General features: G+C 34.8%; 1 long non-coding RNA gene across 3 annotated transcripts; it reads right to left on the bottom strand.

Annotated features, from left to right (window-relative positions):
• Nucleotides 1–13,466: 13,466 nt before the first annotated feature.
• On the bottom strand, nucleotides 13,467–120,420 carry LOC144234506 (uncharacterized). Of its 3 annotated transcripts, XR_013335988.1 has the most exons (8): nucleotides 120,358–120,420; nucleotides 120,038–120,111; nucleotides 108,797–108,854; nucleotides 86,712–86,834; nucleotides 82,738–82,903; nucleotides 71,181–71,240; nucleotides 26,271–26,397; nucleotides 13,467–13,559 (listed from the first exon to the last, which is right to left on the bottom strand). It is a non-coding gene; the product is annotated as an uncharacterized LOC144234506 (long non-coding RNA). The 3 variants fall into 3 exon arrangements; XR_013335987.1 differs by lacking the exon at nucleotides 108,797–108,854; XR_013335989.1 differs by lacking the exons at nucleotides 108,797–108,854; nucleotides 120,038–120,111; nucleotides 120,358–120,420 and adding an exon at nucleotides 117,787–117,830.
• Nucleotides 120,421–135,046: the final 14,626 nt, after the last annotated feature.

Raw genomic sequence — 135,046 nt, 5'->3', positions numbered from 1 at the left:
GGGGGGATGGAGTCAGCAATTTCCTAAATTATCTCAGTAAATGAGTAAAGACTTGGCTATTACTTTGAGTTTAGCTTTTGTCCTATTGACCACCTAAACACCTAGCAGCTCTCTTTCTCTTTGTCTCTGTCTCTCTCTGACAATCCCTTTGATGTAATTTTTATATGTTAACATCTCTGGACAGATAGCAAAGTAGAAAAGATGAAACATGGATCTGAGAATAAATAAAATGTTATGGGGCACTTGGGTGGCTGAGTCAGTTAGGCCTCTGACTCTTGATTTTGGCTTAGGTCAAGATCTCATGGTTTCTGAGATTGAGCCCCACATGGACTCTGCACTGGCAGCATGGGGCCTGCTTGGATTCTCTCTCCCCCTCTCTCTCCATACCTCCCCTACTTGTGCCCTTTCTCTCTCTCTCTCAAAATAAATAAATAAACCTTTAAAAATCTTCAGTAAATTTCAGTCCTTTTGCCTCTCAATCACCACTTCTGTCTTGCACATTAGCTTCCATCCTTGTCCTTCATTCAAATAAACTTTGTGTCCCTAATGTGGGAACTGCATGAAGTTCCATTTTGCAATTTTCCTGTTAACTGTTGCCAAATTAACCATATTCTAAAACCCAAATAAAGCAAAGGATACAACAGGGAAACTATAAACAATTTAAATCAATAAAACATAGCTGCTACAGCAACTGCTTCTATAGTTGATCACAAGATTTGTATTAAATAACATGGCTGATGTTTTCAATTTATTCTAGGTCATTTTATCCTCTGCCTCCAGTTTATCTAAATGGGTTCTCTGCCTGGTTAGGCGACCCAAATATTTACTCTTACAACATCACAATCCTTGATGATCTTATCTCTATTGAAATGCTATAGATTTCCATTGATCATAACTATTCATTTGTATTTTTCTTACAAATTTTTATTTAAATATAATTTAGTTAATGTATAGTGTAGCACTGATTGGAAGAGTAGAATTTAGTGATTTATCATTCACATATAACACCCAGGGCTCATCATAGCAAGTGCCTCTGTAATGCTCATCATCCATTTAGCCCGTCCCCTTTACCCCCTCCCCTCCAGCAACCCTCAGTTTGTTCTCTATAGTTAAGAGTCTCTTATGGTTTGCCTCCCTCTCTGTTCTTATCTCATTGTATTTTTCCTTCCCCTATGTTCATCTATGTTTTATTTCTTAAATTCCACATTTGAGTAGAATCATATGATATTTGTCTTTGAATGACTTATTTCGCTTAATATAATACCATCTAGTTCCATCCACATTGTTGCAAATGGCAAGATTTCATTTTTGATGGCTAAGTATTATTCCACTGTATGTATATGAATGTATATACACATCTTCTTTTCCATTCATCAGCTGTTGAACATCTATGCTTTTTCTATGATCTGTATATTGTTGATACTTCTGCTATAAATATTGTGGTGCATGTTCCCCTTCAAATCACTGTTTTTGTATCCTTTGGATAAATATTTTGTATTGAAATTACTAAGTCATAGGATAGTTATATTTTTAAATTTTTGAAGAACCTCCATCCTGTTTTTCAGAGTGGCTGCACCAACTTGCATTCCTACCAGCAGTGAAAAAGAGCTCCCCTTTTTCCACATCCTTGCCAACATCATGTTTCCTTACTTATTAATTTTAGCATTCTGACAAGTGTGAAATGGTATCACATTGTGGTTTTGAATTGTATTTCCTGGATGATGAGTGATGTTGAGCAGTTTTTAGCCCTTTGTATATCTTCTTTGGAGAAATGTCTGTTCATTTCTTCTGCCCATTTCTTAACTGGATTGTATGGTTTTTGGGTGTTGAGTTTCATAAGTTCTTTATAGCTTTTGGATACTAGCTGCTTATCTGATATCTCATTTGCCTAGATTTTCTCCCATTCTGTAGGTTGGCTTTTAGTTTTGATGATTTTTTCCTTCACTGTGCAGAAGCTTTTTATCTGGATGAACTCCCAATAGTTCATGTTTGCTTTTGTTTCCTTTGCCTCTAGAGACATGTCTAAGAAGAAGTTGCTATAGCTGATGTCAAAGAGGTTACTGCCTGTGTTCTCTGATTTTGATGGTTTCCTGTCACACATTTAGGTCTCAACCATTTTGAATTTATTTTTGTGTATGGTATAATAAATTTGTCCAATATCACTCTTCTACATGTCACTGTCTAGTTTTTCTCAACACAGTTTTCTGAAGAGATTATCTTTTTTCCATTGGATATTCTTTCCTGCTTATCAAAGATTAGTTGACCATAGAAGTGTGAGTCTATTTGTGGGTTCTCTGTTCTGTTCCGTTGATCAATATACGTGTTTTTGTGCCAGTACCATACTGTCTTGATGATTTATTTGTAATACAGCTTCAAGTCTAGAATTGTGTTGCTCTCTGCTTTGCTTTTCCTTTTCAACATTATTTTAACTATTTGAAGTCTTTTCTGGTTCCATTCAAATTTTAGGATTGTTTGCTCTAGTACTGTGAAGATTGCTGATGTATCTTGATAAGGATTGCATTGAATGTATAGATTGCTTTGGGTAGTACAGACATTTTAAAAATATTTGTTCTTCCAACACTTGAATATTTTTTCAACACAGAATATTTTTCCATTTCTTTGTAACTTCTTAAATTTCTTTAATAAGTGTTCTATAGTTTTCAGAGTAGACCTTTTGTGTCTTTGGCTAGGTTTATTCCTAGGTATCCTGTAGTTTTTGGTACAATTGTAAATGGGGCTGATTCCTTGATTTCTCTTTCTGCTGCTTCATAATTGGTGTATAGAAATGCAATAGATTTTTGTACTTAGATTTTATATCTTATGACCTTATTGAATTTGTTTATCAGTTCTAGAATTTTTTTTTTCTGGAGTCTTGGGTTTTCTACATGTCAGATTTTTGGAATCAGGGTAATGCTGTCCTCATAGAATAAGTTTGGAAGTTTTTCTTACATTTCTATTTTTTGGAACAGTTTTAGAAAAATAGGTATTAACTCCTCTTTAATTGTAGAATTCCCCTGAGGAGTCCTCTAGTCCTGGACTCTTGTTTGTTGGGAGAATTTTGATTACCAATTCAGTTTCTTTGCCAGATATATGTTTGTTCAAAATTTCTGTTACTTCCTATTTCAGTTTTGGTAATTTATATGTTTCTAGAAATTTATCCATTTCTTCCAGATTTCCCAGTTTATTGGCATATGACTGCTCATAATATTCTCTTAAAATTGTGTGTATTTCTGTTGTGTTGGTTATGATAACTCCTCTTCATTCGATAATTTTATTTATTTAGGTCTGTTCTCTTTTCCATTCATAAGTCTGGCTAGGGATTTATCAGCTTCATTAATTATTTCAAAGAACTTGCCCCTAGTTTTGTTGACCTATTCTATTTTTTTTTAATTTCGGTATCATTTATTTCTGCTCTAATCTTTATTATTTTCCTTTTTCTGCTAGTTTTATGCTTTATTTTCTGTTATTTCCCCAGCGATTTTAGGTGTAAGGCTAAGTTGTGTATTTGAAACCTTTCTTCTTTTTTGAGGAAAGCATATATTGCTATATTCTTCCTTTTTAGGACTGCCTTTGCTGCATCCCAAAGGCTTTGGACTGTCGTGTTTTCATTTTCATTTGCTCGCATGTATTTTTAATTTCTTCTTTAATCTGCTGTTAACCCATTTATTCTTTAGTAGAATATTTCTTTAACCTTCTTATATTTATGGTCTTTCCATTTTTTTTTTTATGATTGACTTCAAGTTTCAAAGTATTGTGGTCTGAAAATGTACATCATAATATCTCAATCTTTTTGTCCTGGTTGAGGCCTGATTTGTGACCTAATATGTAATCTATTATAGAGAATGTCCCATGTGCACTCAAGAAGAATGTGTGTTCTGCTGCTTTAGGGTGAAATGCTCTGAATATATCTGTTAAATTCATCTGGTCATTATTTCATTCAAAGCCATTGTTTCCTTATTGACTTTCTTAGATGATATGTCCTTTGCTATAAGTAGGGTGGTTTTTTTTTTTTTTTTCCAGGTGAACCATGAGGATTTTATTTTATATTTTTCCTTAAATGGTTTATTGTCAAGTTGGTTTCCATATAACACCGAGTGCTCATCCCAACAAGTGCTCTCCTCCATGCCCATCACCCCCCTTCCCTTGTGCCCTACTCCCATCAGCCCTCAGTTTGTTCTCAGCATTCAAGTCTCTCATGGTTTGCCTCCCTCCCTCTTCCCCACTATTTTCCCCCCTTCTTCTCCCCAACGGTCCTCCGTTAAGTTCCTCCTAATTCTCCTATATGTGTAAACATATGGTATCTGTCCTTCTCTGCCTGACTTATTTCGCTCAGCATAACACTCTCAAGTTCCATCCATGTTGCTACACATGGCCAGATTTCATTCTTTCTCAATGCCATGGAGTATTCCATTGTATAGGAATGTATACATTGTATAGGATCTTCTTGATCCATTCGTCAGTTGATGGACACTTAGGTTCTTTCCATGTTTTGGCTGTTGCTGAGAGTTCAGCTGTGAACATTGAGGTACATGTGCCTCTATGCATCAGCACTCCTGTATCCCTTGGGTAAATTCCTAGCAGTGCTATTGCTGGATCATAGGAGAGTTCTATTGTTAATTTTTTAAGGAATCTCCACATGGTTTTCCAGAGGAGCTGCACCAGTTTACATTCCCACCAACAGTGAAGGAGGTTGCCCATTTCTCCACATCCCCATCAGAGTCTATAGTCTCCTGATTTGCTCATTTTAGCCACTCTGACTGGTGTGAGATGGTATCTCAGTGTGGTTTTGATTTGCATTTCCCTGATGAGGAGGGATGCTGAGCATCATTTCCTGTGTCTGTTGGCCATTTGGATGTCCTCTTTGGAAAAGAGTCTGTTCATGTTTTCTGCCCATTTCTTCACAGGATTGTTTGTTTTTTGGGTGTGGAGTTTGTGAGTTCCTTATAGATTTTGGATACTAGCCCTTTATCTGATATGTCATTTGCATCTATGTGTTCCCATTCTATCATTTGCCTCTTAGTTTTATTGCTAGTTTCCTTTGCTGTGCAGAAGTTTTTATCTTGATGAGGCCCCAGTAGTTCATTTTTGCTCTTGATTCCCTTGCCTTTGGGGATGTGTCAAGTAAGAAATTGCTGCGGTGGAGGTCAAGGAGGTTGTTTCCTACTTTCTCCTCTAGGGTTTTGATGGTTTCCTGTCACATTCAGGTCCTTTATCCATCCTGAGTTTACTTTTCTGTATGGTGTGAAAAAATGATCTAGTTTCATTCTTTTGCATGTTGCTGTCCAGTTCTCCCAGCACCATCTGTTAAAGAGGCTGTCTTCTTTCCATTGGATACTCTTTCCTGCTTTGTCAAAGATTAGTTGCCTGTACACTTTTGGGTCCAGTCCTGAGTTCTCAATTCTATTCCATTGGTCTATGTGTCTGTTTTTGTGCCAATACCATACTGTCTTGATGATGACAGCTTTGTATTAGAGGCTAAAGTCTGGGATGGTGATGCCTCCTGTTTTGGTTTTCTTCTTCAATATTACTTCAGCTATTCAGGGTCTTTGGTGTTTCCATGCAAATTTTAGGATAGTTTGTTCTAGTTTTGAGAAGAATACTCGTGCAGTTTTGATTGGGATTGCATTGAACGTGTAGATTGCTTTGGGTAGTAATGACATTTTAACTATATTTTTCTGATTCATGAGAATGGAATGTTTTTCTATTTCTTTGTGTCTTTTTCAATTTCCTTCATAAATTTTCTATAGTTTTCAGCATACAGATCTCCTGTATCTTTGGTTAGGTTTATTTCTAGGTATTTTATAGTTTTTTGTGCAATTGTGAATGAGATCAGTATCTTGATTTCTCTTTATGTTGCTTCATTATCGTTGTATAAAAATGGAACCGATTTCTGTACATTGATTTTGTACCCTGCAACTTTGCTGAATTCATGTATCAGTTCTAATAGGCTTCTGGTGGAGTCTGTTGGGTTTTCTATGTAGAGTATCATGTTGTCTGCGAAAAGTGGAAGTTTGACTTCTCCTTTGCCAATTCTGATGCTCTTTATTTCCTTTTGTTGTCTGATTGCTGATTCTAGGACTTTCAGCACTAGAGTTAAACAACCGTAGTGAGAGTGGACATCCCTGTCATGTTCCTGATTTCATGGGGAAAGCTCTCAGTTTTTCCCCATTGAGGATGATGTTAGCTGAGGGCCTCTCATAGATGGCTTTGATGAAGTTTAAGTAAGTTTCTTCCATCTCGATTTTCTCCAGGGTCTTTATTAAGAAAGGATNTCTGCATCTATCGACAGGATCATATGGTTTTTATCTTCTCTTTTGTTAATGTGATGTGTCATACTGATTGATCTGCGAATATTGAACCAGCCCTATAACTGAGGAATGAATCCCACATGACCATGGTGGATAATTCTTTTTATGTGCTATTGCCATCAATTTGCAAGTGTCTTGTTGAGGATTTTTGCATCCATATTCATCAAGGATATTGGCCTGTAGATCTCTTTTTTTTTGCTGGGACTCTGTCTGGCTTGGGAATCAAAGTAATGCTGGCTTCCTATAATGAGTCCATAAGTCTTCCTTCGATTTCTGTTTTTTGAAATAGCTTGAGAAGAATAGCAGAGTTAATGAGCATTAACTCTGTTTTAAATGTCTTGTACTATTCCCCTGGAGAAGCCATCTAGCCCAGAGCTCTTTGTTGGGAGAATTTTGATAAAACAGATTAAATTTCTTCACTAGTTTTGGGTCTGTTCAGATTGTCTATCTCTTCCTGTGTGAATTTTGGTAGTGAATGTGTGTTTAGGAATTTGTCCATTTCTTCTAAGTTGTCCAATTTGTTGCCATATAATTTTTCATAATATTCCCTGATAATTGCTTGCATTTCTGAGGGGATGGTTGCATTAAGTCCATTTTCATTCATGATTTTGTCTGTTTGGGTGCCCTCTCTTTTCTTTTTGATAAGCCTGGCTAGAGGTTTGTCAATTTGTTTATTTTTTCAAAAAATAAACTGTTTTTTGTTTTTGTTTTTGTTTTGTTGGATTCTATGTTGTTTATTTCTGCCCTGGTTTTTATTATTTTTCTTCTGCTGCTGGGTTTGGGGTCCTCTTGTTCCTCTCCTTCTAGTTCCTTTAGGTGAGCTGTTAGATTTTGTGCTTGTGCTTTTTCTAATTTCTTGAAATAGGCCTGAAGTGCAGTGTACTTTCCTCTTAGGACTACCTTTGCCGCATCCCATAGAGTTTGAATTGTTGTATTTTCATTTTCATTTGTTTCCATATATTGTTTTAAAATTCTTATCTAATTGCCTGATTGATCCATTCATTCTTTAATAGGGTGTTTTTTAACCTCCATGTTTTTGGAGCTCTTCCAGACTTCTTCCTGTGGTTCATTTCAAGTTTCATAGCATTGCGATCTAGAAGTGTGCATGGTATGATCTCAATTCTTTTATATTTATTGAGGGCTGCTTTATGTCCCAGTAAGTGATCTATCTTAGAGAATTTGTCATGCCCACTTGAGAAGAAAGTGAATTCCATGGCCTCAGGATGTAGAGTTCTAAATATACCTGTCAAATCCATCTGGTCCAATGTGTCATTCAAGTCCATTGTTTCTTTAGTGATTTTCTGTCTAGTTGATCTATCCATTGCTGTAAGTGGAGTATTAAAGTCCCCTGCTATTAGCACATTCTTATCCATAAGATTGTTTCTGTTTGTGATTAACTGTTTTATGTATTTAGATGCTTCCATATTCAGTGCATAGACATTTATAATTGTTAGCTCTTCCTGGTGGATACACCCTGTAATTATTCTATGAACTAATGTAATTATGTAATTATTCTATTCTATAATGCCCTTCTTCATTCCTTGTTACTGCCTTTACATTAAAGTCCAGTTTGTCTGATATAAGTGTAGTTACTCCAGCTTTCTTTTGACTTCCAGTAGCATGATATATATTTCTCCATCCCCTTATTTTCAATCTGAAGATGTCCTCAAGTCTAAAATGAATTTCTTGTAGACAGCAAATAGATGGATTTTGTTTTTTTATCCATTCTGCTACCCTATGTCTTTTGATTGGAGCATTTAGTCCATTTACATTCAGTGTTATTATTGAAAAATATGAGTTTAGAGTCATTTTATTCTTTGTAGGATTCCTGTTTGTGGTGGTGTCTATGGTACCTTGTGTTCCTTGCAACAATGCCCTCATAGAATTCCCCTCAGGATTTCCTGTAGGGCTGGTTTAGTGGTGATGAATTCTTTGAATTTTTGTTTATTTGGTAAGACCTTTATCTCTCCTTCTATTCTGAATGATAGGCTTCCTGGATAGAGGATTTTTGGCTGCATATTTTTTCTGCCCATCACCTTGAAGATTTCCTGCCATTCCTTTCTGGCCTGCCAAGTTTCAGTAGATAGGTCTGTCACCGCTCTGATAGGTTTCCCTTTGTATGTTAGGACCCTTTTATCCCTAGATGCTTTCAGAATTCTCTCTTTGTCCTTATATTTTGCCAGTTTCACTATGATATATCATGCAGAAGATTGATTCTAGTTACGTCAGAGGGGAGTTCTCTCTGTGCCTCTTGGGTTTCAGTGTCTGTTTCCTTCCCCAATTTGGGGAAGTCTCTGCTATAATTTGTTCAAGGACTCCTTCAGTGCCTTTCCCTCTCTCTTCCTCTTCCTGTTCCTATGATACAGATATTGTTCCGTCTGATTGTATCATTCAGCGCTCAAACTGTCCTTTTGTGTTCCTGGATCAGTTTATCTCTTTTTCTCGGCTTCCTCTTTTTCTATAATTGTATCTTCTAATTCACCTATTCTCCTCTCTGCCTCTTCACTCTGTGCATTGGATGCCTCCATTTTATTATGCATCTCATTTATAGCATTTTTTAATTCATCATAACTATTTTTAAGCTCCATAGTCTTTTTAGCAATAGTTTCTCTGATGTCTTCCATGCCTTTTTCAAGCCCAGCAATTAATTTTATGACTATTGTTCTAAATTCTTGTTCAGTTATGTTGCTTATATCAGTTTTGAGCAGTTCTTTAGCTGTCAGTTCTTCCTGGAATTTCTTTAGAGAATAGTTCTTCCAGTTTGTCATTTTGGTTAGCTTTCTGTCTCTTGTTAGAGTTAAAAGCTTGTTATGCACTCAGCATCTGTGAGTACTGCTGTACTCACTTTGAAGGCACTTTGTCCAGGACCTGTCCATTCAGGAAGTGTTCTTGAATGGTGTCTCTTGGTCTCTCTTGTTGAGACTTTGGTTATTTTATTTCCCTACTTGTAGTGGTATTTGGCACTCTCCTCTGTGTGTACTTTGGCTTGTTTCTTGAGGTAGCCCCTTTTGGGTCCAATATCCCTGTCCCGTGGGCGTAGCCGAGGTGGGCCATACTTTATGTCCCAAGCCACACCTCTCTTCCAGATCTTAGTCCATGCGCCCCATTGATACTGCCTGAAATATAAACCCACAGGCCAAGTCCCTCCTAGCTGTTTCAAGACTCTCACCTCCCCACTGGGAATTGAGTAGGGCTACAAGAGCAACAGAGTGGCTTCAGGCACGCTGCTTCCCCTCCAGGTCGAGCTGGCAAGAAGAGGAGCAGTTTCACCTGGTGTCACCTGGGACCAGTGCCTCCCGCTCATGGCCAGCTGGACAGCTGGAAACTGGATCCCTCTGTGCCGAGGTTTTTCTCTTCTCCAGGGACTGGGACAGTTCCTTGAGCAGTTTCAGCCACTCTTTCTTTTCCCCTCAACTCAGCGTGGCTCCCCACAAAGGGGGCTCCCTCCCCCCCCCCGTGTCTCCCTAAGTAGGGTGTTAAAGTCCCCTACACTTATGACATTATTATCAATGAATTACTTCTAAGTTTGTGATTAAGTAATCTATATATATTTGGGAACTTCAAGTTAAGGGCCTAAACGTTTACAATTGTTATATCTTGTATAGACACTTTATTATGATACAGTACCCTTCTTTACTCATTATTGCAGTCTTTTGTTTAAAATCTAGTTTGTCAGATATAAAAATGGCTACTCCAGCTTTCTTTTGATGTCCATTAGCATGATAAATTGTTCTCCATCCCTTCACTTTTAATCTGGAGGTGTCTTTGGGTCTAAAATGAGTCTCTTATAAGCAATATAAGGATGATATGGATGGTTCTGTGCGTGTGTTTGTGTGTGTGTGTGTGTGTGTGTCTGTGTGTCTGTGTGTATCCATTCTGATACCCTCTGTCTTTTGAGTGGAGCACTTAATCCATTTACATTCAGAGTAATTATTGATATATATGAATTTAGTGCTATTGTATTAAATGTAAAGTCATTGTTCCTATACTTTGTCTCCATTCTTTTCTAGTCTTTGTTGCTTTTGGTCTCTCTTTCCCACTCAGAATGTCCACTTTAATATTTCTTGCAGAACAGGTGTAGTGTTCATGAATGACTTCGTTTTTGCTTGCTTTGAAAATTCTATGCCTCCTTCTATTTTGAGGAGGATAGATAAAGTATTCTTGGCTGCATATTTTTCCCTTTTAGCATGTTGAATGTATCATGCCACTCCCTTCTGGCCTGTCAAGCTTCTGTGGACAGATCTGCAGCTAACCTGCTGTGTCCACCCTTGTAGGTTAAGGATCTTTACTTTTCTAATTGCTTTAGGAATTCTCTCTTTATCTTTGTATTTTGCAAGTTTCACTCTGATATGTCTTGATTTTGACCTGTTTTGTTGATTTTGGGGAGTTCTCTGTGTCTCTTGGACTTGGATGCCTGTTTCATTTCTCAGATTAAAAACGTACCCAGCTATTATTTGTTCAAATATACTTGCTTCCCTTTTTTCCCATTCATCTTCTTCTGAGGCTCTAATGATATGAATATTATTGCACTTTATGGAGTTTCTGAGTTCTCTAAGTCTACCTTCATGATCTAATAGTTTTGTTTCCCTCTTCTTTTCAGTTTCATTATTTATAATTTTATCTTCTATATCACATATTCATTCATTTGCTTCTTCCATCCTCATTGTGATTATATTCAGTCACTTTTGCATCTCAGTTATAATACTTTCTATTTTGGCCTGACTAGTTTTTAGGTCTTTATCTCTTCAGCAAGTGTTTCTCCACAGCTAGTATTCTTATGACGGTTCTAATTTTTTTTTTCCAGATACATTATTTATATCTGTTTTGAGTACATCCCTGGCTATGATTTCTTTTTGATCTTTCTTGTGGGGAGAGTTCCTCCATTTGTCATTTTGTTTAGGTTTCTTTCTTTTGCATGTTATGAAAGCTTGTTATGTTTCCTGCTCCTGTAACTAATGCTATATTAAGAAGGGGCCATGCACTGTCCAGGTCCTGGCACTTCAGGAAATGCTTTTAGTGTATGCTGTGTGCATTCATTCTGCTGTTGTGTTTGGACCTCTAACTAGGTGTTCTTTGATTTGTTCCTTAAAATAATCATGGTAAAAACAAACAAATAAACAAAACAAAAGAGAAGCAGCCTGGTCCTATTTCTATCAGAACTGAAGCTGATGCTTTGAAAGAGTATTCTATGATCAGTAGACATAGTGCATACAGGCCAACTGTGCTGCTCTTCTGGGAGAGAGGCCCTCTGCACTGGCTTACAGTGAGACTTGACCTAGTAAGGATGCACCTGTAGGGTGCAGGGGAGTGGGGTTTGGTAAACGGCTCCAGCCTCCACTGGGGACACTGTGTTGCTGCTCACTGAAGTCTGACCATGCAGGTGGGCCAGTGGAAAATGGTGTTATCCTGCTCTCTCATCCCTGGAGAAGGGAGTTCAGGAAGACCACCCACCCACCGCTGTTCAGTAAGCTGTCACAGAAAAGCAAACAATCTCCCCTCTAGTGTCCCAGCCTTCTATCAGATTCTTGCCCTCACCCTATGTGTTCCCAGGCCATTAGCATGTCTTGTGCCACAGTTCTCCTGGGTTTTATCTCTGGTACCTGGTTGGGATTCAAAACTCCAAATCTTAAAGGACCTAGCAAGGCATAGACCCACTCCCCTCCTCCGAGAAGAGCCTCACCATGCTGTATCTGGTGCACTCTCAGCCCAGAAAAGCAGTCACACAACTACAAGGGTTGTGTGGGGCTTATGGCAAAACACAGCAAAAATCAACAACCAGGATATCTGTACTCTGTGTGTGCTTCTGGCCTTTGCTGTTGAACGGGCACTCAGTGGTATCCACTGAGTCTTTTGTCCTTGGAGAGGCAATATACTCTTTTCCAAAGGTACCCTAGGAAGGGAAACATTCTCTTCCAGTGCAACCCTAGGGATCCCTACACCCACTGTATACTGCAGGTCTCTGCCCTACTTCTCCCCAAGAGCACAGCCATGCCCACTTGGCTCCCCTCTGGTGAATGGTGTGGACTTCCAAAACCTCAGAATTTGAGTTCTTCTGCTTGCAGAAACTTGTGATAATCCGTTGTTCTTAAATCACCAGTCAGTGTTTTGGGGAAAGTGTTTTTCTTGCATAAACCCAGTGTGCTGCTCTCTCTCCCCATTTCTCTTTCTTTCTCTCCTCTCTTCATGGAAAGGGCTCCATCCCCTATGTGGCACTGTGACTTTTCTCTTCCCCAGTTCACATCTCTAAACCTCATACCTGCCAAGTTCTCTCTAATTGGACACATTGTTCTCTTAACACTAAGGTCAGTTTCCTAGGTATTCAAAATGATTTGATGTTGTGTTTGAGGGACAAAGCAAGCTCTGGATATTCTACTCTGCCATCTTAACTCCCTCCCCCTGACCAGGACTATTTAGCAAGGGACTATTAAGATGTACTCCAAATAGTTTCAGACATAGTCTTGTAAATATTTATGTCAGCAACTCATTACCTTTTAGTAATTGTGTCAAACATCTTAGCCAGTTAAGTACTTTTCTTCCTAATAATTTAAAACAAAAATTATCTTTGTTCAATATTATCTGAAGGTAGTCCCAAATTCCAGCTTATTGAAAGCATGGCCATGTCCTCTTATAGAAACACTACTTCCTTGGGCAAAAGAGCCCTCAAATTCATTCAGTCAAAAGTCATGAGGAAAGGGAAACAAATTCTTTTGGTAGACCATTCTCACCTCTGCCATTTGCTTCCTGGTCCTTACATCTTGGTTAAGGGGAAGAAGGCACAAGATAATGGTTAGAGTTTGAGACATATACTCCATTCTGTAGGACTTCATCCAAAATTCGCTGTGTTGGGCCCTCTACTGACATAGTAACTAAGCCTTCAACAGTCCATTCAAACTTTCTACCAGATCAGCTACATATGGGTGATGGGACATACCATAATACCAGTGCATACTATAGGACTGAGCCTCTGCCACACACACATGTCCTTTGGTTGAATGTAAAGCTGTATGAGATAGTGTGCTGAAATCCATAATTAGCAGAAAGTTGTTGTGGTTTTTGTTTTCTTGGGTTTGTTTGTTTGTTTGTTTTTTAGAAAACAGGCAAATCTATACTGAAAATACCTTACCTTATAAGACAAAATGTGGTATCCTTCATGACAGGTGGGATCCAGTATACTTTACTTCCCTTGAGGGAGCAGGTTGGTACCCACCACCCACTATCAGGAGGTAATGCCATATTGACGCTCAGCCTCAGCTGAAACCAAATAGAAGCCAGGGTTAATTTATGTAATCCATCCATGCTAGAGTGGGGGAAACAGAATAGAGAAGGGAAGAGAGAAGATGGATCTGTGAAGCAACCAAGATATATACAACACGGATATCAAATAAAAATAAAGTGCTACTCTTAAAAACAATGACAAGCTATATTTCATCTGTTAGAGAGGCAACTTTTTAACAGAACTGAAAGTAAACAGTATTGGTGTAGAGATAAGGTGGTAGAAGAACTCCCACATGCAGCTGGTGAACATGAATGTTCACATGCCTTTGGGGAGTAAGTTTTCATTGAAATCCAAATGCACTGAACCATAATTTACCTCAAGGATTATAGGAGTAACATGTGTATAAGGTAATACTGTGTAAGTTATTAATTACTCCACTGTACAATAAACAAAATATAGAAACCATTTCAAGGTCTGTAAATATAGGATAAGGAATGCTTTATTGTACAGTGAAGAACAATGGAATTTGATTCACATATTTTAAAAAGAATTAAAAACATCTACCTATACTAATATGGAATGAATTTTGTGACAAAATGATAAAAGGAAGTTGCAGAACAATTTGTAGAGTATACTTCTATGAAAGTTAAAAAAAAATGATATGTAAACTACCCAGCTATTACAAGGAAATTTTATAAAATTCAGCCATGATATAATTCTAAATGTCTTCTCCACATATTCTATTGCTGATGCTTTCTTCTCTATCCCTGCCCAAATATGAAGATAGATTTTGAGCACAGAGTTTCACAGCCTGAAGCTTTGTTTCTATATTTTTCTTTTGGAGCTACTAAAGTTTGAAAGGAAGTAGAAGAGAAACACAAGTAGAGGGTTCCAGAAATTTTGACCATCATTCTTGTTCCCACCTCATGTTTTTAATTTATTTACTATCTCCTGAAAGATAAATACAAATTATTCCTCTTCTTTACTGAAAGTCCTTCTTTATTTTACTCATCCTTCAGTTCTTTCAGTAAGTTCTCTAGTAAAAGGTATTTTCCTGACCAAATATGATCTACTTGAAACTCTGGTGAATGCTATTTTCTCTTTTACTTATTTAAATTATAGATTTGCTCTTAAAATACATAGTCAGATATTTACACAATGGTGGATAATGACACTATGAACTACCCCAACTACTCTCATAGTTGGAATCTTTATTTATTTATTTTCCCAACAAACATGTATTGCTTTTATTTACTTTATTTTATTTTTTTTAATAGCTTATTGTCAAGTTGGTTTCCATATAACACCCAGTGCTCATCCCCACAAGTACCCTCCTCCATGCCCATATATATTGCTTTTATAAGTTGAAAAAAAGTAAAAAGCTAAAGCTTTTAATAAAAGTATTGGCATGATCCCAGATTAATCCTAGTTCACATTTCCTTCTATTTATTTTCCTCTAGTCATCACATTCTCTCTAAAGGTTTTAATTACTCTCTGTATGACAATTATTACAAATCCATATTTCCATTTAGATACTTTTTCAAGCTGCAAATATATGTATTTCCTACTGGATATTCATCCTTTCATGGAGATACATGCATTACCTGCCTACTATATGCCAAGTGCCACAAGAAGTGATGGGCACACAGTAGCTAAAGCCAAGTGGCATAGTCCCTGCATTCATGCATTTGAAAACCTTCGGAAGCACTGTATAATAAATAATTAGACAAATAAATAAATGTGTTTAACATGTTCTAAGCAATGCCCTTCAGAAAAATAAGTACAATACTATAATAATAAAAAAAAAACATTCAATTTTAAAAATCCAGTAGCTAAGGAAATTCATTCTGAGGGGATGATGTTTAAGGTGAGGCCAAATGGAGAAATGTCCAGCCATCTCAAGAATAGTTTCAAGGAAGATGGACAGCAAGTGGGAAAAGGACAGCAAGTTGGGAAAATACTTGCTGTGTTTTACAAATGGAAAGAGAGCTATGTGATTTAGGCATAGAAATTGAGAAGGGATGAGGCATAAAATAATCTAAGTGGCATAAGCACAGGAACTCAGTCATGGCAATCTTAGACTATATGGAAATTTTGGACTTTTATCTTAAAAGCAATGGGACTTATTGGAGCAGTTTATGTAGATTAGTGATGTGCTTTGGTTTATATTTTTAAAAATTCTCTTTGTTCTATTATTATTGCTATAAAAGTAGGGCAGAGAGGTAGGGAAGAAGCAGATCATTAAGAACCTATAAGGTATTTAGATTTTCTCTATCAGCATTTTCCATTTTCCATTTCAGAAATCTGGATATGTTTGACTCCTCTATTCCCTTCACTTGTTCTACCATTCTCTGATAAGCTTTGGCAATTTTAGATTCTTAATAATTCTCATAGGTATAATTTCTTCTTTTTCTCAACATTTACTTCCTTAGATTAGGGCTTCATAATTTTTTATCTGGACCATTAAAATACAATAATCTCTTTAACACATTTCTTTGACTACCATCATGCATATTGACCATGATTATGCAAACTGATGCCTTAGTCATCTTAATAAAATAAACACTTGCGTATGGCACCCCACTACTTATATTATCATTAGATGTCCACAATTAAGTGCATATATTTATTTGTATAGTAAAATGCCATTTATCGAGCACTTTTATGACAAGGTTAATATATCAAATCTTCATAACAACCTTATTGTTTGGTTTTGTCATTGTCCTTGTTTTACATATGAAGAAGCTGGGGCTTGTGGAGATAGCATAATTATGAAAGTGAGTTATTTACCTGGTCCATCAAAGAGTAAAGGCACTCTTAGAAACTGTTTGATAGATTGCAAATCACCGTGATATTATTTTTGGAGGAACTCCTCTGCTCAAATTTATAGGTAAAATGCATCTTCTTTAAGACCTTAAACCGTTTTAGTTTCTTTGGTAGGGATCTTCTTGCCTGCAACTTGGAATGCTGTCATTAGGAACTTAAAGACCACTTTAGAAAATAGTAACAATTTCTGATTAAAATTAGTGAAACATTCTTGTGGTGATTTATCACAGTGTTTTATTTGGCTGGGGGGGGGGATTGGTATTAAAATTTTTGGCCTACATACTCTTAGAAAATTTCCCAAATTTTGCCTTTTATGATACAATTACTCAATAAATAATTAAGCATAGCAGTTTCAAATGACTGATTTTTAAAGTGAGTAGAAATATATCTCGTTTTCTTAATGTAGGGATAATTTCTATACAGTAAGGAGTATAGATTTCTGTCAAGTTGTGAGTCATTAGAACTGAAGCTCGCTTTGTCTTCCAGTCAAGGACTTGAGTCTGGTACACTCAATATCTGCACTTATTGTTCTCACTCCTCTCTCCCCTATACCATCATCCCTCTAGAATCATCTTCATTTCCTGAAGAAGGTTACCAGCCAGCCAGACCAATATTGGTACCACTAGGCCTTAATAAAACAAGCTTTAATAAAAGAAGATAACAAAGTGACAACTATAGGATTCCACAGAGAATTAATCTGTTATCAAAACATACATCAGATTTCTCCCTCTCACCCCAGCCCTTTAGTGCTTTCCTTTTCCTCTTATAGTTAAGATGAGAAAGAACTGCAAGTGATGTGTAAGTTTTGGGTGAAGGTTTTCTTTTCAACATGAGGATTTGTTTTCCATATGTTGTTGAGGCAACAATTTCATAATCTTTCTGACAATTTTTGGTTTTTCTGAGATTCCATACAAACCTGACTTATGGGTATGAAGAAAATTAACATTAACAGTAGATGTTAGACACAAACATAGGCAATGAACAAAATATTATAAAATCACATGACTTTCCTACTAGGGTAGAATTTTGCTTTTCTATTGTCAATAGGTAAGACCTAATTCAACAAGCTCCAGCCCATCCCTCATTTCTCTTCAAATAAATCAAAATTTTCAAAAAGGAAAATATAAATGATATCACGAAAATATAAATGATCCCCTTTCAGAAATTTCCCTCAACTCATTAAGTAATATGGTGTTATGGCCTGAATTGTGTCCTCTCTAAAAATGTATATGTTGGAGTCCTAATGCCCAGCACCTCAAAATGTGACTATATTTGGAGACTGCATTTTATAAGTGGTATTTTAAGTTAAAATGAGGTCATTAGGGTAGGCCCTAACCCACTATGACTAGTTTACTTATAATAAGGGGAGAGTAGTACACAGATATACATAGAGGAAAGACCATGTGAAGACATAGGGAAAAGAGGGCCATCTACAAGCCAAGGGGAGATGATTCAGAAGAAACCAACGCTGGCAACACTTTGATCTCCAGATTTCTAGCCTCCAGAAATTTGAGGAAATAAATTTCTATTTAAGCACTCAGTCTGTGGTTCTTTGTTATGGCACCTCTAGCAAAGAATACATTTACTAATGCACATGAGCCCTACTATGGGCAATGAACATCTGACCATATTTTTCTATGAGTTAACTTCTAGCCCAACAGAATTGTAAAATAGTCTAGCCATGGAAAGTCAATGAAAAGTTCATACCCCTATAGAATCAGATATTCCTCCACATGTCCAGTAGATAAAACTTAGTTCACTTAAAGAATGTGCACTTAATCTCTTTTATCCAATTCCAAGCATTAGACAATGTTTTATTGACAGCCCACAAACTCATACCCTACACACATCTCTATCTCATGCATGTAAGCATTGATCAGTATATCTCATAATATATAAAAATATTTTCCTTGCATTCAGTAATACTTATGAAAGTAGTTTGCCTAGTAGCATCTACATACATTCCATTCAGGGCAGGAGCACATCCTGGACCCTGGAAAAATCTCCTCATCTGTTATTCTTGTCAGGATGTAGGTTTCTACCATTGTCTATCAGCTAATATTCAGAAGCTTTGTCATGCCCAAACGAAGCATGTAGTCATCGTTCCACATATACACAAACATCAAATTCTCATAAAAATAATGAGACTGGTTATACACTTCAATAAAATGGATGAATCTATTTCCCCATACAAATCTGTTCTGAATTGTATTCTTTAAAGATTTAAATTCTGATTTTTTGTTGATTATTAATTCTTTCAAGCAAATATAAGGATTCTGACAATTGGATAACAGGTGGGAAACGAGTAGTATAGTAGAAAAATATACAGGATTTAGAAAAAGGAGGTATGAGACAATTACAAAGTTTTGTCTGCTACACTGGATTTGAGAGACCACTCCTACTCTTAGGCCATACACTCCCTGGCTTTATTCATTCATATTTTGCTTTGTTTTTAACATTACATGGCAATACTTTAAATTTTTTTAAAGACCTCTCTGATAATCAGCTTAAGGCTGAAATATCTTGTAATAGAACATTTGAACAGACAATTTAACCAAGGTAAACTTTAACACATCTTTATCACAGACTTTATACTTCCTCCTCTCAGTCTATTTTCAGCATTTCAGCTTAAAGTCCAATGTTAGGGACACATAGGAAATGCCACATTCTCTAATCCCTCTTTACCCCAAAGGTTATGGTATTAATTTGGACCTCATTTGATTTTCCTATTTTAAATCAAATTTTCTCAACAAATTGAAACATTACTTAAGTTACTCCAATGCCCAGTTCAAAAATCAAAGGGAGATGAAAATTTGACTTGGCAATGATATGTGAATGACAGTAATGAGTGTGGGGGAGATGAAGAACATGAATTTTTCAGAGTGTCTTAAAAATGACATTGTTATTTAAAGTGCTGATCACTTAGTGATTTTTTAAAATATGATTTTCTTGATTCACTAAGAGATTAGGCTGTGCTTTTCATTGCACTCTGCTCCAAAGCACTGGAATTATCCTCTTTGTTCAGTCCATGCCCAGCTGCTGCCCTAGTAAGCCACATAAACTTGGCTTCACAGCTGTGCTGTCTGTTCCAGATTTTGGAGTTGGAGTTTTCCTCTCAGTAGTCTTGGTGATATTGTCCCAGATAGCAAGTGATGTTGTCAGAATCCACTAAAATGTACTCTTTGTGAAAATCACAAAGAAATTTTTAAATTAAATTTAATGTTTTGTCTGTTCATTTTGTCTTTTTTATTGTTTTGTTTTGTTTTCTGTATATTTTTTGGCTGTGCTTTTCTTAGTATTGTTGGAAATATTTAAACCAACTTACCAACTTCTTAAAGAAAACTTAGTGTATGAAAAGGTATTCAGTATCACTAATCATCAGGGAAATATGAATGAAAACCACAATGAGATACCACCTCACATCTGTTAAGATGACAATTATAAAAAATATATAACAAATGTCAAGATGTGGGGAAATTAGAACCCCTCTACACTGTTGGTGGGAATGTAAGATGGTATAGCTACTATGGAAAATAGGATGGAGGTAAAAAATTAAAAATAGAATGACCATATGATCCAGCAATCCCATTTCTGGGCCTATGCAACATAAGTGAAATCAGGATCTCAAAAAGACATTTGCACTCCCATGTTCATTGCAGCATTATTCGCAATAGCCAAGTTGTGGAAACAATCCAACTGCCCACTGACAGATGAACGGATAAAGAAAATGTGATGTATACATATAATTTTTTAATATTAGCCTCAAAAAAGGAAAATACTGCTGTATTCAACAACATGAATGTATCTGGAGGACCTTATACTAAATGAAGTATGTCAGTCATAGAAGGAAAAATACTGCATGATTCCACTTATATGGGGTATCTAAGATTTTCAAACTCATAGAAGCAGAGAGTAGAATGGTGGTTGCCAGGAGCTGAGGGGAGAGGGAATGGAGAGTTGTTTTCCAACAGGGATAAAATTTCAGTTATGCAAGATGAGTAAGTTGTAGGTATCTACTGTATAACATAGTACCTGTGCTTAACAATATCCTACTGTGCACTTAACTGACATTTTGATGAGAATGTAGATCTCTTGTTAAGTGTTCTTACCACACACATGTACACAAAATGAGGCAGGAGGAAGCTTTTGTAGATGATTGATACATTTATCACCTTATTGAAGTGAATATATGTCCAAATTCATCAAAATGTATACATAAATATGTGCAGTTTTCTATATGTCAATTATATTTTGATAAAGCTCTTTTTAAAAAATCTTGGGAATGTGAAGCTAAATGGTCTAACATTTCCAGTCACTAAGTGAAGCTGAACATCTGAGTGTTTTCAAATAATTCTATTTCAGCCTTCAACTATCTCCAGCTAACTTTGATAGTAGCCAAGGGCATGTATACATTAATCTCTATCTCGGGCACATCACCCTGGAATCCAGGGTATTATCCACTCTCACTGATATTTCCTTCCTACCCTTTTCCTTCATTGAGCTTCTACTCAAACAGAAGAGTCCAGTGTAGTTTTTCTAATTTCTGTTTTTGTCTTTTCAGAAAACATCTTATGCTTTGGATTTTTGCCCAGACTCTCCTAGAAAGCAAAATATAATTGTCTTTTGTTTTTTTTTTCCATAAATTATCTATTTAGTTCAAGGCCAAGTAATCCTATAAACATATCTCACAAATTATGAAATTGATGCATGATAGTTTATGACACTATTCCCTCTATATTGAAGTTATGATTATGCTCTTTTGTCATTTACTAGATTGTGAATTTCTTGAGGGCAAAATTATGTCTTATTTATTTTTCTGTCACTGAAATTAAGCAATTAGTTACTTAGTAAATGTAAATTATAACCTGAATTGAACATTTGAACTTCAGTGTAGCTTGTGCTGTCCTGAACCAAACTTTAGTATTAAAATAACAGTTAAAAAAAATTTTTTTAAACTTATGAATAATCACAACGATAGCCCTTTCTCTGCCTTCTTTCTAAAAGGGGGAAAAGGTTTTGTTGCTTAGGACCCAAAATTTTATTTTGTTGTAGGATTGAGCAGAACCATAACTGAAAAGACCTGAAATGGGCTGTATTGATATTCAGTGACAAGATCTGAGACCTACCAGATAAAGTTAATTACGGGATCTGGAGTAGAGACTTAATATATAAAGTCAGCAAATTCTGATTTTTAAGAGATTTTATGTGGAGTGTAAAAGATTAAAACCAATAACAACAACAACAAACCAGTGTAGAAACCCTCTCTTGCATTTGTGAGATTAAGTCAATAATAACATTACTTTTCAAGGTTTCTGTGTGTATGTGACTATGTGTCTGTGTTACAATAAAATTTTATTTATAAAAATAGAAGGTGGACTAGATTTGGCCCAAGGACAATAGTGTGGAGCCTATGCTCTAGAGGGAATCAAATACTCCTCAGAAAGTAGACTGGGTCATCTATCAGCCTACTTCTAATTCAAAATTTTATGGTGTGCTGTTGTGTCTAAACACGTATTGGGATGACATGGATAGGCCTTGAGGGCATTAGGTAAGTGAGATAAGCCATACAGAGAAAGACAAATACTATGTAATATCACTAATATGTGAAATCTAAAAAAGCTGAACTTGTAGAAGCAGAATAGGTAGTTACCAGCGGCTGGTGTGATGGAGGGGTGATTGAAGAGATGTTGTTAAAGGGTAGAAACTTTCACCTAGAAGATGAATAAGTTCTTAACTTTATTTTCAGTGTTGGTGTTCCTTTTGCATGCTGTCTTATTCAGGACACAGACTTAACAGAAATGCATGTTATATGGTAACTTAACCTCTGTGGCAAAAGCCAATGGAAATGTGGGAATAAGGAAGTGGTGGTTTTGGAACCCTCATATCACACCACATTAGTGACCATGTAAACCTGACTTAACTCACCCTAAAAGCCTCCTAAGATATTTTAAACACTTCTCAAGAAATAATTTAGTTCAGAGATATTCACTGCAAAAATCAAATATTTGTAAACTCTACATTTTAAACTGTACAGGTATTTCATATGAGAACTATATTTTGTGAGATAGCAAATTTTATGTTATATTATTTTTCCTTTTTATAAAGGTGACATATGTATAGTATAATTTTTTTTTCAAATGATATAGGGTGTTGTATCAGAGAAAGATATTCAGTCTTTTCCCTGGTTCCTGGCACAGAGCTCCTAAAACCTTTGAAATTTCCTGAGTGATAAGGGTGATAGGATCTTGTGTTCTGATGAGTTGTGGGTAAGTAGCTCCTATAGCTTCAGGATAGTAGCTGGTATCCAGAAAGACCAAGTCTTACTTAGAAGTTTGGAACTTTCAGCTTCAACCTCCAGGAAGGAGAGGGAAGCTGGAGACTGAGTTAGTCACCATTTGCCAATAATTTAATCAATCAATAATATATCATGAAACCTTCTTAAAAATTCCTACTGATGAGATTCAAAGAGCTTGTCAAATACATCCACATATCAGGAGTGTAGCACACCCCAGCTCCATAGCAATAAAAACTCTTATGTTTAGGATCCTTCAAGACTTTGCCCTATATACCTCTGTATCTGGCTGTTTATTTGTATCCTTTACCATAAACAAGTAAATGTAAGTAAGGTATTATAAAATCCAAGAAAGTAGTTGTGAGAATCTCAAAATTATAGACAGACAGAAGTATGGTGACCCATACTTCTGACATCTTAGGCAGGGGATAGTTTTGTGGGACTGAGTGTTGGGAGCCATTTTGAGCCCACTAGTTGAGAAAACTCCTAGTGAGATTAAAGCAAGTTTGCACGGTCTCTTGCCAATCAGATGACGACCGATATCCACCCCCCACTCAATTATTTCTGCTTGAACACTGACCCCTAAGGTACCTTGTTGATCAATGTCGGGAGTGACTTGTCCCCTTATTCCGGCCCTGGTTTGATGATTGCACCTTGTGAATGAACTTATTGTGGGAACTTCTTCTTTTGATTATGGGAACAGACATCGTATCTCCAGAAGATCCTGTTTCCCTCCATACTTTCCCTTGAGCTTTGAACAGGCTAATGACCCTTACTCATAAAAGATTGACCTTTACATGTACAATTCTGTTTCTACCATTGCCAGGATGGTTCATACAGCTCATCCTGTTACCAGGATGTTCATACAGCTCAACATGTAAATCAACTAACCAAATATGTCTCTCATGCCCTAGCTATTCAAGAAATCATAAAACTAGACACAAAGGTAAATGCCCTTGAAGAGGCTATTCTATGTATTGGAAATGAGCTAAACTCTTTAAAGGTATGGTTGGCTCTCCGGTGCCGTAAAGAATATAACTGGAAAATCAAGTCTTTCCTGGAGACAAAGAGCCTAACTTAGAGAGAAGGAAGATAAGGGCAGAAGATAAGTTAGTACATACACCTTTGCTAACTGATGGTGTATAGCAGCCCCTTCCCTAAGGCCTACATTCCACAAACACCTTAAGTCATCTACAAACCTATGACTTAATTTTAGCATTATTAAAATGTGAACACCTTGTTATTTTCTTGGTTACTCAGCCTCACTATAATTGGGGCAGTTCTGCAAGAAGACTTCTGTAAAATCTGTTTCTGTACATTTTCCAAAAACATCTTATCACAAAGAGCTATCCATTGTAAAAATTCCATTTCCTGATGCCATGTTAACATTTGACCCATAAATAAAGACACCGAAACCGACAGGACGGAGATGCCTGCCTGGTGATCAGAAAGGATCTCGGGGCTCTCTCACTCTCTCGCCAACACGGTCCATCCTTCAGGGACCCCTGGACCTGCCGGAGCCAGCCTCAAACAACTGAGCTCTTAAATTTGTGAGGTCTGACTCTAATTGCAAGTAGTTAGTGTAAGAATTGAATTGAATTGTAGGGCACTCAGTTATTATCAGAGTCAATGTTGGTGTCAGGAGGGAAAAAAAACCTGTCAGAGAGTCAACGTATAAGAAAATTGAAACATTTACAACCCTTCTCACTCCCCAGATAAATATTTAAGATACATAGATAGATATACAAATCCACACATATAGACTTACTTTTTCTTCAAACATAGTTACACACAGAGACAAAAGGTTTGAGATCATAGCATATAGATTTTTTGTGTCAATGAATAGCATAATTATTGAAAATATTTTCTTTAATGGAATGGGAAGTCATATATATATGTGTGTGTGTGTGTGTATATATATAATTTATTTAAATAATATCAATTATTAAATTTCAATAAAATAGTCATTGTAGTGTCCTATAAGTGTAATGTCTTGGACACACTATACTAAAGAAATATCTCCCTAAAAATTGTAGCATTAAATATTAGGCTTTGACTGTCCATACACTTTTTGTCTTCTCTCCAACTAAGGTGAAACCTGAGATAATGCTAATTTCTATGAAATAGATCTAATGATATGAAAAAGTATTTATTATCTAAAATCTCAAGGTTCCATGCTCCAAGCTAGCTTTTAAAGATTCTTTTTATTAAACCAAATTTCACTGGAACAAAACTTGCAATTTATTGGAAATGGAATAAACAAGAGGATGTTGGATGACTGACTCTTTATGTAAGGTGAGATATTGTATTAATCAAAAGAGACAAAAGGAGCATAAATCAAATTCCTCATATAAACTAAAATCAATAGGATTCTGTCAGGCTGAATTAAGCAATATAGTATTATTAAGTTCAAATATTTTCTACTGTGGTTAAATGATTTTATTTATTTTTATATGAGTTCATTTTTCCTTGCACATAGAATCTAGAGTTATACAATTTTTGAGCACAGGGAGACAGTCATTCAGTACATGGGTTGAGATGCAAACTCATTTGGGATAAATACTGCATTTTCTTCATCTGCAGCTCAATACAGTGATTTGCACAAGTATATCTAATTTTTTTTATTTAATTGAATCAAAAATAAGGAGATTGTATCCTAACAAGTTAAGTGACTTATCCAATAACTAATAAAGACTTAGATATAGCTAGGCCTTAGACTTTATTTTTTATTCTAGACAATTAATAGTAGTATTATTATACCAGACTTTTCTCAACATAAATTTCTTTAATTATGTGAATGTATTGGATATGGCAGTTTTTATCTAGTGGAATTTTATAGTGGTATGGTTTATTTATATTTGAGATTCTATACTGAAATGTCCATGAAGGATAGGACACATAAAGTTAGTCACTTTAGGTCAGTGACAATTCTATGATAATCATAACAATGAATATATGTCACTAAAATGTGTCTAAATGCATAATACGAATTTATCAAGGGGAACGATTGTGCAGTTTATTGCCTTTGAGTGACTATGTGTCAAAGTAGGTTCATCAGCTGTAATTAACACTCTAGTATGGGAGGTTGATAGTGAGGGAGGCTGTGCATGTATGAGAACAGGGGTATATGTGGAATTTCTGTACCTTTCCCTCAACCTATAACTGCTCTAAAAGTAATAAGAATTTTTAAAACTCAAAAATATTAATAAGAATTAATTGATGATTAATTGAAATACTTCATCAATAAGTATTATCAAGGAAGTTAATTATATGCATGCAAAAAAAAAAAACAAACGAACAGGGGCAGAAAAAACAAAATATATAAATAATTATAATCAATATATTCTTTAATTGTACTATGAATAGTTGATAAACTACACAAATACTATAAATATTATGGGATTTATACACATGTAAAAATGAAACACATGTCAACATTACGAGGAATGGATGGCTCTAAAATTTTTATACTTTATGGAAATAATATAGTATTATTCAAAATTGTACTATGATAACCCCAGAACAATGTTTCTCAGATGAATATGATTACTCCTCTACCCCCTCACACATACCCACACACACACACACACACACACACACACACACACACACACACACATATACTTACATATACATACACAGGGTACAACCAGCAATGTCTGAAGATGTTTATGGTCATCAAAACTGAGATGTGCTACTGTCTTCTGGTATAGTCCAGGGATGTGTTACACATCTTAGAGTGCAGAGGATAGGTCCTACAACAAAGTGAGAATTGTCTGACTCAGAAATATTGTTGGTGATTAGGTGACAAATACTGTTGAAGATTTTAAAAAATTATCTTAATTTTTTAAAAGCGACATATAAAAAAAGCCAATAATGGAGATAAAATGGAATATGAAATGTTATACTCAATTATTCCAGAAATAAGTCCAGAAAAGAGAATTACAGGAATAAAGAACAATCGGAAAAATAGGAAATACCTTGTAAAATGCTAGAATCAGATCTAACTAGAATTACATTAAATCGCATTAAGATGCAATTTAGTTGACATTATATGTGAATGCTCTAAACACCTTTGATTAAAAGGCAGAAGTTTTCAGATTGCAAAAGGGAGCAAGGTTCAAATATATGCTATATGAAACTCAATTTAAATGATAATATAGATTGGTTAAAAATATTTTAATGTGAAAATATGTCCCATATAAGCATTAATTACAAACAAAGTAGCCTGGTTATAATAACAGTTAAAGTAGAATTACAACAAGGAATATTACCAGATATAAATAAGGGCATTATATGATATAAATTTTAATTAATATAGAGGACCTAGAATCCTAAATGTGTATCAGACAAAGTTTCAAAATATGGGAAGCAAAACTGATACAGCAAAATAAGAAATAGACAAATCAACAATTACAGTTGGCCAAATCAGTACTACACTCATTCATTGGTAGGACAAGCCTACAGAAATTTAATAAAAACATAGATAATCTGAACAATACTATCAACCAACATCATCTAACTGATATTTATAGACTACTTTCTACCAAGAACTGGTTACATATTATTTTCAATTGCACATGGAACATTCACTATGATAAGCAGAATTCTAGGGTATTAAAAAAATTCAAGAAATTCAAAGATTTGTTCAACATATTCAGCAAATTCTACAGAATTGTCAATGTCATGAATCACAAAGAAAAACTGAAGAAATAAATACCTCAGTTCAATATGCCTGAAATCAAAATTACTTTTTTCCACCCAACATGTTATTACATCTGATTTTCTTAATTGTAAATAGTGACAATGCCACACACACCACACTCACAGATCATTCAGAAGATGACGATAACATTTTATTGACAATCTTATTCACCAACATTCTAAGTTTACAAATTACTAAATTCTACTGATTTTACCACTGAAATATTCAAATCCACTCACTACTTTTTTAGTTTTTTTTTTTTTTATTTTTAAGAGAGAGAGAGAGAGAGAGAACATGAGTGGGAGAGGAGCAGAGAGAGGAGAGAGAGAAATAGAAAGTGCCCTTCTATTTCTCTGAACATTAAGTTCCCACCACCCTCCCCATTTATTAGGTTATTTACACGATTACTTATATACCTCTGTACTTTTGCTTATGCCTGAAACATCTCTTACTCCATCTCCACCACCAAATCTATACTCATTCTTTATGCCATGCTTGGAAATCAACTCCTCTGGAAAGCCCTTTACCAATCACTATGCCCCCAGCAACATCTTAGCATTTCTTTTATTCTCTCTTATGAAAATGGCATGGAAATGATATGAGGGTTAAACAATATAAGTAATGATATGTTTGTTTCACTAGTTGTTAAACTATGCTTTCTTACATAGTTGAACCATATACCATTATACATATTCCAGGTCCAAGGATATATTGCATATACCAGGCATATGTTTGTTTAATGAATAAATATGAAATTCAAATTTTAAGAACATCATTTAGAATTCATTTGCTGCATTATGAAATAACTATTTATGAAGAGGTTATCTAGAAAGTACTTTTGTTAGTTTACTTGTCTTAAGGTTGAACTACCTTGGAGAAAATTTTATTATGTTTTAGAACAGACTTTATTTATAATCTACTTTCAGAACTTCTGTATCAGCCTGATTGGAACATCTATATTACCAGTACTACAAATAGGCTTCTGCAATTCGTATTACCACCAGTGTACCTGATTCCAGAAATAAGATGCTTTGCTTTGTTTTATTTCTCTTTTTCCTTAGCAATTTACATCAATGGCAATAGCCACACTTTTCATATTGTGCATTTTTAACCTCATTTCCCTTACCAGTAAAATAATTTAATTAGATCAGATGATTTCTAATGTTCCATTTAATTCCTAATATGTGTCATGTGCTGATATTTGCATATGATCTCTGGCAGCAGCCACAGATTTGGTGTGTTATTTTACCCATTTACATTTACTATCAGCATTTAAATTTCTGCTCCTTGTTTAATGGAAATATTGTTAAAATATTCAGTTCATCCAGGATAGTGGTGCCTTTTACTTTTCAAGACTTTAGCAGGATATGCATGAAATTTCCACAACTGAAAAACTGAGCCAGTGATCCATTCTTAGCCTCTAACTAGTTGTTATAAGAATTTGTTAATATTTTAAATGTGTTCAATTCATATTTCCCCTTTCCCTTGAATTCCCAATGTGACTTTCCCTTCTCTGCCTTTACATGGAAAATGAATACTGATGAGAAAAATTTGATTTGATTTTATAAAATTATATTTATTCTTTGCTTCATCCGTTTTAACCAATACCTTTCCTCATTATGTATTCCAATTTTCTCATATCTTTCATCCACACTAATATAATTAGCTATAGCTGATTTGTTAGGCTAGAATATTTCCTTTCTATGCCTTGATATTTTTGAAGAGATGTTCTCCTCTTCCTCCTATTCATCTTCACCATTCTTATCATCATCATCATCATCATCTATCAATAGCAATAATAAAATAATAATAATATGTTATTATTAAGTACCTTTTATGGGTCAGAAAGCATTCTGAGTGTTTTGCAATGTTTTTATGTCACTATACTATCACTACAATGAATGATATGATGAAGTGAATATTATTAAATTCAATTTATAGATAAGAAAATCGAGACTCAGAAAGATAAAGTAATTTATCTAAGCTTTTATTGTTAGTAAATGGAGAAATCTGGATATGTGAAAAGAAAGGTCTGACTCCAAACCACATTTTACAGGTTCATATTTCTACTTAATAGATTTAATTTAAAATAAACAAACAGGGACACACCTGGGTGGCTCAGTCAGTTAAGCATCCAACTTCCACTCAGGTCATGATCTCACTCTTCCTGAGTTTGAGCCCTACCTGTGGCTCTGTGCTGACAGCTCAGGGCATGGAGCCTGCTTCAAATTCTGTGTCTCCCTCTTTCTCTGGCCCTACCCCACTTGCACTCTGTCTCTCTCAAAAATAAATAAACATTAAAAAAATAAAAATAAAATAAACTTGTGCATTATGAGGGTTTCCAAGTGAACATTTTATTAATAAATCTGTATGGAATTTTAGAAAGCTGAGACCAAAATCATAAAATTTGAATGTAAGGAAAGAAGCAGTTTGTCCATGACAGCGCTGTCTAGCCTTACACTCCCCTCATTGAGTGTATCTCTAGGGATTCAGTTTTTCCCTCTTTCAAAAAGGAAAATATTGTTTACCTGTATGAATTTTGTAAAGATGATAGTTGGTATTGTCATTTCATATGAACTTAAAAAAAAATAGTATATGGTTTTGAAACAGGTCAAAGTTAGAATTGCTTTTATTTGATTCTCAAAAAAGTATTTCAACTAGTTTTTTACAAGATGATTTTTTCTGAATTATTATATATTGACGCATACTAAGTGGTCAATTAAGAGACTTCTAATCTGGACAAGATGGTGTAGAATTATTTTTCTCTGTATCCTTCCTCTAAAGACAACTATATACCCTGGAAAGGGTACAAGACACAACCAAAGAACTCTGAAGAGTGGTAAGAAGGACACTGGGAATGGGGGGAAAAACAGAGTGGCAGGGCATTTTGTGTTTCCCCATCCAACAGAAGAAGGCCACCCAGAGCCAGCATTTCCCAAATCCTAAATTAGCAATAGAAGGCAAGTCATTCCTCCCTAAACAGAATTCCCTCTGACAAAAACAGGGAAGCCGGATACTACTAGAAAAGGGGATCGGTTGGAAGCTGTGACAGAAATAACGAGTCAGAGAGGTACTCTTATGTTCCACTTGGACTGAAACCCCCCCTTATTCACTAAGAGATACCCAAATTGGCAGGCACGCAAAGCTGGGAGAAAGAGCCAATATATAGGAGGTGGCCTGATCCAGGAAGCCTCATTGTCCCTGCTGTATCCGCACTCACCTCCCCTAACCAGCAAAGGAGAGTAGGCAGCTAGACCTGGAAAAATGGATGCAACCACATCAAGCATCCTGGTCCAAGAAGTTCTTTTGCTTCAGTGAAACCCAGATTCTTCCTCTCTGCCAGTAGCCACTGGGTTGGGCTCCTGTGGCAAAGACCCAGCTACATCAAGAGACTCAGTCTGGGAAGCACCTATATTGCTGCAGGCACAAGACTTTCCTCTCCCATCTGGAAAAACAATGAAAAGGAGGGGCCCCAGTAAGGGAATCCCACTATACCCTCCCTGCTGAGAGATACCTGGCAGCCAAGACTAAGGAAAATCCTTCCATACCCCTGAGGCAGCACTAGCAGGGAATAGAAGGAGCCACTGTAGCAACAGCTGAACCAGATTGATAAAACAAAACAAAACAAAACAAACAAACAAACAAAAAAACAACCACAACGTCTCTGATAACTAAACTAACATTGGTACCATTGCCCACAAACATAGGCCAAGTTCCAGGTGCTAAATCTATCCACTAAAATAAAAAGAAATGCTAAATAGAAACCAGATTTTCCTAACACAAGAGACCAAAGGTCCAGTACACAGTAAAAAAAATCACCCATCATAGCAAGAACCAAGAAAATACAACTTGAGTAAGAAAAGCCAATCAACTTATGCCAACACCAAAATCAATCATTTGTTGGAATTAGCTGACAAGACTTTTAAAGCAGGTGTCAAATAAAAATAGTTCAACAGATGATATAAAAACTCTTTAAATAACTTAAAAAATAGGAAATCTCAGCAAAGACATAGAATTCATAGAAATAAAGCAAGTTAAAAGTATAAAACTCAAAAATACAGTAAGAGGGTATAAAAATCTTGGGTGGGCTCAATTGTAGAATGGAGATGACAAATAATAGCACCAGTGAACAATATAATTGATTCAATCTGAACAATAGACCATAAGCAGAAGCAACAGCAACAAAAGCATGAACAGAGACTCAGGGACCTGGGAAACACAAAAATGACCCAATATTTGTATCATTGGAAGAAGAGAAAGAAATTGGGATGAAAGAGTATTTTTAAAAGCGGTGGCTGTAAACTTCTCAAATTGTTAACAGACCAACCTATAGTTGAGCTGAGTGAATTTCTTACAGACAAACCCAAAGAAATCTGTGTCAAAACACATTATAACTAAACTTTTGAAAATTTAAGAAATAAATACTTAAAGCAGCTGAGATGGATGACACATTACCCATTGGGAACATCAGTTTGGATCGGGATGGTTTTCTCATCTGAAGCTGTGGAGTGCAAAAGGAAGTGGCACAGTATTTTCTAAGTGCTGCAAGAAAACAATTGCAGCTACGAATGCTATAGTACCTGGTGGAACTCTCCTTTAGGAATAAAGAGGACACAAAAACAAAGCAAAGCAAATCAAAGTTTGTCACTAGCAGACTTACCCTACAGGTTGGCTAAATGAAGTTCTTCAAACAGAAAGGAAACAATAAAAAAAAGGAATCATGGATTAGGAAGGAAGAAGGAACAGCAGAAAGAGAGGAAGAAACAATTCCTTTTTCTTGAGTTTTATAAATCATATATGATGATTGAAACAAAAATCATAACACCATCTCATACTCAAGACAATGATATTTAAACATATGACCTAAATGGATGTCAGATTTCCACACTTCACTTAAATTGGTGAAATATTGATGCCAGTAGCCTATTGTACGTCACACACACATATATATATTTTAATACACAGAGCCACCACTATGAAAACTATACCAAGGGATCCTCTCAAACACATTTTAAATAAATGAAGATGGAATATTAAAAAATATGCCTAAAACCCTACAGTAAAGCAGGGGAAGAGTAACCTAGGTATGAGAACCAGAAGAAACAAATGGAAAGTAAATAAAATAGCAGATTGAACCTGTAACATATCAATAGTTATCTCAAATGTAAATCCTCTAAATACAACAATCAAAAGACAGATTGGCAGAATGGATACAAAAAGATGACTTGAACTATACACACGCTTTTTGCAGCAAAGGATTAACATAGTAGACCCAAGGTTGTTATCCTTAAAAAAACCATCTTGTAAGATTGACCCCCACCTCAAGTCTTGGAATTTGATTTTCTCTGATAAATGCCTCTCTGTGCCTAAACTATGCAAATAGTATGGTCTATACCAAACACTTGCTTCTGGTTGAGGGTGGGAGGGGAGAGCTGAAATTTTGGTACATGCCTAGCAGTAGATGCCTAGTTATCACAACACATTGCCTGAGGAATTAAGCACTTACTGTATGACTCCACTGGGAGAGGACTCTGCTTCAATAGCTGCACCTGGTTTTCTCTGAATTTTACTCCATGTGACTTTCCCTTTGCTAACTAAATCCTATCTCTAATATATCATAGCTATAAATCTGACTATATGCTGAATCTTGTGAATACTGCTAACAAATGATCACATGGGGGATGGTGTTGAGAACACCCAACACAAAATAACTTCAAATTCAACAACTTAATTTGAAAGTAAAAATATATCTCTATATTCAAATATGTGTATGTATACATGTGTGTATATATATGTATATATGCATATATAATGTAAATATTAAGCAAGAAGAGCATAGCAGGAGTGGCTATATTAACATATAATATAGTAGATTTCAGGGCAAAGAAAATACTAGAGACAAAGAGGGTCATTAAATATTGATAAAACAATAAATACACCAGGAAGTCATATCATCCTAAATATAGAACATGTACTATTGGGAGAAACTGGGCAAAGTGTTCAAGGAATTTCTCTGTATCTTTCTTGTAACTGCATGTAAATCTACAATGATCTCAATAAAAGTTTTAATTAAAACTAGAAAATAAAAGTCAATTAATCCATAAGGCTTATAGTGAAAAATGTTTGGGGTTGAAAATCATTATTCACTTAGTGCCACAAAGGAATAACTTCATCGACTCTTATAAGAACAATGATACTGGATTTGTCTACATAGGTTTGTCCCCTCACCCCTACTCCCACTTAAGAATGTTAAGATTTCCTCATTGTATCTAAGTTTTGATAATTTTTTATTCACTTTGTTTGATTCAGGCATCTCTAATGTGAAAGTATTTAACTCAGAGAAATTTTCTTGTATTAATATTATTATTATTGATAAGTTTCTCTGACTTTTTCAATAGTTGATATTTTTATCTCGTATCTTTACTGTCATATTTTTAATTAAATTTATTTTTATGTCTTATATTCAGGGAGGTTTCTTGAAATGTATCTTTTAATTTCCAGGAAACCCTACTTATTTTGTGATTATTTTTTCTTAGTATCTTTTTAAACTAATGCAATACACACATATATATGTAAATGTGTATATAGATATATATGTTCTCTGAAGATTTTAATTAGAATTTTGGTTTGTGTTATTTAGGTTTTTTGGGTTTTTGTTTTTTTTTTCCGTTTCCTAACTTCAGTCTCCTTCAGAACTGATTTTCTTGTTTATCTTGGCCTTTGTCATTCATGTTAAGGTTATTTTTTTGGGTGGGGACCAACAGTTAATTATTCATATTTAAGTGAGGCAAAGAAAGGTTGGTTTGCAGTTATGTATATGTATGTGAGTTTTGTTGCCTGGAGGAAGTATCTTCTGCCACAGGGTCATTTTGCTGGGGAACCCTTCAGTGCAAGGAAAGGAATGGAAGGACTAATGCCTAATATTTCTGCCCAAGTAAGTCATCCTTAACATTTTGTTTTTTTTAAANTTTTGTGTGGGGACCAACAGTTAATTATTCATATTTAAGTGAGGCAAAGAAAGGTTGCTTTGCAGTTATGTATATGTATGTGAGTAAGGCAATAAAGCCTTATTTTTAGATGGTCCCATTTTGGGGTGGAATTGTAGACAGGCAGGGGCAACCCATCCTGTGACCTTGCAGTCAACCCTACTTTGCACTCTTGCCTTCTATAGCCTTCCAGACAGTTTAGCTAGCTCATCAGTTAGCCCCTTATGCTTGTCAACTAGACTATAGCTTTCTCGTGTCATCAGTCAACACTGTGTCTACTGTTTTCTATATTCTAGAAATTTACTGCCTTTCTTATTTTTTCATGGCCTCCATTTGATATTATTTATTGTAGTGGTTTATACTACTTACTGTTTTACCGTTATTTTAACGATGGGTCAAGAGAAAGAGGAAATATGTATTTGTGTTGTCTGCAATTTTCAAACATTAGTCACCATTAAAATAGTCTCGATATAAAAATATAACTGTTGTACATTTTACCAATGGTAATTTAAAAATCAATAAAAATTTTTCTTCATCCCCAGAAATATAATAAAAAACTAAAGCCATAATTAGATTTTGCCAAGCTAGCAAGTAATTGAATCATGGATATCTTTCACTTTACAATTCATGTTTCATTTGATTTTTAGCTACAAGCCTTTCATGATTAAAATAAGTAAATTCAATTTCTTCTAAAGTATTTTAAAATCCTAACTAGAAAGAGTTTTGTTTATCTATAAAAAAGTGTTTTCCCATATTATATTTTACTAAGTAAATGCTAGGCACACAGTATTTAATCAATTAATACTTCTTTGTAGAAAACCACAAGTGTAATTTTAATGTGCAGTGATGTGCAATTTTGTGTTCTGTAAATCTCAGTTGGTTTTCTAACATCATCCCTCCCACCCCAAAATCAATCTCCCTTCCAACCTTGTCATAAGTTTCACTGACAGTAGAGTCACTCATTTCAGTGGAGCAGAAAAGTAAAAGCAGAATCATTGTTTGGAACTACTGGCACATTGTACATTTATTTTATTTAGTTCAAGAACCAAAACATCTAAGTCATCTTAACCATGCCAATAATAGCAAAATATGTTCTGAGCCCTTCAATCTCTTAACAGCTACAAAACTTCAATTATATACTTTTTCCCCCTTCTTCCTGACATCCTATTTCTCAGTGAGGCCATTCTGTATAACTGTGTTTCTGATTAGAAGCCTGGAACAAAGGCGATGATGAAAATAATAACCAAAGAAAACATTTAGAAAAACACTACCAATTTAACTACTTTTGGTGAAGCCTTTTATTAAGGTATAGTATTATTTATCATTTGGAGGGCCACTATTAATATTCAATTAGCAGTGAAGAAAGAGAAGAACAGAAAACTTTGTGTTAAGACAGCTTGACTTTGAATAACTAAACATTGACATGTGGCTTTCTCTTGTTTCTCTTAATAACTACAAAAAAAGGAAAAAAAAAGATGAAATTTCTCAGGAAGGAAAAAGAAAGTCCAAAGCAAAGCAGCAACTCAATATAATTTTGCAGTTATAAAATCATTGTGAAGGTCTAACTCTTTCAAAGTCCAGCTTAACCCAGGGAATAGCTTACTTCCCATGGTGTGAATTATAAAAATATAAAATCCCAATTTTAGTTTTTCTTGCCAGTAGACCTTAGAGGTTTGAGGAAGCAGAGTAGGGTAGGAAAGGATATTAGGTTGTTTCAGTATTTTTCAAGATTATTCTTATTTATCAACTACAATAACTGAATAAGCAGTTGTTATTTTGGGTGTTACTTCTATTGTTATACATCTAGAAATATTATTTCTTGCTCATGTAATAATCAGGCTAAAGCCTCTTGTTTTAGTATAAACTATTTTTTATAATGAGGGGTCACCTATTATAATAAACATTTTACCATATCTAGAACTTAATATAATGAGAATTTATTTCTAGCTAATAACACAGTCCAAATCAAGGGGCTTTGTTCCATGGTATCATTCTAAAGATCCATTTTCGGTGTTGTTTTTACTTTTTGTTTTGTTTTGTTTTGTTATTTTGTTTTTACAAATATATCTTTGAAATTAGTTGAGGAGAAGGGAAATAGCTATTTTGATCATTGGCATCTTTCTTAAAAGATTTTATTACTTGTTAAGATCTCATCCTCAGGACACCCAGATTCTAGCTCTGTAGCTAAATGCCTGTCATTTTAAATATACTTTTTCTTTTCTTGGCTGTATTTTCAGTAATCCAGAGCCTAAACAAGACATGGTCATGCAGGATTAAGAGTTTTCTCCCTCTACACATTAAGAAAGGAAGGAAAGAGAGAGAGAAAGAGAGAGAAGCAAAATGAAACAAAACCAGTCTAGGCTGCCTTCATGGGCATATGACCTATGTAGATGCAGAAGTCTCCTCTGTCAAAAAAGCACTGTGCTCAGTTCTGCTACTGACGTCTTGAAATGCTTACACATTTTATCTTTGAACTTGTGTCATACAAGTTATGTCAAAGGGTCAGTGGAGCAAGTGCCCAAACAGAAGTTTGATGTAAAATATGTGTGTCTGCATCCTTTCCTTGCAGCACGTTTCCATATGAATGTTGTTCATAGTGCTCAGTGATCACAGAGTTCCCGTTAGCTGTCCCAGACTAGTGACCCAGAATTTCTTGGCACTGCTACATCCTTACTGAATCCTCTAATTCTTTGTGGCAAAGGAAAAAGGAGAACCATGAGAATTGTGATGTTTTAATTTAATTTAATTATTTTTAGGGTCCATCCCCCAAAGTGGCATAACTAAGCTCTGTCAATGTCACTGGGCAGACCTCAGTCTTATAGTCTCAGTAGGAATATCTACATAATTTGAGGGCCCAGTAAAAAATGAAAATGTGGAAGCTCTTGGTCAAACATAATTGAAAATTTCATGACTATAACGACAGAGCATTGAATCAACCACAGAGCTTTTTTTTTAAATTTTTTAATGTTTTTTATTTCTGAGCGAGAGAGAGAGAGAGACAGCGTGGGCAGAGGAGGGTCAGAGGGAGACGGAGATGCAGAATTGGAAGCAGGCTACAGGCTCTGAGCTGGCAGTCAGCACAGAGACTGACGCAGGGCTCGAACCCATGAACCATGAGATCATGATCTGAGCTGAAGTCGGATGCTTAACCCACTAAGCCACCCAGGCGCCCCCACAGAGCTTTTTTAAGTGCAGGTCATAATGTGACTGTGCAGTCCACCTGCCCATGTAGATGGCCTGAAGTTTCACTTAAATTCCAGGGACTCTGAGAAATGTGGTTCAAATGTGTATACAGCAAAAAAAGGCAATGGTGTTTGGTAAGCATATTACCAAACAAAGGCTGCTATAACAAATTGCCACAAACATAGTGGCCTCAATAATACAGATTTATTATTTTATAGTTCTGGAAAACAGAAATCTTAAATGAGTCTCTATGGGCCCAAATCAAGCTGTTGGCAGACCTGTGCTCCTTTATGGAAGTTCTAAGGAAAATCTATTTGCTTTTTCCAACTTCTAGAGACCAGCACATTCCTTGGTTCCTACACCATTCTTCCATTTTCCAACTTTGCATCTTCCTGATGGTCCTTCCTTAGTCACATCTCTGTCTGAGTATAGTTTGTTATACATTGTAAGGACCCACCCATGTTGATTCTGTTTGCCCACCTGGATAAACCAGAATAATCTCTTCACTTTAAGATCTTTGATTTAATTACATGTGCATGGTCCCGTTTGCCATATAAAGTAACCTATTCACAGGTCCCAGGGATTAGGGCGGGTACCCAAATTCTGATTTGAGAGCCAATATTCTGCCATCACAGCAAGCATACAGCCTTGTTTCCACTACAACCTGCTATATCGTAAGATTTAGTATGAATTATTTCCTTAATGAACTCTACCCAAAGAAGTTTAGTTTCTGAAAGCAATTAGTCCTAATTAAACAGTGTGTCATCATGAGAACTATGGCTCCAGTGATAGCTCTGGTGCTGTCCTCTCGTTATACGTTCTCCCTGAAATGTTTTTCTTTTCAAGATCATGTGACTCCTATTTTTTAAAAAATACCTATTAAATCACTCAGTCCTAGATCTCTTTTTCTACCTCTGTTCCTCTGTCCCACCTAATCTTATTTCTAAAAAACAAACAAACAAAACAAACAAGACAAAAAACACACAGCTATTTGAATTACATGAAGATTGAATTAATGAAGTTGAATCAAGGGGGAGAAAAACAAGGAAAAAATGTATGTGTATATATACCTAGTCAAGAGTTAAATCTAGTACCCATAACTATTTTCTTAAAATCATCTCTTTTATGTTACATGCAGTCATTTTGAATTTTGATAAAATGTAGCCTGCCAACTCATGCAGAATTTTTTTCAAGCAATTCATTGGTAACCCCCCCCAACAGCAACAAAAAACCACTTATCTTTTCTCTCATTTTTTAATTACTAGCAGCAAAATTGTTTATGAAATGTTTAGGGACATATTCAGACAATGTAGTGGGGTTCAATGAAAGAAAAATCACATTTTACTCTTCCTTGGGCAACTTTGATTTAATTCAACTATTTCTGAAAAAATGAAAATCCTGCTTGAATGCCCTCTGCTTGATTTCCATTATGTTTCATTTCTTGTTTCTTTATTAATAGGAGAATTTAGAGAAAGAATGAGGATTCACATTTGAATAAAGAAAGAGAATAAATGGGAGGAGCAGTTCTAGACATTTTATTTTCCCCTCATCTTACCTCACTTGTGTCAGAAATAATGATAGGCACTCTGTGAGATGAACTCACCAAATACAGTCTGTGGTAATGGCTAAAATATACCTGTAGAAAAGGAAGAAAAATGATCCTCAGGTGCAAGTGACTCTTAGATCATGTTTGTTTATCGAGAAATTTTAATAACATTAGATAAAAAAAGTAAAATTTTCATTGTATACATGGGTATTAGAATAAGTTACTTAAGTATTTTAGTATTAGGCAACTTTCACCAACTTTTGCAATGATGATAAGCAACCCCAACATCTTAACAGCATATAATGACATTAGTTTCATTCTTGGTTGATGTGTCTACGATTGTCATCTACTTTGCCTCTATTCTATATGCCATCGCCTTTCAGAGCAGAGAATAAAGATAGACCCCCGTCTGTGATGTAGTATTCTTATGGCAAAGGGAAAAGAACAAGAGTTTGTGGAAACAGACAATAGCACATAAAGCTTCCTCTAAGAATAGGCTTGTACTACTTCTGATTCGTTTTATTGGCTGACGTAAGTCACATTGGCATACTTGACATTGAAGAAAGGAAATATATTTCACCTGCAGTGAAGCAATGCAAGATATATTGCAATGTGTCAGGATATGTATACCTCCAAGACAAAAAGAAAGAGAAGCAAATGATTTGGAATCATAATTCAATCAACCACACAAATAGTAGAAGGAAGTTATTTTTTTTCTTAAAGCACTGAGTTCCTCAAATTATATATCCTATGTTATAAAAGTTACAGAAATTAACATAGAAAATTAAAGTAGAAACATTTTGATATGTTTAAGGTAGTTACAAATTTTAAGAGCTAGTGTAAAATTCAGAGAAAGCTGGAGTATTCATTGCAATACTACTATTTTCCCCCTAGGGAGAAAAATACTTGAATCAAAGAATACTAGTTTTGTACCTCAAGTATATTCTGTTTTTCTTAGAAAGGAATTACTAGTTTATTGCTTGGCTGTGTGCCCATAGAAGCAATTACATTTCTCAGGCTCCGTTGCAGCTAAGGTGGTCAATTACACATAAGTGGGAGTTGACAGATGGCACTTCTGAGAAAATTCCTTGAGGGAGAGACAGAGGGCTAATTTGTACCTTTTTGCCACCCTTTTCCTTTCCATTTGCTTCTTCCTGTCTAGAACTGAGACCCAATGAATAAGATCTGTAGTTATTTTGGACTGTGACTTTGAAGATGGAAGCTGAGTGCTAAATTCTTGGGGCTATTGAAGGTGTCTGACTCTTTGCTGGCAATAGACAGCTTTCCTATCAGTCCTGGAGGGCTGAACTCTGTTTCCTTTATGACAGGGCAATATAACTTATTTTGATTTTGTATTTCTCTTACTAGCAGCTGGACATAATTACTATATAAGACTAATTAAAGAATATTGATTTAAAATTGAAGGAAGCTCATTGCAGCTTTTCTCACAGAGATCTGTATGGACATTTAACTGGGAAATAAAATGATGCAGGATAAGATGCCAAAGAGAGCAAGGCAAGATTATAATGCCCAAGGCTAGGGGAAAGATTGAAACAGTGCTACTATTCAGCCAAATGAGTAAAACAAAACAAATATTGTTGTATTAAATAAGATTGTGACTGCATGAAACTTAAACATATATATGGAGACATATATATATATGTATATGGAGACATATATATGTGTGTGTGTATATATATGGAGAGAGAGAGAGATCACATATGGATACACAAAAATTCACATATATAAATAAATTAAAATATTGTATTTTTTAGGTAGGGTCAAGTCAAATGGACTCCTCAGATCCTTAAATTGGGACACTATAGAACTTTGAGCCCTTAGTTAAATAGATTGATAAAATGTTCTCTCTTTGGGCCACTTGGCACCATTGTCAGTCATTCTACAGATTTCTCAACAATAGCTACCCCCAAACAATGGGGACTCTTCAGATGGGTCTGTTGGTAATGGGATTGGGATTTGTGTACATACAAGTGCCCCTGTTTTTTTAAACCTATTATTCCAATATTCTTCCCTCTGTTAGTTCCTATTAGATATAAAACCAGAAAAAAAATAAATAAATGGAACTTCTCATTCCATTCTGCAGAATCTCTGTTCCAAGTATCCAGGATCCTTTCCAGACAGTGGGCTAAGCAGGCACATCTCAGCATTTCTTAAGTCCCTTGATGTGCTGTCTTTGTCTATGCCCTGATGTTACCCTTTCTCATTTACTCATCATCAGCTGAAGACAACAAATCTAAGACGCTCTCAGTTGCTGAAAATTTTAACTTTTAAAATCTGCCAGAGTAGGTATTTGAATTTCATATAGATTGAGAAAAAGAACAATAAAAAATATTCTCAAATGGTATGTCAGGAAATATCATTAATTCACAAGAATGATTTAATATAAAGCAGGTGTAATCAGTGCACATAAACTGATAGGTCCACAGATGATGTCAACAACCAATTATACAACTAAAAAAAGATTTTAATTAATTATAATTGGAGGCAGGGAAGATTCATGGTAAATCCCTGTTTCAGTTTTCATAGAGAAATGTTTCAGAGTTTTCTTGGAGGAATTAAAAATATTTGATTGGTTAAAGTAAAAAATAGTATTATTAGTATACTAAAAACATGAAGAATGAGGAGAATGAGCAGGAAGTAAAGAAGATAGAGGAAGAGGAGGAAGAAGAGTGTGTGAAATTGCATTTTAAGCAACTGAGAGGGTAAAATGAAGAAATGTTGAAGGTGAGCAAGGGAAAGTTGGTTGAAGACTATAGGGTAATAAAGGAGCTAAACATTAGCAGCTGGTCAGAGTCCTACAAACTATAATGTTTGGACTATTTGAATATTTGAAGCAGTTTGTATTGACTGGAATTAGAAATTCACCTAGACACTTTAGAGAGCATGTGAACTGTGCACAGTATTTGAATAATATTGATATCCTGGTTATGTGGGGATATTTAGGTAACATCTTGATTTTGTAGTGTGCTTTGCTGTTTTTATGCATAATATGTTTGTTTAATTGCCAAAAAATGGTAGGTTAAACAATATTAAATAACTCTTAAAATGAATCTCTTCTCAGTTAATCAAGGAAATATTTTAAATCTTTTTAATATAAAGAAGCCAATGTTTTATTTGTACTTACATATTCCTTTTTCTCCTGGGGAAAGAGGAGTAATTATATATAATTTTTCTGCTTCAGAATCTGCCTCTTAGAAGTGTATCAATTGCATTCAAGTTCTTACAGTTAAATATGTCCATTTAAAGTTATTTTCTGTATTTACCGTGCTGATGCTACTCAAGGCAGAATAGCAAGCTATCTTGTTGAAATAGAAATGTCCACACTAGATGCTTTTTTTCCTTTCAGAAATGATTTCAAGCCTGATAAAGAAAGAAAAAGATAAAGGCAGCAAAGCACTTGTCATTTTTTTTTGTAAGTGCTTCACTTGTTTCTTTCAGGCATTTGGGAAGGGGCTGAATATGTATTATTTGATTTGTTTTACTGTCTCTCGAAGTACATTTGGTTTTGTGTATTTTAAACAGAGAGACAGAAATGACTTGATAAACAATATCCATCAAAACAACTTGGAAACCACTTAAGATGTTGGTCTTTGTAAGAAGTCAAGATAGCTTTTCTATCTAAGGAGCTTCGAGTGCTTCTGTTAAAAGTATATAGCAGGAAGGAGATGAGGAGAGCAATAAAGCAAAGAAGCAGAAAGTCTGAAGTAGAAATATGATTTTAAATGTTGTTAGTGCCTTTCAAAACAGACACGCCAACCAGTAAGCTCCTGTTTGTTAGCAGTAGCTATCAGTATCTGGTCTGAACTTAAAGCACTGTTGAAAAAGTTCAATTAGCTAAATACGAAATTCTGTTTACAATAACAAACTTTGAGATGTTCCCATCAATTCAAAATGTCTAGTTCAAAGGATATACTCAATTTATGGATATGAGATTGCTTTTTGCCTTTTAGAAGAATAATTAGGACCTTCCATTTCAGCTTTAAAATATATCATGGCAAATATTTAACCACAAACAATGCTGATTAACAAGAGAGGAAAAGAATGGATATTGCTTCAGTAAAATAACAGAGATTCAGGAAATTGTTAAAGAATTATCCAACTTGAAATTTGGCCAGAAAACAGTGCCTGACATACACCCACATCCTCCTTTGGCAATATGTTCTCTGCTATTTTAAATGGCCATGAACATTAGTTTTGTAGCTAAGTGATGAGAAAAGGATTGTTAAACCAGTGCCCTGAATTCTAATCCCAACCTCCCTATTTATTTATTTTTTTATGAGGATATATCATTTCTTGACATTAGCGTATTTTGTGGAAGTCTGAGGGGCTTAACTGGTACAATATAATTAGTCTATTTTCTGCCAAGTCCCAGTACATTAGAATGACTAATCCATATGTAGTAATGATCATGTCTGATAAGAATAACATGCATGATCAGCATTAGATGGATAAAAAAGTGAAAGGAAACTCAGTCTTTTACCTACAGTCAGAGTAGAGCTTAAAGGCAAACCACCACAGTCTTTGGAACCATCACAAAAAGCCACACTATCCCCCATAAAAATTCTATTTTCAGTTGCTACAATTCATCTCAGTATGTTCTCTTGCCTAAATCATCTCCCCTCCTGGGCACTGTAATTCTTCAAATTTTCATGTTGAATCCCCACCGAACTTTTGACCATGAGCAGCAGGCTAGACAGCAAAGAAGCATGATGGCCACTCAATCACCCACCTGATGGACAGCATGATTTTCTTTGCAAGAGTAAGTGTAGTTCATTTTTGCAAACTGAGAAAATCACATTTTAAATACCTTGTCTACAGGCTATTTGTAGCTAATTTGAGAATCAGCTCATTTCTCTAAAGCTGAAGACTTAAATAACTATTAAGAGTATCCAGCTAACTTAGAGCACTGATAGATTCTGCCTTATGCAAGCCAGTAATCTATACCCTTGATCATATATTTTTATTCATCCTACCTCTACCACCTCTCTTAACAAATACACACAATTTATGGAGAAAAAAAAAGGAGAGGCAGTGAGGGAGTAGAGGAATAATGAAGTTATTCCAACAGCTTATCCAAAAAAAGATAACCTGTTATATCTAGGTTGATATTTTCAATGGATATTTTTAAGTCTTTCTCTTACTTGAACTCGTAGTAGCATTAGTTAAGGTTAATCATTCTCTCTTTCTCAAAAGTTCCTTTTTCCTTGGCTTTCATGAACAATATACTTGTCTGATCTACCACATCTCCCACCTTTCTGACCCATCCATGTTAATCTCTAGTACTTTTTCCTCTCTTTTTTTTTCCAGATTTTACATATTACATTTTTTAGAATTACCTTACAAGATTTAGTCCTAGACACCTACAAATAACCCCATTATCACTTCTTCTTTATCACAATTATTACAACTTATAAATGTACATATGTCCCAAATTCGATGATGAGTTCTGTAAGGTAATATTCATGTCTGCTTGTATTCACCTGAATGATAACTCAGTGCCTGAAATATACATTGTAAACACTCAAGAAATTTTTATAAATGTCTAAAGGAAAGACCTGATTTATTCTGTATATCCTCAAGGTGAATTGTATCACTTTACTTGTTCCATATTACCAGTGTTCTCCCACTTTCCCACATCATAACTTTATTTTAATAGCATCTTTCTTCCAATGTGTCCTCAATGTTTTCAGTAATCTATAAGGGAGCATAACACAAGGTTAAGGAATATGTTTTCTAAAGAAGGCTGTATAGGGGCGCCTGGGTGGCTCAGTCAGTTGAGGGTCTGATTGGGCTCAGGTCATGATCTCATGGTTTGTGTGTTCGAGCCTTGCGCCGGGCTCTGTGCTGACAGCTAGCTCAGAGCCTGGAGCCTGCTTCAGATTCTGTGTCTCCCTCTCTCTCTGACCCTCCCCTACTCATGCTGTCTCTCTCTCTCTGTCTCCCAGAAAAGGAATAAAAACATTTAAAAAAATAAAAAATAAAGAAAGCTGTATGGTTCCCAAGACTTGTCTCCTTTCCTAGCTTTGAGATAATTGGTAAGCTACTTAATTGCTTTATGTTTTAGTTTCCTTATCTGTAGAAATAAAGATTAGCATTGATTTATAAGGTTATATGAAGGTTAAATAAAACTATCGATTTAAATCCCTTAGAATAGCACATAATACATGCTCAATAAATATTAGCAAATATTCTTAGTCATATTTTTTATGTATTGGAAAATTTGAAGGGATATACAGGGCAACTCTGGGTGCAGATGTTCTATTTTTGAGGAATTGGTTAGTACAAAGAATTTTGTAGTAGAAATTTGGAATCTATCCCAAAAATGAACTTATAAAATGTTTTTTTCTTCCCTCAGTAATGATACAATTTTCAAAAATGTTAAGAGTAATATAGGAAAGAGACACTATGCCAGATCTTTAAGCCCTACTAAGGAGAAAAATAACAAAATACTGGTCAGCAATTTGTCTTTCATATAAATGCTAAAAAGTCTATGTAGATATTTTAAGTTACAGCCTTGCCTTGGGTATCAAACTTAGAATAAAAATCACTTATTTGGTTTCTATAAAGAACATGCTTATTCTAGACTTCATTTTAAAATATATATTCATTTTGATGAGGATTATTACAGTTGCAGAATTTTCTAGCTTACGCCAATATGCTTCTGAAAAAAAAAAAACTGTTACAAAGTCTTCAGATAACCAGAATAAGAAGTAATTTATGTAACAGTTGAATTGTAATAGAACATGGTATGCACTTTGCATCTTTTTATCTGGTAGTTCAGAAAGTTGTTTGCACTTCACAATTATATTCTTTCTTTTTTTGATATATTTTGAATTGGGTTTTATATATAGTTTGTTCTTGCAAAGAATTAACACTGCAAACCAAAAATAGAGATATATTAAAAAATACTTAATTGCCCTGTTCTAAATTTAAATGGCACATAAATCTACTACAGCCATCACTTGGTTGTACAATTTTCCTTTACCTTTTATAGCAGGATTATCGCTGGAAGGCAGCTTCAAGTGTCTTTCCCAGAGGTAGAGAGAATATGAGAAATAAGAGTATATCAACACTCACTGACTCTACTGAGGAGATTTCTGTCTCGTCTCAGAGATACTGCTAGGTACCAAAAAAGTTACAGTTTTAAACAAGGTATAGACAACAATGAAAACAATGTTAACGGTGGATATATTCTCAATGTTATAATATTCCTGTTAATCCACATACATACAGACATACGTACACGTACATATCAATAATTACAAGTAAATGGATATGAATGGACAATTAGCATATAAAAAGGTAGTCAACTTCATTGTTAAAATATGTTCATAAATTAAAAAAAGAATATAAGTTTAATCTAACATATGAAAATATTTAACAGGATTATAATATTCTGATGGAGATAAAATATGTACTTACAAACTTAGTTCATGTACATAGTACAACATACTAAAGGACAATTTGACAGTATATTTTCAAAGTTTCCAAATGTGAATATTCTGACCCCCAAATTTTTCATTCTTGGAAATTCATATTGAGTATTTTTGAGGGTAGGAAATATTTGTATAAGAAGGCATTTTTTTTAAAGTTACCAAGGTGTAGTTCTCATACACCCCCTCCCACATTTTCCCCTATTATCATCTTCCTTGGTGTAGTACATTTGTTACAATTAATATTGTATTATAATTAATTTTGGTGCATTGTGATTAATTAAATTATAACTAAACTATACTTTATTCAGATGTTCTTAGGTTTTATCTAAAGTCTCTTTTCTTTTCCAAAATCCCTTCCAGGTTACTATATTACATTTAGTCATCATGTCTCCTTAGGCTATGTCTCTTGACTGAGTTTATATGTGTGACTGTGAATAATATGTAGCATATTATATGTCTATATCATGATATATATTGACAAGGAAAAAATATCTATATCCAAAAAGATACTTATTCTTATTACAGTCCTATTTTTAAAGAATGAAATAAAGTGTGTGAATGAGTATGTGTATATGTGAATGTATTTTTAAAAGTCTGAGATGGAAGAAAAATGTTGAAAATAATTATATCTAGATGTTGGGAAAATGGAAGTGATTTTTAATTTTTTATAATATATAATTTTAAATATTTTTGTTTAGATATTTTTCATACTGAATGAAAAATAGTTTCATTATTTTTAGTCTTCAAATTTTTTCCATGTTGAATTCTGTTCTTAAATGCACATCATTATTCACCTTTGACTGCAGTTTTACTTTGCTGTTTTGTAATATATAGTGACAAACTATGAGCTCAGTCCAGTTATCTTTAAATAAATCTTTCCACCCATGGAATACAAAGACCTGCTCTTTGTTACATGTAATGAGCACCATATCCTCTGTGTGCATCCTCAGATGTCATGATGCAAACATCTATGTCTCATTATCATCATTATCATCATCATCATCATCATCATCATCATCTTTATCACCACCATCATCATCATCTCCATTGCAGAGATGAAATTTCTGAGACACTTGGTAAAGGGAAGGGCTGAATTTAAACAAAAACATGCTTGTTTGTTTTTAAGTTTCTTGTCTTTTTTTTTTTTTTAACATTTATTTAGTTTTGAGAGACAGAGATAGAGCATGAGCAGGGCAGGGGCAGAGAGAGAGAAGAAGATACAGAATCCAAAGCAGGCTCCAGGCTCTGAGCACACAGCCCAAGACAGAGCTTGAACTCACGATCCCTGAGATCATGACCAACTGAGTCACCCAGGCAGCCCAAGCAAGGACATATTTAAGTCCAAAGTTCATGTTCTTAGTCATTATGCTACATATGGGAACTCTTGCTTCTGTGTTGCTGCCTACACTCACCTTTTTAATACTACCTGTTTGCTTTTATATCCTCCCTGTCTCTGTTCAATACCTTATCTTTACACCTTAAGAAAACAAAATTCTCCTCGAGTCCTCTCTTATTTAATAACTTATCCAAATGAGTCATCATTATTTTTCTCCCTTAAATTTCAAAAGTATTCAGAAGATTATGCACTGCCTTCTGTTTCCACATGCCTATAGCTATGACTTGGATAATATCTCTTACAAACTTGGGCAATATCAGGCCCACATTATTATAAGTTGTATTCATAAAAGCATGGTCTGTTGCATTGGTATGCTGTATTTGTGATGCACATAGATTTTTTCATTAGCTTTTAATATTAATTCCATAGAAAGGGAAAATATAACCCTTACCCCTTTGAGAAGGACAAACATAATTTTAAAAAATGAGATCCCCTTCAAGAAAAAATTCTATTTTAATTAAAGGCTAAGTATGAAGAAATCACTCATTCTTTTTGTTTGACCAGGTTTAATAAATTGTCTGTGCACCTGAATATTTTAAATACATTATGATCACACACCTTGAAATCTGGTGCAGTTGTGCCAAGACCAAAAGTCTTAAATGAGGTTGCATTCTATAGTATTTTACTGTATTTCAGTGGTTTTTTTTGCATCTATGGTTTTTCTGACAGCTGAGTCCTTAGGAGGCATGTATCTCATTAATATTTAAGGATCCTGTATTCATCTTATTCTTTTGTAAATATAACTTTTAAATTTAAGTTTTAATGTTTTTCAGTTGTTGTAATATATGTTTTAGGTTAATTGCATAAAGTCATAAAACATGGCTACTGTAGGAAATCATTAAACATCAAAAAATGAAAACTGTTAATTATTTAAGATGTAAATGAGTTCAAAGGGAAATAGCTAGCTTCTTATTTTAAGCTTTCTGCTCTTTGGATCCCCCTGCCACCCCATCACAATAGCTCAATGTTACATAATTCACAAATTACATAACACAAAACTCAGTATTATATCTAATTTTGAGATATTTATTCATTTTTTCCTGTAAATATTATCAGAATCTTGTATTAATGCAAATGCTACCCACTATGATGGATTTGCTATAATTTTTCAGGAGACTGGAGGTACTATTACTTAACTTTTCATATCATTGATTTACTGTTGATAATAAATATGGTTTGATCCTCTCAACCAGTCACCATCCTTAGATTATGTTTTTGGTGTAGGCATATGACCAAATACATCTTCTTTGTGGAGATAGTCTTTGAAAAGTGCTTAATTACTGTGAACAATAAAGGTAACAAGCAAGGTTTGAATTGATCCCACTTAAAGTTTTTGTCAGTTAAGGAAATCTACATGTGTATTAAATTTGGTAATGGAATATTTATGAATTATGCTCAATTTAGTATAGTTTAACAACACCCAAATAAAACAACCCCCCCAACACAAGCTATGAAGTTCTTTAGAACAAATGTATGATAACACTGAAATTATAACAATTATCCCTTCAAATTGTCCCCCCAAAATGGCAGAATCCAACCTGGTGGAGACAAGAAGCAGCATAGTTGCATAGTTAACATTATAAAGCATGACAATAAGTAAGTTGCAAACTGGTAAGAGGAACAGGTGGGAAGGCATTGAGCCAACCAGTGTCAAACAATACACTACTGTCGTTCAGAGATAAGAATTTTGACATTCATCTCATTTAATAGTCATGACAATTAAGAGAGGTAACTGCTGTTTCCTTTATCATACAAATGAGAAAACTGAGGCCAAAGGTCATTCTGTGTAAAGAAATAGGTCAAAGGAAAAGAGACCTAGGCAGATTACATTGAGAACAAGAAAAAGGACCTCTTAGACAAAGATTTCTAAATTTTGGGGGGAAAATAGTAGCTTTTGTTTTATTTTTAAATTTTTATTTATTAGCAAATGTAAGAGACTTTATCATCAGAAACTTACATAGATAGAAATCAGAAATTACTAGGGGAAAACAGTTCTTCCAAGGGAGAAAAATCACAAGCCTCTATAAAATCTCATATGATTCTGCCTCCAGTCTTAAGACCATATGTGGCCACAAGATGTTTAAAAACAAATGAATCACATCATTGAGTAAAAGTCTCATTGGTTACAGTATTTTTAATGCTCCAAACCATGTCACTTTGGGCCCCTTCCTCCTTACCCACTGTCACATAATTATTCTACTGAAGTTGTTGTATTTGTGCTGTTACTTCGGGGAATGAAAATAAATGAAGTGGAAAGGCATTGATGGCTCTGGTTAGTGAAGAGGTCAGATGAACTCCTGGCTCTGCACTTTCTTTGTAGCTACAGAAGGCAATGGCTTCAATGATAAAAAGATCTGCACCATAGGATGTGAAAAAGTTGGTTTTGGGTGGGCTACGGGGCCAGAAAGAAATATAATTCTTTTCATTATTTATGTACAAATGATCTTATTGTTAATAATTATAATCAGGAGATCTAAAGAGAGAATGATAGGTCTGGCTAAGACAAACATTTCCCTTAAAAGTATGTGTATTTTTAAAAGAATTACTATGTTTAGGCATTGCCAGATTTAGCAAATAAAATTGCAAGATATGCCCAGCTAAATTAGAATTGCAGATAAACAATGAATGATTTTTTAAGTATGTCAAAAATATTTCATGGTACATACTTATATTTTAAACGTTATTTATTGTTTCTCTGAAATTCATATCATCTATGGATTCTATATTTTGTCAACCCTACTAGAAAATATATCGACTAGAAGACATTTGGGGAATATGGAAAATAAGATGATGGTTCAATAACACTTCAGGAAGAAGAATGGATATATCAAAATAAAAATCAAATATATTAGCCCATGAGTTAACATTTTTCTAGGCTGAAGCACATAAGATATTTTTTAAAAAAATGACAGTTCCCTGAAATAAGAGCGAGGTGGCTACTCCCTTTCCAGTTCCGTGGAGGTAAATGCAGTGCTTTCCATAAATGATGTTGCTTTACTTGCTGAAGATACAAAGGCTCACATATCACATTCATTGCATCTCCTGGGTTTTCTAATCTTTATTACTAAGAGGAATTGGCTGATATTTATTTAGTTTTGACTGCAGATTTAATTTTGATCAGTGTTTTTATGTATGCATAAGCTTTGTTTAGAAGGACTTCTAGGACTTAGAAACTAAATAGGATTCTTGATTTTCTGTGTATGGCTGTGCCATTTACATTTTGTAATGTTGACAGATGAGAAAATGAAAAAAAAGGGCAAGTCTTTGAAAAACCCAATAAACCTAGTAGCTTTAGACATTTAAGTTTATAAGAATGGGATTCAAGGGGCGCCTGTGTGGCTTAGTCAGTTAAGCGTCCGACTTTCGCTCAGGTCATGATCTCGCGGTTCGTGGGTTCGAGCCCCGTGTTGGGCTCTGTGCTGACTGCCAACTCAAAGCCTGGAGCCTATTTCAGAGTCTGTATCTCCCTCTCTCTCTGACCCTCCACTGCTCACACTGTCTCTCTCTCTCTCTCTCTCCTAGAAATAAATAAAAATATTTTTTAAAAAACTTAAAAAAAAAATGGGATTCAAAATATCACCCCAGCTAAAGATGAAATGATAAGGGCTATCCAGCCTTATGGTTATGAGCATACACTATTTGCTAAATTTAAGACCAACACACTGCCCTCACCCCGACTTTGTCTTTGGTAAATTGGTAGGCAGGATAGAAATGCCAAACCTCAGTACATACAGTCCATGACATTCATAGGTTTCTCTGAAACATTAGAAAGTGCATGTGTGAGAGAGGCAGGACACAAAGGTGACTTGTTACAACAATCTATACAGAAAACCGGGACTTCATGCCTAAGAAATTGACAAAGTTCTGCAGTTGGTCTGGAGAATGAAGTGCTAAACTGGAACAAAGTTTCCCTGGATCCGTAGCCACATGTATTAATTGTGTGCCCTCTAGCAAGAGTCTCAGAAGATTTCTGTGTTTCAGTTTGAGATTTTCAGGGTTCAGTCATCGTCTGCTCTATTTTTAAGGTACACTTTTACTTATAAATTGTATTAATGCTTGATTATTATGTTAAAAGCTACAGAAAAAAACCATGCCGAGTTTCTCTCATTTATTGTAAGCAAAGGTTGAAAATGTTTTACCTTGTAAATATTGTTTCCCCTTGTGGACTTCATATTTATATATAGATACAGATAAATGGATACACATGTATATATTAAGTTCTGAATTTTATGTATGTATATCTAACATAATTGTACATATACATATTTATTTTCATATGATTTTGCAGAATTTCTAAGAAGCTGCAGGCCATAATTCCATCTTGGAAATATACTCCCCTTTGGAGCATCCAGAATGCACATTTGTGAATTTGTCACATTTTTGTTTGCCTCATTTGGTTGGTGTTTGCCTCATAAACTGCAAGTCACTAGCAAGAGCATGAGGCTTTCCCTGGGCGCTGTAGGTGCTCAATGAATAATTAATCATCAAATGAAGCTGCAGCAGTTACTAGGAGGTTAGCCACGAGGCATCAACTGCTGTTGTGTGCTGGCTTGAGAGAAAAGTAACTGACTGACATGAAATCAGGTAATTCCTAATTCAGTTAGGACCTTCTTTAAAAAAAAAAAAAAAAGATTTGCAGCTGGAGTCATTCAATAATAATAATGATAAAGAGAATGAGGAAAAAAATGGAATCTCAGCATTTTTTCAACTTTCCTATAAGTGACTTGATAAAAAGCCATCTACTGTGATTCATAAATGCATTTCCAGACTTCATCATTTTTTCAACTTCCCTGATGCTCTTTTGGCAGTTTTATTCTTTTTTCCCCCAATTGTAGCACGTTACTATGCTGTAGCAGTTTTGAGTTACTGTGTCTTCCTGAGACATTGATAATTTCCACCTCATGCAGTGTAGTGCTTGCAACTAGGAAAGGAAAATTGTGATGTGTCATCATCTTGTCTTTAAGAGATTTCATTTGCAAAATTCTCTTAGTGCATACTTTACTATGATATCAAGTTAGACAACTTGAATACCACATTACAACCTGGTAAATCCTAACATGTTCTAAATTACTAGCAAGGAGATCAAATAAAGGCTACATGAGTTTGCGAGTCTGTGGGTATGTTGGAGAGAAAGGGGAAGGCAGAAAACATAAAGGTCTAATACAGCTTAGAAATTGTGTTCCTTGAATAAAATTGGCATAACTCTGTTGAAATATTAAAATGCACTGGAGATACAAAAAGGCCAGACAAAGGAAGACTGAAATAAGATAAACTCTTTATCACATAACCAGAAAAAAATGAGGCTGAGATATTGTTAAAAGTATATTGAAGAGTTGTCTGAAATTTTTATCACCCTAAAACCTATGATTCCTTTGAGTCTCTGGTCATCAATTGGTCAATTGTAGGAGTCACATTATGTCACCTGATTTTCTGTCTTCCAATCAAGTAGATCTTCATTTCCAGTTAGGATAATCAAAGCAAAATCTGTATGAATTGTTCAAAATTGTCTTCTTTAATACTTCTTCTTGCTCACCCCCTTCCAATGGACTCACCCTGAACATTTTTTTTTTTAATGTTTACTAGTCTGAGGTGCCTTTTGTATGGGAAGCCCAAAGGCAAGACCCTGGCTTCAGGATCTGTTTTGACCCTCTGAGTGGGCTGGCTGCTCCATTCTCTATAAACTCTGGGTCTCAATCAAACATTTTCCATCTATTACTCTATTTCTGTTGCTCTCTTTGCTCACAGTCTAGGTTAATATACATATAAATGCTTGACTGTGAGATTTCACATTCATTTATTTAGTTAAACTCAAAACTTTGTCAGTAATTTGAAAACTGGTTCTTCATTATCCCCTATTATCCAAAGCATTAACCGAACCCGAGAGGTAGCTGTGGAAATGATGAGATATGCAAGGATTTTTTCATAGAAGTAATTTGTAAGAGCATCGGTCCCTCCTTCTCTCTCTTAACAATTATCTGTCTTAAGAGAAACTTAAAAGTCACACATTATTTTCCTTGAGTAAATGCTAGAAAATACTATTATACAATTTAGTGTATCGTCATATATTTAAGTATAAAATAAACAGCTTACTGAACTGAGGGTTTAGAAGAGGTGACTCCAACTTCTCTTTTTTTTTTCTTTACAAATAGTTTATTGTCCAGTTGGTTTCCATATAACACNATGCGCTCTTGAGAAGAAAGTGAATACCCTGGCCTCAGGATGTAAAGTTCTAAATATATCCGTCAGATCCATCTGGTCCAATGTATCTTTCAAGTCCATTATTTCTTTAGTGATTTTCTGTCTGATTGACCTATCCATTGCTGTAAGTGGAGTATTAAAGTCCCCTGCTATTAGCACATTCTTATCTATTCAACTTCTCTTTTTTAAAGGCTTTGTTGAGATACAATTTAGTATAAAATTCACATAGTTAAAGTGTATGTTTAACCCAAGGATTTTTAATATATTCACAGAGCTGTAACCACCACCACAATCAATCTAGAACATTTTCATCAACTCAAAAAGAAACCCAGTACTCTTTAGCAATCATATTTCAACTCTGCCCATCTCCACCCCTACACCTAGACAGCCACTAATCTTTCTGACTACCTTTGCCTATTCTGAGCATTTCAAACCTTTGTGATTATCCAACCCATCTTTTTTCTTACTGGCTTCCAGTGTTGACAGTGGGATAATTCCTATTACTGTTCAAGAGTTAAGGATCACAGTCAGCACCTGGAGGAGAGCTAATGGTTTGTTTGGTGGGTTTTTTTTTTGTTTTTTTGTTTTTTTGTTTTTTTCTTTTTGTCTCCTTACCTCTGTGCTGTGTCTTGGTGCCATCTTTGGGCTGGGAGCTTTCTCTTGTGTCCATGAATAGTCTTTTTTGTTTGTTGTTGTCTTGTAAGACTTGTGAAAGCAAAGTCTATTGATTGCTAGAGCCAGATGACCTAGAAGCCTGTCCCTTGGGTGGCAGCCACAAAAGCTGTGCTGTGGGTACACGTCCCTTCTAGGGAGATATTAGCTATTTGGAGTGGCCTTGAATGAGAAGGCAAAAATAATGTCTGCCGGCTTCCCTGGTCTCCAGGGATGATCACAATTAGCTCCTAGATGTGTTCTAAGTTAGAAGCCTGACCCTCAGACAGCAGCTTTTAAAATGTGTAAATAGTCCTTTTTCAGGGAAAGACTGGGAGATGGGATTTTGCTTGCTCTCTCTGTGCTGATCCCTTGGAGGATAGCCACAGTGTCTTTGTGAGCCCATTAAGAACTACTTCTTTTGTTTTCCATAGTTTGTGGTTCTCTGGATGTAAGTTCTGTTGGCTTTAAGAGCTAGATGTTTGGGAGGGGAGACATTTCTTAGGTGGAAGTCTCAAAAGTTGGAATTTTAGATGTGGGGTGCAAACCTTCACTCAGAGTGAAGGTGGGAGTTATGAGTTCCTGCCTGATTGAAGAGTGAAGGGATATTGTCTCTAACTGTAACCCCTAATTATGAAGTACCATGAGCATATACATTCCAATTATGAACATCTTATATATGCTGTTTTGTAGAATTAAAAAAAGAAAAAGCTTTATTGAGGGTCATCTGGCTGGCTCAGTCAGTGGAGCATAAAACTCTTGATCTCAGGATCATGAGTTTGAGTCCCACATAAGGTGTAGAGATTACTTTAAAAACTAAAATCTTTTTTAAAAAGCAACTTTATTTGAACTTCTTATATCAAAACATTACTGAAAATATAAATTAAAACCACAGACTAAAAAACTGAAGTGTATGTTTAAAAACAATACAAAAAAAAATCAAAGGAGTTTAGTGAAGTATTAAATTGGGAGAAATTAAAATGATGAATAAATGGCCAAGGTTATCATTCTTCCTATTAGAATGAGAGCATTGACATTGGCTTTTGAAGAGTAGATGAAGATTAATTATTACTAGTGTCAAATGAAGCCATAGTAGTCTGAGAGTACAAAATGAGTGTTTTTGCAATATCAGAAAATTTAAAGGCATTTTTTCCCTCTTATGCAAAAGAGTTAGAACTAAGGAAAAGCTTCCCTACCAGATATTTGTTTCTCCCAGAAGCTTATTGTACATGTTTCCTGGATTACTTAAAAAGCATTGCTGCATAGCAGGGACCTGATCCTGGTGCCAAATCCATACTAATGCCTGTTTTTGTAAATAAAGTTGTGTTGGAACACAACTATACCCATTTTGATATTTGTCTGTGGTGTTAAATATTTGAGACAGAGACCATATAGCCCACAAAGCCTATTTATTCTCTGCTTTTTTTTTTTTTTTCACTTTACTTTTGAGTGAGAGAGAGAGTAAGACTAGGGGAGAGGCAGAGAGAGAGGGAGGCAGAGAACCCCAAGTAGGCTCAGTGCTGTCAGTGCAGAGCCCTATGTGGGACTCCAACTCATGAACCTGAGATCATGACCTGAGCTGAAACCAAGAGTCCACCACTCAACTGACTGAGCCACCCAGGTGCCCCTATTCTCTGGCCTTATACAGAAAGTTTGTCAATGTCTGTTGTACAGTAAACTTTTTAAAGTTAGTTCATATCACTATCTTTAAAATTGGATAATTAGGTTTCATCATCTCAATAATAAATTTAATTGTATGCATGTTAGCATAGAAATGATGAAGGTAAGGAAGGAAAAGAAATAAAACCTTTATTGCTTTGGGACACTGCTGCTAATGACTAATTTCAGGTTTACAATTACAAATCTCTGAAACACTCCACCAGACATGGTCTGCATTGAAATAAGGATACTGCAGTTAGATCAATCTGGAATTATTTTCACTGAAACTGTAGGATTTGGCCCCAGAAATGAATTTGATGAGACCAAAGGCTCTGTCTACAAAAATTGTTTCTGTTTAATGCCATGCCAGACACTCACCTTGAGTTTTGGCCATTCTCTATATGTGTGTGTGTCTGTGTGTCTATGTGTGTCTGTGTTTTACTCTCTGCCTTTCTCTTCCTTTCAGTCTCTGCTTCAGTCTCTCTTATTTTTTTGTGCATGTCTTCGTTGGAAGATCTGCGTCTGGTTCTCCCAATCTCTTTGTGCCCTTTCTCTTCCTCTCCATTCTTCTATTTCTTGTCGTCCTCTTCTTGATTCCCTAATTCACAAAAGCCACACAAATTCAATAGCTGTGGCTTTGTTTCTACATTGTAACTTTCAATATTTTATTAGAAAACCAAATTGAAAGCTGCCTAATGATCCCAGGAGAGGACTCCCACAATTTAACATAACCTCTAAACAACATTTGAGAGGAAATTTCAGAGGGCCACAGTGGAGCGGATATTGCACAGCCACCGGTGCAGGGGCAGTTTAAAGTAATAGGCATTTTGGTTCCTCCTCTTTGCTTTTAGCGCAACCATGGGGTCCTGCAGACATTTGCTCCCGGTACTGCTGGCTTCTCACTTTCATTTTTATTAAAAAACTAACAAGGAGCATTAAGCAGCTCCCTGTTTAATTTCCCATAGAAAAGCAATAGTTTCGAGCAGCCCACTGGTGGAGGGATATTTAAATGCAAAATGCACAGCTGTGCCAAATGTATGCACCAGAGCAAAAAGGGTTTTTTAATATGACAGGTTAATACCATGGATTTTTATTTCATTTGCCACTGAAACAGCTAATCAGAGAGAATTGGACCAGTGGAAGCAGAGGTGAAATTGGGTAGTTGTTAAGAGACAAAGGATATTGCTTGTCAACCTTGTATGATTTTAATATTATGCTACTGGAGTGCTGCAGAATTGACCAAAAGTTACCCCACTGAGGAGATTTGCCCTGACCTACCCTAACTTATCAGAGCCCCTAGAAACTTCCTACACAGAGATACTAAGTGAACCATGTTTTCAGCCACATACTCAGTCCCTGCCTCTGTCCTACCCACTGGAAAAAGAAAAAAATTATATTAAAGCAGAGGCTAGAAAAGATCACACAGAGGAAACCTTTAAGGCTTTATATCAGTCTGAACACTTGGCCTCCCTTTGGCTTTGGGTAAATAGACACATAGTAATGTGAATGAGTGTAGAAAACAGAATGCCCTAGGCACAGATTTCATGAAATCTCTGTATAAGCCAGGCAGCCATGTCAGATGACCAGCTTAGCCCAGCCCAGCTTTATAGGAGAACAATCCTTTAACTACATTTTTAACAGATGTCACTCTTAAGCCAATCTTGCTTCCTTAGGCCAGGTTTCTGTAATGACCCTTCCTTTTCTTTATTTCATAACATATACATGCTAGTGAAAAACAATGTAATGTATAATAATGTTCTCTGACAGAAAATTTGGCGAAACTTCTCAATGGTACTTAAGAATTAGGTCTGTTTTGGGGCACCTGGGTGGCTCACTCACCCACTGAAGTCACTGACTTCAGCTCAGATCATGATCTTGCAGTTTGTGCTAACAGCTCAGAGTCTGGAGCCTGGTTCAGATTCTGTGTCTCCCTCTCTCTCTGCCCCTCCCCTGCTCACACTATCTCTCTCAAAAATAAATAAACAACAACAAAAAGTTAGGTCTGTTTTTCCTCTTAAAGAACAATGCTTTGTCCAAAGACAGGTCAAAAAACAACTTTAAATGTCAAAATGAATATTGACAAATATGCTATGTTTGTCTATTTTAGAATTTTTCTTTTTGAAATGAATTTTTGCTTGGCCCTAGGGCATTTTCTCTAAAGTCACTATTCAAGTTCTAGCATTCAGTTTCTAAAGTCCAGACCCACTGGCCACCCAGATGCTATTAGAATGCATCTATAAAGTGTTGACAAATATGTTCTGGTTTTCAAATAGTAGAAAGGCCAACTGATTAACGTGTGAAAGAGGTCAAAATCCACATATCTGAAGGGAACAAGGTGGTTAGAAGGTCCTAAGCAGTAGAAGGATTGCCAAAGAGTAAAGGAAGGAAATGTTTTCCATTAATTTGTTTACTGATAGCTCAGGGAACAGTTCCTTTGCTTTCAAGTTAAATCATTTCTGCTCTGTTACCCAAGACAAGCATCATGCAGTAATCATCTGAGGATCTGAGTGATGTTTTCAACAATAAATTGAAAATGTCCATTTACAAATTACTAGTTTCATACAGGTCCTTCTTCTGTTAGCTAAGGCAGAAAAGAGAGAGAGAGAGAGTAGGGAGAAAAGAGAGAGAGAACGGAAATGTATATGTAGAAATTAACTATTAAAGAATTGATCTAAGGGGAAAGACTGTTATATTTCCAGAGAAGGATAGATCATCTATAGTTTTATTAAGTAGGCACCTGATGTATGGATAACTCTGAAATGTTGCCATTTATTCTGGTTAAATGGTGCTATTCATATACAATATAGCATCTGAACACTGGGGCCAGAATACACATGGATAGCATTATTTGCTGCCATTTGTTAAGTGTCTATTGCACGTCAGGTGTCACATTAAGTGCTTTGTAAAAAATGAAATTTAAAATGTTTTTTAGTGTTTGAGATGACTTAGATCAACAATGAAAATAGCTGAAGAATGATATTTGGTTATTAGGCCTTATAGCTAAAATCCAATTACTATAAAGTACAGTTCTTCCTACATCTACTCTCTTTTCTCTTAGTCCTTGCTACTGTCCCTTTGGTACCAACTCTTCTTCTTTCCCTTCATTCCTAACACCACACAATCTGCACACTGTTGCAATAGCTCTTGGTATAATTCCAAGTCAACACAGTTGGGTCCCCCCCCCAGCTTTATTGGGGTATAATTGACAAATAAAATTGAAAATTTATTTTCAGTTCTGAGTATAAAAATAAAAGTTTACAAATAAACATTCCCATGTTTCCTTTAATTTTCTGCTTCCTTCTTCCTCCTTTTTGTTAATAATTGTAAACAGGCCAGTGGTGCCAATTCAGATGCCTAAAGTATTCATATTTTCCTGCTGGTGAGCTACTCAATGAACACTTCAAAACCTAACCTTGTGCCTTTAATTTATATAATAGGAAATAAGTCCTATTCTGATCCACTTGAGTTAAAAATGGCTCCAGCAGCACAGAGGTCTGTCTGACCATTTTCAAAGTTCCTCTCTAGGTCTGAAATACACTTAGACTGTGAGAATAGCTTTATCCCCTTGAGCACAGTAAAAGGATATTCACAATTAAGCCCTACAATTTATTTACTTATAATTATGCTTGTCTCTGCAGATTGCCTTTTCCTTAACTTTTCAATGCCTGACTCTAAAGGCATCATGTGCTTTTTATAGGCCAAAGTATCTTTTAAAACTTTTTAAAAGTGTGTTTAGTTGTTCTACTAACAAGAACTTATTCACCCAGAGAAAGTCAATAAGACAGAAGTAACTGAACTTGTAGAGTTCTAGGTGATAATATTAATGAAGTTTTAATTTGGCAAAGTCAAAATGGGGACTTTCTGTCACTTTAGAGTCTATATTTTTGGTAGTTTATTTCTTCAGGTTTACCCCTTTATACAAAATGCCTTACAGGGATACGGTAACACCGAAGAAGTAAGAGTTGGCATTTATAAAAATAGAAAGATTCATTTATTCTTTAGAGAAAAAAAATCATTATTATCTGAAATTGGTTGGAAATGACATCAATAATGACAAAGGGAGCATATTGTATATATTTTGTCTTAGCAGAGGAGACGAAAATGAAACTTTGAAAGCGAAGCAGAGGCAAAAGCTTTATTACCTTTTTGTTCCTAATATACTAGTTATTGATGAGGGAGCATAAGGCAGGCTAAGGTCAAAGTACTAGCTACCATGATGGGATGAGTGTGATATTCCTCAGGCCCTGCTGGCTGGCCAAGAATAAAGGAAAGGAAAGAAAGCAAATGGTTAACTGATAAAGATCAGTCATGCAGGACAGGAGTCTCCATACCTAGTAAATTACAAGAAAAAGTCATTCTTATCAATAGCCTTATCTCTAGAAACCTGTAGACTCAGTTTCCTGGAACCCCAATATCACCCCTCCATAATGATATGGGGAAGAAAGGCAAGAAGGAAATGTAGATAAAATTAAATTTCTTTGTAACCTGCAGCCCATTGACAAATACTTGAGGCTAACAAAGTATAACATTTCTTTAGGAACTCCTTACTGTCTTAAGGCTAATGCCTTGCTAGAGGGAAAAACAACCTTAGCTTGATAACTAGGCCTTGAGCATCTTGTGAATCTTCTTTAGCATATGAAAATCTCTGTGGCAACTTCTTGTTTGCCTTTACCTCCCAACTACATGGTATATAACCAGTCACCCTTCATAACTCCAGCGCAGCTCTTTATGCCCACGCGTCCTGTCCACTTGTTTTAATAAAATCACTTTTTTTGCACCAAAGATGTCTTCAAGGATTCTTTCTTGGCTGTCAGCTCCAAATCCCGTGAACCATCACCCCAAAACTTCATCTCTATCCTTTTGATAAATTCACAAAATCATAACCTAAATTCTACTTCAAAGGAGCAGTTTGATTTTAGTTATACCCATGTTTCATTTCATCCATCTGACACTTTTCTTCTACTACTATTCCTCATTTTCTCCTTCCCCCTCTCCCTGTTGCCCTTCCTCTTTTTATTTCCTACCAAGGTTCACAGTTTGTCTATATAGATGCACATCTGTATATTTGTGTATAAGTTAAAGAATATACCTCTTCAGACATCAGCCTTGGATATTTCAGGAATCAGAAGCAGGTCAGAAGCTGGAATTAGTTGAAGAAGACCAAAAGAACCCAAGACTTTTTGGCCAGTAAACAACACTTAATCACCCTGGAATGTACAATTCTGCCAAGCATCAAAATGTGGTATAGGCCCTCCCTAAGAAATGTGGTGGAGGCCTTCTCAGAACAAAGGAAAGCAAGGTACAATGTGGCCCAATCAACTCTCATACACATATGAATAGCTCTGACACAGCTTTGTCTATGAGAATCCTGATACAGAAGAACCTATACTAAACTTGAGGGACAGCTGTTGCAAAAGAATCAAAGTGTGTAGATTCACTGATAAAACTTATGAAAGGCCAGGCTTCTCAGCCATGAGCTGTTGAGAGGAAACAGAGCAGATAATAAGACAACAGGGTCTGAGTAATTCTGTGGATTCATTCCCTTTACGTCAGAAAGTGTTCACTTAGAGGACCTAGGAAAGCAGTCAAACCAGCCATCTGAAATAGAGACTGTGGATGACCACCACCTATATCAACCTCTTGGTGTTTGCTTTATTTATGTTTTTTATCTTGTGACTCTTGCCTTCTCTCTTTTAGCAATGTAAGAATTCTTCAATGAATAACTGTTTCACTTCTAATTTTAACATTTTCTCTTTTTTCTATAATGAAAGTGCTGTGTACTTCTCATAAAAAAAGTAGAGAACACCTATAAAAAACTAAACAACAACAACAAACAAAAACAGATTCAAGGTGGGAAATAAAGGCAGAAGGAAATATCAGATAACACATTGACAAATTACTTGAGACTGGCAGAGTAAAACATTTCTCCAGGAACCCCCTACTGTCTTAATGTTAATGCTTTGCCATAGGGTAAAACAACCTTAGCCTGACAATAGCTAAGCCTGTAGTATCCTGTGAGTCTTCTTTGGCATATGAAAATCCTTATGGAAACTTGCCCTTGACTTTACCTCCCCTAATCCCAAGTAAGTAACCAGTCTCTCCTCATGGCCCCAGGGCAGCTCTTTCTGCCACAGGTCCTGTCTCCATTACTTTAATAAAATCATCTTTTTGCACCAAAGATATCTCAAGAATTCTTTCTTGGTCATTGGCTTTGGACACCCACCACTCCAAAACCTCATCACTACCACATGAAGACAGCCACTTTTAAATAATATTGATGTTTTGGCTTGCTCCTTGGCATGTCTTGGATATTTCTACCCCAAAACATTGAGTTCCTTAAGTATTAGTTGACTTCATCTCAGGTCTAGACTTCATCTTATATACACTTCAAAAAAAGGAGGAGATGCACAGGTCAGGGATTTCAATCAATTTATAACAATCTATAAGCTTTATCAACATCACATAATACAGAAATAAATAAAGAGAAGCTACAATTAGAAGCAATGAAGGTTTGCAGGCTTATTTAGCAGTGAAGAATAAGAGAAAAGCAGAGAAAATATATTGATTCAGAAGGAATATGATTAGCCATCCAACTCTCCATATTGTGTACAGTTGTGCTTAGCCTAATCACACAGAAGAAGCAGAAGCTAATAGTTTCCCCTCAAAAGCAAATGTCTTTATACCTCTAGAGACATAAAATCTCTCTCTAGCAAATGTGAAGATGAGAATATCAACAGTATTTCAGTACCTACTGAGTATCTGTGCATCCACTGGTGTCCTGGCAAACAAAACATCAATAATGAAACAGTCGTTCACCCTACGTTTGTGGGAGATTGGCAGGAAAGAAGTTATTGGTTAAGATGGTGTGACAAGTGCATTAGAATTGTATATCCAATATATCATAACCATATTCATAAAATGTGCTCCTATTGTTATACCCAGATCGCAGTATCCTCACCGACCAGAGACCACCAGGGAGACCGAGTCACGCATGCAAAGGCAAAGGGCTTTATTATGGGCTTAAGCTCAGGCTCAGACTTCACCAGCATATGGGTCCGTGCTGAGAGCCTCGAACAAGGGCAGAGTAGGGTTTTTATGGGGTTTGAGACGGGGGAGTTACAGAAGTTGTGACATGGGAACAGTGATCCAGTCATAATTATTCAACATCATTGACAGCGGGTTTGACCATACACATTGTCTAGAGTATTTGTTACTTTTGGCGGGATCCAATTACAACATTTAGAGAACCTTTAAATTCAACCAATCACAGAGCGAGCCTAGGGTCTTGTTCGGCGACTAACAGGTTAACTTTAACATTAGGTAACAGAGTCCTATCTATAGTTTCTATCTCCAGGTCTCTCCCTTAACAATGTGGAGGGTGGTCGCTGGCCTTTCCTGATTGGGTGTTGCAAGGGTGGTTACTCCTGCCTTGGGCAATGTGTTACTACCTGATAGTTTCGGGGGAAGCCAAAACTCAGGCCTTCTAGTTTAGAGGGGAATCTTAAAGCCTGTCATGGAGTCAGTTTGGTTTAGACGTTTAAACTTGTGGCCTTACACTATAAGCTTTCAAATACCTACTCATTTATACTTAGTGCATTCTGTCTTAAAGATGTCTAGCTCATTTTCCACACTCATAACATCTCTGTTTAAATGTTATCTCCTCAGAGAATTATTTCCTGAATTTTATGTATTCAGTAGGCCATCACCACATACTTGTTTACTGTCATGTCACTTGTTCTTAATTTCTTCATAGCATTTATCATCTGAAATTATCTTTTTTGGTAAATTGCTTATTTCTTTACCTCTCATCTTTTCCCAGTAGAATGGAAACCTAATGTGATCAAGATATATGTCTGTATTCTTGATCATTTTATTACTAACTACAGAACTGAAAATATTACCTAGAACACAGCAGTTGTTTGATAAATACTTATAATAGAAACTCAGGTAAAACAAAAAAATAAAATGAATTCAATACATGTAAGATCCATAACTTCACTGATTATTTTGTCTTCTTTTCTCTTTTTCATTATTCTGAAAACCATGTGTTAACATTCATGACTGTTACTGTGGATTTTTCTTTTAGTTCTGTACATTTTTTCTGAATAAAAATTAAAGGCATTTTATTATATGCATACCAATTAAGAACTGGGGAGTGCAGAAGGGTGTCAGAGACTAAACAGGCAACAAGTATTCACAAAACATTTGACCTTAAACCAGTTTACCTTTTCCAAGTTCTCTTTCATGTTTCTGTCACCTTTCCTACACTATTGTGTCTTCCTTCTTACACTATATGCAGAGAGTCAGGGCTAAAAATTACTCAAAGAGTACTTGTACCAGACTTTCATAGCATTCATATATATATATATATAGATGGTAGATCAAAACAAAAGACACCATACACTTTTCAGCATGAAAAAAAGCATAAAAAAGTGTCCTTTTTTTTTAGTTTCACTCTTTTTTTCACACAAAAAATAATAATACGGCTAGGAAGCCATTGTTGAAACTTACATTCTATGTCTTTTAAATGAACATTGTACTTTGAGGAGGAAAGCAATGTGTTTTATTTTAACTAACACATGACATAAAATTTCCAGTTGAGTCATGGAAAGAGTGAAAAAAAGGAGAAAAATGAGCCAGACAGTGAGACGGTGCTGAATGCACAGATAATAAGGAAATGGTTTCCTTGGCAACAACAGCACTTTGGAAGGTTTCAGACAAGAGTACAACAGGGCACAAAGTATCTGATTAAAATTTATTGCAGGAGAAGGAAATTGTGCAAATTTAACAGTACCAGAGTATGCGCTGTAAATCTGAATGTGATTGCTGAAAATACATATATATGTGTATGTATATATACATATATGTGTGTGTATGTCTATGTATGCAAATTGTATATGATTTTTCTAATTGATCTTATTTCTCTGTTTGGGTATAAAGTAATATTTAGGATGAAGTAGCATTTGAGAGGCCCCAGTAATCTAGCAAAAAAAATTTCAAAGTAATCAAAGGATATTTATGCTTGGAAGAATCAAAATCCATTGACAAAAACATCAAATTATATTAAAAAAGAATAAAAACATCAGACACCTGTCGTGGGATTCCTGATATCTCCTTTAAATTCCATTTCTTCAGGGGCGCCTGGGTGGCTCAGTCGGTTGGGCATCCGACTTCAGCTCAAGTCATGATCTCACAGTGTGTGAGTTTGAGCCCTGCCTTGGGTTCTGTGCTAACAGCTCAGAGCCTGGAGCCTGCTTCAGATTCTGTGTCTTCCTCTCTCTCTCCCCTCCCCCGCTCACGCTCTGTCTTTCTCTGTCTCAGAAATAAAACAAATAATAATAATAATTAAACTCATTTTCTTCAGAAAAGGATAGTAGTCTTCTTAATTTTCAGTCATCAAGAATAAGAATTATTTTGGGTCATTTTCCAACTCTAAGTTTAAAAATAATTCATGCTTAGCATTTAGTTTTCAAAGCTAAATAGAGACTATAGATCGTCATGATAAAAATCTACTGTATAAACTTTGGATAAACAGGGTCAACTGGTCATTCTGATGGTCATATTCTATCACATATAATAATGACAACTTAGTATTTCATTTTCTTAGGCACTGTCCTGCATCTTGCATCCTATAGGGCTATAAAGAATAAAGGGCTATCAGATCTCTAAAATATTGCCAGTTTTCAGGGTTGACTGGGAGGCTTAGTTGGTTAAGCATCTGACTTCAGCTTAGGTACATGATCTCACAGTTCATGAGAAAGATCTACGCTGGGCTCTGTGCTGAGAGCTCAGAGCCTGGAATCTACTTTAGTTTCTGTGTCACCCTCTCTCTCTACCTCTCCCTTGCTCATACTCTGTCTCTCTCTGTCTCTCTCTCTCTCTCTCTCAAAAATAAAATTAAACATTGAAACAGTAATAAATAAATATTGCCAATTCTGGGAAAAACTTTTCAAATGTCTAAAGCTAAACAGAATCATCATAACATTGTAAAAATCCTATTTTATATGTCTCCTTGTGCCCAAATAATGTTTATTATTATTATTATTATTACAGACAGTTCTTTATTGTAAAACATATTTGATTGGCATCAATAGGTAAGGAAACTGCACCATTCATTTCTCACTGACTTTAACTTACATACTGGAGATAATCATAGAAAGTGGTGAGTGAGCTTTAGTTCATTTTTATCTGTGATTACTACTTACATTTTCTGAGAACTCAGCATGCCTAAGATATTAACTCCTAAGGTAGTAAGAGAAGTGATACTTGTATAAGGAAATTGAAAATGAGAAAACTATTTTAGCTTTTTAATGTACCAGGTATGCTTGGAAACTTGCTGAAAAAAATGTAGTAAAGCAGAAAGCAATTCTGTTTATTAATGCTGTCCTTAATTACAGCTAATATTAAGAGATTTAAATAAAAGAAATATATACCTATGTTTAATTTTTAATTTTAACTCTCTTAAGAAAAATATGCCTGGTCAAAATTATAGCAAAGGGACTGGTTTTTACTAATGTAAATGATTCATTCATCTCTAACAATGATGGGCAATTTCTAATGAGTAGAAAGCAGGAAATAAAATTGAAATGTTCTATAGAACAGTATATGGATACCCACATTTTCTTTCATTTACTTCTATTTCTGGTAAATTGTATTTATAATATCATTGTTAAAAGGAATTTCTAATTTTACCTCTTTTGCAATATATATTGGCAGAGAAAATATCCTTGCCTTTAGTTCTGAACTTTTATGATTAATTTTTTAAAATTCTCATGTTAAAAGACTGTTATTTTGAGGCTGGAAAGTCCTGTGTTTTGATAGAATACAAACTTTTTTTTCCACTTTATGAAATTGGTACAGTGCACAAATCATTATTACCCCTGCTAATTGACTTACCACTGACAATCTGATGATTTTTATAGAAATAATTTATAATGTGCACATTTCTAGTAATTTTCAGCATGATATCAAATTCATTTCATTGGAGCTTTATATAAAAAAAACTTTATAGAGAGCCTACTATAGCCTTAATATTTGAATGGATACTTAGAATCTGAAAAAGAAGGCTAGAGCAAAGACTTTGTTCTAAAAGAAACTACACACTTCCTAGGGGGAAATGATAGGACTGTCAAATTACTTTTACATACTCTTTTTAGCCACATCTCTGGGCATAGTAGATACAAGTTAATAGTGTACCTAGTCATCAAGTTCTATCTGAAACACCACTAACCATACTTGCACTGATTCACCCTGCTAGATTGCCCCCTGCAGCTTCTTCTGCGTAGGATTATTCTTGAATTGAATACCATCAGCTCTAAAATGCATATTGTTTTCACAGTTACCATGTAAGATCAGGAAACAATTCCCATCACAGAGATTCACTAAAGTATATATAGGTAGGAGTGAAGCCAGAAGCGTCATCAAAAGGCAGTTAAGGAGTGAGGATTCTGGCAAAGCACATGGGAGGTACCTCTACAAAGTGGGGATTGTAGGATTATTAACATTAATCATGATATGAAGGATGGGTAAGTGACACAGAAAAGTAAATTCATATAAGTGGTAAGCTGTTGAAACCTGTGTGAAGATGGCACAAGAGACATGACAGATTTAAAAAATAAATAAAGGGGCGCCTGGGTGGCTCAGTTGGTTAAGCATCCGACTTCGGCTCAGGTCATGATCTCACGGTTTGGTTCCTGGGTCGGAGCCCCGTGTAGGCCTCTGTGCTGACATCTCAGCACCTGGAGCCTGTTTCAGATTCTGTGTCTCCCTCTCTCTCTGTCCCTCCCCCACTGGTGCTCTGTCTCAAAAATGAATAAACTACAAAAAGCTTTTTTTTTCATTTAAAAAATAAATAAATGAAAACTTAGAAGGCTGGCTGGCCTTGATGAAAGAGTAGATATAAAGGGAGAAAGGCAAATCTAGAACCAGGATAGAATCAGAAAATAAGAATGCAGTAAAAAACAGTGAGACATGTTCCGGGTTCAAATTTTAATCATCCTACTAACTGGGGGATTTTTAGTAATTTTCTTAACATTTCTTAGCCTAAGTGCTTTAATTCCAATAGATAAAAATAATACTTCATCCGGTAGTTATCAAGAGTAAGCAAAGTGATGCAATATAAATTCCTTAATCTGGCATCTGGCAGGTAGGGAGAATTGAATAGGTATTTATATGTACCTTAATAGTAATCTGTTATTACATTAATAATAATAGCATGTTAACTTATAATTTAATAAAATTGCTAACATTATTCTGATATTAACCTAGGTGACCCCCAGCCAAAGATGATAAGTAAAGTGGCATCTAAATGAAAACTGGTTGCAGGAAGTAAGATATTCTAAATATTTTTATTTAAATAATTATTGAGGATCTTGGAAATGAGGCCAAGGAGTTTAGAACAAGAATGAGAAGAGACCTTTCTGTAAATCTTTTTGAGTTGAGCTGAAAATGGTACCTCATCCATTCCTATAATGTCCTGGGAGGCACAGAGTAAAACTAAATATGTTGTAAACCAAACTTTTCTCTGCGTTTAGTTTGCTACCCCAAATCCGGGGTAGTAGCTGAGACTAGTAACCGGCAATGTTATATAATTTGGAAATAGGGTGTATGATCCTAAAAACCAAGGGAATTTCAGAATGTATCCATGAAACATGAGATAAAAACTATAAGAAATATCCACTAGATTGAAAGCCCCATGAGTGCAGAGATTATATCTTGTTCTATTTACAGCTGTATACCCAGCAAGTCTTGTTCTCAATAAGGATATTTTGAGTGAATGGAATATTAAGAGTTAATACAAATTTTTAAAAATGTTTATTTATTTATTTTGAGAGAGAGAGAGAATCTCAAGCAGTCACCACACTGTTAGTGCAGAGCCTGACTTGGGCTCAATAGAAACTGAACCATGACATCATGACCTGAGCTGAAATCAAGAGTCTGAGGCTTAATTGACTGAGCTACCCAGGCATCCTGGGTTAATATAGATTTGACTACCATTTATTATGACTCTCTCATGACTGCTCATTTTGGAAAAGGTGGCACCAAGAGGTGACTCTACATCTGTTTGATTCTAACATGTATTTTATCTTTCCACATATGTGTCAGTAACTGAGTCCAATAGTTTAGTGAGATTCTAGTGCTTTTAATGATGTACACCAAATAGAATGTGATTGATTAATAAGATTAATTTTTAGATTTATTCACTAACTAGAGCATGTTCTTTGGTTTTGAGAAGTAACATTTAAAATTTTAAATAAAAATTTAATATTTCTACAGACCTTATATAGATGTTCTAATATTATGGGTATCAAATATATGGGTATATATTTTGAAATCTAAACCCCCTACCCAAAGGAATTTTACCTTTACTATACCTTTTACCTTTACTATTTATTTACTATAAATACCTAAAAGTATTTATAGTATTTATTTTACCTTTGATAAAGTATTTATTATAAAGTATTTAACTATACTTTTTTCCTAAGCTCTTATTTTTATGTAATTAATTTAAAATATCTTGAGAAGATACTTTTTGGCCTACATTAAACTCAGAGGTACTTCCTATTAGATTTCCAAATAAATAAAATTGTCTGAAATTCAGTTCTAATGAAACAGTCTACTCAAGGGCTTTATGAAAGCAACTCCATTTATAACATGTCCTTCTGAAAATTGAAAGCAACTTCTGAATGACACAAAGCTTCAAAAATACTGTTAAGTGCTTCTTTGTCATTGTTAAATAAATATTGGTAGGCATCAGAATTTTCCAAGGAACATTCAGAATTAGTTTATATATGTATCAGGAATTCAGTCCTAAATATACATTGGATTAAAGGATGTCTCAAAGCTAATTTAGGTAAAACAAGTTATTTTACTTTTATATCTTAGTTTTCTGAATCCAGCATATAAACGTGGATTGTTGTTAATTTTTGGAAGCAACCGAAGTATGTTTTGGCTTCTCAGTAGGTTCCACAATTTCTTCTGTGTCTAAGTTGATGTTGAAAATAGACCATATATTTTAGATGCATCAATATATAAATCTCACTTTTCTAAAGCAACAATAGACCTTTTTATTTAGAGTCTTCGATATTAGCTTATTTTCCCTTTATTTTCCATAAGTTCACTTTCCGGATCATTCTATACAGTAAAAGCCAAAATAAACATGACATGAAACCACATTTTATGCTTCGGATATTCACCAACTGTTAGGGTTTTGTTTTGTTTTCTTTTGCTTGTTTTTTAAAAATTTTCCTCAGTAACTCTATTATTTAAATTATAGGAATGCACAGGGACAACTGAAATTGGATGGCGCAATTCTTAAGTGTTTTAGTATTCTTACTCATTGTTTTGTTTTACATTATTTTATTGATAAGTATACTAAGCTTAAGGAATAACTTATCTTTGCAGTCTCATCAATTTAAAAGCTACATTTGATTTAATTAATAGGAGGAGTTTATGGGAAAAGCTTTTATCGATGGGCATTGGTTTAAGATATCTTGGCCTTTTGAGAACAATGCACTATAATAATTGGTCTAAGATCATGTTAGGGAGGGCAGGTCACTTTATATTCTCTTCCAACTAATAGAGGAGTCAGGTGAGGTTGCTTCCTGACACGGCTACTATTTCATTATTTTGGCTGATATTACTGACCTGAAGAAGCTATTTCCAGTATTACTTGGACCCAGCAGATAATAGTCATTGACAATCACAGTGTAAATACAGAAAACAAGCCAGTTTCTTTGCCCCTGGACCTCAATTTACCATTAATTTTCCTCCTGATTACATGATGAATCACACCTATCATGTCCATGGTATTGTGATCTAAAAGGAAAAAAAAAAAAAAGATTGGTAATTGTGGTAGAATCATCAGAATAGTTAATGCTCTGGGTGTAGGGAAGCTGTAGTCTACCTCAGGTTTTGAAACAGTGAGACTTTGGCCAAATCATTTTATGCAGTGATTCTCAGCTTTCATTGCCTACTATAGTCATGGGAACATCTTAAAACAGCTCAGAATGCTAATGACTGATTCCCGCTGCTAGAGTTTGATACTTCTATGATTCATTTTTAGAAAATTAAATATCCAGCTATAATGCTGATATATTTGTTTTTATTTTTGTTTGTTTTGTCTTGGTTTTTTTTGTTTGTTTGCAAATAGGCAGTAGCACATATAATCTAAAATGAAAACCCAAGAATAAATATTTAACTTAATACATTTAATTTTTTAATAATGAAATACACTTCCATTTTTAAGTGTTTTTAAAGCTGTAGATAGACACTTTCCTTAAAGGTGTTTTGTGTACTCATTTTCTTCTTAAATGAACTCTGTATAATCTAATCTAAAAATGAATGGAATCAAATCTAATCCTAAATGTGATTCTTTTAGAGGATATAGAATCCTGATTCCTTTACTTTTTCAGTTAAAAATATACTTGGGAGTAAAGATATAAATGCATTTTTCAAATCATTACCCAAAGGTAAAAAAAAGGAAAAAAAGTTTATTAGTTGATTATATTATATATACCCTGTTACTATTATTCCATTGAATTTCTGAGTCTTTTAATGTAACAAATTACAGTCAGAAGGAATTATAAGTCTACAGCCTCTTCTATTTGCAATATAGTAGAGAAGATGTACACTAATAATCTTATATACGTTATTACTGGGTTTAACAGATGAGGAGGTGATAGTCATGGACTCTACAAGTCTTAAGAAGACATAGCCATTGTCACTCCAGAAAATGAAAGAAAATCTTTGATTAACCGGATAATTATTTTAAATTATATGAATAAGGGGCCAAATCTAGAGATTATATTAGACTCAGAAAATGGAAAAGAGCAGAGGGGAAGTGATATATAAATTTCACATATCTAATTTACTTTCTCATGCCTTTGAATCTCTGGCATATGAAGCCAAGGGATTATTCTGATCTAGGTATTTCTGGCTATACCATTGTTCCTCCCTGTATCTAGTTATGACAATTTGCACAGGGCATGCATCTTAATCTGCTATTTTGTAGTTCCAAAGTTTCTTTAATTCCTACTGAATTTTCAACCATTAAAACTGATCAAAAAAGTTGGGTCAAGAATCATGTTTTCACAATTTACACCAAGGAAATTAATTTTAAGTTGAGGATAAAACATATAGGATTGAATAAGCATCAGATGCTATTGGAATCTTATCTCCAATATAGAGAAGGAGCTGGACATAGACACATTCCATTTTCACCTGATAGAGAAATTTAAGACCCTCTGGAGATGAAAATGTCTTTGCTTCTTTGCTGTTTGTCTATTTGTTTTTCTCCTTTGCTTGTCTAGCAGTTTCATTGTATCAATTACTACCAAGCTATTTCTTAAGCCTCAATTTACACAATCATAAAATTTTGAGACTAAGAAACACCTCCAGAGTTTCAGTCTTATTTCTCCTTCTCTTCTCAAAAGGATTCTCTCTTCACAATCATAGACTGCAAAAAATGTCAAAATGTTTCAGTGGAGTGTCCCACATGTACCAGTGCCAGCTACTATGTCACTCCTTATTTCTATAGTCTTTAACAGGAAAATGTCATACTTTTATATCCTCTTGAGAATCTACCTATTTTTGATACAATTTTATTTTGTGACACATGAACTCACAGATTTATTCCTTGACTTCACTTTGAATCCATTATTTTATTATTTTTCATTTCATCTTTTTGTATATATATTTACTTTCTACTTCATGTTAATCACTTTGCCTTTAGATTTCCCCTCCTTATGTTCCCCACTAACAACAATATAGAAAACTCTTTGTCTGTTGCTATTTGAGAACCTAGAGACTACATATTGTCTCAGAATATAAAAGGACTTAAGCTTAAATTATCTATATCTATATGATCTATCTATTCTAAAATTCTATATTTTATACTTTAATTCTAATGTCTTTACTTTTTTTTTAACTGTTCAATTCAATTAGCACTTATTAATTCTCTGCTAATTGATGACATTGCACTATGGGTTGAAAGAAAAGAACAATTAACCCTCAGGAACTTTATAATCATGGCCTCAAATGTCAATATGCCGCAAGCATCCATCAATTTAATTTGATTTAAAATTGGCTTTTGCTAGTTACTTGAATATACCAACAGTTAATGGTTCCCTTCAGTGAACTAAGTGTGAATAGTTATTATCCTATAAGTATTACTCCTGAGGTGAGAGAAAATGTGAGCTCTTATCATAGATACCCTCAACCACCCTTGCCCACAACCTTCTGAAGACCTGACCCTTCACATATTTGAAAGATATTTTACCATCCTTTCTAGTAGATAAGAACTTAAATTTAATTACAGTAAGTCCAAAATTATAGCTTTTGGGAAAGAGTCACATACTAAATCCAGGTTTATAAATAACCATAAAATTGAAAAAGTTGGTACTTAGACCAAAGTTAGAACTGACTTTTAATACCAAGTTATTAAGCAGCCCATTTAGATTAAGGGGAAAACCAAAACATTTCACTCATGGATTGCTATCTCCTTTTGAAGCTTGGAGGTTTGTTTGTTTGTTTGTTTTTTCTTGGCCTGTTTCTTTGAAAGTTGTTATAAAATAACTTCATGTTACATGTGTAGCTAGCCAAGATAATAAAAATACTTAAATGCAGTTCAGAGTCATTTTTCAAATGCACCATCCTAATCTAATATTCCACAGATTATAAATAACATAAGTAAAATGTGGTCAGCCAAAATTTCTATTGTTTTCCATCATGTGAAATGTGTACATCACAGTCAGGCCTATTTTCTTCTTATTCATGTTATTACAATTTTGTTTTAATATGCTTTATTTCTGAGATGTGAATTCTTCCACTCACTTTCCCATGATGCTAATATTCTGTGGGAAACAAACAAGTAAGCAAANTACTTAAATGCAGTTCAGAGTCATTTTTCAAATGCACCATCCTAATCTAATATTCCACAGATTATAAATAACATAAGTAAAATGTGGTCAGCCAAAATTTCTATTGTTTTCCATCATGTGAAATGTGTACATCACAGTCAGGCCTATTTTCTTCTTATTCATGTTATTACAATTTTGTTTTAATATGCTTTATTTCTGAGATGTGAATTCTTCCACTCACTTTCCCATGATGATAATATTCTGTGGGAAACAAACAAGTAAGCAAATCCTTTTTTAAAAATTTTTTTAAATGTTTTATTTATTTCTAGGAGAGAGAGAAAGAGAGAGACAGCGTGAGCAGGGGAGGGTCAGAGAGAGAGGGAGTCACAGACTGAAACAAGCTCCAGGCTCTGAGCTGGCAGTCAGCGCAGAGCCCGACGCGGGGCTCGAACCCACAAACTGCGAGATCATGACCTAAGCAAAAGTCAGATGCTTAACCAACTAAGCCACCCAGGCGCCCCAACAAGTAGGCAAATCTTAAAACACACTTAATAGTGAACTAAAATTTTGTAGGATGTATCATTTTCCAGAAGCAAAGGAGAGTGGAGAATTTTCCGTCAAATAGCTCATTTAAAAATGTCCTATCTGCTGGACCTAGCCTTTTTGAAAACTACATCTTCTTTTCTTTGTTCTTCTACTTTTCTCTCTATTGTCACTTCTTTCACCTTCATCTAAATCATCATCATAGCCAACATGAATTGTGCTACTTATTGTGTGCTGGACTCTGTTCTCAATGCTTTCATGTATTATCTGACTTACTATTCATATCTCCGCAAGGTGGATACTATTATAACTTTCCTTTGCACAGATTAGAAAAGTGAAGTATGTAGACATTTACAGTTTTTCTTCCCATATCTCTATTTCCCGAAAGCCCTTTTCATCTTGAATAGATGAATTTTGCTTAAGCTTTTCTTGAGCACAACAATTAATTTAGAATTTGAAATGCAAAGTTGTTAATAGGATATGAACACAATTTATGCAACCCTCCCTCCTTACTATTCAAGTATGAATCTGGTCCTCATCTGAGTAAGTTCAAGAACTCGAATGTTTCAGCTCACTGAGAAAATGATCAGACCAGAACCTCTCTGGCATAAAAATTCATTCATGCTGATCAAATATATAAAAATATCTGATACATCAAAGTGTCAATGTATTAATTTTCAATAAGAAATTTAATTTCCTGAGATACAGACTTTGCACAGACTAAAGATGAGGGCTAGGCTAGTCTCATCCTTGAATAGCAAGAAAAGAGGGATGTATAAGTTATATTCATAGCTTATTAACACCAACACCCATGTTCAGTTTCCCCCTGAGACTCATTCTAGGCACCGAGCTGCCCTTTTATTAAAGAATTTACTGTTTATAATCTCCTCTGGCCCCAGCCTACTTTTCATGTCTATTCACATATTACTTAAAATATCTGTATGCCATCATCTCAGTTAACTAACGTCCTCAAAGTCATATTTCTTTTTTCCTTTGTTTCCTTTCTTCCTTGTGTCTCTTTTTTCTTCCAGGTAAGCTGCAACATCCTTTGATTTCCACTCCTAATGTTATCACTCTGGTAAGAAACGTCACTATATCTTCCCTAGAAAATTGTAAATGTCACTGCATTGGAGTAGCCAATAAATTGTCTCTGTTACCAAAAAATTCATTTTCTTAAAGTATAGCTCAAATAATATTATTTATTTTCACAGTCTCACCCATTGTCTTATGGGTGAATTAATGAATAAAATTGATAAATAAATTTTTTTAAAATTCATAGTTGAACATTGAAGAACATTCAGTACTTCAATAATCTCCTTAATATTTCACTCATGGCTCTCTTAATTAACGCTACACTCTTTTGATTTACTCATTCCTATCTTTTTTCCCAGAATAATTTCCCTTCCAATCTCTTGCCTACTAATTTTTTTTTATCATTATACAAGACCACTTATTTTTACTTACTTATTTTATTTTGGAGAGAGTGTGTGCAAGCAGGAAAGAGGGGCACAAGGAGAGAGCGAGAATCTTAAGCAGGCTCCATGCTCATCAAGAGCCCAATGCCGATCCCACAACCCTGGAATCATGACCTGAGCCAAAAGCAAGAGTCGGATGCTCAACTGACTGAGTCACCCAAGCACCCTTACAAAGCCATTTAAACATCACCTCCTTGATGCAGTCTCCCAGAACTTCAATAGATAGATACCATTTATCCCTCCTTTGACTTCTCAGAGGACTACACTTTTACTTTCCTCATAACACAGTTATTCTTTCTTATATTAGAAATTCTTTGTAATCATATGTTTCCAGCAGTCCACTAGATCATAACTTCTAAAGACCAAGGACTATGTCATGCTCACTTTTGCTTACTATAGTATCAGCTTGTCCCATTTTAAATTAAATAGATCAAAATGAAGCCTTTGGACCCCCTGCTTTTAGTTTCATTTCATCCTAAAACTTTACTCCTCTGACATTTCCTCCAAAAAGGTTTCTGTTTCAGCCCAATTTCCCATTAAGTGAACAGTTTTCTTACACATGAAAAGTCACATGCAGCAGTTTTTAATTTTAATACTGTCCAGACAGTATTTAACTGTCTTCAGTAATATTTGAGTCCAATAGAGTCATCTTTATTAGACTGTTGCTATAAGAAATGCAGTTTAAATAGAAAATTAGTGATTTATTTAATTTTATACAGTTGAAGAGTATTATCAGTAATGGTTCTTCTCAGTTTTCCCTTAAAACACCCAATATATTTCAGTGTTCAAATAATTTCAAAATTAAATTTTGTTACCCTTTCATTCAACACTATGGGGTGATTAGAGTGTTTTTTTGTTTATTGATTGTTTTGTTGTTGCTGTTGTTGTTGTTTTAATGTGTTTAGTTTGGTGGATATCCTTTGTAGTTCTCCAAGTCAATATTTGGTAAAAGAATAATGCAGAGCAGACAGCATATGTGAGAAACTGAGATGTGCAAGGTACAGCATTGGGCATCTAAGTACTTATGGTTTATGCTCAGATAAGAGTGCAATTTCATCAATGAACTCAGAAAAGCAGAATGGATGTTTGGCATCCTTTCCAATCTGTTTCAGAATATTTTATTCATGACATGGACAATGTTTGAATTTTTTTTTTGATACAGAGATAAAATCTCACTGTACACAAACAGAGGGAATTATAACATGTCAGCTAATTTAAAAAGATGTCAAACTAATAAGAGCACCCTTTATTACAAGCACATATGGAAAAATGTTTCTTGAAAATGTCATTTCTTTCCATTCTCTTAAACCAATGAGACATTTCCCTCCAAAAGAATCTTGATTATGTGTGTTGAAAACTCATTATGACTGTTCCTATATGATATACTTTATTAGGATAAGTGTGTTTTCTTTATATATCTACTAAAATAAAATTGGGGGCTTATATTATACTTTGTTTTCTCCACTTTTAAAAAAGGTAGATTAAGCAATAAAGCCATGTCCAGTTTTGCTGATTTTTTTTCAGCTTTCTATTAACTTAATCAAACATAGTACTAATACATTTCCCTCTCTCTCTCTCTCTCTCTCTCTCTAGTTTAGAACCTCAAACTAAAATTGTACAGTACTGCTGAAGGTCAAGATAAGTTAGAAAATGACAGTAAGTCTCATAGTATCTGGACACTGCTTCTGTTTCTTGTTTTACTTGTGCTACAAGGTAAGCAGTGCTCACTTGTAGAAATTAAATTTGAATGTATATACACACACGTGTGTGTGTATTAACATAATTATATGTTGTTTTTATATACACATATTACATATATGTATATATATATGACACAATTATAAATATGTTATTATATAAATGGTACTATAGTCCAGTGAAAAGGCATGGACCAGAAAACAAGAAACTGTCTCCAGTTTTATATCTGGCATAACTAGCTGTATGAACTAATACACATCATTTCCTCCATGGTCAAATATGTAGCAAAATTTACTTGCTTTAAATTTTTATGAAGTTCAACTAAGATACTGGATCCAAAAATAATTTTTTTTAAATAAGCCTGTGTACTGTGCAAGTTCAGGTGGAGGTAGCAAGTTGTATTATAAAATAGAAGAGAAGAAAAAGTAAATTAGTTGAGAAGGAGTATATAGAACATTCAAGAACATCTCCAATAAATAATTATCTTCTCAATTAAATCTGAAATATGATATTTCTAAATAAATCTTTCCTATACCTAGCCTCTTTTGGAGGTCAGTCAATGAAGACTGATTACAGCATGTACTTAATGATGATACTGATGATGAATGGAGCATCTGGTTGATGCTCATGTAAGGGCTGGAATATCTAATAGGATGATGGAGAGAAAGTAAATATTGTGAATATTCAGGAAGCCCCTTTAGTTCTGAAAATACTCCCTAAAATTTTTGAAGTTTGGGGCATCTGGGTGGCTCAGTTGGTTAAGCGTCCGTCTTCGGCTCAGGTCATGATCTTACGGTTCGTGGGTTCGAGCGCCACATCAGCTCTGTGCTGACAGCTAGCTCAGAGCCTGGAGCTTGTCTTAAGATTCTGTGTCTCCCTCTCTCTCTGACCCTCCCCTGCTCATGCTGTCTCTATCTCTCTCTCAAAAATAAATAGTGAAAACACTAAAAAAATTAAATTTTTGAATTTTATTTTTCTTTAAACTCAGGATCTTATAGAGTCTAGAAAAACATTAATAAAGATGTAAGGTCACAATAGCAAATAAAGAGATTATAAAAATATGTTTAATGGTAAATTCCAAACAATATATAGTATATTATGCTATGGGTCTCAAGTTAATTCCCCCTAATCTTTTAAAAATATTTCTAAAACAAGGAGTGACTTCTTCTTTTCATTCTTTTCTCTCCCCCCAAGTATGAATAAATTACTTATGATAATAGTCTGGCGCCAGTATTCACACCAATATTTTTAGTTTCCAACTGCAGTTAATCAAAAGTCAATATTTCAAGTACAAATCTTTCTGTATCATCTCAGCGTAGATTTAAACGCATCTCTGCTACTACTCAGTAGTAGTAGTTTTGTTCTCAGTTGTCATTAGATCATTTCTCTGAACTCTCCAAAAAGATTCAATGAGATGGAAACAAATGATGCTTTCAGATATGAGCCTACTGGACAAACTTACTTGGTTGTGAATTGTACGAAGGGGAAGCCTGTAACAAACCTCCCAGGCTTAAGTAGGTAGACAGATTCATTTTGGAATGAATGCTGTGTTCAACATTGCCCTCCGTTACTCTTCTCCCATCATTTCCCTTGGTTATTCTCCACCAACAACTACTGTAAACTGCAGTACCCAGGACTTAAACTAAAAATAATCTGCAAGATATCATTATTTTTCCATGGCCTTATTGTTTCATGCACACTAGTTAGTGGTGGTAAATAGAGTGGTGATGTGGAGCCTTATTTTGTGTATTTTAAGGATCCATAAATTTGCTGAGCAGTGACAGGGGTAAAACAAAAGATTTTGTGGAATCACTTGAATATTTGGAAATGGGCATGCATGTAAAAGCAAAAGGAAATAGAGAAAAAAGAACACAACCTACAGAGTATCAAGATGGAGAAAGTCAATTGAGTACAAATTCTAGGCTTTTCTTTATAAATAGGTTGGAGTGGTTTTTATAAGGTGATGCATCTTAGTTGTAATTTTGTTACCAGTGCAGAGAACAACTTCAAGAATGTTCTTTAAGCATTTTTCTTAAGTAAAACAAAGTGAATTTTGCTTTCTTTTAAGATGCTTTTTGAATTATATGATCAAATATCATATGCAAGTAGTATTTTTAAGTTGAACTTAAAAATTACCGTGTAGTTGATGGAGCTGAGATGAAGCCATAAGGCATGATACTTCTATTGAGTTCTACCTGCACTTCAGTGGTGTGTGGAATTACATCAAAGAGAAGAGTTGTAGTATTACAAAATACAAAAAATTATACATACTTTACATAACATCTGAAAATCATCTTTAAAAAATAAATTACTGAGTTGTATTTGTTTTGTGGTATTTTACATATGATCCATTTGAAGCTAATGCTTCAAAGAGATCCCCCAAGTCTCCTTTATATCCACACATTGCTAAAGACTGTTTTTTGGTGCATTTCCAGGTATTGTGCTTATCTTTTAGCTTTAAATTTTATTTTGAAAACGTGTGTTTGCTAAATTATAGAATGTCTAAGGAGGCATTTAAATTCAACTACTGTATTGGGATATTTGGAGCAAAATTATGATTATATGTTTATGCTATCTTTTCCTTTGGCCTCTCAGGAAAATCCATGTCTCTGATGCAGCCTCCATACTACAAGAAACAATAGTATGTCTTCTCAGTAATTTATCACTTTCTGTATGATGGAAAGCCTCATTTTCTAAAAGAAATATCAGAAAAGTGAAGGAAAGCACTTTGTACATTATTTTATCATTGTATCTAGAACAAAAAGAATGGTTTAATACTTCCTGTAATTCCAGTTTTTCCTTCTGCATACAAAGTAAGTTACACAAGTTCAAGATTAACAGATCCTAATTGAAATGCTAAAAGACAAATATACAGTGTAATTACCCAGTTTGAAGTTTAACAATTTTGAAGATATTTCAAAGTGAAAAAAATCTGTTCAGAGACTTCTTAACACATGTCATATTATAGAAAGAAATGAGCACTGATTTTTCTAGATATTTTCAGTGCTTAACAAAATATGGTATTTTATCTTGACATTGTAACCAAGCACCATATTTTTTAACAGATGCCATTTCTCTTCTGATTACTGTATCCCATTATGAATTACCTCAGTTGGGAAGAGGAGGGGGAAAGCTTTTCATCGAAAAATAAATCTATGCACCTGAAATACACTATGTTCTGAAGGTAATAAAAAATGTACACATACAATAATCTATCTTTGCCGATTTGAAAAATCATCAAATCGTTAGAGCAGAAATAGTGAGGTCTTGGGAGACACCATAAAACCATTAGTGGTATATTTGTACTTGTAAAGATGGGATTCTTCTACCCCAGTAAAACCTTTTCAATATCTCCAAACAATAATGGCAGCAATGTAAATTGAATTATCTATAAAATATTATGTTTTTATTATAGTATTGCTAAAAAGATGTTCTAGGCTACAATGTCGTTAGAAAGTGCTATCATGTTGTACATACCAAGGCTTCTAATTAGACTTGTCAACCACTGATTGATTATCACCATAAGATGAAAGAGTAATTGCATCCCAACAATTATATTTTCTTAAGGGTACAAAATGCAATGTTCTGCTCTCAGCTGTCAGCAAGATTTCACTGAATGAAGGTCTGTTCTATCACCACAAGCTGTTCAAAGGCCCTTCTGAGAACGTAAATGGCACATTAAGCTCTAGAAAGATGCTACCCAAAAAAAAAATACATAGTGGAGTGAAATTGACTAAATTTTAATTGATGAATAGGAAATCACATGACATTATAGCTTCACATTCTGTAATTTTAGGAAAATATGGTCCATAGAAACATGCAAAATTTCCCTAAGCATCCCCATGCTTCATATGGTTCCCTTCTCATTCCTCCCCACCTCTCTCTCCCTGTTGACTCTGTTTCTCCACATGTAAATATTTCCACTTCTGTGAAGAGATACATGTGATTCATATACTGAAGATTGCTTTTTGGCTTTTTAGAAGTTAGAATTTTAGAATTTGGCTATTTAGAATTTCTAAATATATTCTAACATAAGTATTCTCCTTTCTCCTTTTCCTAAGGATGAAATATTGTCAAGTCAATAATTAATAATGACTCAAGATTAATTATTAAATATTGTTTTCATCCCAAAAAATACTCTTTGGGGATTATAAACTTTGTAGTAGCATTGATGTAGGTGCATCTTATCAATTTCAAAGTCAAAAATATGCTTTAGGAGAAGTATGTGGTTCAGGAACTCTACAACCATGATAGGTGCTATAGTTTCAAATATTTGGGGGGGAAAAGCAAATAGCTTATTTGTAATGTAGAAGAGTGACTTTAAGTTAGAGACTTACTTAGAATTTAATTTTTTTTGTTTTTACTGTATTATTTATTATTATCATCTTTATTTTAGAGAGAGAGAGCAGGGGAGGGGGCAAAGGGAGAGAGAATGAGAATTCCAAGCAGGCTCCATGTTTTGCATGAAGCCTGGTATGGGTCTCCATCCCACAACCCTTAGATCATGACCTGAGCTGAAATCAAGAGTCTGACACTCAATTGACTGAGCCACCCAAGCGCCCCTAACTTTTTTGTTCTCAGCTTTTCCAATAAAGAATATTGGATAACATCCTAGTTACTATTGCTGTGAAACAAACCACTCAAAACTGAGAGTAGAAAATAACACCATTTTATTACACTTCAGGACTCTCTAGGCTAAGAAATGAGAAAGAACACTGCTTCACAGTGTCTGAGGCTTACCTGGGAATATTTGAACAGCAAGATACTGGAATCATCTAGAACTTTCTTCTCAAGACTTTCTTCTACCAGGGATAGGATGACTCTGGGGATAGACATGGCTGGATCTGTCAAATGGAACACCTACAAGAGCCTTTCTCTGTGTCTTGATATCCTCACAATGTAATGACTGTGAGAAAGAATGTGATATGAGTGAGCATGAGAATTTGGAAGAATCCACATGAGTTTTCATAAAGTAATCCTAGTCATATAGGACCACTTCTGCTGGGCTCTGTTAGTTGAAGCAAATGCACACCTCACCCATACTCATGGCAAGGGGACATAAAACAACCTCATGGGAGGAGGCTCCAATAATTTACCACAATTTTAAAAAGCCAACAAAATTTCATTTGGCCACAAATTATCACATCTAAGAAATGGAAATCAGGCTCTCTTAAGACTCTCAAAATGCCTAAACTCTTTATGGGACTAGGTTCAAAATTGAGCCAAGATTCTGTCATCTAACTATGGTCCGGGTATGGATGTCACTTCTCAGTGTGATCCCTCTAGTATAGTCCTTGAGTTTAGTTTCTCTTGGTCTTAAAGCTGGTGAACTAAAGAAATGTGTTATCTTGCTTCACACCCCCAAGTACATTGTGAAGTAAGCACAGGGTAACTGCAAGAGGCACTTCAACTCAGAGATTAGCATAAGGACAGGGAGTACACAGCCTTCTCTTCCCATTGCAGTTCTAAGACCCAGCCAGTAGGAGATGCCAGTTTCTAGAGTAGAGCCCAGTCCTTTGGTTCATGGTCATGGAATTTTTCATGGCTGTGAGCTCCACCCTCTGGGCCCTCTGTCCTGTGAAAGGCAACGCATACTTGGAGCTGTGCAACTGTTTTCAACTTAAATCCTGCCTGGAAAAATAGGGGGTTCAGAGCCATCCCCCCTTTTTTTAAATTTTGCCCTGTCTCCATCTCTTTCTATCTAAGCTGCTCTAATTTGTTTTTTAATTGTATATGTTTCTTGTGTGCTGACTTTTCATTTACTTCACTAGACAAAAGCCATACCTACAAATTTTTCTTTCTTGTGCTCCCTGTAAAGGTGCTATGACAAAAATCCCTGTAAGTCTTAGAACCCTTGGTGTTCAACAAAACTAACCTAAGAGAGACTAAAAGTGTTTATGCTGCACACCTTAAGTCTTTCAGAAGTGTTACAAAGTATGTTATAGTCATCCATTGCTTAATTTTTAGCCTGAAACCATGTTTTGCTGACAGTACCCTGGATTTGCCTTGAGGCCTTTTACTACTTGGAAATATTCTGCTGGTGGTAGTGGGTCTGGTAGCCATAAAAACATGCCACTCAGATATCTCGCTAGGTGAAGCTCATTGACAGATAATCCCAGCTGTGGCATGCAGAATCTACTATGTAAGTAATAAGCCCATGTTTCCCATGGGCTGTTCTCAGTGACTGAGTGTAGCAAGGGTACTAAATTAAGCACATTCCTCCAAGAGGAAAGGATCCACTGATGGGGGACTTTGGCTTGAGGACTCCTTATCTGCCTAGCAGAAATTTCTTAGAACTGCACTATAGTTGGGTAATCTTCCTCTCCAACACTTTTTCTCTCTCTCCTTCACAGTGGATGACAGACCTGCATCACAATCAGATGTTTTTTCCCACCTCCTCTGGCTTCCCCACTCTTTCCCCTCACAGTATTTACTTGAGTAAATTTCTTGCATATTTAATCCCTTTTTTCTATCTGTTTCTTAGAATAACTGAGTAACACACATAATACTGAGAGTAAGAATTTCACAGTGGAGGCCAGGTAGAAAACTCTGAAACTACCTTCCCCACCCTCCTACCTTTTATGAGAGTAAATCAAAAACAGTATCATATCCTGGAGTAAATAGAGTTTAAAGCTAATGACCAAAAGGATGCAGTGTTAATATCTTATTATATATAACCTCCATTTAATTCACCAATATGACCCTCCAAAAACTTGATGGATTCTGAATAACAACTGTAGATTATTGAAGGCTTAACCAAGGACAGCTGCTGTGCCTTTTTCATTGCAAGAAAAAATTAGCAAGACTTCAGGTACTCTGAATGTGATCACTAATTTGACAACTGTATTAGTTGCAGATTAGAAAGGGCTATCAAACAGTTTGCATTCATGATGGTTAGACAACAACATTCATTTACAGTTTGCCTCAAGACTATGTTAATATTCTTACTTTCTGCCATAATACAGTCTGATGGTATTAGTTATGCTTGGACATCCCAAAGAACATCACAGAGATCATTGAATTGATTATGTCATACTGGTTGGCAAAATGAGTAAGAGGTGGCTGGCAGCCTACAGGCCAGGTAAAGACACATGAGCCTCAGAAGCTGAGACTTAATAACTACAGAATTCAGATACCTACCTCCTCAGTGAAATTTTGTATTCAGAGACATGACAGAGTATTTCCTTCAAAATAAAAGATGCATTGTTGCATCTTGTGTGTTCTACCACACAGCCTATGGTAATAAGCCCCTTAGAGTTCTGGAGACTGCATAATTTAGACTTAAGAATACTGCTTTACAGGGGCGCCTGCGTGGCTTAGTCGGTTAAGCGTCCGACTTTCTCTTAGGTCATGATCTCGCGGTTTGTGGGTTCGAGCCCCGCGTCGGGCTCTGTGCTGACTGCCAGCTCAGAGCCTGGAGCCTGTTTCAGAGTCTGTGACTCCCTCTCTCTCTGACCCTCCCCTGCTCACACTCTCTCTCCTAGAAATAAATAAAACATTAAAAAAAATTAAAAAAAAGAATACTGCTTTACAGAATAACATGGAAGACTTTAGCTTCTCATGGGACCTCCAAACAAACATCTTTGTTACTTGTAGTGTAACCATCTATCTCAGTGTTCCTGGCCTGGGACATGACACTTGCAATGCTAAAACCAAGAAAGCCGTAGACAAACCAATGTGGCTGGTTACCATAGTTAGGGTATAAAATCTGGCAGACACTGTAGTGTTGGAGGCATCAGCAGTGGAAAAATGTGGGATAAAGCTCATGGTAAGCCCTAGTGAAAGTATAAAATTGCAGACCCCCTAGAATTATGGGAAATGTGATGCCATTTTGGCAGAGAATTATCCTCCATCTGAGAAGCAGTTCCTGTTGTGTGTGTTACTTATTGTGATAAGAGATAAAATGCTTGACCTTGGAGCATAAATTGACTGTGTATTTGGAACTTCCTATTATGAGTTGGATTCTGTCAGATCCACCAAGCCAGAGGTGGACAGATTCAGAAGCAGTTTATTATAAAACAGAAATAGAATATCTAGGCTTGGAACAACAGTAACAGAGGACATGAATAAGCTGCATGAGTGGGAAATCCACATCCTCATTTCTCCTTTCATATTTGCAATAGCACCCTGCTCCAGCTTTCACTATGACTTCCATATGGGGGATCTTGTAAGACTAACTGAAGAAGGAAAAGTTCCCACTTTAGTTCATGAACTAGCTCAGTCACATAATTTGGAGATTTTTATGCTACATGTTAATGCTTACCACCGTGGAAATGGCAATTAAAAATCAAAACATCAAATGAATTGGCCAGTTGACAATAGCCAACCTTCATCATCATGCACTCTAGAACTACCATGATGGGCTCATGATGGGAATTGTGATGGTAGCAAAGATTAAAACTGCATATAGGATCAAAAGCACAGATTCCCAATTACCAAGGCAATCTAGCAACTTCTGCCTTTGAAAGTCTTTCTTATCAGTGATAGAAATCAATGCCTAGTTGCCAATATGGCACTATTCCTCATGGAGACAAACCAGGCACTTGGGAGCAAGTCACCTACATTAGAACATTTTGGTCCTGAAAAGGCCAGTGGTTCATTGTCATAGGTGTATAGACCTATTATGAATATGGGTTTTCATTTCCTTCAAGAAAAGTGTGAGCTAACAACATTATTCAAATGCTTATGGAATGCCTGACAGGGCAACATCTTACCCGGGGGGATACTTCATAGTAAAAGAGATGCTCCAGTAGGCTTCTGACGACAGAATCCACTGGCTTTATCACATGTCACACTCTCCAGAAATAGATGGTTAAGTGGAATGCAGAAGCAGTCTTCTAAAAACATAGTAAAAGCATAGAGTTAAAGCAAACACTCTGAAAAGATGGGAGTGTAGCATGGAACATTTGAGAACATTTGGGATATTATATATCTAGGGACCAGTAGATGAAAAGAGAAGTCTATATTTCTAGGAATAATTGGGTTTTATTCAATAATTACTTTTTTAAGTTTATTTATTTATTTATTTATTTTTGAGAGAGAGAGAGCATGCACAAGCAGGGGAGGGACAGGGAGAGAGGGATGGAGAGAACCCAACGGAGGATCCGCATTGTCAGCATAGAGCCCAATTTGGGGCTAGAACTCACAAACCACAACACATGACCTTAGCTGAAACCAAGAGTCAGACGTTTAACCAACTAAGCCACCCAGGCAACCTAATAATTACTTTTCACTCAATGAGGACCTAGATATGTGCGGAATGCAGGTGATGGACTTGGGTATTTCCTGGGCTTCCTTTGTTCCACTGTAACTGTGAATGGGCATGTGTAGCAACCTGGATTTGATAAGGATATGACTGCCAAGGGTTCATCTTCTCAAAACTTCAGATTTAGACACTAGTGGGCTACCAGAGCAGCCAAGAAAATGCTGAGAGTGAGAGTCATTTAAGATGGATAATGGAGGAGGGAAGGGAATACTGCTGATGGCTCCAAGATAAGCTACTGTGGTGGGTGCTATAGTTCATCTCCCCTTCTAAGTTTACACTTAGGAAAAGAGGTTGCAGGGAACCATAGAGAAGTGCTCTTGGAACATGTGTAGAGAAGTATACTTTGCAGTGTAAGCAGTGAACTGTGGTTGCTAAGAAAGTGCAAAACCCAGACTTCCTGCTTACAGAGTATCTAATTGACAGATGACCACCATCTGTTAGCACCAGAATTTTTGTACCACAATCTTAATCTGCAGCAACTTTGGGCAGGCTAACATTTCTTAGAACTGCACTATAGTCTTAAGATTCTGCTTCTGTGTATGCAGTCTTCTTTCCTTTTTCTCTCTGCTTTACAGGTGTCATGCCTGCATGATGGTCTACCACTTCTCCCTCCCTCACAGTCTCCCTTCTCTTCTTACCTCACAGCTATTTCCACCCTTCACCATAAAGCCATTGCAGTCCAATCTTATTTTGACATCTGCTTCTTGGAGGAGCTGAACTGAGCCTGAACCACACTAGGGGTGAGTTCTTATATTTTGAAGCCAGAAAATTCTGATTCTCATATTTTCTCTATGTTCTACCTGAAAAAATAAGTAAGTTCTCTTGAGCTCATCACTCTCTATTCTCATCTTATGATACACACTTTCAAAATATAATTGACTTTGAACATGTTGCCTAAAAATCTCCTTCACTGGGTCCATCATGTCATTGGGTACTTTGTCTCTTTTCCATGGTAGTTCAGGTGCAAGTTTTGCTTAATTTCTCATTACTATGTAACAAGAAATCTGTTTTCCTCCAGGTTCTAATAACAGTTTCCTTACTTATTTTTAAGCCTTCCCAACAGCCTCCTCAAGTCCTATTCAAGCATCTTCCATGACCTAGTTCCAGGGTAACAACATATATTTTTTTAATTTTATTATTATTTTTAATTTATTTTTTGAGAGAAAGAGAGTGCACACGAGTGAGCGAGAAAGAGAGAGAGAGAGAGAGAGAGAATCCCACAAGAATCACAGAGAGAGGGCGATAGAGAGAATCTGGAAGCAGAGCTGAGTTCACCCAATGTAATGAGGGGCTCAAGTTCACCCGGAGTGGGGCTAGAGCTCACCCAATATGGGGCTCAAACTCATGAACCCATGAGACCATGACCTGAGCTTAAATCTATGCTTAACTTACTGAGCCATCTAGGTGCCCCTCGCTTTATATCTTAGATTTTTGTGTTTTGTTGTTTTGTATTTAATTTTTGTTTTATGACTTTACCCCCACTTCAAGGTATCACATTCCATTTCAATTAGTATTGCTGCATAAGAACCCGTTTCAAGCTAAGCACATACAGCAAGTATTGGACTATGTTCATGCATTCACTTTTGCTTTTCCCTCATGTTCACAGTAAATCCAAACCTGTTCAATATCAAAAGGGAGACAGTACATAGACCCTACTGCTCAATAGGAAAAGTGCCAGCACATTTGGATCCCTATTTATTAAAATATCCATAGATGATATTTATCAACTGATTACCATTTTGAAAATGTATAACATTAATGAAAGAAAATGTGTGTTGATAACTAACAAACTAGGGAAAATTTTCAGACCTACAAAAATATTCACTAACCCTTCCTACACTTAAGATTCTTCTTTCTATCAATTGCTACTACTCTCCTTTCAGTACAGAAAAGCAAATGTCTTTAAAACTGGTTCTCTACTATCCAGGGACATGTTTTGTTTTTTTGTTTTTTCTCTCTCTACTAATGAGCCTACGGTATTTCCCTTATGTTAACTCAAATCCAAATTTTTCAAATTTCCCTTGTCTCTGCCTTGAAATTTGATTCTTATCTCCCTCTTAACAGCAGTCCTTTGTTCTAGAAAGTTCAGCCTTCCCTGTATGCCTTCATAATACCTAAGTGAAAAGGATTTTGTCTTTCTTCTCCATCACTCCAAATCTCATGTTTGCTCTGACAAATGGTTAAAAACCTAACTTTTCCCAAAAGATTATCCTAATTCACCTTCTCACAGATCTTTCTCTTTGAATTTCTAAGTCTCCATAATACACATATAAAAGTATGTTTTCTAACCATATATCCTGTTAGCTAAATGAGAATAAGACACACAGTCCTATTAATTTTATATTATTTAAAATCTTTTTTTTGATTAATAAATTAATACTGTTTTCTTGGGCATTTTTGTACATTTGATTTTTCCCTCTAATTCATGGTGTTGATCTTCCTCAGAAGTTTGCTGATCCTTATTTGTGTGCTTTAGTCTGAGGTCAGAATTCTCCCATTTGCATTCTGGTATGTCTGATCTCCCATGTGGGCTATGACATCTTATTTGGGTCCTTAGCTTATTTGTTGTGGTAAATTTCAATTGAATGCCTTTAAAAACATGTTACACGATTCAGTGCCTCTGAGAAATCTTTATTTTGGTCAAGGCTATATGCTCATTGACGTGTTTGGATGTTTCGTTTCTTTTCTTTTCTTTTTTAGATTGGAGATAGTAAGCAGTGATTTACAATGTTTGAACCATCTTCCATTTTGATAGAGAAATTGTCCACTGTATACTTTATTTTATCTTTGCCGTCACTGACAGGGATCATATATGCATCCACTTGGCTTACACAATAGCTAAAAGAGTATCTTAAATGTGGCAAATACTCAATGAATGTTTTTTGAATGATTTAATTAAACATCTTCATTCTAATTCATGGTTTAATTCTGACACTCTCTTGGGAATGTGCTTTTAAACTGAAATGAAAACACAATATCCCTTTGGATGTAAAACATAAGAAAATATTCATAACCAGAGACAAATTTGGGAATTAGGGTTCACTTCAGAGAAAATTATAGTTTTAGATCCAATCTAAATTTCTATGACATTTCAGATAAGACTGGTTTTACTACTTTATTCACAAAAAAAGATTTATAAAGTAACTAATGTTTTTTTAACTATTATTCTGGATGCTGATTTTATAAAAATAAACAAAATGAAAAATATATCCTACCATCAAGGAGTACATATGTATTAGAGCACAAAAGTGTTTTCAAGGAGACAAGTATGGCTGAAACAGAAGTGCCAACACAATACCAGATGGTGGGGACAGAAAAATTGTGAAGGAAAGATTGTGCAGAAACTTTTAGGCCATTGTGAAGATTTTCAGTTTTAATAGAACCTATATGGGGGGACCACAGGAAGGTTTTGAAGGAGGAGTGACATCATTTTATTTATATTTTAGCAGAATCACCCTGGCTGCTATGTGGATGTCAGCCTCCTAAGTAGATATTAGCCTGAGAGAGGTTAAGAGTGGAAGCCTGAAATCCAGTTAGGGTGCCATTGTTGTTAAACGGGTAAGAAATGATGGGGGCTTAGTTCAGGAATAATAGTAATAAAAGAGGAAGAAGTGGGCAGGTATACTGGGCTGTTAACTGAAACATGAAGGACCAAAGGAGAAATGAGTTTTGTAGAAAGTTAAGTATGTATCCTTTTAAATGTCCCAGAAGTAATATGTTTTATTAATTGAAACCATGGGATAAAAAATTCTTATAACCACAAGAAGCTATCTCTCTTCCATTTCAGGAGACATTTCAATTTCCAAGCCTTTACTAGAAGGGAATGATTGCTGCAGGGACAAGTGCTTTGAATAGTATTGTCCCCTAGTCCTTCTGTGCAGTATTCATCACCTTCATTTACTTTTATCTTGTTCTATAGCAGTCATTCTCAAACTTTTGATCTCAGGACATTTTTCCCCATCTCATAAATTATTGAGGACTCTAGGCCTAGCAAGGAGTCAGAAACCCCATATAGTAATTTAAATAGTGGAAGTTCAATGTAAATAATTATTATCCGGCTATTATAGTAGAGTCAATATAAAGATAGAAAGGTAACTCTATCTTTATATTTACTATATAAAGTCTAAGGAACTGAGAGAGAGTTCCCCAAAAAGGACAAACTTGAAAAGGGTATCCTATTCCCAAGGTTGACACTCAGAGGTTGTTGAACAAGGTCTAAAAAGCTAACTAGATGGTAGAATTTTGCACAGTTGCCCGGAAGAGCTGGTCCAGAGTCACTAGACAAAGTGAAAGATCTCACTAAGGAGCAGGTGAACTGAAGCTAGTACCCAGGCTCGTAGTGGGAATCAGAGCATCACTGTAAGAACTGCTGAAACCAGGGGCTGGATGGGCCTCCTTCTTTACAAACCTACTACACTCTGTGCATGCCTGGGCTGTGTGTGATAAAGGTAAGGTGGTCTGCTCACTAAACAGCAGACTGATGGGACCTCTGGAATGTGAATGTGCAGAGCTGAAGAGCGTATGCAAGACTAGTGATCTGGGCTGGGCTGCAGATGCTGCAGTGTGTGGGTGGTCCTGGCTACACCACTGCTGACTAACAGTGAAAGTTACAGAAATCTGGCTATGAACATCCTCCACCGCTAGAGTCACTCCAGTGTTCTTACAGGCCAAGCTCAACCTCCCATTGACTGACAAAGGAGAAATATTTACAAGGAACAACACCATTATCACAGAGCAGAGAGAATTCAGAGCTGAGAGGCCATAAAATGATAACTGGCACAAAGTCCCAAAAGAACTTTTGTTTATGTAGGTTAAATCTAGTATAAATTAAAACTATAAAATGTTAAAAATATTTTAATAACTTATTTAAGCTGGTAATGATAAATCTACTTCATGTCTACGTGTAAACATAATATTATGAAAAAATATTTTAAAAATATAAACAGTGACAGTGTTTTACATTTTGCAAATTTTTTTGATGTCTCCTTGAAAAGAAGACAATTGGATTCTTATATCTGCTTCATTCAATCTATTGCAATATGCTGTTTTGGTATTTTGAAAATTCATTCATAAAAATATGTAGTTAGAAAATGGAAGAATGTTTTTTGTTTGTTTTGTTTTGTTTAGAGAGAGAGAGCATGAGCAGGAGAGAGGGGCAGAGTGAGAGAGAGAGATTGAGAAAGAGAGAGAGAGAGAGACAGAGAGAGACAGAATCCCACACAGGCTCCATGCTCAGAGCAGAGCCCAATGCAGGCCTTAATTCTACAACCCTGGGATCATGACCTGAACTGAAATCAAGTTTCAGATGCTCAACCAACTGAGCCTCCCAGGTGCTCCCAAAAATAGAAGAATATTTTAATAGGCTTTTCATATAATCATGGAGAGTCTTCTTTGATAGAACACCAAAAATTGATGAGATAGTTTCTTAAATATTGATTACACTGCAAAATCTGAAACCATATCAATAAAACTTTACAGTCTATATTGCACCAACAGTCATTGATTAATCTTGAATTATTCAATGAATATTACCATTGCATGATTTTATAACAGTGTGTTAGCCATTTGGAAAATATAGTTTCACTGGTTTATGCAAATCTATTAAATATTGACACGTCATTACATAATATTAAAAAAAATCACACTCCTTAGTAGCAACTTTGATATCATCAAAACATCTTTAAATATTATGAAGCTGACAAGCTCATAGTGGCAGATAAAAGTTTTCCAAAATGTTAATATTATCTTGAAAACTCAATTTTGTGTCCCTTGTCAGCATATACTATCAGTTACTTTAGTTACTTGTTTATTTTTGAGAAAATCTGACAAATACCCAAGTCAAAATATCCAGAGTTTATCAGTTTGTCATTCTTTTAAGGAAAAATAATGTTTCATGAAGTTTTCAGTTCAGCTCACAACTTAATCACACAAGTGCTTTCCTTTAAGCGGCTATCATATTCAGTATGCTGCAGAAGTACTTTATGCACACTTTCCATTCTGTCCCACAGTATATTAGAAATACGTACTCAAAAGATGAGATTTAATAAAATTTGTACTTTTTACAACTTCATTAGGGACATTTATAACTGAAATTGTCATTTAATACCTACCAAACTATAACAGTTACCACTATAGTACTACTTGACTACTAGTATACACCTTGATTCCTGCTAAGGTACCAGCAATTTTGTCCACTCTTGCTTTTAACCATCATTTCTTCTTTTATTCATCATTTCTTTTCTGTACTCCTATAGATCTTTCAATGTACATTTTTTAGTGCATGTACCTTACTTGTCCTTGAGCAATGACCAGTTATGTTTCTGTCTCTGCCATATTCCCAAGCTCCATGAAGTCAGGATTTATATTTGATTTCACTCCATAGTTTATACCAAACACCCCAGTGATTTCTATCTAATAGTAATCTAGTAAGTAGTGGTTGAATGGGTTAATTAATAGATTTTTTTGTCCTAAACTGGAGACAGTATATTTTAGAATACTGCTGATGATCATTCCCACCAAGTCCTTCTGTACTTAAGTTATGTTCAATAATTTATATTTACCAATACATAGGAGTAATCATTTGCCTTACAGGAATATATACACATTTGTAATTTTATTTTAATTATTAATTTACTCCTCTGTACCTTTATGATAATTGAGTTCCATATGGACAAGGAATATGTCTTATTTTTTCATTTTGAAAGTTTAATGTATAGTATCTCATATGTGTANATATACACATTTGTAATTTTATTTTAATTATTAATTTACTCCGCCGTACCTTTATGATAATTGAGTTCCATATGGACAAGGAATATGTCTTATTTTTTTCATTTTGAAAGTTTAATGTATAGTATCTCGTATGTGTGATTGATTCAAAAATTGATGGCTGTTGAATAAACAGACATTTTTTGGATGAAAAGCTTATTCTCACCTTAAAAAAGTAAGGCAATAATTGATGCTGGAATAACTAGAATATCACATGAAAAAAATTAATCTAGACACAAACCTAAATAAACTAAACCTAAATAAACACTTCACTAAAAATTAACTACAAATGGTTCACAAGCCTATGTGCAAAATGCACAACTGAAGAACTCCTAGAAATAGCAGAAAATCTAGATGAAACTGCATTTGGTGATGACTTTTGACATATAACACCAAAGGCAAGATCCACAAAATAAATGTTTGATAAGTTGGACTCCATTAAAATTAAAAACTTCTCTGTAAAGTAAAACAACAGGGAAATACCACCACACACCTATTAAAATGTTCAAANAAAAAAATGTTCAAACTCAAGAACACTGACAATACCAAATTCTGGTGAGGATTTGGAGCAACAAGAACTTCATTCATTGTTGATGAGAACACAAAATGGTACAGTCACTTTAGAAAACAGTTTTGTAGTTTCTTGTAAAACTAAACATACTCTTACCATACAATCCATAATTAAGTGCACCTTGGTATTTACCCAAAAGTATTAAAAATTTGTGTTTGCGCAAAAAACTGTTCACAAATGTTTATATCAGCCTTATTTATAACTGCCCAAATTTGGATATAACCAAGGTAAGTGAATGGATAAATAAATTGTGATACATCCAGACAATGGGCTATTATTCAGCACACGAATACGTGCAAAGACTATTAAGCCACGAAAATACATGGAGGATATGTAAGTGCACCTTACTAAGTGAGAGAAGCCAATCTGAAAAGTTGGCTCTCTAAATAATTTCAACTATATGATATTTATATATGACAGTCTAAAAAAGACAAAGCTATGGAGATAGTAAAAAGGTCAGTGGCTGCCAGAGATTAAGGGAGAAAGAAGGATGAATAGACAGAGTACAGAGGATTTTAGAACAGTAGATTACTCTTTATGAAACTATAATGGTATATACATGTCATTATAAGTTCGTCCAGTTCCACAGAATGTACAACACCAAGATTGAATCTAATGTGATAGCAGTGTGTCAGTGTCATTGTAGGTTTATCAGTTGGCTCAAATGTACCATTCTGAGCAGAATATTGATAACCAAGGAGGCTATCATTGTGTTGAGGCAGGTGGAATGTGGGAAATCTCAGTACTTTTTGCATAATTTTTCTTTGAACCTAAAACCACTCTAAAAAATAAACTATAGGGACGCCTGGGTGGCTCAGTCGGTTAAGCGTCTGACTTTGGCTCAAGTCATGATCTCGCAGTTCATGGGTTTGAGCCCCGCATTGGGTTCTGTGCTGGCAGCTCTGAGCCTGGAGCCTGTTTTGGATTCTGTGTCTCCCTCTCTCTCTGCCCCTCCGCCACTCATGCTCTGTCTCTCTCTGTCTCAAAAATAAATAAAAACTATAAAATAAATAAAAAGTAAATAAAAATAAACTGTATTTTAAAAAAAGAAAAGGACTTTCCTTCTATGCAGGTGTCCACTGAATATAATCCATACTATACAGATTATAAAACATATTCACACAGAACATTTTATTTTTTTCTTATGATAAACCAAGGAAGTATAAAATACAGATATTTTCACCATTTCCTTCACATGTCATAGCTACACATTTATGCTGTTGTTAACCAGTCCTCCCATTACTGCTAAATGTTAACTTTTGGTAAAGCTTTAGCTGTGTAATATATGCAGACAAATGTGTGGATTTATAATTAGTTGAACACTTAGATAGCTTAATCACACTGCTAAAACTATTATAGGAACAATAGTCATCATGTACTGACTATGTACAACAATTGTGCCAAATGCTCAATATTGTCTTATTTTTCTTAACAACCATGTAAACAAGTTTATATATAAGTATATCTATTTTCACATAAGGAAACTGAAGCATAGAAACATCAAGTAAATTTATGGAAAGTTACACAGTTAGCAGTTAGAACCAGGGTTTGAGCCCATGTACTCATTCTATTATGCTCTTAAACAGTCTAATATCACATTTTAGCAAAAATAATCATTAAATATTATTGAAAAAACACATATTTTGCTAAACATTCTAAATCAAACACTGTCTAACCTTTCAATGGTTTATAGCCCAAGATGCCCTTTGTGTAAATGCAAAACTTATAAGTGGGGTTTGCATTGGCCCTAATAGTTTGTTTTACATGATGTTATGAAATTAAATAATTCTAATGATTTGAATTCCACTGATTTATATCTCCACTGCTATTGTAATAGAATAACAACCTACAGCGTCCTCTTTTTACTCACCGGTCGTTTCAGGAGTCCCTAAGGATGCTCATTAAACCTATCTTCTCCCAACCGTTTTTGGTAGCTGTGATGGTTAACTTTATGTGTCAACTTCTAGAGTGTTTTGAATGAAATTAACGATTACATTGGTGAACTTTGGGTAAAGCAGAGTGCCCTCCATAGTGTAGGTAGGCTTTTTCAGTTGAAGAGCTGAATAGAACAAAAAAAATTGATTTGCCCAAGCAAGAGAAAATTCTCCAATGGCTGCTTTTGGATTTCATCTGTGCTATCAGCTCTCCTTGGTCTTCAGCCTGCTTTCCCACACTGCAGATTTTAGACTTCAGTCTCCAGAGTCATGTGGGCCAATTCATAAAATAAATCTTCCCTTCCCTTCTCTTTTCTTTTCTTTTTATTCCTTCTCTAGAGAACCTGGACCCTCTGCTATCAATGACCTAGCCTCTCATGGTGCCCTACTTACATGGTGATTTGTGACACACAGGAAAAAAAGGCCACTCACTCTCATGCAGTATTCTGCTGGCAAGGCTCCCAAATCAGACCTGCTTATAACCCAGTGTTTTACACAGTTCTTCTGTTCAATTTTTCTTTTATAGTCTTTTTTCTCCTTGGGATCTATGAGATTGGGCCGAAAGTACTCATCATGGTGTAATCAAAATCATGATTCCCCTTCTACAATGACCCTAGTTTAAACAGTTAACTCTCATGCACAGCTATTCCTTCTCTTGGGATGAATTATCTCCCTTTGTTACTGTCAGGTTGGTCTGTTACACTATTTTTTCTATGACATGCTTCAGACATTTCTGTTCCTCAGTAGAGTTCTTTCCTAAGGATCACTTCAGATGTCATGCAAGAAATTTTCTTATAGAATGCCTTGCTAGGACTCTAAGAATACCAAATATGTCTGAATCTCAACAAAGATAATATTACCTAACAAAGTTAACATTTCTGCAGTATGCGATAATATGCTGCAGAAATATTCCTTACTTTTGTTCTAATTCCAAGGAATTCATATTCTTTGGGAAAATTAACTCTCATGCATCCTACTTCATGTTTCCACTTGACCAGATGTTCAATAAGCACCAAACGCTAGAAGTTCCACTAACTTCACATATGGACATGGAGAGCTCTAATTTTACCCAAATTATATTTGTGTAATAAAAGTTTTATGAATGAAGGATAAGGAAAAATGCTGTTCTTTCATAAGTGTCATCTGACCAGTAAGCACATATTTATGGGCACAGTGGAGTAGAATGTGATATCTGCATTGTCTCCCCAAAAATATGTCATTTACACTAATATTAATCATCATTTCATAAAAGATTAGATTAGGAAGAAAAAGCAAGAATAGAAGAATAATACAATCTATAAAAGAAGTTTTATTTAATTTTTTTGAGACAGTGAACAATGACAGCTAATTAGCTTTTAATGTTTAACTAGATAGGTAAGGTCACAACTGAATTTTTGGTTTTCATCCTATTATTAAGTCTTCTATAAAGAGGTGAAATTTTAGAACCTATTTGAAGAACAAAGAAGAAAATGGACTTAGCACTCCAGGGGATAAAAAGAAGATTCTTCAGACATTAAGATAACTTCACTACTACCTACTCATTACCTATCTTATAACAATAGCCACCTAGTCAATGACTCATCCAAACCAAATGTGTGAAGTGTGCAACGAATGCTCAATAGGTCAAAAGACTTACACTCCATTTGCTGGTATTAAGATATAGGTGTTAAAGTTGAGGAAATAGAAAATAAAAGCTGATGGAGAATTCACTGTGGTTGTTAGCTCTAAGAGGTTTCCAAGTAAGCCAACATCACTCATCTGTTGTTCAAACAAATGTATCTCTATTGTGCCCCCAGAACTATGTCTACTGCCCAGAAGGGTGCACTCCAGGTCATATCAGGAGGTAAAAATGAGCTAAGAAAATTGTGAGCTAAGATAAATTTCTAGCACATGAATATTGAATGTGACACTATTTAACTGATACTATAAAGGACACATTTTCCTGTTACTGAATTCTCTACTTATTTTGAAATCTCAAAGTATTGTTGTTATAATTATATCCAAAAATCGTTAGCTAGAGAATACTTCCTTTAAAAAAAAAGGCTGTTAATGATTCTGTATGCTAAAACTTTCACACCTAAAACTTACCCTTGTAGTTAATGCCATTAAGTTTTCTTAATAACAACTTAGGGATAATATTCTACATTTGAACATCTTAGTGTTAGAGTCCATTTTTGATCAGGATATTTAATACACATTGGTACATTTTTAAGAACAGTAGTTGAGTGTAGGCTAACAAATAACTTTCTTTTATATTGTAATAGAAGCTATTTATTGTCCCAATATGTTAAAACTTTCTTATTCTCTTTAACTGCATCAAAGGTACTCAGGTATTTCCCTTGCTAATACTAGAAAGCATTATTTCTCTTCTCCATATATACTTTCTTTATGTTTATTTATTTTTGAAAGAGAGAGATAGAGAAAGAGGGAGTGGCAGAGAAAGGGGGACAGAGAATCTGAAAGAGGCTCTGCACTCACAGCAGCACTTGAACTCTTGAACTGAGGTCATGACCCAAAGTGAAGTTGGACGCTCACCCAACTGAGTCACCCAGGTTCCCCATATATTTTCTAGTCTTTCAAGATTATAATAGTGTTTCCATTCAAATGTTCAATCTTAAATATGTATTAATCATATGACAATACTAATCGTTGGAAGGATTAGCAAGTTTGAAAATAATGATGATATTTCTGCAAATGGGGAAGTAGCACCAAAACATCCCAATTTGTTGGACATCATATTCCTCTTAGTATTTAATTTTAGCTCTTTTGAAATAATGCTTTTGTGCTCTAGAGCAAGCACTATTGGTCACCTACCTAATAGCCATTCTTCCTGAATTTTTTTTTTTTTTTGTTAATCTAACCACAGATTTACTTAGACACCAGATGGCTACCTGCTTCAGAAAAAGGGGCTCCTCCTTAGACCTACCTAGAGGGTGAATCTTGAGAATATCATGGCAATTCACTCCTCTCAAGCCTTATTTAAGAATGATTTAAGAAGGATTTTATTATATACTTTCAGACAAAGACAGTGTTGAAGAAATTTAGGGGCTTCTGGAAAAGATTCCATCCCTCTTAGAGAGGTTCATATCCTCTTTACCCCTTTTGACATTTAGATGGTTGTGTGAGAGTGGGATGCTGAAAGCTCATCAGTAACACCAAAAAGGGTCAAGTCTACAAACATTAGCTGACAGGAAGAGGATGCTTGCTCAGAAAGATTAGAGGAATTGGGTGTTTGATGATTTCTTTTAGCCATTGATTTAATGAATTCTGGAACTTCCTCCATTGGGACTCTTGTTACATGAGGTCATGTGTCCCTGTTGTCTAAGCAGTTTTGAGCTGGGAGTAGTACTACTTGCAGCTGAAACTATTCTAATTGATACATCTTAACATTTAGAACCCACACTTATTTAGTATCTGCTTTCACTTTCCTCTAGGATCTTGAATTTTTGAAAGGAAATATTAAACCCCTGCTCTCAGAAAGACCAAAAATTTTCCCAAATAACCATTGGTGAGGTGCTGTGGGACACATTCTGAAAGAATATGTACTGTTTTTAGGTTTTAATCTGAAATCAGGAATTCCCAACCAATTCTGGTAACTATACAGTTAAGCATTATATTTTAAAATACAGAACAGTGAATAATGTTGAAGTAATTAGATTTTACATTTAAATATCATTTTAGAAGAGCTAAAATTATCTTTATATATACATATTATTATACATTCTCTCTCTTAAAACACTTCAAACTAATCTATAATCTGTGTCAATATTATGCAAATGCTAGGATTTGTAACCTAGATGTCTCACTAAATTTTCAGAGAACAACTAGGAAACTGCAAAATTTCTTGTTAGAACAGATGGTCTTTTGATTAATGCTCTAGTGCATAATTCTACCTCTGTTGAGTCATTTTAACAAGAAAGTGTTTTAAGTGTTCTGCCAGTTGGCTGGTCAATTACCAACAGGCACCAGTTAAGGTGTAAACCAGAAGTATAAATCCACCTAGTGATCCATGAGCAAGTGAAACTATATCTGCAAGAGACTTTCTAATAGAGAAGATAGTGAAGTAAGATTTCAGAAAGCAGCATGGAAAAAGCTTCTCATCACTCTAAATTTCTAGCCAGTGGCAATTACATGATACAAGCGTATGTTAAAACTAGTCATTTAAATAGTTCAGAACAGAACAAATCAGAAATAACCAAAGTAATCAAAGTCCTTTGGGTTTAGTCTTTAAAAAGTTCTGAGAGAAGAAATGAAATGTGTCAGTACCAGATTTAAATCAACTTAAATAATTGGAGAAATGATGTTTTCAACTCATATATTAATAGTACATTAGACTTAATGTGCATTGGCATTATCTACACACACTCTTCCATAAATAGCCAAAAAACTTACATTTAAATAATTTTGGTAAAAAAAAACCTTCAAATTTGAAATGCAGTTATGAATCCACTTATTGTTTCTTAAAAAATTTAAAAGCTCCAGGAATTTATCTTTCAATTCCAATATAGTTCATTTCAAAGGTCTTTTTGTAAACATGAAACCTTTTAGATTAAGCTTTTCCTAACTGCTGCTTCCAGTTTTAGCATATTATATAATTTTGCTTTAAAAAAGTCTTTGAACTTTTAACCTTGTACTATGGGCTAAGTCATAAATTATCAGTTACTAGTACTCTTTTATATACATTGGAAAGAAGTAAAGTCAGTGGATAGGTTTAAACTTTTCTGAGCATGTTGCTGGTTCCTCAGTCTGCTGGAGGATCTGCTGGATTCAGAGTAAAAAGGTATATGCTCTGTACCACTTCCCAGATTTTCTGTTCAAATCCTCATTAGTTTCCTCCAGTATAATTACTTAATGATAATATAATTAATGAAGATTAGTAATGGCTTTCCATTATTGTGGTCTACCAAAAGGCCTAATTTATTTAAGGAACTTATTCATATACACCTATACTTTCCTAACTTTTAACTTATTTTAGCCCCTCCCCACCCCCAGTTGTACTTCACTATATTTACTGAATGTCTACATGGGCAAGTAAGTGTTAAGTGATATAGAATGGAGGCTATAAGGCTTATATCTCACATAAGGATTAGTCAGTACAGAGCAGGTTATACTGTGGTAACAATCACAAGGGTTCTATGGTTTAACAACACAAAAGTTTATTTCTCTCTTGTATGTAACCTGTTAGAAATTACAGCAACTGTTTAGGATAAGTAGGGCCCCAGCAACTGAGACTGAACTGATCTATGATTTTATCATATCAGCATAAGGCCTTGTCTGCTGTTGCTTTAGAAGAGAGCTTGAGAATTGTTCATTGGCTTTTCCAAGCTTTGTCTTGAAGTGACACACATCCCTGCTTCCCAAAGTCCACAGGCAAAGATGCATTATATAGTCAAGGGGAACAAGAATATGGTGGTACAGATGGAATGTTCGGAAAGTGCAACTGTTGCTGCCATAGTGGGAATTTGAAAATATTCATCCTCTTGATAACAGCAAGAACAATGAAAATTCTGCTAACAATCAGAAATGGTGGTGAATGAACAACAGTAGATTAAATGCCACACATGAGTGAAATCATGGTGCTTGTGTTTCCCTGATTGACTTATTTCATTTACCCTTAAACCTTCTAACGCCATCTATGTTGTTGCAAATGGCAAAATTTCATTCTTTTTCACGGGCAAGTAGCATTCCATGCTTTATCCATTTATCTATTGATGGGCACTCAAGTTGCTTCCATATCTTGGCTATTGTAAATAATGCAGCAATAAACATAAGGGTGCATATATCTTTTTGAATTAGTATTTCATTTTCTTTGGGCAAATACCCAGTAGTGTAATTGCTGGATCATATGATAATTCTATGTTTAATTTTTTGAGAACCTCCATACTCTTTTCCAGTGGCTGCCCCAGTTTGTTTTCCCACCAACAATGCACGAGGGTTCCTTTTTCTCCACATCCTCGCCAACACTTGTTTCTTGGATTTTTTATTTTAGCCATTCTGACAGATATAGAGTGATATCTCGTTATGGTTTAAATTTGTATTTCACTAAATTTGTATGTCACTAAGCATCTCTTCATGTGTCTTTTGACCATCTATATATCTTCTCATATTCAACAGTTTTTGACAGATATCTGGCATTCATTACTGATGCCACAATTATAAATCCCTAGATATGGTAATTATCCAGGATAAACTACTGATGACAAAAAGAGAAACAGAATGGGAGAGACACTGTTCTAGTCATGATGCTTACATTATATGATGTAATATTCACAACAACTATCCAGACAAATCAGTTAATGGGCTGAGAAGTTCAGTAACTTTCCAGAGTCAGTGTTAAAGCAGAGATTTGACTGCATGTCTACCTGATTCTTAATGTTGTGTATTACCTCAATCCCATAATAATTTTCCCATAAGAACATTTAGTACTCTAACAAAGAAAAACATTGTCATGAGAAACTCCATGCCCTATATCTCTTCCTTTCCTCTTTCCTTGACATACTATTTACTTTCATATATGGTAGTGATTTCATTCACTCTTGCCAGTAAAAAGCCCACCAGTTGGCATACTTCATTAAATATGGCTGCAATGCATAAAAATTACTGTTTAACCATCTCCCCTAGTCTTGGTCTCTGCATTTTTCTTCTTTAGTTGGGAAAAGCCAGACAACATAGCTGTCCTTAGGCTAGGTAGACATGTTTTAGAGAAATAATAAGGTTTGTGAAAATGGATATCTCTCTTTCATATATATAAAAATATTTTCAAACAACATCTGTTCTCGGACTAAAAGGGGAAGGGTCATCCTGCTAAATCTAGTTAAATCATCATCCCCTTTCTATTCCAGAAAAGACTATCTGTGGAAATTTCTTTCTTTGTTTCTAAACTGGAGGTCAATGACATTTTTGACAAAAAAGAGTTTTAAAATTTTTACTAATTTTTTGGTTCAGTGAATACATATTTATTGAATAAATGTTTGTTGAATTTTTAACTGCTAGGTACCATAGTCACTGTGTACAATTAAACCATATTTACTGTTTCCTTTCAATTTTCAGTCAAAAAAGAGGTGGCACATGGAGATTGCATGAGGGCAGAGAAAAGAGTAGTCATCCCCTCCATCACCTCAAACATAACAAGATGAACAGATTCCAGTGTTTTAATAGAATTTCCAATTTAAGGACATTGGGACAAAAGGCACACTCAAAAATTTTTAATGTAACAGAGTCTTGGCTTTCATTCAGCTCCCCAAGTCTTAGATCATTCTCTAGGTCAGAATAATAAGCCAAGTACTTTTTTATTTATTACCCACATTGTTGGTGACAAGTTTGTATGTCAGTCTTTTACATTTGTTGTTTCATTTAAGCAGCATGTTTTTCCAGCAGTAAAATGTGTTACTTATTTTGGAATTTAGGGGTGGAGCAAAGACTATAAAGTTTAAGTGGATCTTTGTGCTGAAATGGGAAGTAGTTTTTTTGCATCAGACTGACCTACATTGTACAGATTACTTAAAATATGATGCAGGTGATCTGATCAGGAATTCACAGTCTTAAATAATGCAAAGTTCTAACACTGGGATGTGTTCACACATGACACTGATGCCACCAGGTACAGATTCAATATTATGAACCCAGGTTAGAGAAGCAGGCAAAAGTTGGTTTAAATTAAGGAAGGAATGACTTAACCAAGATGGCCACATAGGTTGTTCCAGACTTCTATCTCATTTTCAATAAGAATAAGTAACAACTATTCACAAATAGGATACCTTCAGAGATCCTAGAACACAAAAGTGACGCTGAAGTTACCCTCTCCCCTGCACTGAAAAGGCCAAAAAAAAAAACATTAAAAGGGGAAGAGGAGGTTACACATTGACCACATTATTCCTCCCACCGGCCAGCATGACATCAGGTGGAGAGGTCTCTCCTGAGCTTCCAGTTTATCCAGTGGGAAAAGAAAACCCAGGGGGGACAATCATTCCCCCAGAACTGGAGTTGCTTTGTGGGCACCCCTAATCTGATCTTGCACTATATGGATTGCAGAGGAATCTAGGGGCTCAACCACTGGGAGTCTGACTATGAAAGAGAAGAGGGAAAGAGCTGGCAACAACTAACACATGGATATTGGCATACTGAGTTTATACCTGCAGTGCCCAAGTAATTATCCAACCAGGAGATTTGTTCATCTACAGAGCTAAAAATGGGGGCACACTCTGACTAGAGAGCTTGTCAGGGTATAGATCTGCCTTTTTTGGATCTTCAAGTGAAGAATTTTGCTGGCTCTAGAGCCCTGCTTGCCCAACTTCAGCCAAGGAAATGAATCACAGCCCAACTCACTATAGAAAGTGTTTTCTAACCCATCTGATCAGAAGAGCTGGTGACAACTCCTGGAAACAGTGCAACCCAGAACCACTTGGGCTGAGAGGAGGACAGACAGAATTGATTGTCCCCAGAACAAAGCTACTACCAGATATGAAGCATTCCCATGCTCTACACAGGCAGGGGACTGATTGGTAGCCAAGGCTCAAGGTAGTTCCTGCCCCATCCAAATGGAGAGTTTGTTTGGGAAAATTCAGATATTTTATGTAAGTTTCATGGTAACCAAAAGTGAAATTCCTATAGTAATTAGACAAAAAAAAAAAAAAAGACATGATAAATAAGTCAAAGTATACTGATACATAATACATCAACACACACACATACACACACACACACACAAGACAGAAGGACAAGAAATAAGGAAAAATGGATCTACAAAATAACTAGAAAAACCAAAATGACAATAGTAAGTCCTTAACATATCAATAATTACTTTAAATATAAATGAATTAAATATTCAATTAAAAGACAAAGAACAGCTGAAGGGATTAAACATACACGCACATGCCCACACTTGTGTGTGTGTGTGTGTGTGTGTGTGTGCATACACACACAAGATCCAAAAACATGCTGCTTATAAAAGATTCACTTTAGCCTGAAAGATACACAGATTGACAGTGAAGCAATGTAAAAAGACGTTTAAAGCAAATGGTGATGAAATAAAGGGTGTGTGTCTAACTATACTTAATATCAAACAAAATAGACTTGAAACTGAAAAATGTAAAAAGAGACAAAGAAGGTTATTATATAATAATAAAAGTGTCAATACCTAAAGAATATATAAGAACTGTAAATACTTATGCTCCCAATATTGTAGCACCTAAATATATAATGAAAAAAATATAAGAGAGCTATAGGGAGAAATAGCATTAATACAATAGTAATTGGACACTTTAACACCTTACTCTCAATAATCAATAGATCATATACAGAGAAAATCAACAAAGTTTCAGTGGATTTGAACAACACTATAGACCAGATGGGCTTTATAGACATATATAGAACACTGTATCCAACAATAGCAGAATACACATTCCTCTCAAGCACACATGTAACATTTTCTAGGATAGACAATATCTTAGACCATAAAATGAGTCTTAGCAAATTGAAAGAAATTGAAATCATGCCAAGTAGATTCTCTAGACACAATGGCATGAAACTGGAAATCAAAAATGAGGAAATCTGGAAAATTTTTGAACACATAAAATATTAAGCAAGACTCTTCTGAACAACCAGTAGATCAAAGAAGAAATTAAAAGGGAAATAAAAGTTCACTGAGACAATGATAATGTATCAGAGCTTGTGGGATGCAACAAAAACAGTTCTAAAAGGGACTTTTATAACAATAAATACTTACAGTAAGAAGCAAGAAAGATCTCAAATTAACAATCTAACTTTTTACCTTAAAGAACAAGACAAAGGAAAACAAATTTAGCAGAGAAAAGAAATAACAAAGATTAGAGTATAAATAAATAAAAGAGAACAGAAAAAATAATAGAAAAGATTAACCAAACTAAGAGTTGGCTCTTTGAAAAAATTAAAAAAAAAAATAACCCTGAAAATCTTTAGCTAGACTAAAGGGCCCATTCAAAAAAATTATAAATAAAAAACACATAACTGATGCCACAGAAATTCAAAAAGCCATAAGAGACTACAATGAACAACTATACACCAACAAATTGGACAATCTAGAAGAATGGAAAAACTCTTAAAACATAAACTTGCCAACACTAAATCAGGAAGAAATAGAAAATCTGACTAGACCAACTACTAGTAAAAATATTGAATCAATAATCTAAAATCTCCCAATGAAGAGAAGCTCAGGACCTAATGGCTTCACTGGTGAATCTTCCCAAACTCTAAAGAATTAACACCAATCCTTCTCAAACTCTTCCAAAATGTCAAAGATGAGTGAGAACTTCCAGACTTATTTTTCAAAATTGGTATTATCTTGATACCAAAATTTAAAAAGGACACAGGTAGAACAGAAAACTATAGGCCAATATCACTGATGAATATAGATGTAAAATTCTGAAGAAAATACAAAGAAACTGAATTCAATAATACTTCAAAAGGATCATATATATGATCAAGTGAGATTTATCTCTAGAATGCAAAGATGGTTCAACATAAACAAATCAACCAATGTGACACATGATGAATGAAAGAAAAGAATCATAGGACTATTTCAATAGATGCAGAAAAAGCATTTGACAACATTTCACATCCATATGATAAAGACTTAACAAATTAGGTAGAGAAAAAACATAGCATAATATAAGCAACATATGACAAGCCTAACATCATGCTCAATGGAAGATTAAAATGTTTTCCTTTACGATCAGGAACAGAACAGGAGTGCCCATTCTTACCACTCTTACTCAACATAGTAGTAGAAGTCCTAGGTAGAGCAATCAAGCAAGAAAACAAAATAAAATGTATCAAAATTGGAAAGGAAAAAATAAAATTATCTCTATTTGCAGTGGACATGATATTTTTTATATATAGAAAATCCTAAAGACTCAACCAAAAAACTCTTGGATCTAACTAATAAATATAGTAAAGTTGAAGGACACAAAACTAATATACAGAAATCAGTTACATTTTATTACACTAACACTACACTAACACTAACAGTAACTAACAATGCATTTTGTGAAAAGGAAATAAATCAATCAATCACATTTCCAATAGCACCAAAAACAATAAAATATTTGGGAATAAATTGAACTATGGAGGTTAAAATCTCTACTCGGAAAACTAAAAGACATTGGTGAATAAAATCAAAGTAGATGCAAATAAATGTAAAGGTATCCAATGTGAATGGATTGGAAGGACTAATTATTAAAATGTCAGTAGTAGAAAAAGATTCAAGCAGTCTATGTCAAGAGATTCTGATGACTTTTTTTTAAGAATTAAAAAAATAATACTAAATCTCATATGGAACCACAAAAGTTCCCAAATAGTCAGGGAAATCCTGAGAAAAAAGAACAAAGCAGGAAGCAACAGTCTTCCTGGTTTCAAGGTATATTATGTTACTGGCATAAAAATAGACAGAGCAATGGAACAGAATCACAAGCCCAGAAATAAATCCATGCATATATAGTTAAGTAATATTGACAAGAGAGACAAGAATATTCAATAAAGAAAAAATAATCTTTTCAACAAGTGGTGCTGGGACAATTGTATAGTCACATGTAAAAGAATGAAACTGAACCTTATACTTTACACCACTAAAAGAATAACTTAAAATGGGTTAAAGACTTACTAGTAAGACCTGAAACCGTGAAACTCCTAGAAATAAACATAGAAATAAAGCTCCTTGACATTGGCATTGGTAATGCTTTCTTGGATATGACACCTAAAGCACAAGCAACGAAACCAGAAATCAACAAGTGGCACCATATCAAACTTAAAAGCCTCTGTGCAGCAAAAGAAACCATCAAGAAAGTGAAAAACAATCCCTACAGGATGGGAAGAATATTTTCATGTCATATATCTAGTAAGGGGTTTATATCCAAAATATGACGCCCAAAGGTAGTTTAGAAAAGCCCATACATGTTCTGCTGTTCCTTTTGGGACACTGGTCTGAAAGCATTAAGCCATTATGTACTAAGTTGCAGCTACCCTGAGCTGCCATATGGAGACAGCTGCCATATGGAGACCAGGTGCTTGAGCAAAACATTCTTCTCTACACCCCAGCCCCAGCCAGTGTCTGACTCCTACCCCATGCAATGAGAAAGAACTGGCCTACATGAGTACTATTCCCAAATTTGTAACCAAATAAATGAGTACTATTGACTTAAGCCACTGTGCAGTACTTCATTAAACAAAAATAAACAACCAGAGCACACAGACATCTCAACTATAATGCTTTCTTTATATAATGCTTACCCATTGACTTGGAAAGAGGGAAATTCAGTCAGCTGATCAGTATTTTTGGTCTTTTTAGCTGTAAATATAATTTTCCATTAAGTTCCTAGAGAGAGTACATTTTTGGTGTATAAATTTAAATAAATAAGCTTTGCCCTCAATTGTTAGTTTTTAATCAATGATATATTAATGTGACATATTAATATATAATGTCAATATTATATAGCATTAACATAATATTAATATGATATATTAATTCCAACCAGTAAAACTGCAACTAATAAAAAGAAGATATAAATAGATGATACAGATATTTGGATAGAGATAGAGATAAAGATAGGATAGAGATTTCTGTCCAAATATTAATCAAATTCCTAGATTAGTTAAAGAAATGTTTCATTATGTAGAAGAATAGGGCAAAGCAAGATTTGTAGTGCTGACAAACATAAATGCCTTAGCTGTTAAGACCCTGGAGATGAATAATCATCTTAAGACGGAATGAATGTCAAAAGAGTGAGTAGGGAGCCATTGCCCAAAACTGTGGATGGGGATTTAATCAACAAGTCAGGTTTCCACTGAAGTTATCCAAATGACACACCCTTTTCAATATGTCATTGGGCTAACAAGAGTTTAAAGATTTAAATTATTAATATTTTCAAACATAAAATGTTCATATCTACATTAGTTCTCTTAGTGTTTACTCATTTCTTGCATGGTCAGATTTACTATTTTAATCAGTATAAAAAATATATAATTGGCATTGTCTATTACTAGTTACTTAAAATGTTAATAAAAATGAACATTTTAATTGCGTAGCTTGAATGTTACAATAACATCACTTACAACAAAAACATTAAAATATCCTTTGCAAAAGCAATAGTAAAAATGATTACTTCTAATGCAATATTTTATAGATTCTATCTTCAGATTAAAGTAGAAATGATGTAAAATTCATACCCTTACTAATGTAACATTAAACATCTTCCAAATATACTTGAAACCAAGAAGTGTATGGACAATCCATATTCTTCACATGTATAGAAATAACTTTTATATAACTTTAAAATAAATTGACTTTATAAAAATAGATAAAAGTAAGAAAATCTCAAATAACATGACTCCATTCCTTTAAAAACTTCTTATTGAACTTCAGTTTTTCTGTGGAAATCAATTTTAATGTATATTCCTGTACATGCTATTGTAGCCTATTACATATTTTAATACAATCCTGTTAATTATCTATGTTTTGCATTCTATTTTTTCAGATGATTAAAGATATTGGTTCTCATCAAGAGTGTCTCTGAATTCTCATTGTTGTTCTACTTTGGATAATAGAAAATTTAAATAAACATTAATTTTAAAAATAATATGAACCTCTAATTTGAAAAATAGACATTAATTTGTAAACCAAAATTTATCCTCAGGTTAATTCTTTGGTGTTGTCCTAAAACCTTCCATTCCTTACAGAAATGAATGAAATCTGTTTTATTAGATAAAGAAGAGATTATTTACAACAGTAAAAATTACAAGGTGATAAATATGAATAATGTGAAAGTTTAAATACCACAACCAGTGTTAATTACCCATCCCCAAGTGATTATTAGAATTAAAAAAGGAAATAAAAACTGAAAGTTTCATTAATGACATACTGATAGTATAAATTGTACAGTACTACAGTATAAGAGTGCCTCCAAGTGGCATTTGTCAAAACTCCATATAAAAAATTTAAATACAAGAACTAAAAGTTAAGCTTTAGTAACAGTAGACCCTAAAAGATCGCTCTTTTCTTTCTGCTTACTTAGGATCTACTTTTCATATTTATAATTCAATTTTTAGGAAATTCCTAAGTATCTTTAAATATCCACACTTAAGTCCCATTGTTCTTCAGAATCCTAGATTGTTTTCAATGTTATTTATACTGTCTTGATATAGTGTCTAATTAGCTGATAAGTAATTATTTTATTTCCATTAAATTTGTACATTAAATCTGTTTTGATTAATACTATGCCCCTCTTTACAGTGTTCTTAAAAATGTTGTCTATATTGCCTACATCTGGGAAGATAAGAGGGACAAAGGATGTATTTACCACCTATAGAATCCTAGACTTGTTGGATCATCTAATTCCACCTCTACAATTTCACAACTAAATATAAGAGTATAAGGAATTTATCTAAGGTCAACGCGGTTGGCGACTTAACTAAAATAATCTGTCTGACCAGACTTGTAATTCTGTAATCTTTCAAATACATTTTCAGTGACACCAAAAATAGAGCTTTTCCACATGTCCTAAACAAATGCATGTTTATTTTTAGTACATGGTTTTCTTAAAACTCAACCAAATTCTAGAACACCAAATTTAGAAGTTGCCTAATGCAAAAGTGCCCAGGAACTGACAAATATCCAATAGGTTCTAAATAGGCTTTAAACAAATTAATGGGTAGTGTTTTGGAATTATTCTAGGTTTATGTCAAAAATATTTAAAATACCAGAGCAGAAAGGAGTCTAGGACAGTAATAAACAGGGCAGTTGAGCTTGTAACATAACTTAGAGACATATCTGTTTAATCTAAAAAGATAATCTTTGTAGTGAAAGTTATTTTCAAACTCATTTCATTTGCAAATGTTACTCATTCCTGTATTTTACCACTCTTTTCCTGATATTTCTTTTAAATTTCATGTTTTACTGTTTATTTCCCTTCTTCTGTTTCATATAAATGATTCCAGGAAGCCATTATTCTCTCTTTTCCCAAAGGTGTCATTCCAGTGCTATTCTTTCCTAATTCTTATTCCTTTTTCTCCTCTTAATTGCTTTTTATGGGTCTTTTTCTTTCTCTCCTGCCACTTCATCTACAACTTTCTTGGAATGAGTTAGCCAACATCGACAACAAGATTTAAAGTTCAGTCTCTGAGGGGCTATAATGTAGATACTTCCAGAGTATTAAGTACAGAAACGTGTCTGTAGATTTTCAAATAGTTATGTGGATATGTGTATATGCAATATAAACTATTAACTTTTTAAACTTTTGAATATCATGCTGTAATATCTATGGAACTATTTTGTTGTGAAATTTGAATAAAATTTTCTAATTTAATATTTACTGTTATTTAATTCCAAAATACCTTTTAAAGATTGAGCTCACACTGTAGTTTTCATTAATTTCCTCAGCTATCCCATTTAAAAAATTAAATGTTTTAACTTTCTTGCAGTTTCTACTTGTTTAAGGTTTTCTCAAATGATGACCATTTTTTTAGTCATGTTTACACTACCTTCCAATCTGAGCCCATCTCAGTGTTTCATTAGTACACTATTTGCTCCAACTCCCACATAATTAATGAGGTTTCAAATAAGACCAGGCTGACATTCATCCCTATGGTACCCAGAAACCATGACATTGTTTACCATCACTTTGATTCAAGCCCATTGTCCATATTTTAAACATTACAACAATTCTCAATGCAAAGCCAACATGAATTAGGACTTCTGAATAAAATTTGTGACTGAAATTTAATGAGACACATCAAAACTTGGCTATGATTAATACAAAAGATCTTGTACATGTCTGTAGTTGTTAATCCTGCTGATTTCTCCCATGATTAACTATTCATTTGTTTATTTTTCTCTTAGTGAGATATTCAGATATTTTCTTTGATATTTGCATTCATTTATTAGTGATGAAAGATACATGTCAACCTTCATAAATATTTCAATAACTTTTAGTTTGGTAAAGATTACTTAACTTTTCATATTGCATGCCAAATAAACCCAGATGGTATGCATATATCAGAACTAAATACATGTAATTATAAAATCTAAGTTAATATTTTACCACATTTTGATGACTTATTCCCAGAATTAGAACAAAGAATAAACTGAAAATGAATAAGCCACACATTTTCTGGGCTTTATGCTAATTAAACTACAGCAATTTAATTCTTTAGAGTTCAAAATTCTAAAGATAGAATCATTTTTAAAAGAAAAAATCTGTAGATTAAGTCAAGTTATGAGATATTTAATTAAGCCTAATAATAATAATTTATTTATATTTATGGACTATTCACTTTTCAACCAGCTGTCAATATTTTATGCTACATGTAGGAAGAGATATAAAATTACTTTTTCGTATACACCCTAAATTAAAATGGTCAGGGAAAGTAATGTGGAAATGAAGACAGTACTCAGCAATGAAAAAGAATGAAATCTTGTCATTGCAACAACATGGAGAGAACTGGAGGGTATTATGCTAAGTGAAATAAGTCAGTCAGAAAAAGACAGGTATCTTATGTTTTTACTCATGAGGAATTTGAGAAACTTAACAGAAGACCACTGGGGAAGGGAAGGAAAAGTAAGTTACAAACAGAGAGGGAGGCAAACCATAAGAGAAGAGGCTCCTAAATACAAAGAACAAACTGAAGGTTGATAGGGGTGGGAGTATGGGGAGTTGCAAACATAGGTGATGGGCATTGAGGAGGGCACTTGTTGGGATGAGCACTGCTGTATGTGTTGTATGTAAGTAATGAACATGGGAACCTATTCGTGAATCCAAAACTACACTGTATGTTAGCTAACTTGAAAATAAATTATAAGAAAAAGAAAGGTAATAAAGAATACGTGTTTTGAAAATTATAGATGTTGGAAACTACTGAACAAATATTGCTTGATGATTGCTTCACAGATATCCTAAAATTGTATGTAATTTTATCTTACTAAATAAATTGAAGAATACTCACAGGCAGAAATATATGCTATTGAAACAAATACATTGTTTTTCACTAAATAAATATTATTTGCTAATTAACTGATATTAATTAGCTCCATTTCTTATAATAGTGTGGTCCTTGTGTTAATTTGCTTCAGAATGACTAGATTTGTCAATTATTGAACTAGAATCTCTGAGAAGGGGCCAGTTATAAACTCCCCAGATGAGTTGTTAGTCAATAATGTTTGAGAATTATTTTCCGACAAGCAACATCAGAATGGGTAAATGAATGTAAATGAATGACGGAAAAATATTTAAATGCTGTCTAAAAGCACATACTGAATAAACAGCAATGGTATTTCTATCGAGCTAAGACAGAATAACCTCATAGAATGTTTTTGAGTTATTCTCAGCATTAATAAAATGTGATGACAGAGAATTACTCAATTTATCTGATTATACTGTCTCTGTTGACTGAATATGATATATATTTTAGCTGTTTAAAGAGATAATCAAAATGTCAGATTGTAAATGATATGTCTCAAAGTAAAATGACAGTGAAAGCTAAACAATGATCTAAAAGGTATTTATGTTCATTTCCAAAGATTTAAAGATGTCTGTATTGGTAAAATTGATGCCAACAGTTGACCTGGAAAACTAAGTCAAAATATATTCATAAGATATATCTGAATCCTTTGACTAACTGTCTCTAGATTACAAAATTAATTTTCCAAAATAGAAGTGACCTAATTTTCCAATTGTCACAATATTATAAATGTAAAGAATAAGTATTGTAAGTTAAAAAAAGAAAATGTCATTAGTTCATACTTTATATTTGAGAGGATTTGTAGAAGCAACATGGGTTAGTGAAGAATATGAGTTTGGAGAAAGATGAATTTATATTTAAATTCTCATTATAAACGTGTTGTTGAGTGACCTAAGCTGAGTTATTTAAATTCATCTTCNACTATCATATAGGATGATTAAATGTGATTTTACAAAAATGTCTGAAGTCTACTGGAGACTTTGTGAATGTCTGTTACTATTTTAAACCTATGTGACTTAAAGCAGTCACAAGGATACAAATCTAAAGATACTACAATGAGAGCCTGGTTTAGAGAACAACTGAGTGTCTTCTCTGTTGTAATTAAGCATACAAGTCTTTTCTTCTATGGGTAAGATTCAGTGAGTACACAGCTCTTTTATTTGCTTCAATAGAATATGTACCTCATGATTGTGTTCCAGAGAAATGTTATCCTGAGGAAACAACAAATGTCCAGGCTATCTTCATGCATTCTGTGACTTGTAGCTTCCAAAGTGACTACTTGAATAGAAGGAAAGTGGCTTTGATTAGAGAGCTGTGGGGGAAAAGGTCGCTTTGGCACTGATGAAGATAGCCTATCTAATATTTTAATTACTAGCTAACGGAAAGTTTGTTGTTCGGCCAAGACATAGCTAAGAGGATGCTAAAACCTTGTTGTCCATCTTAAACATTATTGTTAACATGTAGATTGAATAAAGTAACTGATATTATGAGGTTGTAAATTACTTCTGCTTTGGTGCCTCAAACATGGTCCTTAGAGGTCAAATTCGTGACATATTTTGCATAAATTACCTAAATATTTCATCAATGTGCTAAATACCTCAAAATATAATCACAAGATGATATGCATTTCAAATAATGAAAATACCCAAAATAGCCTTAACCATATCTTCAAAGATTGTGTAATTTTATCCAAGGTTACATTAATACTTGTAAAACAAAGACAATATAGAAAAAATATATATGGAGACAAATACTATAGGAATTCAAGAGCAAAGATTCAAGATTCGTAGGGTGTAACCTGGGAAAGTTTTATGAGGAGACCAGACTTTAATTATTTGTAAGTGAAAGTGAGTGCCATGTAAAAAATATTTCAAGTCTTAGTTATATTTCTCAACTTTGAATTTATATTTACATTTATGAGACTTTCAGAAATGTACTTGGAGTGCAATTTGACTTTGAGGCTTTTAAGTATTACAAAGTGTAAATTGTGAGTCAACAAATTTCATAGAAAATAAATAATTATTCAAAGTCAGACCAAAAAAAGGAGAAAAAAGTAAGTCAACGAATATAAGTGTAAGAGCATATGGCAGCATAATAGAAGTGAAATTTGTAATTCTAACACACATCAAGTAATATTTAAGAACAAATTCCAATTACAAAAGAAATTAAACACTAAATATGTGAAGGAAGAAGAATGAATAAAATGTAAAAAATGCATTTAAAATATTAGCAAAAAGATTATTAAAAAGCAAATCTGTCTTTTAGACATAATTTTCATTACAACGAGAAGAAATATGCAGTAAAAGAACATCTCTGGCAGTAAAATATAAAGGGAATGGATTCCTGGGTGGCTCTTTCGGGTTAAGCACCCAACTTCTGCTCAGATCATGACCTCACAATTCGTGTGTTTGGGCCCCAAGTGGGGCTGTATGCTGACAGCTCAGATTCCACAGCCTGCTTTGAATTCTGTGTTTCGCTCTCTCTATGTCCCTTCCCCACTCACACTCTATCTCTCAAAAATCTATCTCTCAAAAATAAATAAATTTAAATTAAAATATTTAAATATATGAATAAAGGGGGGTCTTCATTGTTGTTAATGAAATTATATAATATATTCATAGATTAATTATCTAAAGAAGATAAATAAAGCTATTTGTCTCCACAGAAGCTTTGGTGACATGATTGTTTTTTATTTTAAGAGAACAGCCCTGTTTGTTTATTAAGAAATAGACATTTATGCTTGTCAGAGTACATTCATGATGAAATAATTCAGATGCAAAATAAATGTTGAGGTGCCTGGGTGACTCAGTTGGTTAAGTGCTGGACTTGATTTGGTCATGATTTCACAGTTTGTGGGTTCAAGACCCATGTCATGCTCTGTGCTGGCAGCATGGAGCCTACTTGGGATTCTTTCTCTCTCTCCCTCTCGCTCTGCCCCTCCCCCGCTCATGCACACACGCTCTATCTCTCAAAATACATAAATAAGTAAACATTAATAAAAAACATGTTGACATCACTAAATTTGTCAGAATACTGTATATGTTCTGGTCAGCCTTCACTTTGCTTTTAGGCCGTTATCAATTCACCTCTGTTATTTAAAAAAAAAAAAAAAAGACAAATAAAAACAATGGACTCTTCACTGGAAATTTTAATGCATGTTTAAAAATCTTCAAAATGTAAAATTAAAATTATTCTAATGTGAAGATAGCAAGATAGCAAAATCAGAGAAGAAATCTGCTTATGATATATAACATAACCAATCCTTATAGCACATAGAATAAAAAATAAACAATGATGTTTAAACTTATCTGATCTGGGGGCACCTGGGTGGCTCAGTTGGTTAAGTGTCAGACTCTTGGTTTCGGCTCAGGTCATGATTTCAGGGTTCATAAATCCAAGCCCTGGATTGGGCTTTGTGGTGACAGTGCGAAGCCTGATGGTGATCCTCTCTCTCCCCTTCTCTCTCTGCCCCTCTCCTGCTCTATCCCTCTATCACTCAAAAATAACTTTAAAAATAAAATTCTCTGGTTTAATGAAGGAGTTAAATAGAAAGATTTGTCTGTGTTTATTTAGTCAATGGATGTGTTTGTAGTAAAAATTTCATGTCTGTGTAATACAAGTTAAAAACTGCTTCAAAATTCTTGTTAAGAAAGATTTGTAATCTTTCAGAGCAGAGGATGTAACTTCAATAGGTTTCAGGATTTATGAAAACAGAGTTGTCACACTTCAACAATGGCTGCTTTCTAATTTGGTGAACCTTTCATATATACAACTCTGATTTGGAAAACTGATTATCAAGTCGGACAGATTCACTCAAGTTTCCTTCGATTATAAGTAATTTTATTTTAGCTAAGTTTCAGAATTGTCTTTGGTTACATTTGACTAGAGAGAAAATTGCAAACCTGGTGTCAACTTCATTTTAGCTGAGCTTCACAATATGGTCAATTGTTCTTTTTCTTTCTAGTGTAGTTTGTCTTTTAGCAAATAGCTTTCAGACTTATATAGGCTATCTTGATTAAATACTTTGCTATTAGCCAGGAAAAGCTGATGAAAATCTTACTCAAAAATTGGAGAGGTTTTACTTTCTAGAACCTAATATGTACCAAATCTCAAAAAGGCTATCAATGGAATACTGATGAAATTGTATTTCAGTCGGTTGTGTGTCCCAGCCTTGATTTCGGCTCAGGTCATGATCTCACAATTCGTGAGTTGGAATTCTGGGGGTTCTGTGCCCCCCCCCCCCACTGCGGGTGCCCATCTGCACCTACCGTTGCCTGGCATGTGAGGTGCTGCTGAGTGGGCACGAAGCCCTGGCCTCCCACCTGCGCTCCTCGGCCCACAGGCGCAAGGCGGCCCCACCCCCAGGGGGCCCACCCATCACCGTCACCAACGCCGCCACTGCCGCCACGGCTGCTGTGGCTTTTGCCAAAGAGGAAGCAAGATTACCTCACACGGACTCCAACCCAAAAACTACTACTACCTCTACACTTCTAGCTTTATAAACAGATAAACCAAGATGGGGGGAGAGGGGAGGGCCTCAGGGCTCCCTCCCTTACTCCAAGGGGTGTTCGGTGGGAGCTCAAATCCCTCACCCCAACCCTCGTTTCCGCCCACCTCACGGGAATCTTTAAATTCCCACCCTCAGTGGGCTCACACACCCCACCTCCAGCAGAGTCCTGCCTCCTCCCCTGCCCCCAGACACAAGAAAAAAAAAAAAAAATCATCCATGCTGATGGTGTGAAACCTGCTTGGGATTCTCTGTCTCCCTCTCTTTCTGCCCCTCCCGTGCTCACTCTCTATCTCTCTCTCAAAATAAATAAATGCTCATTAAAAATTTTTTAAAGAAATGTGAGTCAAAAAGGGGATTAATCCATTTCCTGGAGAAAATGTGATGGAAGAAATAAGACCAGGAAGGTAATTGTTTTGGTCCTCTGTATATAACAAGGAGTGTGATTTTTTTTTGAAGTCCAATGAATCACTCTTTTTAGCTGCTCAGCTACATTTCTTTAAAAATTTTGCTAATGTAACTCATTTGCTTCAAATAATCATTTTATGTTCTTTAATTTGTAGTTATTGTTCACTCTTACTATCACCAGGTGAGTACAGTCTTTTCAATCCCAAACAGTGGACGTAGGCAAATTAAAATCTTTAGGTTTTAGCTGTCTCTGTGTAGACTCAAAAGTTCTAATGCTAGTTCAACAGTGAGTTAATGATATAGTCAGGACCAAAATCCAGATTTTAACTCTCATTTCACTTTCATATTATCACAGTGTTTCTTATTTATTGTAAAAGGGTGTGATATGAAATCAAAAGACTTGGAACTAGAAGAGCTGGGTTCAAATTCTGGCTTGGGTAACTTTGGGAAATGTAATCTTTCTGAACCTCAGTTATCTCATCTATAAAATAAGGATAATTGTTATATCTTACTTCAGAGGGTCGGTTTGAAGATGGTATAATATTTAGCTATCCATCAATTACTATATAACTCATAAAAGATATAAATATAAGAGTTGTCATTAAGTAATTATGATGCTGTGGTATAAATAATCCATTGGGGATCAGAAATTAATGTTTTAATGCTATCCTAATATGGTTTTATTACTCAAATTTCAAAACACACCTATCACTAATGAATTTATAATCCAAATAAAGTTTTTCTATAATTATTTTCTAAAACATAACAGTGTGTATTTCATACTAGCCATTATACCAACCTCTTTTATGTCAAATATTTTTTTGAAAAGGTTTAACCTATATCTTTAAAACATGTTATCACTCCTTTGTTTCTTTTTGAAACATTCTGCTGGCACACTCATCTAAGGTAGTGCTCTTCCTAATGCTATCCTACTTCAACCCAAATATTTGTCTCAAAAACCCACAGTCTAGAGTGACAGTAACCATTTTTGTCTGATGTTTTATAAATAAATATCACCTCTGAAATTTCTTCTCTAGAATTAGGCAACAAAAGTAATGAAGATGGTTTGATATTTAAGTATTTTAATTTAAAAGTAATCAAAAGATTTAAAGTTCCATTTCAAATAAGTAATTTCAACCATTACATTGTATTTCTTAAATTCTTAGACAGCAATCCAAGTCAGCAACCAAATGATTGAATTTTGACATTTTCAACTATCTCACCAATATCATATACAGGACTAAGTTTTTTCTCTGTAGGAGAAAAGTATAATAAGAGGATCCCGGGATCCTATGCTTGCAGGATTAAATAGAGAAGAGCAAAGGGAGCTCTGTAGAGGACAAGTGAATCAGCACTCACTTTCATTCCTGTTCATGGGAATACAATGGAAAAAAAGAAAAACTTACAAAAAGTCGTTCACTCAAAGAAATATACAAGCTGAGATATTTCTAGCTGTAGTTTATTTCTAATGCAGTGAGGTTGAAATGCAAGCTTCCTCAAATCCTTTCTGCCCCTCTCTCCACTGAACTACTGACAACAATGAACTGTTTTAAAGTAGTTTAACTCTTTGATTAAAAGAAATACTTTTAACAAAATCTGCTTACCTGCAATCATAAAGGTAATATTTCCAATAGACCATGCTTAAGGAGTAATTTTCAAGATCTGATGGTGGGTTTCTCTGAAACAATAAAAATAAAAATAAAAGAAGGAAATTTAACAATTACTATCTACCTGTTATTTTTTTTTCACACAAACCTATGAAGTAGACATTATCAATAAGTAGTAAGTGATGAAATTGAGGTCTGATAGGCTATATATCTTGCCAAATATCACACAGCCAGTACGTGGAAGAACCTTGGATTCTCCAAAAATAATGTATTAAAGGTCAGGTCACATTTCTCTTTATCTCCAGATATATCGTTACCTTTATGATATCACAAAATCTTTAATCTTTCTGGACTATAATTTATGCCTCCCTAAAATGAAGCTATTTAAATAGAAGCTCTCATTCTGCTTTGTAACTCTGTGATGTCAGAAGTCTGGCTAGGGCATACATTGACAGAATAATTGTCCAATAATACAGGGTCATGACATCATCTCTGAAGCTTGCCATAAATGACCTGAATAAAGAAAACTCAAATATAATAACGGCTCTATTATAATTCACTCAATAGTGTTCCTTTGGTCTGAGAGAGCTAACATACCACCCTGAATGCCTAGCCTAATATCAGACAGCAAATGAGGCATTTGGGAGATGGAGATCAATGACATCCCTGCATGCACATCAATTGTAGAATAATTAACTATAACCAAAAACCAGGAAGTTCAAAAATTGAAATGTTCTCCACTGTACTTTTCTATCACCAATCATTGTTGTATATTATTTTACAGGATGTACTTGTGATTGAGGAGAGGAGCCTTGACAATTTAATGAAGAAAAGATAAAACACAGTAATCCTATAGAGAAAAGCTAGTCTCCTATTTATCAACAAATGCATTAGGAATCTTCCATCATTAAATTATACATTAATAATGGTATGAAATGAAATAAGTGCTGAGTAGTTTTCCTACTATAACAAAGGTTTTAGAAATGTAAATTTTTATATTCATGTAAAAAAAACTAAATATCCTACTGATCTATGACTTAACTGTACAGTGATATTAATAGGTATGGTTCTGTAGTTCCTAATCATGCAAAAATTGAAATTGATAAAGGATTTTCCTGATTTGCCTGAGTGAAAACAACCTAAGTCCCTACAGATTGTGCAAATAATATGCAGCATTTTTTAACTTATATGGACAAATTAAAATAATACTGCTGTTGCTTCAGCACCAGCAGAAGCAAAATAGCATAACAAATAGAAAGCAATAAAAAATGTATGTATTGTAAATATAACTTCTTTAATCAAACTTTTGAGGAAAAAACAGAAAGGAAAATTTTGAATTAAACTTCAAAGATTATAAGGTAATTTTGTAACAGCTTTCTAAAACATCAATAGATCAAGAGAAACTGCAGATTTATTTAACTTTAAATTATCTATTTTGTTTTTCTTAAATAAAAATAAATGTATTGTAAAATATTTGGTTTTGCTCTGCAGGTATTCAATTTCATCTATGAAGTCATAGTCATAATTACCCATATGCAGAACAATGTAATAAATAATAATAAAAATATGAAATTTGACTATAAGTATCAAAAATGTTAAGATTTTTAATTTTAAAGAAAAACTAGATTTTTGTATTAACATGAGTAATACCATTTTATTTTTCTACTTAAAAATTTTTAATAATGATTTAGTTTTGAGAGAGAAAAAGCACAAGTGGGTGAGAAGCAGAGAAAGAGAGACAGAGAATCCATGCAGTCTCCATGCCTGTCATCAGCACAAAGTCGGATGTAGGGCTCAAATGTGAATCGTGAGATCATAACCCGAGCCGAAGTCAGACACTCAACCAACTGAGCCACCAAGGCACCTGTAAGTAGTATCATTTTAAAAGTAATTTTTCAGTTGATTTTGTACCAATTCTAGATATAGAACAAATGTTCAAAGGGTTTTGGAACTTTTCTTCACAACTATAACTCAGAACCAAAAGAGAAAAATGATGTGTTTTTCTTCATTTTGTTGTTAAAAATTGTAATCACTGTCCTGATACATTTCATTCACAAGTTTGGACCCAGCTGGTTGTAGAATTTTTGAGAAATTATGTTTAATTTCAGTGAAGATACAATAGACAGAGGAGCAGAATGTGGTGAAAATATCTTCCACTTTCTGGCTAGGTAATATTGGGCAAGAGGTTTAAATTCTCAGAGACTCTATTTCTTATCTTCTAGATGAAATAAAATTACTGAAATCAAAGAGTGTGAGGACTATATAATAGCACAGTTAAGAGATAAGTTATGAGATCTGTAAAGATATATAAATGATAGTTATTAATTAAGGAAAAAGTTATATTTTTTCCATTTTATGTGTTGATAGTAGGAATACACTTCTTCACTCCAAAAATTTTCTTTTTGCTAAGACTGCTGAATGAGCACAACTCCCAGACTCTTTGTGCTTATGTGTCCACTCCTCTCCGAGATAAACTATAAGCTAGGTTTTGGAGAACTACATAGATATGGCTGTCCCAGTGCTACCTGCTTTTCAGCTGTTGCTGGCACAAAGTTGATTTCTCCCTGTTCCTCTCTGCTTTGGCCTTTGAGGAGGGTTGTTTAAGAGGGCTAACTGTGCAGGGTAAGTCCTGTCTGGGTCCAGAACAGGAGTGTCTGGCTGGAGAGTCTGCATATTTCTGGAATTTTTTGAGAAGATTTGTGTTGCACACACACTATGCTCTTTTCTAAAAATTAGGTATTAGCAAATATGAAGTGACAATTTGGCATCCATATTTATATTTTATTTTTTAAAAAAATTAATGTTTATACATGGAAAGAGCCTAAGTGTCCANTAAAAAAAAAAAAATTAATGTTTATATATTTTTGAGAGAGAGAGAGAGAGAGAGGGAGAAGGCAAGTGGGGATGGGGCAGAGAGAGAGGGAGACACAATCAAAAGCAGAGTCCTGGCTCTGAGCACAGAGACTGATATGGGGCTCAAACTCACAGACTGTGAGATCATGACCTGAGCTTAATTAAGTCAGACAGTTAACCAACTGAGCCACCCAGACATGCCCATATTTATATTTTAAAATGTCAATTATATGAGTGAAAACATATGATATCTGTCTTTCTCTGACTGATTTCTTTCACTTAGCATAATACCTCTAGTTCCATCCGTGTTGCTGCAAATGGCAGGATTTTATTCTTTCTCATTGCCAAGTAGTATTCCATTGTATAGATAAACCACATACAAAGATCTTGAGAATCTTAACAGAAGACCATGGGGAAAGGGAAGGGGGAAAAAATAGTTTTAAACAGAGAAGGAGGGAGGCAAGCCATAAGTGACTCTTGAATACAAAAAATAAACTGAGGGTTGATGGGGGTTGGGGGAGAAAGGAAAGTGAGTGAGGGGCTTTGATGAGGGCACCTGTTGGGATGAGCACTGGGTGTTGTATGGAAGCCAGTTTGACAATAAATTTTGTTTTAAAAAAATTAAATAAAATGTCAATTATACCTCAATGCAAAAAAATAAATAAAAAATAATTCTTCAGTCCCAGGTGGAAGCTTTCAAAATGGATATTGAGTAGAATATACCAAAGACTTTGAAACTAATTTGAAATTAAAATCACAAAATGTATAAAAGCAAATTATTAAAATCTGTTGTAAGCATCTCTTAATGGTTACTGATAAGTTTAAACTTAAATCTTGTAAATATGCTAGCAAGGGGTGCCTGGGTGGGTCAGTTGCTGAAGCGTCCGACTTCAGCTGAGGTCATGATCTGTGGTTCATGATCTGTGCCCCTGTGGGGCACTGTGCTGACAGGTCAGAGCCTGGAGCTCCTTCGGATTCTATGTCTCCCTCTCTCTCTGTTCCTACACAGCTCGCACTCTGTCTCTTTCTTTCTCTCCCCGCCCTCTGCCCCACACATACACACAAATAAATAAACAATAAAAAAAATTCAAATGCTCTTTTAATTTTGCACAAACATAAAAATTTTAGAGTTATATATTCAAAAACAGAAGAAAATACCGTAGCATGTTATATGCATCCTTACAACAACAACATCCTTACACAACAATTTTTCGTTGTGTTCCAGATCAATAGCAATGTAGTGTTAGCCATAAGTGTGTTTGGCATTTAAATTTCAATAATTTACATTTTCTAGTAGCTACATTTAAAAAGGTGTAAAGAAAAGATTTAACTAAATTTGGTAACGTATTTAACTGAATATATCCTAAAATATTATCACTTATCATGTAATCCATATAAAACATTGATGAAAAATATTATATTATTTCTTATTACTTTTTCTAAAGTCTGATATGTATTTTACATTTATCTCTATTTAGTCTAGCTACATTTCAAATGTTCAGAAGCCATATATGTCTAGAGGATACTGCACTTGATAAAAGTGCAGGTGTAGACCTTTAATAGAGTACTATGTCAAAACATCAGACAGACAGACACACACACACACACGCATGCACGCGCACACACGTGCATGTGCATATATTAAGGTAAAGCCTTCATTAACCAAAATGAGTGAATGAGTGAATGAAAAAGTCAAATTGAATGCTTTTGATGGACTTGTGTTTGGGGTGGGTTTTTTTTCTATTATATGTGTCAATCCTCTTCCTTTTCTTGACTAGGTGTTAATTATACAGTTTTTAAACAAGTGAGATGATGAAGTTTGTTTTTTGTTTTGTGTTGTTTTTGAATAGAAGGAACAGATGTGTGTGGACTGATTTACCTGCCATGCAATCTGAGCTCATATACATTACATATATTTTTCCCAAATTTCCTTCAATACAATTAATTAGTCATTTAATCTCAGAGCAGCTTAAAAGGTCTCAGAGAGATTTAGCACCGTTGGAAATTGAACATTAAGTTGTTTTTATCAATATATTGACGCTTATTGCATTGGTTGATTCACTAAGCTTTTTTCCCACAAAATTCTTGAGTTTTCTTATGCAGAAGATAAAGCTACAAATATATCAAACTTAGCGACAATAAATATCAAATCAAGACTAGGGATCCTTGGAATATAGATGCGTTTGTCATACTGTTCTTCCTTTGCTCACAGAGTACAGAATTTCATTGTCTTTGCGGCAGCTTCTGCAATCACTGAATCACTTCTATAGTATTTGCTAAGGAAAAATGTTCTGGTTTCTCAGAGATACAAAACTTTTCTCCTCCAACTCAAATCTGATTGCAGATTTTACCCTTAACTTTTTTGATATTTTCTTCTACTTTTTCATCCACTTTTATTCCTACGCAACGTTTCCAAGAAGACAAAAAGGGCAGAGGTAAACACTTGCTTTTCCTTGGCCCACCCTGCTCAGAATCTAGCCTTTAAGTCAGAGAAAGTCTCCAGGTGCAGTATTTCTTAGTGTGAAAAAATATTTATTTCTGAATCATTAAGTGTATGTAAATAATTATGTAATTTTCCAATTCAAACTTTTCTGTAGTTTTCACCACCTTGATGCATATCTCAAAAACACCTTTAAACTAAATTTAATTGCTAGATTTTATCTTCTGGAGAAAAATCTCTAACTTCAAAAGCAGCTATGAAGAATGGTTTACATATGTTATGATTGCAATTAAGTTAAAAATACAAATATGCATATAAAGTATTAAAAGAAGTCAAATGTTAATAAGTCAGCGTTTTTCTATTATGAAATATGGTTGTTTTTTGTTTACTTTGGAATTTGAATTTATTATACAGTAAGCATATATTACTTTTTGAATCTTACACTTCATAAAGTAAAATTAAATACACATGAATAAGTAAGGTGTAGTGACTAAGAAGTGATGAAATCATACACACTTTCAATACAATCTGATGTTAAAACATAAAATTACAGTTTTAACAACTCCCAGAAATTATTTTACTCCCCAGTACAGAGCTTTCAAAAATAATACTGTCATTGTTTTGGATCAAAACACTCAATCCCTGTTTCAAATAACTTGCCCAGAAGAACTTGTCTGTCTTATCCTCATTATTTAACTTCCAGGAAAATATTATCTTTTAACTATTATACGTTCTTCTGTTTTCACAGTGATTATGATTAAATTGTAAACTTGAACACAAGAGCATAGCTCATGCCAAAAACTAATCATATTAATTAATGTCTAGTCAGTATAGCTATTGAGGAAAATTCTTAACACTTTTGAATGAATTTATTAATTTAGACAGGCAGCAGCCAAAGTGTTTACATTTTTGTATTTTTAAAGTTATAATTAACATTGAAATATTCTAAATAGACAGAAACAAAGAATATTGTGGCACATCCATGTTCCCATCATCCAATTCACAGCTGTTATCATTTTGCCATAGCTGCTTTAAGTTTTTATAGTTAGTTAGTTAGTTTTTATTTAAATTTTAGTTAGTTACTATATAGTGCAATATTAGTTTTAGGAGTAGAATTGTGATTCATCACTTACACATGACACCAGTGCTCATCACAAGTGCCCTCTTTAAGGCTCATTGCCCAGCTAGCCCAGCCACCACCCACCAGCCCTCCAACAACCCTGTTTGTTCTCTATATTTAAAAGTCTCCTATGATTTGCTTCCTTCTCTCTTTTTTCCCTTTCCCCCGTGTTCATCTGTTTATTTTCTTAAATTTCATGCATGAGTGAAATCATATGATATTTGTCTTTTTCTGACTTTTTTTTTTTGCTTAGAATAATGAATTCTAGCTCCATCCATGTCATTGCAACTGGCAAGATTTGATTCCGTTTGATGGCTAAGTAGTAATATTGCATTATATGTAGATAGATGTAGATATAGATGATATAGATATGAGATAGAAATAGAGATAGAGATTAATGTATCCATATATCACACTGTCTTTATCTGTTCATCATTCAATGTACATATGGACATTTGAGTTCTTTCCATAATTTTGCTACTGTGGATAATGCTGCTATAAACATTGGGGTTGCATGTGCCCCTTCAAATGAGTGTTTTTGTATCCTGTGGATAATTACCTACTAGTACAATTGCTGGGTCATAAGGTAGTTCTATTTTTAACTTTATGAGGAAGCTCCATACTGTTTCCAGAGTGGCTGAATCAGTTTACATTCCTACCAACAGTGTAAGAAAGTTTCCCTTTCTACACATCCTTGCCAACATCCATTGTTTCCTGTGTTAATTTTTGACATTCTTACAAGTGTGAGGTGGTATCTCATTGTAGTTTTGATTTGTATTTCCCTGATGATGAATGATTTTGAGCAGTTCAGTTTTCCCAACACCATTTATTAAAAAGATTGTCTTTTCCCATTGGATATTCTTTCCTGCTTTGTCATAGATTAGTTGACCATATAGTTGTGGGCCTATTTCTGGGTTTTTTATTCTGTTCATCGATTTATGTGTCTGTGTTTGTGCCAGTAACACACTGTCTTGATGACTCCAGCTTTGTAATATAGCTTGGAATCTGGAATTGTGATGTCTCCAGCCTTGCTTTACTTTTTCAAGATTGCTTTGACTATCTGGGGTCTTCTATGGTTCCACAGAAATTTTAGATCTCTTTGTTCTAGCTCTGTGAAAAATGCAGGTGGTATTTTGATAAGGATTTCAGTAAATGTATCGATTGCTGTGAACAGTGTAGACATTTTAACAATATTTTTTCTTCCAATCTATGAGCATGGAATGTTTTTCCATTTCTTTGTGTCCTTTTCAATTTCTTTCATAAGTGTTCTACAGTTTTCAGAGTACAAATCTTTTACTCTTTGGTTAAGTTTATTCCTTGGTACCGTAAGGGTTTTGAAGCAATTGTAAATGAGATCAATTCCTTGATTTCTCTTTCTGCTTCTTCATTATTGGTATATAGAAATGCAATAGACTTCTCTATGCTGATTTTTGTATTCTGCAACTTTACTGAATTTATATATCAGTTTCAGCAATTTTTCAAGTCTTTATGTTAAAGAAATAAAATATTTCATAAATAATTAAAACTTCCCACTCTTCTATTTTCTCTTTATCCTCTTTATCCAAAGGTAATAACTATTTCAATCTGTGGTATGTGTCAAATTTCTAGCATTTTGTATTTAAAAATAATAAATAACATTTTTCTGCATTTTAATTTGCATAAATGGCATGTATCCTTTGGTAATTTATTTTATAGCACATTATTTTTTTTAGTATTATCCCAATTAACCTGCTGGATCTAGCTAATTTATTTTAGTAACTATTTAATTATTTATTTTCCAGTCGCATGTTGGTAAACAATTTTTTATTTTTTTCGGCTTTTTCCAAAACAAACAATATCATAAGAACACCACAAACATCCTTATAATGTACATGTGGCAGAGTTAACTAAGATAGGCACATTACAAACAGAAATTCTGGATTATACAAGATAACCATCATCAATTATGCTAGATAATGTCAAATAAAAATCCATAATAATAATGTTAATATGCATTCCTTCCAACTATGTATATTTTTCCATCTCCTCAAATAAATTTGTTTGGATTTTGACTGGACTTGCAATAAATTCATAAATTAATTTAGAGATACTTAACATAGTCATATGATATATATGTTCCATTGTTAATCACATATTTATATGTGCCATATATGGAAATGATGCATATGGGTGGGGGCAGTCCTTCTTGGGCCTCTTGTGTCCCTGTTATGCATCTTCTGGGTGTGAAAAGAATGCAGGGGCCTGACTGCCCTCCAGTGGAACTGGAACAGGCCACTTCTCAGTGTTATTTATGTAACCAGTAACTTTGAGAAGAAAGAGAATGCCTCCTCTCAACCAGAAAAACAAAAAATGTCTTGGTTACTGGTTGCTATGGAAGCAATGGGTCCCTAAATTCAGTTTTCTTCTCCTATCATTCAGCCTCCTCTGTGTATAGGCATCTACAGGGGCCTGTCATACCTCTCTGTGGTCTTGGATGATGAGGGCAAAGGGACCGAAGCAAATATGGCAATATTCATGCTGCTTCTTTAGCTGTAATACTTTGTGTCTAACTCAAGAGTCCTGTGCCTTCTGCCACAATCTATCAAATAGTATCAAAGCAATTTGGCAGGTTTTAAGTAACGTAAAGTAAAATCTCAGAGACAAAGCATGTATTTTCTTTATTGAAGACCCTCGTAATCCTCAATATAGATTTATATTGTTCTGTAAAAAAGGCTTATGCATCCTCTTGTCAGAAGGTAAGACAGGAGGGAGGGAGGGAAGAAAGGAGGAAGGAAAATGGGACAATGTATTGGCCAAATAAAACACATGTTTCAATCTTATTTGGGATTATGGTCAGCTAAATTGCCTCAACTGTGCCAAATGGTCTAATCTATGTGTTACACATGCCTTGTGCAAACTCTGTATTGTTCCCCTTAGCCCATTATATTGCAGTTATTTGATGCATTTGTTTTTCTTATTGTTACTCAAGAGTAGATATGCTTTATTGATCTTGACGTAATTTATATACTTGGCATTTGATATGTAGTATGCATATGTTATCTTTCATATATTAATTTAAGACTATCATGTGCTCTCTTTAAATTGTTAAGTCTTCAAAAGTCACTGTTCACAGAATCTCCTTCATTTCTATCTCACCACTTGGCCTAATACAGAATTCAGTGTTTGTATTCATAAAATAAATGTAATTGACTGACAGACTGAATGATTAGCCTAGTTGGAAGCATATTTTAAGATGGTCACAGCAGTTACTCTCACTATTTACCATGATTGTAATCATAATAATCACTTCCATTTGTATAATACTTTATATTTTCCAAAACCCTTTTTATATACATTATTTAATCTGATTTCCTAACAAGCATGGACCTACAATAATCAACATAAATATTATCCATTTGGTAAGATAAATCGATTATATGTACTTTTGCACCTAAGATTAAAATAAGCTAACATTATGAAAAAGTAAAAAGGCAAAGCACACATTTGCTTGTTATTTTACCTATGGTGAGCATTAATACAAATCATTTATATTGACTTTGATCAAACTACATCTGTTTATAAAAGTGCTTTGATCTGTTTCACAAAACAAGTTGACCCTAGGGTAGTCTTAGACTGAGCAGAAGAGGGTAAAATTATCCTTTCTTCTCATTTTGCTTAGCCAAAATGTCTCAGGGCAGGGAATATTACCATTCTCAACTTAATTTATAAATGTGTTCATAAGTGGGCTTTTTTTCCTTCTTCTCAACTCATTTGTAATATTGCTTACTGTGCTCCAGGTCTAAAATGTTTCTATTCTCAATCATCTTAAAGTGTAAAATTGTCTCTCAATTTTAAGATCACTAAGATGGACTGTGTTTCTGAGAATAATTAATATCTGGAGACCCAGTTTAGTTCTTTTTGTTCTAATGTTCAACAAAGATCCTCATTTATCAATGTATGTTTCCCATGTGCCACATTGCTGTCTGGAAAGTAGGTCACAGGAAGAACAGTATTGACTTTTAAGGTCTAGTATTCAAAGATGCTGTTCCAGTGAAATTGCATGCTCCTGAAACAATGACATCTAAGAGGTCATTGTACGGTCAACCATAGACACCTAATGATGATGACAGAAATCCAAGAAATGTTTCAAAGTGGTAGAAAACTGGTTTCAACTCAATAATATACTATTACCAAATCTGGAGAATATGTATGTATGTATGTATGCATAGTAACTCTAAAATAGCTTGATTGGCTTAAATAAAATACTGTAATTCATATAACAGTAATGTCTATTAAGATTTTATTTTTTTAATGTTTATTTATTTTTGAGCAATAGTGAGTCGGGGAATGGCAGAGAGAGAGGAAGACAGAGGATCTGAGAGACCGCAGTCTCTGTGCTGTCAGTGTAGAGAGCCAGATGCGGGGCTCAAATTCAGAAACCACAAGATCATGACCTAAGGTACAGTCTGACGCTTAACAGACTGAGTTACCCAAGCATCCCTGAAGTCTATTAAGATTTTAGTTTAGAGATTGTGTTTTTAGTAATATAAGGAAGGTCATTGAACTATACAGCCAGATCAGCTAATGAAAATCTGTCCAAATAGGAAGATGTGGCATAAACAACTTTAAATTACAGGGAAAGAAATACTAGTGAAAGACATGAAAGGAGCAAGATAAAGTGGCTGAAGAAGGAGGAAGGAAGGAAGGAAGGAAGGAAGGAAGGAAGGAAGGAAGGAAGGAAGGAAGGAAGGAAAGAAGGAAGGAAGGAAGGAAGGAGGAAGGAAGGAAAGGAAAAAGAAAGGTGGGAGGGGAAAGAAGGAAAGAGTGAAAACCTAATTCATACATACTTTATCAAATGTAGTCAAACACATGTGTTCTCTAAAGTAGCTTTGCCTTAGAATAACTTAAAATTTTATAACATTGCAGTTAGTTTTCACTTTTTACAAGTCTTTTTAAGGGACTATTCTCATTCATCTTAAGTGTCTCAACCTTTATTTACTTCAAGAGACTTTATCCCTAATGAAGAACTATCATTATTTGCAAAAGTAATGCTGTACACACTATCACTGTGCACAAGAGTTTTGAATTTTGTGTTTCCTAATAAAATAAATAAATTGCATTGTTTGACTAATTTCAGTATTCTAGACTGTTGCCTTTTAATTCATTTGTATGATAAACTATTCAGTGCCTATTATATCTCTCAGTGTCTCTCACTTCAGGGATACAGAGAGAAGAACAATTTCTTACCTTAAAGAGATGATAATCAAAGGGGAAAACAAGTATAGAAATAAGAGTAATTCTCTTTCCTAGACACCAAAGCAGAAGAAAATATAGGTTATTTTGTAAGACTCAGAGAGGTGTTTTTTTTTCCCTTCTGTATGTCAATGTGTGATCATTAATATGACATTTTACAATATAAAGCTACCATCTGAAGTATGGCAACCATCACAAAGATGCAGAACTTTCAAGTCGAAAGAGTATTATTTTCCAATAAGGAAGAGGAATTCCTCCAAAGTCCAGTATTATATTCATAAGAAAATTGTACTAGGCATTTCAGTCAAAATTCTCCACAGAATCAGTAGTATGTGTGTGTGCGTGTGTGTGTGTGTGTGTATGTGCACAGGCACACCTCATGTTATTGTGCTTTACTGTTATTGCATTTTTAACAAATTGAAGGTGTGTGGTAACCCTGTGTCTAGCATGTCTACTAGTACCATATTTCTAACAGCATTTTCTCACTTCATGTCTCTGTATCACATTTTGGTAATTCTCACACTATTTCAAACGTTCCCATTATTTGTATTAGTTATGACAATCTTTGTTCAGTGTTAGTTAGTGTTAATATTTATTGTATGTTATAGTTGTTTTGGGGTGCCATGAACCATGCTCATATGAGAGAGTGAACTTAATCCATAAGTGTTGTGTGTTATTCTGAGTGCTCCGCTGACCAATCATTCTTCCATCTCTCTCCCTCTTTCCCTGAGACACAAATATTGAAATTAGGACAATTAATAACCCTACAGTGGCCCCTGAGTGTTCAAGTGAAAGGAAGAGTGCACATCTCTCACTTTAAATCAAAAGCTAGAAATTATTAAGCTTAGTGAGGAAGACATGTCAAAAGCTGAGATAGTCTGAAAGCTAGGCCTCTTGTGCCAAACAGTCAACCAAATTATGAATGTATAGAAAAAGTTCTTGAAGAAATTGAAAGTACTACTCCATGAGCAGCTGGCTCACTCAGTTGGTGGAACATGTGACTTTTGATCTCTGGGTTCTGGCTTGAGCCCCACATTGGTGTAGAGATTACTTAAAAATAAAATCTTTTATTATTTTTTTATTTTTATTTTTTTACAAATAGTTTATTGACAAATTAGTTTCCACATAACACTCAGTGCTCATCCCCACAAGTGTCCTCCTCCATTAAAAAAATAAAATCTTTTAAAATAAAAGTAGTTTTTCAGTGAACATAGGAATGATAAGAAAGTGAAACAGTCTTATTGCTGATTTGGAGAAAGTGTTAGTGGTCTGGTTAGATCAAACCAGCCACAACATTACCTTAAGCCAAAGCCTAAACAAAGCGGGGTTCTTCAAGTCTGTGAAGGACAGGAGAAGTGAGGAAGCTGCAGAAGAAAAGTTTCAAGGTGGCAGAGGTTGGTTCATGAGTTTTAGCAGCATTAAAGTGTTTGGTTTATTGCCATATATGTTTTATTGTGGTGGTCTGGAACTAAACCTGCAATATCTCTGAGATATGCCTGAATGTATACATGTCTATATATGTGTGAGTGTGTATATGGGTATATGTGTATATATGCATATGTATATGTATATGTGTCCATGTAAGGAATTGGGTCACATAATTGTGGGACTGGTAAGTGCAAAATCTGCAGAGGAAGCTGCCAGTTGTTGATGCAGGGAATAGTTGATATTGCATCTCTAGTCCAAAGGAGGTCAATCTGGGGACAGAATTTCTCCTTCTCAGGAGACTGGAATCTTTTCTTTCAAGACCTTCAGCTGATTAGACAAGGCTCACCTATATTATGGAGGGTAATAAGCGTTATTGAAACTCTACTAATTTAAATATTAATTGCATCTAAATAATACCTTTACAGCAACGTCTAGGCTAATGTTTGACCCAAAATTGGGAAACATGGCTTAGCTCAGTTGATGTATAAAATTAACCATCACACTAGCTGAAATGTATTCTCTGTGTTTATGGTATTTGGGGTAATCATTTCATGTGGAGAGATTTCTGCTAAAGTAGCACATCCATCTTCTTTCCCTAATGTTTACACTTCACAGAAAAGAAGTAACAATCTGATTGCCAATGCATCAGTATCTCCATCATTTCACTGATGGAAGTAATCTATTAAAAATCTGAAAATACTGAAGACCCACACTCTCTCTTTTTTCCATCTTAGATTTGAGACAGTTCTTGGCCAGTGCTAACAGTGGGCTATTCTAGTGTTTAGAGTACAGAGAGATACATGGTGTTAGCAAGTTCTTCTCACTGCAGATATAAAGACATGTTCTTTAGTCAGCTTTATCAATATTGCAGCCAACATTTTGAATTCTATTTGTCTCCTATACATTGTCTCTTAAATTAGAAAAGGGGGTAAAAGTGTATTTATTAGTGTCCTAAAACCAAAGTAACTTGGTTTTTGTCTCGGACTTTGAGAAATAGACAGAGACTGGCTCTTGGTGACCAAATTAACAAGTGGACATCAGTTTGTGGACTCATGTGGGTTGCTTTAGGTTTTCACCTAAATTAGTGGAGTTACATGGGATTGTCCTCAGTGCATCATTGCAGTTTATGGACATTTTTTTTCTACCAGTGAGTGACTATCATTGTAGATCCAGGGCCATTTGTTAATGAGTAGAAACTGGCTGCATCCTAAGAAGGGTAGAAGAGTTGATTGTCTTCAACTGGCCTTCACTGGACTCTTAAACATACCAAGTTAGATAACCTTGAGGCCAATATTAAGTTATACAGAAGGGAGTCTTGAAGTCTCAGTTAAAAGTTTTTACATTAAGCCTTTTACGCATTAGTGGATGGAATAATTTTTGGCTACTTTTTTGGTAGACCTATAGGCCTGGACCTTAACTTGCAAAAGTAGCTAAATTGCAGAACAATGTAATACTCCATACCAGGCTTATTTAATCAGCAGTCTATCGACTATCCAAATTCTATTCATCTAATGTTTTGTTTAAAGTTTATTTATTTAGTTTTGAGAAACAGAGAGTGAGTGAGTGAACAAAGGAGGCACAGAGAGAGAGGGAGAGAACCCCAAGCAAGCTCTGTGCTGTCAACTTAGAGTCCAATGCAGGGCTCTATCTTAGAAACCATGAGATCATGGGGTGCCTGGGGTGCCTGGCTTAGTCGGTTAAGCATCCGACTTTTGCTTAGGTCATGATCTCGCGGTTCGTGGGTTCAAGCCCCGCGTCGGGCTCTGTGCTGACTGCCAGCTCAGAGCCTGGAGCCTGTTTCAGTCTGTGACTCCCTCTCTCTCTGACCCTCCCCTGCTCACGCTGTCTCTCTCTCTCTCTCTCTCCTAGAAATAAATAAAACATTAAAAAAAAGAAAGAAAGAAAGAAAGAAACCATGAGATCATGACTTGAG

The sequence above is a fragment of the Crocuta crocuta genome, unplaced genomic scaffold (assembly GCF_008692635.1).
Source record: "Crocuta crocuta isolate KB4526 unplaced genomic scaffold, BGI_CrCroc_1.0 scaffold154, whole genome shotgun sequence".
NCBI classification, from domain to species: Eukaryota; Metazoa; Chordata; class Mammalia; order Carnivora; family Hyaenidae; genus Crocuta; species Crocuta crocuta.
Note: the sequence above shows the minus strand (reverse complement) of the source record. Positions and strands in the feature narration are given on the sequence as shown.